At 37.4% G+C, this 144,179-nt stretch overlaps 3 protein-coding genes and 3 non-coding genes across 7 annotated transcripts; 3 read left to right on the top strand and 3 right to left on the bottom strand.

Moving 5' to 3' along the window:
* Positions 1–30,264: 30,264 nt before the first annotated feature.
* Positions 30,265–30,840, top strand: CRH (corticotropin releasing hormone). The gene has a single exon (XM_032222428.1). The coding sequence runs from the start codon at positions 30,265–30,267 to the stop codon at positions 30,838–30,840; it is 576 nt and encodes a 191-aa protein (XP_032078319.1).
* A 5,634-nt stretch (positions 30,841–36,474) lies between these two features.
* On the bottom strand, positions 36,475–83,683 carry TRIM55 (tripartite motif containing 55). Its single transcript, XM_032223122.1, has 10 exons — positions 83,516–83,683; positions 82,794–82,966; positions 79,870–80,035; positions 77,264–77,359; positions 72,513–72,746; positions 71,087–71,109; positions 70,863–70,987; positions 68,590–68,810; positions 60,458–60,745; positions 36,475–36,591 (listed from the first exon to the last, which is right to left on the bottom strand). The coding sequence occupies exons 1-10, from the start codon at positions 83,681–83,683 to the stop codon at positions 36,475–36,477; spliced, it is 1,611 nt and encodes a 536-aa protein (XP_032079013.1).
* Positions 83,684–97,665: 13,982 nt separating this feature from the next.
* Positions 97,666–97,754, bottom strand: TRNAY-GUA. The gene is given in 2 exon segments: positions 97,666–97,701; positions 97,718–97,754. It is a non-coding gene; the product is annotated as a tRNA-Tyr (tRNA).
* Positions 97,755–98,001: 247 nt separating this feature from the next.
* TRNAR-ACG lies at positions 98,002–98,074 on the top strand. The gene has a single exon. It is a non-coding gene; the product is annotated as a tRNA-Arg (tRNA).
* A 653-nt stretch (positions 98,075–98,727) lies between these two features.
* On the top strand, positions 98,728–98,817 carry TRNAY-GUA. Its single transcript is given in 2 exon segments — positions 98,728–98,764; positions 98,782–98,817. It is a non-coding gene; the product is annotated as a tRNA-Tyr (tRNA).
* Positions 98,818–101,827: 3,010 nt separating this feature from the next.
* DNAJC5B (DnaJ heat shock protein family (Hsp40) member C5 beta) lies at positions 101,828–122,116 on the bottom strand. Of its 2 annotated transcripts, none has more exons than XM_032223302.1 (4): positions 122,010–122,116; positions 110,690–110,903; positions 107,515–107,698; positions 101,828–102,080 (listed from the first exon to the last, which is right to left on the bottom strand). In XM_032223302.1, the coding sequence occupies exons 1-4, from the start codon at positions 122,114–122,116 to the stop codon at positions 101,995–101,997; spliced, it is 591 nt and encodes a 196-aa protein (XP_032079193.1). In that variant the 3' UTR covers positions 101,828–101,994. The 2 variants fall into 2 exon arrangements, with proteins under 2 accessions (XP_032079193.1, XP_032079194.1); XM_032223303.1 differs by having other exon boundaries at positions 101,828–102,089; positions 107,527–107,698.
* Between the last annotated feature and the right edge of the window lie 22,063 nt (positions 122,117–144,179).

The raw sequence follows: 144,179 nt of genomic DNA, 5'->3' as shown, positions 1-144,179 counted from the left end.
TCCCAAAAATGGGGTCCTTCAGTTGTGAGCAGCTACATCCTTAAAGTAAAAGCCCTTTATTTTTAAAAATAAAATAAAAACCATTTCATAATATTTCATTTATTTCATAGGGCCATAAATGAAAAACTTAGAATTTATTTCAGCTTAAAAGGCACCATATTTCTCATCCATTTGGCATCAAAAACATTTTTTTCAGAGTCTGCAAATAATTCTTAGATTTTATTTAGCAGTAATTGCTCATCTTTCTATGTTAAAAGTAAGAAAATAACTCTCATAAATGAGCCAAAGTCCATAATCAACTCAAAGGGTTGTTTGTTCATGTTAAAGTATTTTACACCTGTGATTTATTTATTTTTTAAACTGAGCTCCAGTCTAAATTTATATAGGTGACTTTTCCCTAGCCTTTTGTTCTTACACCATACTTTGAATTGCAGTGAGGGTAATCTACATACAGATTGCCTGCTGGGCTAGAAACCATATGAGTCACTTTCAGGGCTGCATCCCCACATGATTACGACTATTCTCTTAAACTAGAAGTACACACGCAACATGGAACAGATGGTTAGCACACTCCGTTCCAACAGTAATAATCACCTATTGAAAGATTAAAAGTGTAGATATAAAAAAACCTCAACCAATCTGCTATGAAGAGTAAATATTACTTTTATGGCATATTTGCTTTCTGTAAATCAAAAGTTTATACATTTATTTTTGAAAGTGAAAATCAAAATGACAAAGGTTTCTTGTATAACAGTTTAACCCTCAAAACTAAAGATATCAAGCAAATTTGGAAACTTGTTAACAATAGTTGCTGCTCTTACCAAGAGCTGCTTTTATTTAAAGTTTGTTTTTTTAAAAGTTCGCTTCCAGGGCACTTTGATTCAACAGAGGCAGTATAATCTTAGCCCCAAGATGAGCTGGCCATCAAAGCTAAGAAAATAAAACTAAGCACAAATAATATTGTAGGAAGATCTCTTTGAATTAACTCTACAGCCAATAGTGTTCCTTCCTGCATTTATCTCCCTCCCCACAAATGGAATATGAGATGGCCACAACAACAACAGAACTTGAGAACTATTAGATATAATAATGTATTGTTTTAAATTTAGAATATTAATATATTCAATGTTGCATATTGCATTGCATATATCTTTGAGCATTGCATGTTCTTTGAGTTAATGAGATATGGAAAATGGTGTGTTGGTTCATGGAAAGTGGAAATAAAAAAGTTGTGAAAAGAATTACGTTTGAACTCATTGGAGTTATAGCAATGGGAGGAGTGAAAAAGGGTACTCAGTGGAATGATAGTGTGAAAGTGGCTGTGGATGAGAATGATGCATGCTGTAATGATTCCTGTAAGGAATGTTGAGAGAAAGAGAGGTAGAAAGAAAATGACAGTTGCAGAGAATGCTGTTAACGAGATAAATAAATGGTTAAGAGTAAAAATGGCAAAGAAAAGGCAATGAGTTCAATAGAATTTTTTCCCCATTATTTATTCTTTTTCAGTGGATGAAGATGGTAGGAAAGATGGTGATATGTCAAAGATCACAAATTGTAGTTTGTAGGAAAAAAATTAAAAGAATTAATAAATGCTCTGAGGATAGCAATAGCACTTAGACTTATATACCTCTCCATAGTGCTTTATAGCACTCTATAGAAAAACAACAACAATAAAGCTGTAAGAATGGGCTGTGTAACTGAAGAAATGTTAAAATATTGATTTGGTGTACTGATGGAGTGGTTGACTGATGCTGTATGGGAAGGTTTCATCTGTGATTGGAATACTGTTATTATGCTACAGTCTGGAAAAGATACAAAGAATGCAAAACTATGAGGGATCAGTTTGTGAAGCATGACTGGGAAAGTATTTGGCAACCCTTCCTTCCTTCCTTCCTTCCTTCCTTCCTTCCTTCCTTCCTTCCTTCCTCCCTCCCTCCCTCCCTCCCTCCCTCCCTCCCTCCCTCCCTCCCTCCTTCCCTCCCTCTTCCTCCCCTCCCTTCGCCTTTCCTTTTCTTTCATATTTTTGCATGTGAACTTAAACTGAATGGTTTTTGCCTTGACAACATCCAAGCATACCTTATTGCCAGACTTTTAAAAGCTCAGTTAAGTCATTTTTGTGCTTGTTCTCTTTCTTCCCCACCAGGCACTTGTCTTTGCTGAGTCCCTATTAAGGATTGCTATGATCTTTTCATTGGCATCTTGGAGTGAGAATTCTTTGTCCATCAGGCAACTCTATCTTTCTTCAAGGAGCAGCAGTGAAGCCTCTTTCTCAGCCCTGCAGGATCAGAAGCCTGCAGACCCCACAAGAGCCTTTTTAATTTAATTTTTTTTGTAAGTTTGCTGATTTAAAGAAAGTGTATGATTGATGGAGGTCCAGCCCCGTCCAATTGAGTGTCTGTTGTGTTCCTTTTTAGTTTGTTGTGTCCCATTGTTTTTAATAATTCTTTTTAATTCCTTTTTTTTCATTTCTGTAAGCCGCCCGGAGTCCCCCGGGATTGGGCGGCATAGAAATTAAATAAATGAAATGAATGAAATGAAATTAAAGGAATAGGATTGAGCGGATGCTTTATGCAAATATGGAGTTGAAAGATGGTTGCAGAATGTGCTAAGGATGATTGAAGTGATAGATGAATTAGAATAAATGGAATATTTAGCAAACATCTCATTATTGTGGATGGAATAAAGCAAGGTTATTTCCTTTGACTGATGTATTTAGGTATCCTTGTGGTGACATTAGAAGTGTATGTTTGGGACATTAATGTTTATTAATGTTTGTATGGCGATAATGCCATGTGGTCCATGGTGATTCTCAATCATCCAGGTTGTGGTTGTCCCAAAAGTGCTTTTTTCAAAAGACAATGGGACTTTCTTGGTTTTTTTTAAATTGAAAATGTTTCACTTCATATCCAGGAAACTTTTTCAGTTCTGAACTGAAGAAGCTTCTTGGATGACAAGCGAAATACTTTTGAAGAAAAACCCCAAGAAAATCTAGTTGCCTTTTGGAAAAAGCACCTTTGGAATAATGCCCTGTTATTGACTGAGAAATGGAATGATTTGCAATAAATGTTAGATAAATTGTTTGATCAGCAAGTAGTATGGCTCTGAACATTAAAGTATCTAAGATCTGTTGGAGAGGGAAAATGAAGCAAACTAATTGTAAAAAGTAAGAGCAAGTACATGCATTTGTTTACTTTAGTAAAAATGCTAATAGTGTTTTAAGTAGTAATAATTTTTATTGAAGTATAAAATACAAGGATAAAAAATTAATACAAATGAAGCAAAATACACAAAAGAGCAAAAAGTGCATATATAAAATAGTTCTATATTTTCTTATCTCATGCTCTTATTTATTTTTTTTAGTTTTCTACATTTTACCCCTCTCCTGAGTTTTTTTTTACAGTGTTTTACATTCTTGTATAAAACACTTCTTTTAAAATAGAAGCAAAGTTCATCTCACCTCAATTCCTTCTTGTCCCCATCCTCATGCCCAGTGACGTGTGCTGAGGTTTATAGCTGGTGACGCACTGACACAGTCACACAGGGGTTTCAAATTTTTTTAGACTTGTGGACTTCAACTCCCAGAATTCCACAGCTAGGCATGCTCAGTTTCGATTTAAAGCGACAGCATTTCTCCCCTTGCAAAATAAGTTTTCCTTCATTCTTTTTCTTCTCCCTCCCCCTCCTTCCTCACTCTTCCCCCCTCTCTCAAACAGACACACGCACACAGAGAAGTTGGATCCCTCACTCACTCACTCTCAAACAAACACAAACACAGAAGTTGGATTGGATATATTTTCCAATGGCTTGAAAGCAGCTCCTCTGCCATACCCCCCCTTCCCCTGCTGCCTTCCGATCTGAGCCTTTGATTGCAGGTAGAGCCACATTGCCTTTTTGAACTTGTAATCAGTGAAGCTGGGCTTATATACTTTTATCCAGCTGTATATGTGTGTGTGTGTGTTTGAAAAGGCAACGTGGCTCTGCATGCAATCAAACTTTTTGAATTACTCTCCCTTCCCCACACATGCACCTTTTCCAGCTGTTTCAGAGAGGATTTCAACTCTGCTCTTGCCTGCCATCATGAAAAGAAAAAAAATGTAAAAGGAGAAAGGCAAGAGCTCTGAGGTCAGACTGAGCTAGTTGCTCCCAGAGAACTCTAAAAAGCCTCTAAAAATGCCCTCTACAGGAGGCGAGAGAACCATGTGCCTCCTTTGCATAAGGAATTTTTTGCCTTTTAACCCTTGCTTAACTCTGCTCAAATGATCATAAAGATAGAGTAAAAGAGACACCTCCTACAGTTAAGCACTAAGCAGAGTCTGACTGTGACTCTGTCAGCAACTACCTCAGCCTTTTTCCTTTTACATTTCTTTTTCTTTTTCATGATGACAGTGGTGAGGCCCTGCCTCCCCTGACTGCACGTCCCTGCCCATGCCATATTTTGCTTGATATTAACTAGTACGCCCATACACAAATATGTCAGAGGTGGTATTCAGCAGGTTCTGACCAGTTCTGGAGAATTGGTAGTGGAAATTTTGAGTAGTAATTTTGAGTAGTTTGAGTAGTAGTAGTTTGAGTAGTAAATGCCACCCCTGACTGGTCCTGCCCCCATCTATTCTTTGCCTCCTGGGTCCCAGCTGATCAGGAGGGAATGGGGATTTTACAGTAACCTTCCCCTGCTACTTCCACCAAACCATGCCCATCAAGCCATGCCACGCCCATCAAGCCACACCCACAGAACCAGTAGTAAAAAATTTTGAAGTCCACCACTGTTATACATGCAAATAGATACATGCATACATACATACATACATTCAAGTTGCAAAAGACAAACATTTAGAATGAAGTAATGGGTAGTACCTCAATGCACATTGCACACATATAAGTTGCTCGAACTGAACTAATCTCATTGACCTTGAACCCAAAAGTTCTCCCCTGGATATTCCAAACATCCTTTATTTCAATATTATATTGAGATATATTATATATTCATTATTTCAACAGCTCTATTTCTGTAGAAAAATGCCATCATTTTAACTGTTCTTGTTAACTGCTGAAAATTTGAAAGCTCCTAGCAATTACTGCAAATCACCCGGAGTTCTATCAATAGATTCTAATTTTCTTTCTTCACATTATTGCTATAGAAAAGCAGCTTAATATATTATCCCTTGGACTTAGTTATGCTTTATCATGGTCTCCTGTCCCAGATGATGAAATGCAAGAATTGATTGTAAACCTTGTAATCAAAAGATCCTCCAACTGCATTTATTGAGACCAATCTTGGGCTCGTGAATCCTTTTTCTTTACAAGCTCTGCATCTGCAAAGTTATTTCATAATTAGGCTTATTTAAAGTATAGAAAACAACCAACCTCATAGAGCCCCGAGGACCCTCATTTCAATCCTGAGTTGCAAATGCAAATTGAGAATTGTCCTTCTGAATATGAGTGAAACCTTATCAAATTTGAGGCAGCTAATCATTTCATTGGTTGAGTCTGTAGATATGCAAACAAAATTTCAAATCCCTGCAATACTGCCAAGTCTTTTTGCATCCAAACATTTCCAGCTATTAAAAGTATTCTACTCCATAGTGGTGCAACTGAGAGCAATTTTGAGTGAGCAAAGGAATTAAAATGTAGGAAACCATCACTTCTGACTTAAGAAGTGCTTCTTAAATTAGAATAGATGATTTTTCTTTCTGAAGGCTGCCTTTTGTCTTTAAGATGATGGATGCTAGCTTAAAAAAGCTGATCGATTAGATTTTTGGTGTCATCCAAAAACATAATGAGGTTTAGTTAATGACATCAGTTGACTAATAGTTCTCTCTTCAAATGTCATGGGGTGGAGCTAACGTCTGTGGCAAATACTTTAAACTTAGAACTTTGTGAAATGATTACATTAAGATCTTTTTATTGTAGTTTTTATATCTCTGTAACTTTATACTTATGTATCTCAAAGTATTTGTTGTTCTAATCATATATTTATGTGCAGTACTGAATATTATATCCTAGATGTATGAGTCCCAGGCAGACTCGCATTCAAAGATTAAACTAAAAAGTTAATACTTAAAATATAGTGAAATAATGAATATAAAATACATTAAAATATGTGAAAGTTGGCATTATAGATCATTATGTGATACCAAGTCCATCATAAGGATATCATTCCATTCATCATAACAGAAAAAAAACCCTTCTGTTCTCACGAACCTAATTTTAGAAGGAGATTTCTAAAGAAAGGCTTTTGAGAATGACCTGACCACTGAAGGGAAAAGATCATACAGGTTTTGCATGGTTGTGTTGCATGCCAAGTGGGGCTTAAACCCATCATTTTGCATTAGTACAATGCAAATAAAATGGTTGTAGAATTGGTGAGATATATTCTATAGAGATGGCCCATTTATTCTATCAACTGTGTTTAGAACAAGTGAACAAATTAAAATCAAGTTTTCAAGTTATCCCCAAAATATGTGTGATACTAACTGCACTATCTCTAAAGCAGGCAAATTCATTGAATTCAGGCATAATATTGATTAGAGTACACAAACTTAATTGTAACAAATTAATAGTGACTGAAAATAATTCCATTTACATATAGTCCTGAATCTATGGCCATTCATTTAACAATAGTTCAAAGTTACAACAGCTGCAAAAAAAGTGATTTATGACCCATCCTCAATAATATGACTGTCACACTACACTCACAGTCATGTGATTACAATTCAAGTACTTGGCAACCTGGTTCACATTTGTGACCGTTACATCTTGCAATCACATGATCATAATTATTTCCCAGCCGGCTTCCAACAAGTAAAGTTAACTGGAGAAGTCAGATTCATTTAACTATTACTTGATTCATTTAACAACCTTATGAATTGCTTAGCATCCATGATAAATGGTTATAAAAGCATGTCTGGTCATTTGATGACTTAGTTAACGACCTTATTGCTCAACAATCAATATTCCAGTCCCAATTGTGGTTGTTAATGAAGGACTACCTGTATTTCAGAAGGATTTTAAAAAAATATCTAACACACCAATGCTTCATTTTATAGATCCAGTCTGCAAGATAAGAAATGAAATCACTGGATGCCTTCTGTCCAGATGGTTGGCCTGGGAAGATATTAGATGGTAGCTGATACTGAAAACCATCAAGATGTCCAGAAGGAATCAGATGGATAGCAATTTCACTGCTATATATTTCTGCAGGTATAAATAATACCATTATGTGAATAGTGCCATTTCAACTGCCAAATCAGTTGGCAACCTAATTTGAAATGGATTTAAATTATCAGTGCACCCCAGGATTGGAATTGGAGAGGATCATCCCTTGTAACAGCATTTTTTCTCAAAAAAGGAAAGCCTGTTGAAATGTTGAATACAGAAGCAGAGCTAACTACATATCTATACTTTGGGCAGTAATTTTATACACAAGCTATTGAAAGGAATGCTCCAGGTACATTACCACAGGCTATGTGTTTCTCAGAGGAGAGGCATTGTGATTTCCTTACTCGAGATATAGAAAGGGACAGATTGATCTTAATTTCCTTTTATTTTTTGTACTAGCAACATAAAACTGGCTAATGTATGTTACTTCTAAAATAATTCTAAAGGCTTAATTTAGAATTAACACCTGCTAGTTGACTGTGTATAGTTGTTAACTGTAAAAAACAAATTCTGATAAACTGCAATGTAAGCTTCTTCTAGGCTATTAATAGAACCTAAATGTAACTTCATATCTTAGAGTGTTCTCTCTATTTGTAATACAGATACATAGGAAATCTCATGAGTTAACTACGGATATATTTCTACTAGGAAATTTTGTTGGATGGACATTTTAAGTATTTATGGTGTAATTTACTTAATAGTGTGTTCTCCAGATATGGAGAGAGTCGAAAACACTTACAGATGTAATAATCTCCAATGAGTAGCAGCCAAAGAGTATGCACGGTTTTGAGTTCTGTATCTGAGTTGCATCTACTGATATCATTTCTCTAGTGCAAAACTGCTATAGTTTTATTTTTAGTCAACTGTGAGACCCAATATTTTGATAATCCTTGAGCAAATCATTTCATAGCACTGAAATATTTTGCTACAGAGTAAAATGGTAGAGTCATTCTAAGGCCACAAGCTTCGTTAAAGCATTAAGCATAAAATATTTGCTAACAATAAGGATGCAGAACCAATGCTTCATTATCTAGTTAACTCTAAAAGCTTCTCTCACTAAGAAGCAATTCTAAATTATTCTTTATATATTCCTGTTTCTTGCCTTTTTTAAAAAAATTGAACACAGCAACTTATCCATATAATGCCACATTATTTCAGGAAAAGTCTTTAGACTTCAACTACTTTGTTCTTGTTCTCACTAAGTCTTGTCCAACTCTTTGCGACCCCATGGTCCATCGCATGCCAGATTCCTCCCTATTCTCTACTGCCTCCTCGAGCTTGTGCAAATTCATGTTCAACATCAGGGTCTAGAATTAGTTTTAAAAATAGCTTTGTTAGATTAAAGCTTAGATTTATCCCAGCATTTTCTTTCCCACAATGACCTATTGGATGTTCTGTGGTCCTTCTGAGGAGAAGGGGAAGGCATAATAACCTTTTTCTTGCCTCAGTTCTCCTACAACTAGTACTGCATTGAAGCATACTGTGTATCTTCTTTTTCTTATTGTGCCATATTTTTTAAAGAATTCCCAGGGAGGAAAGCTCCTTAAATAAACTATTGGATAATATGATAGAATAGAATAACAGAACTGGAAGAGATCTTGGAGGTCTTCTAATCCAACCCCCTGTTTAGGCATGAAACCCTACACCACTTCAGACAAATGGTTACCCAACATCTTCTAAAAAACTTGCAGTGTTGGAGCATTCAAAACTTCTGGAGGCAAGTTGCTCCACTAATTAATTGTTCTGTCAGAAAATTTCTCCTTAGTTCTAAGTTGCTTCTCTCCTTGATTAGTTTCCACTCATTGCTTCTTGTCTTACTCTCAGGTGCTTTGGAGAATAGCTTGACACCCTCTTTGTGGCAGCCCCTGAGACATTGGAACACTGCTATCATGTCTCCCCTAGTCCTTCTTTTCATTAAACCAGAAACACCCAGTTCCTGCAGCCATTCTTCATATGTTTTAGCCTCCAGACCTAATCATCTTTGTTGCTCTTCTCTGCACTCTTTCTAGAGTCTCCACATCTTTTCTACATTGTGGTGACCAAAACTGAATGCAGTATTCCAAGTGTGGCCTTACCAAGGCATTATAAAGTGGTATTAACACTTCACGTGATCTTGATTCTATCCTTCTGTTTATGCAGCCTAGAACTGTGTTGGCTTTTTTGGCAGCTGCTGCACACTGCTGGCTCATATTTAAATGGTTGTCCACTAGGACTCCAAGATCCTCTCACGGTTACTACTATTGAGCAAGGTACCACATATACTGTTCCTGTGCATTTTGGTTTTTTTTTTGCCTAAATGAAGAACCTTACTCTTTTCAACATTGAATTTCATTTTGTTAGAATTTCATCCGTCATTAGACTTCGGCGATCATGTTGGCCATCCTGTGTGTATGCTGAAAGTAATATGAGATATATGAGTTTTAATAGAACTATCTTTCCTGAATTTATCTAGTTTCCTTTGAAAGTAATATAATCACACTTTGATTATATCACACCTTTTCTCTCAAATGAAAGAATATCAATTTTTAAGATCTTATTTTAATTTTAATAAGAGGTGTTCAAACTTTTGCTCAAACTTCTGGTTTTCCTAATCTGGATACTACTACAGTGATGTTGGGAGCGCCAAAGTGCTTCCAAGTTGAAAGGATTTGCTAGTGACATCACAGTTGCCCAGGGATGCCCACTTGTGGGCTCCTTTCATATCTTCTTTAAGATATCCACTGATATGGTACCTATCTCACAGTTGCCTTCTTTCAAACTGCTGGGTTGGCAGGAGTTGGAGCGAGTGATTGGAGTCCACCCCATCCTGCAGCAATAACTGGGCGTCGAATACAAGCCTGACTGTCGTCAACCCAATGTCCTAAGTACATGAGCCCCTGCACTCCTTAATCTGGATTACAGTGTTGGCAGTTTATTTTTAGTTCTTTTCCTAATGATCTGAGGCATGGCGTCTGCTTTTTCACAGCTACCACACAGTAAATTGATATGTTCATAAATTGACTATCCACTATGACCTGAATACCTTTTTCCACACTGCTTAGACCCCTTTTGTGGATGTATCTACTCTGTTTCCTCCAAAATAAGAACCCCCTAGAATCCCAATCAGGCTTTGGAGCGCATGTGCTAAAATTAGCCCTCCCTCGAAAATAAGCCCCCCCTGAAAATATTTAAACACATGTGCAGCCCTGCCATTTCCTCTGGTTGCTTGCTGCGCAAACAACAAGAGGTGAGGAGGCGAGGCCTGAGGGGGGGAAGGGAGGGGGAACATGCCCCATGCACCCCACATGCCCTTACCTAATGGCTGCTCCCGCAATCCTAGCCACTGCACCCTTCTATCATGCTAATGGCCTACGCAAAAAGGGAAGCAGGCCCAGTGACGCGCAACACAGCAGCAGCCATGAGCTGACCATATTTGCTGCCTCCTCACAAATAATAAGACCTCCCCAAAAATGAGGCCAATTGCTTATTTCAGGGGTCAAAAGAAAATAAGATACTGTCTTATTTTCAGGGAAAAGCGGTATGTATATAGTTATTTAGTTTAGTTTAGTTTATTGGTTTTGTATGCCGCCCACTCCCAAAGGACTCGGGCGGCTTACAATAAAAAGGGAAGGGGGATAAATAAGACAAAACAACAATTTAAAATACAACAACATTCACAATTAAAGTGGGGCTGGATACTTCAGCTGCCCCAGGCCTGCCGGAACAGCCAGAACTTAGTAGCTTTATGGAAGGCCGGGAGGGTGGTAAGGGTCTGGATCTCAACGGGGAAGTCATTCCAGAGGGCCGGAGCTGCAACAGAGAAGGCCCTCCACCGGGGGGTCGCCAGCCGGCATTGGCTGGCAGATGGAATCCGGAGAAGGCCAAGTCTGTGCAATCGAATCGGTCTTTGGGAGGTAATTGGCAGGAGGCGATCTCTCAGGTAACCAGGTCCGATGCCATGCAGGGCTTTAAAAGTAACGACTAGCACCTTGAAGCGTGTCCGGAGACCAATGGGCAGCCAGTGCAGCTTGCGGAGGATAGGTGTAACGTAGGTGTACCTAGGTGCAAATTTGCACTGCTGGGTTCAACTGAATCCTGGTTGTTTGCCAGATAATCATATACATTTAGAATAATAACCAGTTCCAAATGCCCTGAGGTATAGCTGCATCCTTATTCAAAGCCTCTCTGAAGGATGTCAAGGTAGGTATAACTCACATCTCTGATAGGAGGCTGTTTATAAGAGAAAACAAAGTATAAATAATGTGTGTGTGTGTATGTGTGTGTGTATGCGTGCGTGCGTGCATGTAGGGGAATTGCCACAAAGTGCATCATATTATAATCACTTAAACTGAACTGAATTTACCAATGACTGACTGGTCCCAACCCAAAGAGATAGCTTTGATGTGACGTCTTTCTCCATGCTAAAGGCACATGTCCCACTTTCTTCTTTCCAGCTTTTTTTCTTCTTCTATTCATTCTAATCTTTCCTTTGGTAGCTTATGGAGATTCTCAATCACCCAAGTCATGGTTATCCCAAAGGTGTTTTTCCAAAAGGAAATTGGACTTCCTTGTTTTTTTTTTCTCTTTGAAAATGTTTCAGCTTCTCATCCAAGAAGCTTCTTCAATTCAGTTCAGAAAAGTCCAGTTGCCTTTTAGAAAAGCATTTTTGGTTGTTTCTCTGGTTCTTCCCTTGACTGAGAGAAGGCAAGGCAACTTTTCCCAGCTCCAAAATGCTGCCCACTAAACAAGAACAAGTTAAAGGTGAATACAGGGCAGTCAAGAAGGGCCATCATCAACCAATAGAAATAGCCAATATTAGGGACTTTCAGACAGGATTTCACTTATTGATAATGATGTGTGATTGACTGATTATGTGCCATCAATTCATTGTCAATTCTTGGCAGCCATATAGATGGATATACAATATATATATATGATAGCTACTGTTGTTTAACTTGGGTTCATTAATTGCATGGGAAAGCTAAATAATCAAAAATTGCTTATTTTACGATAGAGATGCAATGTTGTTATTCAATAAATCAATGCCAAAACATTTACAGAATATAAAGATATTTAGGGCAATTGCAAGTGAGTTATATTATTTAGCTGAGGTGAAGATATGATTCATGAGTTCTGGCATGTGGGTTTTTTTAAAAAAAATTCACAGACGTTGCTAAGTATTTAACTGTGTTTTACCAACCACAGTGGTTGTGTTCATATATATGTGAACCAATCAAACAATATTGTGAGTCAACACAATGGTAGCATTTAATCTTTGCTACTTTGATATTGCAATACTCTAAAATGAAGTGTGTGCATTTTGCAGCTGCAGACATCCTACTAAGATATTCACATAGTAGACAAGCCTTTGTGTTGCAGCCATTTAGACTGCAGGTATTAGTGAAGGCAAGATAGAAGTCATGATGATGAATCAGTTGATAGATGCAGCTCCAAGGATATATTTAATGTCTATATTTTTTATAATGATTGCTTATTTTAATCATTGATAGAATGAAAGAATTGCTCATTACACACAGGGAAACAAAAGGGAAAAGATGGAAGAGGAAGGGAAAATTTGATTTAGTTTTAAGTAATATTTTCATATTTTAGCTTCTCAAGTTGAAAAATTTAGTTTCTTTAATCATAGATCCTAAGTAAAATCACTCCATAAATATCCTGTCCAATGCATCATGGTGGTGACTCACTTGAGGAAGCCACACTGGGTGCATTCTTATAAAGCAGTGTGATGTCAGGAGTACAACCTACCTAGTGAAATATGCCAAAGATATGGTGTGTATAGTATCTACTTCTTGACATTTGGCAGGCCAAGTTTAAAATTGGTTTTAAAAGTTTAAATGGCTGAAGGAAGATGTAAACTGCATACACTTTTGTGGAAAGGAAAGGCTTTGAACAAATATATCTCGTTTGGTTCCAATGGAAAATCCCTTGTTTCATCAGTGCCTGTTGAAGGTAAGCCCTGAAACTATGTAAAGTACTTTCTACTGAGTAACATTAAATAAAATTAAATTTCTCAATGCATCTAAGTAAAATGTTTATGAATAATTAATCAAAACAGGAAAAAAAAATCCACTTATTTGTACAGGAGATTTTTACTTTCCCCCTTGAATGATTTCTCCCGGATGATATCTGTTCCCCATAACTTTCAGGTAGAAGAGCACTATTTCTCATATTTTGCCAAAATTAAGCAGAATCAGAGATGAAATATAACAATCATTCTATTCAAGCAATCGTAACCTGCTCCTTCCATTTTTCTTCAACTCTTTCATACTTTAATAGGAAAGGAAGTGAAATATAATTTCATTAATTAAAACAGCAGGAGAATTCTACAGAGCCATGCTTTTAACTTTAATTACCTAATCTGGAAATTGACCAATACTTGGGACTTCAACCCTTGTTCAGAATTTTGCAATAATCACATAATTATTGGACTTATCTACAAGATCTGAAAAATGGCAATGAAGATGCTGTTCTAGTACACTGGAGTCAGTTGTGAGAAAAAGTTATTACTTGAATGGGACAGCATCAGGAAATAACAGGGCTGCAGAATATACTGGGGAGTAGACAAAAATTCTGAAAGAAGGCAATGATTATTAGCTACATCTATACCGATTCCAAAACAACTACATGGATGTGTCCATGAACTTACTCAGAGTTGAGCTTCATTGTGTTTACAATTAAAATAGCTTCATGGATATTATCATGTTGGTAATATGGTTTGTGAGTGGTGAGAATGTTAAGCCAATCAGAAGACTGGAAGATCAGTCCCAAATTTATATGCATATGATGTGATAAGTCGCCATTTTTTGTAGAATATAAATGGGTATCACACAATTCACAAAACATTTTCAGTATTTTTTAATATCATTGATTTGTGTTGATTTACATTGTATTCATGTTGTTGCTGGAAGATGAATTTCAGTTTAGGGTAAGTAAACCATTTGAAAGCTGGTCCATTTGGTCCAGTGGCCAAGCAGAAAATAATATAAATGGACAAAGTGGTTCTCTGTTGTTACAAATTGTAGCAGATTTAGTAAAACCTGTAAGTATAAAAAGAAATGCATTAAAGTAAGATGGAATGTCAGGCCTTGAGTGGATACATGCCAACTTCTCTAAGTGAGATGAATCCTGCTGCTTGCCTTCCACAGAACATAGCTAGCAGAGTACCAAGTCATTACTTTCACTGGATTCCCTGGAGTTTACTTAGGAGTAAGTATTGGCAAGTGAAGTACATAATGTAACTTGTTTATGGTATATGTGTTAAGCTAAAATAAATACAATTTGAAAGCCCAGTATTTCTTGATCTCTTGGAGTTATCTTGCAGGCAATAAATAATCCGTTGATATAATAGACTATTTTTTAATGTTCAGTATAAGATGTTTAAGGGAAATATCTTCAGTTCAATCCCAGAAGTGAACCTTCTGCTTCAAAATTTCTCTAGGAACAAACAGACTCATCAAGCTAAAGACCTCAAACAATAACAAGCTGACTTTTACCCTCCTCTCCAGAAAAGGCGATTTGTGCTTTGCGTACAAATAGTTTTTGACATGTTGGATAAGAGAGTCCTACTCTGTTATCGTCTTCTTGTTGTTGTGCCATATCTGTTATCGGACGTTGGTGATCATGTTGGCAATCCAATTTTTGTCAACAGCCACATGAAAAAGTCGTCTGAGTTTGTCCAAACCAGTCCCTTAGGTTTTGAAACCATGATGTTCTTCTTCTGCCTGGACCTTGTTTGCCTTCAATCTTTCCCTGGAGGATTAAGTGAAGGATGCCATATTTTTCTGGATGTTGTATCACATGTCCAAAATATTTTAACTTCTGCTTTTTAATGGCTTTGATGATTTCCCTTTGCTTTCCCAGGCGGCTTATCACCTTCTCATACTCTGCTATGAGGAATCTAATTCATATTGGCATGGCTCTTTGGTATGGGTAACTTGGCCAATTTAATGTTCTTTAATGGTTCAAAATCCACATTATAACTTAACGTCATGCAATGCCATACCTTATTGAATAAACCACAACTGGCTGAATTCACATAGGTTGCTCATGGTTCAGAGATTGCAGTGGCTGAGTTTACAAAATATGTACAAAATGAAACAAATTATACTGAAAGAGTAATGTGCTATATGAAAACAATGTAAATATCATCCAAGTCCCTGATCTGTGTTTGAACATATGACTTTCCAGCTTCTTGTCTGAAGCCCTGCAATACCACTTCATGAGGCAACCTACTTTACTGGTTGATGGGTTCCTACTATAAGATTCCCCCCCTTCATATCTAACCTGAATATATTTCTCTGTAATTTCATTTTTTCCATCCTAGTCCTGCCATCCAGGGTGACAGAGAATGAGTCCATTCTTCTTAGCATTAGGAATGAGCTTAATGTCTTCTAATAGTGAAGAAAATAAACTATAGTCCATGTGTCAATAAAGTCATTATGCTAGCAAGTTGAGATATACTATAAAAGAAACTAAATCTATCTCTGCAACCTATTTTTAAACCTATTCCAAATGTTAACCATAAGAAATTCTGAATCTGATTTTAAGCCGCATTTCTCACGCTTTTCTGAAAGCTGTAATGCTGCCCTTTTATATGTTCCTTTGGAGCAAGAAGAGAAAGAAAGGTGTATTGTTATAACTGATATGAAAAATTAATTCACAGCTGACTGACAAGCCAATTAACAAATCATTTTGAACCAGCAGGTTTCTCTTAACAAGGGCAGAATTGTTCCCATATAGCTAATGAAGCAATTAAATTTGTCTTTAATTTCCATTAATAAAGTATGTGTAAATGGTTTAAAAGAACATATTTGAAATGTTACCTTTAGTGGTGTGTGTATGTGTGTTTCTGTCTGCTTATCTTAAAATTATTTGTTGAAGATGGAATATTTAATGGTTCAGTCAAATATGGCTGAAGGTAAACGACATTATAAGAAATTGTTTGATGATATTAACGGAAGAAAAATGAATATTTCCTGCAGCTATTATCCAGAAAGATGTTCAGTATTGATTACTAGGCATTGTTCTGGTTGGATAAGAAATCTGGTGATGCAAAGAACTTTTCAGATTTACACAATCTGCTTAGAAATATAAAAATACATAAAACTATTGCTGTGTTGAAATATGTCCTGGAGTTTTAAGTCATGTTCTTTTGCTGCAGAAAAAGATTTCTACCTACCTTTTTCTCGGGTTTTCTGAAATTTTAGAATTTCTTTTAGTGACTTTTACTTTACTTTATTCTTGAAGTAATGTGTTTCAGTGTTTTTGTTTGTTACACATTGTTCCTTCATTATGATCCTTTCCTGGTTTCCTATGCTTCCAACATGGTGTCTCCTTAGGGCAGGAAGCTTGGGAGAATGAAGAAAAGAACAATTAGAAGACTATATTCACACATTCCTTGGTTATTCCATAAATGGAGGCTCATATTGTGCAAATCTCATCAAAATGTTTTAGCCATTAAATTGAGTTAGCATGGAGAGAAAATAGAGAATTACTTTTATCAAAGTATTCTATTTGTTTCAGAGGCAATAGATATTAGGTTCCTCAATATTATTTATACGGGTTTAGGAATAATATCTTTGGCTGTAGACAGTGATTCATTATAGAGTAACAACATACAGATTTTGTTCATATATCACACTACACCATTGTGCTTTATTTAACAGAATGTAATTAATCAATCAGATGAGTTTATATAACATGGTAACCATAAATCATGCTATTCGAATCCCAATGGCGGTTTAATGCAGTATACAGTATCAAAACCAAACAAACTTCATGTGATGTTCAATCCCAATAACAATTAATACATAATACAGGCCAACAAACTACTGAAAATTGTTTCCAGAATAAAATCCAGGATTATAGAGCTGTACCCAAGTGTATAAATAAAATTTTATACCAGCCCAATGATTACCCCAGGCTTTGTCAAGTGGCATGTCTCTTCAGTTTCCAGGCAGGGTGGTTCATTTTACTGGTACCAGAATTTTTTGAAATCAAATTGGCAGAGATTGAAATCTGATTTTTTTTTTTTTGCTGAAATACATGCACCTCACCATCTGCATTAGAGTCCTCTCCTGTCATTCATTGCCCTGGCCGTAGAACATTTCCAGATGAAAGTACTTTTGAAAGTATATTCTGGCTTTGGTGTAAAATAAGCCTTGATAATTTGATTATGTGGTAATATGGAACATGACTTTGCCAACAAGTCTGATTAAATATATTTGTTTTCTTCAATAGCATTATTAATGCTGTTTCAAGTCAACCAATGAAGAGAGATTTCTGGCAGAGTTAAAATAGTCCCTGCAGCTGGAAACTTTGTTCCTAGGAACATCCAGTCCACTAACTTGGAGTTTGGAAATTAAAAAAGGAAGGGTGGGCAGGTAGGAAAAGAAATGTCAACCTGATACTATTAGTCATGAATGCAGAAAATGCTGGAAGCTTTAGAAGCCCTTAAACATTTCTCTCTCTTTTCCTTTTTGCTCATGCCTTGGAAATGTATCTTTCTTCCCCCACCAGATAGGAAGGGCGGAAAAGAGGATGTCACTTCGTCAGAGAAATGTGTTTGTTTCTTGTTCTACATCAGAAGGTAGTCAACACACATCCATTTTAAGTGTTCTTTAAAAAAAAATTCAGACAGGTTGGGAAATAAGCAGCTTTTCTGGTAGCCTTTCAAGACTTTGATGATTAATTTGGCCAAATTATGTGATGCAGGAGAAAAAGTTGGATGTGAATAGAATTCCAATGCATTCAGAACATTCCGGCATAAAGGGAATAACAACATGGACAGAGCCTGAGGGAAAGGTGTTGACCTTTATTCCAGATAATTTTTCTGATAAAAAACACTCTTATAACTTGCTATTTGCCTCAAAAGGTAAAAAATGAGGCAAAAAAAACAAAACAAAGCTTCTGCCCCTCAGTCCCCTAAGCCAAAAAGGGAGCAGGAGCTGGGAGTGGGTGTTAATTGGGGAAAAGGTCATGGACAGTAATTGGAAAATCATTCCATAGCACTGCAGATTCATCATCTGATTCCTATGGCTACTGTAAACACAAGATAATAGACACACAGCATCCAAGCATAGTTATGCATGCTTAAAAAGAAACATTAAGTCATCATACATATAGCGAAACATCATAGTGATTTGGCTCTATCACAAGCCCATGAGATAACTTAATATTATGTAGATGCTAAGGCTTCTTCCGGATGTTACCTACATCCTATAAGAATGACAAGCCATTCTTTTAAGACTGCATTAGTGCTAGGCATTTAATAAGTTACTTCTTATTAAATATGTTCCAAAATAAAATTGGGTGCTGCTGAACAAATGATGGCTGGGGATGTGGGTGGTGAGAATACATGTGCTATACATAACTTCTAAAAATAATAAACAGATTTACTAAAATGTATGGCTTGAATCAGCAAAATAAGGGTAGTAATAAAAATGATTATTATTTAACTATTGAAATGAGCTTTAAAACACAAAGGAAAGACATATTTACAAAGCACATAATTAATCTATGGATTGGATTCCATAGGAGTTTGATAGGCCAATATGGTATTAAATATATTGGGAACCTACACTTATAAACAGTGTACACTTAATATTACAAATGACTAACCAATGTTGGTTCAACAAATCATGACACAGTGTGAATCTATTACTGATGATGTAGAACCCATTTACAGTTAAAAACTCAAACAACTGGCATATATTAACTCTATTCTAATTACATTTATGTTACTGATTGTATTGGAGATAAGAATTGATTGAAAGGCCAGGAAGATCTATGTGTCTTTGAAAATATATAAGTTTCCTATTCTTTTAGTGCCAATTATTATTACAATACATGCATGAACAGGCAGAGATTATGCAAGTGAATTTCCCAGTAGCTTGTTACAGGGCTAAAGGGAGAAGTATCATTTGCATTCCTTAAAGAACTGATTGAGATTCCAAAAACAGATTGGAAAGTTGAAGGTAAGAAATGCACAGCTTGAAAGTTTACTTTTTGGCAAGAAAGAGTAGTCCAGATTGACATAATCTGTGACATAGTTTCTGATGAAGCATTGATAATAAACCATTTAAGAACAAGACACTCTTTAATCCATTGGGATAGATACACCAGAGGTTTTTGGTTGAAATTCTGTCAGCCTTGAATAGACAAACTCATCCTGAATTGAGTTTTAGAGAGGGATTCAAATGTAAATATAAACCATGGGGAGAAAATGCTTCAGGAAGTATGTATATACATACTGTATATGCATGCATATAAATTAGGAACTAGAATTAAGAGTGGCAAGAAAAATCTTTTGGAAATTAAGAAAAGGGGAAGAAATCTTTGTTGATTAGCATTCAGCTCAAAGCATATATGTATTATATTTTTTACAGATTATTCTTTCAAAAGTGACACAATATAGACTAAAATAAAAGATTTAGCTGAATGAGGAAACTCAAATTAATTCTGACAAATCTGACAATAAGAGAGGTTAAGAATGGATTGAAGAGTACGTGACTAAGTTACAATCAACGAAGATATATTTCTCTTTGTGTATTTCACCTTATTGGGAGTGAGCTCATATAGAAACATATTTTTCAATAGCATATAAAACATTGCGCTACAAATACAAAGCAGGAAGCTAGTTATGAGACTGGTTGGATTGCCAAATATCAAATGAGTCAAAAGGTTGCTAAAAGAGAGCAGATATACAGGGAAATGGAATAGTTCCATCAGTCTTCATAATTTAGATATTAAATAACCACAGAACTACTTTTAAACTAACCAGTTTCAGTATTTAATCAGATAGAACCGATGAGAAATGAAGTTCTGCGCGTCTCAATCTAAAGATTAAAATAATCTGTTTACAATTTATTTATTCATTTTTTTATAATATTACCACAAGTGAATGAGCTCAATATAGACAATACTGTGTCTAATATAAAATCTAAGGAGAAGCCAAGACATTATAAGCATATTGCTCCAATGTTGAGTTTTAACTGGAAGAAAGCACCACTAAATTAAACTTTTAAACTATTCTAAGTGTAATGAGAGGAACAAGTTTTGCTGGACCAGCATGGCTTCTGAAAATGGAGTTTTCTTTCTTTTGCAACGTAAGGATATAAGTGGAGGTATGTGATCTAGAATATACCATAGTTCAATCAATCAATCAACTAATGAACCTTGTGTACATATATACATAAATGCAATATCAATAATAAAAGTATTTTAAAATTAATTCTGTCTCAAAGCTGTGCTATTCCTATCTCCCATCTGGGAGAATAATTTCTAAGATGGGGATGGGATGTTTTCCCTTTGTTACTCTGAAAGCAGAAGATATGCTAAACAGTGCGATAGCAGTAATGAAGGACAGAGGACCAGCATGTTTTGGGATGTGCAGTTTCACTCTCATATGATTCTATTTGCAGCCTGCGTATTAGTTTCTTGATGCCTGATTCCATACTTCCTCATCCCATATTTCACCAGAATATACAAGCTTATATTTGATTTTGGGATTATGGGAAGACCATCTTTGAATAGCCAATTTCAATCTGGCCTATATCTAGCCAAGGTGATATTAGGCCAGGGGTGTAAAACTTGCATTGTCATGGTGGCATCATGTGATGTATTGGGACTTTTCCCCACTTTGCTAAACCAGGCGTGGGCATGGGCAGTGTGTGATACATCTGGTCCGTAGGCCGCGAGTTTAACAACCCTGTACTAGGTTGATTGAAGTAATATTGGCAGCTTTTTAACATTTTGCCCAGGAAATAGTGTAAAGAGAGTGATAAAAATTTATGTTTAGAGCTGATTGATTAATTAATTGATGTTGGTAAAATATTATACTATTGTATGATATGGTATACATTTATTTGAGCTTATAGACTTTTTCACTCATGACCAACTCTAAGTGATTATTTTCTTAATAAAACATTTTGACTATGGTTTAAAATTATATGAAAACAGATCCACTTTTTTAACTGAATAAAATGTCCTGATTGAGACCTTTATATGAATGTGGCTAATATGTTGAAAATTAGGGCTGGCTTCAGCTTTGCACTACCGATGTGAGAAAGTTACTAATGAGGAGGGAGCTTATATTCATAGGCAGGGCCGGATTTTCCTATAGGCTAACTAGGCTTCAGCCTAGGGCCTCAAGATCAAGAGGGGCCTACATTCAAATTGTTAGCAAAATTAAAATTACACTATTCTAAAAACAGTGAACACTAAAACACTGAACCAAAAATAAGGAGAAATTCTACGCATATGACTAATAAACAAACATAAAAATGTATTGGTTAAGATCATTCCAGCGCCGCAGCAGTTGGGGAGCCTGCCCACATTCCTGGCACTGGCGGTTGGGCGAGAGGCATGGCTGCTCCCAGTAGCCGCCCCATCGACACGGAGCCCACCAGCGGCCAGGCAGGTGAGGGCAAGGGGGCCGAGCCGGGCACCTGAGCGCAGCAGGGGAGGCGGCTGGCCTCGCTGCCTTTGCCGCAGAGCAGAGCCGCCCTCCGTCGGGAGGCCAGTGATATATTGCTATATATCACAGTAATGATGTATTTTATTGTCTCTCATGTAATTTACAAACTTAAAAATGGGAGGTGAAAGGGCCTCGTAAGTGGAATAGCCTAGGGCCTCTTTTCATCTAAATCCGGCCCTGTTCATAGGAGTTTTTTTTCCTGTTGCTTCCACCTTTCAACTTTTTTTTCCAGCTCCCCTACTGTTATATTTTGTCCAGCTGAGTAGATCTCTGGGATTATCTTCCTATTATTTAATTATTTTGCCTGTGAAGTGATAAATGCATTATTCTCTCTAGCTAATTATGTCATGCTACAATATATGCTTTATGTATAATTCTGTTATGTAGTACAGCATATATTATATCACCGAGAAAAAGATTGTCACTTCAGATTTTAGACAACCATGGAACAAGCATTTAAAAAACTAGATATTATTTGATTCTGAAATATATTTACATGACTTAAGAAGCACAGAGTCTTAGGGAAAAAATTCCCGCTAATGGGCAGAGATGGATCTGGAGCCAACCTCTGCCTTAATCACAGTAAGGCTGAATTAGTACAAGTCAAGAAAGCACATGAACACTTCATCACTGACAGCGTTAGTATTAATTTAAGGCAATCAAGTTATTTAATAGCAAATTGGATGGCAGCGTATACTGTATCTGAAATCTCAGTGGTGTTCCAATTCACAGTAAATGAGATCATGATGACAAACATCAAATATAAGGATATGAACCGTTAGAGAGAAATATTCTGTAAGAACAATTAACTCCATCATGAAAATAGAATGGAAGTGGAAGAATAGGATAATTTTTTCCTATGGGGAGAGCCATCTATTTTTTTTAAAGTTCCCATTTTTATCTGGTATCAGGAATAGCTACCAACTAGAAGATAACTAATCAGTCAATACTAAAGGGAAAAAAATCCTAACTGTTCTTTGGAAGGACAGATGCTGAAGCCGAAGCTCAAATACTTGACTACCAAATGGGAAGAGAGGACTAATTGGAAAAGACCCTGATGTTGGAAACATTGAAGGCAAAAAGAAAAGGGGACAGCAGAGGATGAGATGATAATGTCATTGACTCAGTGAACACAACTTTTGGAAGACAGTGGAGGAAAGAGTGACCTGGCATGCTGTGGTCGCGAAGAGTTGGACACAACTTAGCAACTGAACAACAGTAACAGAAGGTAACTTGGGAGAACCCAAAGTAGTGGGAGAAAGTCAATTTTTCTCCTGTGGCTATAGAGCTTGCTGGAAATCCAAGGCTGACAACTTTAGAAAAATTAAGGAACAATTGACATAAAATGCATTTAACTGCAATATTTTAAAATTCCAACAGTATTAATTACAATCTTGAGGTTGCATTAGTTGTGCAGAGGAATTTAATCCTTTTCTTCTGTGATGTGATCCTCAGACTGTGTGTGTGAGAAATCCCTTATTACTTCATCAGGCAGAAATTCTCTTTCCTTCACACACACACACACACACACACGGATGGACAGACGGACGGACGGACATCAGTAGTATCTTCTGAGAAAAGTTTTATTCAGGACTGAAATAATTGAATATGTTTTTTTATTGAATTTTGCTATCTCATTTGTTTGCTTTTTGTTTTTAAACAGTATTATAGATATGAAATGCAAAGGTGCCATTAATACTGTCCTTAGTTCTTTTCTAAGGTAACTTAATGGTTACTGCAATCATAATGCTAAGAAAATGTAATATTAACTAAAGCCAAGTTCTGAATAACCAGAGTCTGGTTCTATACATTTACAATTAGCAAACTGGGTTTGTTGTATGACAAACTGACAAATAAGGATATTATTTAAATAATAAGAAGTTAATGTTTTGAAAAGCAAAATAGAGTCATGGGTATTGTGGCCTGGCTGAGAGTTGAAAAAAATTGTGATTCTGGTGTTGGAAGTCCACAGTGAATACGAACTGCTTTCATTTGCTAGGTCTTACAAGCAGATCTGGAAATCCTAAAAATTCCTAAAACAAGCATTTAGAATCCTGTCTTACAATAAGATTTTAACCAAATAAGATGCATTAGATATAAATGTGTCAACACTCATTTCTTTTTTGAGGTATTTAACCTGATAAGACTTCCACAGTTCAATGCCCTGGGCAGTGGTTCTCAATTTTTACCAACTTCAACAAGTGTGAACTTCAACTCTCAGAATTTCCTATCAGCATGCTGGTTGGGGAATTCTTGAGAATTGAGCCCACATATCCTAAAGTTGTTGGGATTGAGAAACAATGCTCTGGGGTAGATTTATAATACCAGAATTCCAATAGATCATGGTTGGGTTCCAACACATGGGCAATTCTGATGGAGAAATCTACTAAAATCTCAAACATTGTACAGTACACAATGTTTTTTCTCATTAAAGCAGGAAAAAAAAGTTCTTATCCTACTAATTTGGTCTCCTTTTTACCTCCTTTAAGACTGGCAAAGTTTTAATTGGGGTTTTTTGTTTGTATGACATTCTTAACCTTCTCCCGATGACCTAATTAACACACTTAAGTGAACAAGGCCCACATTAAAAGATAATTAGGGTCAGTTGCATTTTCCGAACAAAAAAATATTAATCCAAACTAAGTTATAAGAATGTTTGTCTGCATGAATTATTTGAACGGTTTCAATTCATGAGCTACTTTATCAAGTGACATCTTTATGTGTCTTACTTAAGTAATATCTAACTCTCCAGATATTGCTGTCCAGCATAGGCAATGGGATGTGATAATGGAAGTTGCAATCCAAAATTTGGAGGCAACATGTTCATCCCAATGGCATTTGTATACATGAAACCTAAACAACAGCTTGCAATTACTGTGTTATATAGTGTAATTTTTTTAAGGAAAAGATCAACATTATTGGTAAAGACAGCAAGAGTTGATTCGTATGGAACTGACAAACTTTAAATTAAATTGTATATAATGGTTATGGAATTATCTTGGTTAAGTGTAGGCATTCTTATTATAACACTTCAATATATTTCTAATTAAGGCCAGTTTTTTCTTGGTTATATTTAGTATGGTAATAATTCATCAACAAGACACTTTTTTGATTTAACCAGCTGTTTATTTCCGGTCTAGATTTTCCCAATTATTTCACCTGTCTTCTTTCTTAGACTCCAAACATGCTCTGAATAAATGCTGCTTTCCCTAACTGCTTTTTTAATGTTTGAGCATTGATCCAAATAAGCAACATTTAGATCATGTTTAAAAAAAGACAAAGAGCTAATTCATTTGGGCACATTGGGTTGAGGAAGGCTAATTGCTTTGTGCGTTATCCAGTTTGTAAGTACATGGCTGGTAATTTCTTATTATAAAATATAACCAAAAAGTAAAACATAAATAAATCCACATCATTCCAATGCGATGTGGATCTCTTGATAATCCAATAAATGTAACATTACCAGTCCAATTGGAATTTCCAATGAGTTTGAAAGTTTCCAAATATTTATCATTCTTATTTTGAACTCAAAGCCACTCTGTCTTTCCAGAGTTGAGCCATAGTTGGTTCCTTCACATGCAGGCCTTTACAGCCCCCAGGCACTGGGTAATCACCTGAATGGCATCATCTCTCCCACCTGGGATGGAGTTGTATAGCTCAACATCATTCTCATATGGATGATACCACATGCCGTGGTGTTGAGGGACTTCCCCAGAAGCCTCCTGTAGAAGTTAAATTGGTGAGGTGGGAGACCTGAATCTTGATGTACCTCATAAAAGATGGACCTAGGGAAGGACGTAACAGTCTCTCCAAGAACAATGGAATCTGCCACACAGGAAGGAACAGAACTATTGGAAAACAGCATCCCCCCACTCCCAACTCTGAACCACTCTGGAAGGATATTACTGTAAGTTTAATGATATTGAAAGCCACTGAAAGATCTAGGAGAGTCAGGATGGGAACACTATCCCCATCCCAAGCCCTCTATATAACATCTAGAAGTGCAACCAATCAGTACTATAACCCATCTTAAAATTCAACTGAAAAGCCCAAATAATCCACATCATCCAAGGTCCTCTGAAACTTTGATGATGTGTGGGAATGACAGATAGGAGCAAGAGCTGTAATGCTGACAACAATCTGATAAGAAATAATTCAGTCCACAGAGAGTGGAAAATCACAGAAAGTATTCCCCCTAGTTTTCTGGAGACTAAAAAAAAAGAGAGGGAAAAATACTTTTAGTCTTCCAAGATTATGTTTTATGTAATCTTATAGTAAGTACTATCCTTATTGTGAGGTTACAAAACATAAGTATAAATCAATAAAACATATACCAAAGAGAAAATAATAATAAAAGAGCAAAATACCCAATAAATAAGTGTCCGGATTTTCATTTGTATCTTTAAAAATATTAACATAGCACTTTGAGAAGAGTTGTCAATTCTTGGGGACGTTTGGAATATAACCAAATTGTTCTCCTTAATGATGTCTATTACACCTCACAAAGGAGAACCACATGGAGGACTTCAGTAACACAATTGGCTCAACACATTTGCTAGCTGAAATAATGACACCTCAAAACCAAGGTATATGTAATTCTTGGTTAACAGCTTCCCCGTTTAGAGGCAGTTTGAAATTGCAACAGTGGTGAAATAGTAACTTTATGACCAGTGTTTGAACATTACACAGTTGCAGTGTACTTACAGCCACATCCTCACAATTTGCAGTTTTTGCAACTAGGATGATTTTATGACCATTGCAGCATCCTATGCTCATGTCAATTCATGTGCAAGTTTGACAGCCAGTTTCTGGCAAGCGGAGTCAATGGAAAAGTCAGCAGTAAATCATGTGACTGTGATGTCTCATTTAATGACTACAAATAATTTGCTTTATGATTGCAGGGGAACAGATGTAAATACATTGGGGTCATTTGATGTTTCACTTAATGACCACACTTCTTCACAATGGAGTTGCTGGCCCCAACTGTGGCATTAACCGAGGACTAGCTTTATGTAGACATTTACCATTTGAAGTAGAAAATCCCAGAAGTGCATTCTATGCCAGTAAAAATACAACAATACTCATAGCTAGAAACATCTGCATGGAATTATATAACATTATTGGCCAAGTTTTTAAACCAAAATACTGTCACATATAACACACATTCCATAGTTTCGTTGCTTTATCATTAACCAGGGGACAGGTATCCCTAATATGACTCCCACCAGATATATTGTAGCACTAGCATGCATGTGGCTGGCATCTGGTTAGAAAAGTAGACTAGAAACAAGAACAGGTCAAATTATTTCTGGGGAAAAATAAATAAAAACCAGTTGTTCTTTCCTGTTCTCCAACAAGATGAACAATGTTCCCCTTTAAATTGGAGAACTGTGTAATTCTGAATGTTTCATCAGAATAGTTTCTTATGATAATAATCTGAATGTATCAAACAATGGTCCCATCATTAAATCATCTACGCCTTAATTTCAACTCCTGTGCTATATCCAAAATGTCAGTCCACTTGGTTTGGATGATCCAGTCTCTTCCCTCCCCTTCCCTCCCCTTTCCTTCCCCTTCCTTCTACTATGCTATCCCTCCTCTCTTCCCTTCTCCTCCCCCTCCTTTTCTTCCCCCTCTCCTTCTCTTCTTCACCTGCCCTCTCCTCTCCCCTGTTCCCCCTTGTTCTCCCCTGGTCTCTTCTCCCCTTCCCTCCCCTCCTTTCCTCCCCCTCCCCTCCTGTCCTCTCCTCTTGATTCTTCCACTCTTTTCCTCACCCCTCCTGTCTCTTCCCCTGTCCTCCCTTCTTCTTTCCCGTCTCCTCCCATTCATCAGCCACAGAGAGGTAAATACATCCACAACCCAATTTCTTAATTTGGGTTGAAAACAACTGGAGAATAGAGAATTAAAGAGTGCTTTTGACTATGGGACCTCTTTTGTATAGAGGAAATGAACTGGATCGGTAATGCCATTAAGCAACAGCAACTGTTCTGGGGTCCAAGTTCGACTGTCATTGATTGGGAATGAGAAAAGAAAAAACAGTATAGCATGTAAGTTTGTGTGTATTTCACTTCTGATATTGAAGCTCTTGGGTTGCACTGAGGAAAACAATGCTAATTGGTCATAGGATTGTTCAAACTATAAAACTATGGACAGAAATGGCAAGGGTGACATTCAGTAGAATCAAGGGTAAATAAAAAATTAAAATTAAAGAACGAATTCAGATCAACTTGCTTCCTAACTCCTTGTACAGAGGATATACAAAATAATGCCTGATTAGTACTTGGTGGGAGACCAAGTAATTCTACAGGTAATAATTAGGCTGGGAAGGTGAAAAAATATTGAGGTGAGATGGGCAGCAAATAAATCTAACAAACAAACAAAAATCTCAGAAGTTAATAGCAAACCATTTCTCTATTCCTAACAAGAAAACTGAAGGGTCCTTGGTGTTCTCTGAGCTTTCTTGTTTTCTTGCAGATGTTTCATTGTCCCATTCATTTCAACCCTGAGCTACAACTATTCTCATTTATTGGTAACAATAAAATTACTTGGTTGTCCCTATGAAGTCAATAGGAGTTCAAGTGTCCTTACAGAAGACTTAACTTTACATACAAGCAGGCAAAGGGAGAGGCCAGTAAAATCAAAAGGGCCATTCAGCTATATCAAGTTACCCAGCTCAAAGGAAATTTGAGGTAGGATTACTCCCAGCATTACTGTTTTCCTGCATGCCAGAGATAAAAGCCAGTGATCATTTCAAAGGCTATCAGAGTGTAGAAAGAACAGAGTGTAGCCCTATGTAGATTCAGCTGTATGCTGTGTATCAGACTTTCAGCTACTGAAAAGAAAGCAAAGGCCACCAAATCTAGTTCCAATAAGTCCAACAGCACACTTTAAATTGGATCCACTGTGTATGGAAGTATAGCACTGTATTTGCCATAGTATGGCAAAAAAACCCCAACAATTTGATTTCTCCCTTCCCCTTTGTGTGTGTTTTAGCTAGCCAGATGGGCTGTGTATGGGCTGGACTTTCACCTCCTTATAATGTCTTTGGAACTCTTTCATGCCACACTCCAAGTTATTCAGCAGAGAAAGTTCAATTGGGATTTTATGCTCCCAAAGAAGGTTAGGACTAGCAAAGTTGTCAACTTCACCATATATTTTAAGAGAATACTTTATCACTCTTTACCATATAAGTCCTCTCCCCCCTGTTAAAAACAAAGCAGGAGAGAAAGCTGTGTTGCATATGCTTGCTTTACCTGATTCTTTCCCCTGATGTCAGTTTTTCATTTGAATTCTTCTCCTATACCAATAGCAAAATCCAGTGGCAAGTGTACTCAATTTTTAAGATGTTATTTATGCCCTTGAATGTTAGAAATTCTGTGGTTACTCTATCCTGCAAATGAGGAAAGTAGAAAGAATGGCTTTGTTGGCAATAAAACAAGACTTACTTTTAGAAGTTCTCCTAGGAACGACTTGTTACCATGCTTTGATTTCCTTGAATTACGGTTTCCTTAGAACAAACAAAGTGGAAAGTTTTGACCATCTTGACTGGGGATTGTAGGAGGTGGTGCTTGCTGATGTTCTGTTCTGTCCTCCCCTCCCCCCCCCAGTTTGGGAACTCTTCATTCAAGGGTTTTTGTCAATGGGAAAGAGTGTCCCGCTGATAATTCCCAACCGCAGGCTTTGCTGACGTCACTAACGAAGCAATAAATATCTCTTGTTATAATTGGATGTGAGACTTGGGGTTGTGATTGCAGGACGTTGCCCACCGCTGCTATGGAGAGGCCCCCATGATTGATTCAGCAGTGGATCGGGGCACGCAAGCGAGCTGTCAAGGAAGCGTCAGCTTATTAGGCGAGGGCTGCGTGATTCCAGAACAGGGTCTAACCTATAAAAATCACAGCCAGACTCTGATTAGGACACCAACGGATCACCAGGACAGGCAGGAGACGTTAGGTACACATCCCAAGAAGGAAAGAGAGAGAAAAAGTGGGCACCGACCACTGACTGACTCTACTTCTCACAGACTGCTCCGTCGGTATCTCTTAAGGTAGGGAAGAGGCAGATGCAAGCACGGGTTGCAAACTTTTCTCAGGAAGCCGTGTGCATGGGTGTGCATGTTTGTGGATTGCGATGGAAGTATGTAGTATGGTCTAAGAAACATCGCTGTATTGAGATCATGTCATAACTGTGGTGATAAGGGAGGAGGAGGGAAAAGACATCGTTTGGTAAGACAATGTTCACTGTTTTAAAAGATTAAGTTTGGTGATTTATAGGAAGTCCCCAATATAGCGATTTACTATGTAAATTAAATACTACTCGGTCTGTTCTGACCTTTAATAAGGAAGAGCGGGTGGGTTTCAGGCGGCTCTTCACCCAGAGAAAGAATGCAAATCCTTCTCGCGGTTAAGTTCGAGGGGGAAAATGATTTGGGTTGACCGTTCCGGGCAAAAGTCTGATTGTGTTCTCGGTTCGTTAAGAGTCTTCGCGAGGATTGCTTGAAAGAGTTAAGCACCTCGGACAGTACATTGCACGGACAGCAAATCCCCCCCCCCCTTCAGTTCTTTGATAGACAGTTGTGCCTTTTCCCACCAACCCTCCTGTTACATTTTCAGATCCGGCCGTCCTGAATCATGAAGATCCAGCTGCTTGTCTCTACTGGGATCTTATTGGTTGCTCTCCAGCCCTGCCATGAGTGCAGAACCCTCAGCAAGGGAGCCCCGGCCGCTCCCGCCGCCAGTAGCGCTCTGCAGCAGCTAGATTTCCAAGAACAACCCCAATCGCTCCCCATATTGCTCCGCATGGGAGAAGAGTATTTCCTGCGCTTGGGCAGCCTTCGTAAGAATCCCGCTGCTCCCGCCGCCGCCGCCGCCGGATCCTTCTCCTCCACTACCAGCACGAGCACCAGCAGCAGCCACCTGGCTACGTCGGCATCCGCGGGCAACTTTTTCCGAGCCGTCGTCCAACAGCTGCAGCAGCTGCAGCACTTCCAAGAACGCTCGTTAGAGGGCGCCCCCGACTCCTGGGACGGCGAAGACGACGGCACTCACCTACAGGCCACGGAGAAGGAGAAACGATCCGAGGAGCCGCCGATCTCCTTGGATCTGACTTTCCATCTCCTCCGAGAAGTCTTGGAGATGGCCAGAGCGGAGCAGCTGGCGCAGCAGGCTCATAGTAACAGGAAACTGATGGAAATCATCGGGAAATGAAGCGCTCTCCTTTGCCTGGCCCCGACCAAAGAGCTCCTCCAGTTAGCACAGCCCCTTCGACCTAGATCTACTCACCACCGCTCCCTCGCGCCCTTTCCCTTCCCCCCTCCTTTTATTCGAAAGCTTTCTCGAAGTAGCCTTGAATAGCATGTCCGGCGTCGTACCCAAGTGTCGTCATTTGTAACTTCTTTTTCTTTTCTTTTCTCACCCGCCCTGGCCCAGGCAAGGTTCAGGGTTAGGCGTTCCAGGGTGGGGGTCCGTTGGTCTGGCCATCGGAAGCAGGTGAAGGACGAGAAGCGTCTTCTGGGGTTGGTGGGCGGGGAAGGGGGCCGGAGCCTGTCTGTACTCAGCTATTTCGATTTCACTCCTCTTTGTCTTTTCTTTGTAAACATTTCTTTCCACAAATAAAACATATTTTCAGCGCTCGGTCAACTTGGTTGTGTAAGAGAACGTTTAATATCTATCTATATCTATATAATATCTCTCTATATTTTTAATAAAAGCTGCAAAGGAACGTTGGTTTGCATACACTTCCTTGCCTGCCGGCACGTCAAATTTCAGAAAAAATGGAAGGTTGGAGATCTTCGATGGGGCGGGGTGAGGTTGGTAAATGGATTAACGGAGGAATATGGGGTAGAAAAACACACTGACACGCACAGAATCCCAGCGTGGAGGACAATGGTTGTACACCCATCCAGCCAAGGTTCAATTTGCCTTAGGGAAGAAATGATGTTGAAATGGGAAAAGGCGGGGGGGGGGGGATATAAAACTCTCCAAACTGGTGCCCAACAGGGAACAAAAGACTATAACTCCCTTTAACCATAGGTAGTTGAGGACAATGGGAGATATTAACAACCTCGTATGAAAAGAGGATGATTTCAATTTTTAATCTGCCTGACACCTGTTAGAATATCAACTCCAGATTAGCTCATATACAAGTAATTAAAAATGGGGAGCTGCATTGGACAAGTGCAATGAGCTCTATAGATTTTGGGTAGAAGGATAAAGGTTCCAGATTCAACAAAATAATTTAGAAGAGAAAGCTGTCACTTTTGTCATCTTGGAATTGATAAGAGAGAATTTCTGGTTGTTCTTCCTACCTTACATTTCAAGGAATTCTTTGCAGCCTACATTTGTTCCAGAATAAAGCATGTGCAAAGTTGCCATTTGGTGAATCCATCTGCCTATTCTGTCCCCAGGCAACAACTGTTTTGGTGCTCTGTCCCAGTTAACTCAGTTAACTACAATCCAACCAAAAGCTGGATTTCCAGGTGAAATATATTAGTCAAGCTTTCCTCCCCTTCCTTTCAGTATATGTTGGCATTACAGGAATACAAGTAGTGTTTATTGTCACCTCAGATAATTAAAAAAATGATACCGTATATTCTTAGATCTACCTTTCAAACTATGTAGAAAACCAAGCATTCTTGTTAATAACAAGGCCAACATCCTTCAAACCTTTTCCATCATTATTCATCAGAGTTTTGCTTACAGGTTTTTGAGGATAGAGTATCTATGAAAGATCTTTGAAAGAAACTAAACTATGAAAGAAATGTGTCATATTTTGGGGCTGGAATGGGATGAGAGTAGGGTTTTTTGTTAGAAGTCCTCCCCAAAGAGATTAGCAGCTAAAATATAGGTGTTTGAGTGAACTGCTGAATTATTTCTCACATCAAAGACTTTGCAAAGTGTCTTATTTTGTGTCCATATTTAGACACAAGGAATGTTTAGAAGAGAAAACTAAGACAATGGAACAGAACTCCTTCCATAATTCTCAGACATTTTTGAAAGTGGAATACTTCTCTAGAAACCATAGTGGTGGCCAAGATGGTGGCTAATTCAAAACCAGCCCAAATGAACGACTGTCATCTTTTAAAGACGTCCATCCATTACAGAGAATGTTTTCTTCCACCCCAATATTTAAGCCAGTGAGATATAGTCATTTAAAAAGGTAGAGTGGGGACTAGCAGAAAGTGGGTATCAACCAGTCTACTGTTTATCAGCTTAATTTACACCACCAATTTGTGAGGAAGATTAAATGACGGAGATTGTGAAGATGAGGACAAAACTGAGTTTTGGGAGAGACTGTCAGTGATAAAAAAAAGTTAAGCAGATGATTCTGGATGTCTGCATGTGCTCTTGTTGAATAATAAGCTTCTTGGTGTGCCTTAAATATGTTTTTCAATAGAAGATCTAGCCGATATATACAGCAAGCCAAGCAAACCTGAAAGGAATAAATAGCTCTTCCAGCCTCATAATATCCAGATATTCTCTAGATCAATGATGTTAAGACTACTAGCCTCAAAGATCTTATTATCCGCTTCTGAATCAGCAAGAGGTTTTAATTCCCAGGCACTGGACATCTCCTTCTGACATTGTGTCTCTTCTACAGTAATAGTCCCCAAATATCGAAAGACTGGAACTGCAACTCTCAGAATTGTGTCTTGAATTTCTATGAGTTATAATTTCTGTAAGTGGGGATCAGCAGTTCAAGAAAAATCTAAAAGAAAAGACCTGTCAGCTTAATTTATTCAGTTTAATTTTTTCCATTTGATTCCAAATATCTTGGGGCAGTTCTCATAACCAAAAGAATAAAATGGATTATAATCCAAAAACAAGTTACCAGAAAATAAAGAAGAAAGCAGGTAAAAAGCAAGATGGTGAACTGGTCAAAAACAACACTCACAATTGGTTCCAACTACCCTAACTCAAGAACTTGGGAACAACTGGGACTTCAATGGTTTTGTCTGATATATTGTGACACAACCAAAGTTATTTGGAGTCAAATCAATTAAAATAAAAAAGTAAAAATAAACTGTCAACATGATGCCCTTCCATAGGGATATTTCCAACCAACAGTGCCTTTGGAATGACGGTCAACACTCAGTGGCAAATATAATGAAAATACTGGAAGCATATTCCTTGGGATCTGTGGGTACAGGAGGTTTACTTAGGTTCAGCTTGTCACTCCTTGCCCCATTAACATGGAAACATACCAGTATGTTATGCAACTAATAACCACTATATGTGGGCTACAAAAATCTGGATAATCACTAGAGAGCAGCAGTGTCAGTTTTCTGATTCACATACTGGTAGTAATCTTTCAGATTTTTGTAGATACTGTATGCTTGAAAGAATATATTTCTGCTGGCTTAGTATGTTCATGGGGGACTTGCGGTGAGAGCAGCATGATTGTAGAAAGTCAAGTAGGATGAGAGATCATTTTAGGCATGAAGTCTACTGTAGCAGAGCATACTGGTATGTGGAACAACCTTGGGAAACAATTGGAAGAGTTGCAGCCTCGACAACTCTCTGATGAAGTGGAAGGGGGGGATTCTGTGAAGAAAGACTCTGAGAAGGGGTCCTTCCTAATTTTGAAGTGTACATTCAGACTCAGATTCCATTTATCATTCTGTTAACTAGACAGTGGGCCTTCCTCCCGTCATTCTCACATACTGTAACATTACATAGTGGCAATGAAGAAGCAGATGGGTGATCTTCCTCTTCTCTTTCTCCAGTCCATTATAAATGGCTGTTATGGATAGGGGCATGCCTTGCATGACAGAGGGGGCTTTTAACAAGTTTACCTTGGTGTCCTGCATACTTATTACCCACTCTACATTTGATAGGCCCTGTCCAAAGTTTCAATGAGAATTTACTCCAAGTCTACGTAAGGAGGCTATGAGTTGAATCTACAAACTTTTGCATGCATAACAAATATTTTTCCACTCTTCCTAAAACCACACCTGCTTCTGAGTCTTTTCTCATTACATCTAAGTCTAAGATAGTCTGAATTACATGTAGGCTTAGCTCTGTGTCAGTGCTGCAAAACAGATACACTAATATTTGGCAGAAGACACAGGAAGAACCAAGATGTTCTTTTCTTTGTACGTCATCAAACTCACCCCCTTCCCCCATATATTCGGATGTTCTCAAAAAGAAATGTGCAGTCTTTTTGATTTTTAGCATCACTGTGATATGTTAAAATGAAATTTAGATTGACAGGTGGCATGAATGAATAAATGTAGGCAATTCTCAGCAGGAAGTCATTATTTTTATCAAAAGGGAAAGGAAAATTTAAATCAAATATTTCTTCTTTTTCTTCTTGATGGATGAATAGGTTGCACACAGACAGGAAAAATATTTGGGCTACTACTCACTAAAGAGGTTCCATGATGTTGCACTAAAAGTTATGGAAGCCTTGAAAGATATATATATATTTAAAATGCTAAGGAATCATTGGTGGCATACATATAGGTACTTGTTGCACTGTAGCTGATTTTAAACACAGTTCACATAATCCATTATCATTGTTTAATCAAGCTAGAGAGGATGGAAGTTGACACCCAATATTTAGAGGGCCATAGATTCTCAGTGTGGGACATTTTAGTTCATTGTTGATGTAGAAAATGAGAATTCAACTTAGTTGTAACATAAAGTCTATGAATTAAAAATAACATAATCCCAACAATTAGGTCACAATTAAGGATATTCCATTATATACCATCATTGTTGGAAAGATTTTGAACATTGATTTGAATCTTTATACTATATGAAAAAATTACTTTGAAAATTCCAACAATTCAAAACCAGCTTTCTAACAGTTTATAGGGAATTCTGATTTTAAAAAACACAACTGAAATCCAAATGTCATCAAAAAAATTAGTGCATCATTAATTTTGGTGATTTTGCTTATAAATGTCATTTTTTTAATGTTCTGTAAATGTCCAGTTATATATCCCATCTTTTTGTGTAAGAGAGCTTGTAGTAACATTCTGAATCTTGGATTCTGCGCTGAAGAACATTATACTAGCTGTGCCCAAGCTGAAATAATAGATAAAAATATTTCTGTTCCATTATACTTTTCATCTATTTTAATTATCTTTTTCTTTTGTTATTGTTCCCAATAGTTGCCTTTTTTATCTTGTTAAAACTATTGTAAGGTTTGTTAAATTTATATGTATGCAGTAGTATTCTATGAGCTAAATGATCTATGAATACTTTAATAAATATTTTAATTTCAGGGTTACCAAATTCAATTACAAAAACAGGCAAGTGAAGAAACTTCCAAATAATGAGAAATTTATTAACAACAATATCTTTAGTGGAGAAATGATAGTACAAACATAAAACTAAGAGTATGCCTAAGGCATTTACAAATGTGCATAATGAATTTTTACTTTCATTTTAGTTTGGTTTTTAGCTTACTTGTAAATATATTATTATTTTCAATTCCTTCCTTCTTTCTGATTTTAATTTTATTTGAATATAAGTAGGGGCATTTGCCACATTCATATAATAATTTGGGCATAACCCAGATTAGCTATTAGAAATACTATAGCGCCTTATGTCCAAATCCCAGTGCCTAGAAGCAAACTGTACAAGTATTGTTATCATTTGATATTTGCCATGAGTTCAAAAATGTGTATGAATTTGGCATTCAAATGGTTCATGACACTCCTACTCTTTCTTCCCCACTAGCACCCTGCTCAAATTGTACAAAAGTCAGATCCAATATGATGATTTTCAAAATGAAGTCCTTAAATAAAATCTGATCCGCGATTATTTTCAATGTGTTCTTTGTTGTTATTTCCTGCTATTGAGTTCACCAGATGCCATCTGGACGAAGAGTCATCATTCATTCAATGAGTTCAACCAGGAGAAAGAGAAAACATGACGAGTTGGCTCATCATCTCTTTCGTTGCTCCCAGGCTGTCCTTCCACATGTCCTTGTAAGGTCTCAGACTCAGTCTGAGGGGGAAAAATAAATTGAAATATTTTATACCTATGTAGTTTGATCATTTTATTTATTTTATGGGTGAGAACATAAAAAACAATAGAAAGTATCTGTCTACAAGACTGCTGAGATGAAGCAGCACATTAGACTACCCCAGAGGTCCCCAAACTTGGCAACTTTAACACTTGTGGTCTTTACCTCCTAGCTATGCTGGCTGGAGATTCTGGGAGTTGAAGCCCACAAGTCTTAAAGTTGCCAAGTTTGAAGACCTCTGGACTACCTGATCTTACATACTACTTGATTCATTTCAAAAGGGCTTGCACAGAACTCCTAGATTATATATTTTGGGCACAAAACTCACACATTCATAAATACATCTAGAATGGGATACTGCCAGTTAATTTAAACTTTTGAATACTCTTATAGGTCTTAAGCTGCTTATTCTTGAGATAGAAGACACTATATGTATGAAATTCATGTACCCTCTGTTGATCCCTACCCTTCTTCTGTTGCCTCTGTTTCCATCCAGGGCCCATCATCTTACTTCTCTCCAAGTTGACAAAAACTCCCATTTTCTTTGGAGGGTGTCAAAATAAGTGGAAACTGCTAGGATACAAGGACAGCCCTGGACCCCTTAAGCTTGTTTGATTCATATGAATCATGGAAGCATGGCAAAAAAAGACATGTTTGTACTTGTGTTTGTGCACTCAGAAAGCCAATAGACTATTACTTTTATTGAACATTCTTGAGCTTTTGGAATTACATCTGAATCCCAGAAAGCAAACAAATATTATATATTGCTTCCTCTTAAACATATCAAAGAAAATATAATCAAATGAGAGCAAGTTTGGTGTAGTGGTTAGGACATCAAGCTAGAAACTAGGAGACTGTGAGTTCTAGTCCAACCTTAAGCATGAAAACTGGGTAGATGACTTTGAGCAAGTCATTGTCTCTCAGATCGATCCCTCTAATAAAGTTGTGGTTATGGGGGAAATAGGAGGAGGAGGAAATATTAAATATGTTCATCCTTTTGAGTTATTTATGAAAACAATAAGGGCAAGATAAAAATAAATAGGCTAAAATAAAATAAAATAAATAAATGTGACTTTTACTTTACTTTGGCAGGTTGTAATAAAACTGCTAACTATGATACAATTTTTTTTCTTCAGCAATATAAAGTCAAAGGAATTATCTCTTTAATTTCCCCATGAATTGAGATTACACTTATTTTATGAAGAAATGCATATTTACCAAAAGCACCCACAACCACAAATCATACAAATATACAGCTATGAACTGTCACAGATACTTGCAAAGAACTGCCACATGAAATAGAAGATGATCTGGCATATTCCAAGCATCTTTTGTAAATGCATTGTGTTAAAATTCAAAGTGGAATTAGTGAGGAATGATGATATGTTAGGTATTAATTAATTCACATGCTGAATGGACAAAGCCATATTACTGTATGACAGGTCCTGTTGTCTAATGGTTGTAAAAAAATAATAGATAGAAATGTTTCTGTCTAATTAAAGTTTTTCTTTTTGAGTTGCTGCATTATGCAACTTTATTATTTAGGGCTATCCTCTAAAATATAAATATATCTTAATGTGGATTATTCTTTTGCAGTGGGGCAATTATTGGTAATAAAAGAGTTGATGTACAAATTTTGTATACACTTAAAGGTAAAGGTTCCCCCCGCATATATGTGCTAGTCATTCCCAACTCTAGGGGGCAGTGCTCATCTCCATTTCAAAGCCAAAGAGCCAGTGCTGTCCAAAGACATATCCGTGGTCATGTGGCCAGCATGACTAAACACCAAAGGTGCATGAAACACTGTTACCTTCCCACCAAAGTGGTCCCTATTTTTCCACTTGTATTTTTATATGCTTTCGAACTGCTAGGTTGGCAGAAGCTGGGACAAGTAACGGGAGCTCACTCCGTTTTGCAGCTCTAGGGATTCAAATGGCCGAACCGGCAACCTTTGTGATCGACAAACTCAGTGTCTTAGCCACTGAGCCACCAGGTCCCTTTGTATACACTTTCAGTCAAGATTTTAAAATTATACTCTTATCACTATTGAATCCTATATTCTCTTTCTCAGCACCAGGGCTGGGTCTTGGACAAGACAGTTTTATCCATTCAAACTGACCAAGAAAATAAGTGGCCATCAGAGACTTATTAAAATAATAAATATATTCTTAATCTTTGAAACATGCCATTTTTATTGAACAGGATGAGGCAGAGAAAAAAATTATTACCAAGGGGTCAAGATTAGGAAATGGAATGTAACTGAATTTGATGGTAATAACAGGCTTCTGCCTCCACTAGAAAGTCAACACTGTTTTCTTTAGAAGCCCTTTGATAATGTTATTTTTTGTTCTTCTGATGAAACATTTTGCAGTAGGGTGATTGTACAAGTGGAAATTTCAGGTATTGGGATGAATCTCAGTGGAAACAAGCAGAGGTAAAAAGAAAAGACGAACTGGGAATTTCGAGTGCATCTTTTTATCTCCTGACCCATATCCATTAATTCTGAACCTAAAATCTCCTATAACTTTCCATGTGTGTGTTTTAAACTCAGCCTTAGAATATAACTAACTCAATTTGATAGTGAAAAGGCTGGAACAGAAACTAGCAAAGCTCAATATGTGAGTTTTTCCCCCGATGTTCTCTTAATAACACGTAGCAAGCATAGGATTCTTATAAAGGGAAGTATTTTTTACATGGAAAAAGTTGGAACTGGAGCATTTTAAACATTCCCATATTCATACCAGCTCACTTGCTCTAAACATTGCATTTCGATACCCTAATGTTAATTAGTCACTAGTTCTAGAATTTGGATTCTGCTCAGGCCCACTGAACATCACACTCCCTATTATGACTATATTTGCTATTTTATTTATTAATTACATTTATTATTTTAGCACTGATTTTAAACCAAACTAAAGTACATAGGTTAACATGCAGTCTCCCATCCAGGCACTGACCAACCCAGATTTATTTATTTCATTTTGATAAGAATGCTGTAAAGGAGAGTCTGCAAGAAGGGAAGAAGATTTTTTAAAAAAATCAAGACCATAACCACTACTGTGCACTCATTTTCAACATGTGTTACATACATGATATAAATATATGTAAAAGGGAGGGGGTTAAATGACATAACTATGATCTCTATCTTGATTTGACAGCCTTCTCCCCCACTCCACCCATTAAGCCCATCATGTACTTTCAGATTCCACTCTTATTTCCATGTCATGCCACTGGGTGGTTGAGTGGTAATTTCATTAGATGATGGCCCAGGAATATGTTGATTCCTGCTGGCCAGTTATTAGTTGCAGTATGTTGATTAACAACAAACTTTTCCTATTTCTACAAAGTCAAGATGATTTAAATCATAGAAAAATCAAAGTCATCACAACGCATAACAATATAACACGATACTGAAAAAATTACGGATGCATCCCAACTCCATTGTCTAGGACCAAATATACAGTTGAAGAAAATCAGTGCTTTTCAACATGTGAGGTCAGGTGTCTCTGAGCTCAAGGGCAGAATATTCCTTAATACAGGGACTGTCAATAGGAAGGTGCAACTCCAGATTCCCATCTCTTTGAGCATATGTGGGATGGAGTTCTGGAAGAGCCCATTTGCAGTTGAATGCACAGCAGTGGTGGGATACGACCGATACGCCCCAGGTACCATTCTGGTATGGTGATCAAGAGGGCTCACCTGCCTGCCCACTTTCCTTACCGATATTTGAGTCGATTGGGGCATTTGCGCATGGAAAATCTGGGAGCTGTAGCCACACTTCATTTGAAGCATACTAAGTTGTTATGTGCACTACAACATTATTTTAGAAAATCATCAATAATTCATTATTAATTCAGAATGTAAACTATATATGCTGATAAGCCACATAGATCAGTATTTTTTAATTCATGTTTTGTATTAAGAAGGAGAAAAGGAATGCCAAATCCTGAATATGTGTCCATTTTACTACTTTAAAACTGTTACAAATGCTGTTAAGAATTCAAATATTATAGAAGTATTGGTGTCAAACTCAGTTCAGAGATGAAAAAATAGTAAATTTTGCTGCTTTGATTTGAATTCCATCTATCAAGTATGTGGAGAATGAAAGAGGATGACTTAATTATAACAAAATAATGCTTTTTAGAGCCCCACGTGGAAAAGGAAATGGCAGGTGTTCAAGCTGCTTCAGAAAAGTCTGAGGAACATGGGATATTGCTGCTGATACACTCTGGATAATTTAGAAAGTAAAAAAAAAATTCCAGAGACGTGATTATGGACTTTAACAACTAACAACCTGATTATGTCAATCATGTCAAGTTGTGGGAGGTGTTCAGAAAAATGGGAATCACAGAAGATCTCACTATCCTCATGAGAAACTTAAATGCTGGTTAGGAAGGCACAGAATAGACACAACATGGCAAAACAGACTGGCTCCAGGTTGGCAAAGAAGTGTGACGTCTGTAAATTTATATGCTGAATATAAATTAAGGGCAGCTGGATTGGAAAATGAGTATGGATTTAAAATTGGAGGAAGAAATATCAGTAACCTTTTTTTAGGCTGATAATATACCCTGATAATTGAAAATACAAGAGATCTACAAGCCCTAGTGATATACATCAAGGAGCAAAGTGCAAGACAATGGAGTAAAATTAAATATAAAGAAGACCAAACTAATAGGAACAAATTGAATAACCACCATTGACTCTGCTTATCAAAAGCCAGCAGTGAAGGTTGCAAATGGAAGTTGTGGGACAATGTTGTAATTATGAGCAGTTGCTGAGCACCTAAACCACAATCATGTGACCACAGGGATACAATGCCAGTCACAACTACGGTACGAGGACCTGTTGTAAGTGTCCTTGTCCAGTGCTATTGTAAGTTCAAATGATTGCTGTACAAGCGGACTTTTCACAAGGACTACCTGTAGAAGTTATGTTGAAATAGTTTCATATTTTTATATAGTTTCTGTTTGCATTGCAATGTACTATCCTTGCTTCAGCAGAACTTTCTATACAAAACAACATAGTTAGAGCTCAAAGATTTCTTTCCTTATGCCTATTTTTAATTCTCTAGAAGCCAACTGAAATTCTTTTCTTATGAAATAAATTGTTCAACTACATAACTGTAGGCAGATAAAATATGCACCCAACAAACTCCATCCATCATGAGATTAGCTGTTCAATTCTCAGCAAGGTGGTTGGTCGTGAACTTCTCGCACCCATGGGGACTGACTGTCTCACCAAAATAGATTTTCATTCTATTACAATTAGAGCCATGTGGCAAAAGGATAATGTAATGCTGTTTATTTCACACAACCTTAACAATTCCAAAAATAGTTCAGAGCAAATGAATTCAGTGTTCCTCTTTGTGTGTAGGCTGGGTAAGTTCCCTGAAGGATATAATGTCAAGCATTCTTTAGGAAACTTAAACTAATGGAGAAATCTTTTTCTTTTCTTTTCTTGGAAGAGAATTCTTAAGAAAGACTGCATAATGTGAAAAATCTCTTGGAGGTCACCTGAAAATGGTACAATTTATTGCGTCCCTAATCCAGCTCAATGTACTATATAGTCATTAAAAATGAAATTTTGAATATTTCTGCTAATAATCATATTGTATCCTGTATTATATCTACGAAAGTATAATACACTGATGCCCCAGGGATAGCTTGATACACAGGGATGACTTCCATTTGGGAAAGGGAGTTTGGAAGGAGAGCAAGGACTTGAATTGTTCCATGACCATATTATAATTTGTCATTATGCACTGCTTCCTTTCACTGCCTTACACTTTGCACACTATATCCAAAGGGAAACAGACAGGAGAAAATCAGTGTCTAGTTGGTTGGTGTGCTCTCTAAGTAATTTCAGATGAAACAAATAAATCCCACAATTGCTAGATACTTATTAAGCATTTTGTCCCTATGCAGAATTAAGTAAAAAAAAAAAATCACATGCTTTTGATACATTCTGGGAAGATGGACAGGGAGTATAGTTTTATATAACAGGCGGTCTTCGACTTACAGCCATTGCTTTAGTGAGCTTTTGAAGTTACAATGACATCCCCATGGTCACATGATCAAAATTCAGATCAGGGGTGAAATCCAGCAGGTTCTGACAGGTTCTGGAGAACCAGTAGCGGAAAGTTTGAGTAGTTCGGAGAACTGGCAAATGCCCCCTCTGGCTGGCCCCAGAGCGGTGCGGGAATGGAGATTTTGCAATATCCTTCCCCCAGGAGAGGGGAGGAAATTGAGATTTTGTAGTATCCTTCCCCTGCCATGCCCACCAAGCCACACCCACGAACCAATAGTAAAAAAAAATGAATTTCACCACTGATTCAGATGCTTGGAAACTGGCACCTTTGTTGCTGTGTCCTGGGGTGATGTGATCACCTCTGAGACCTTCTAACAAGCAATGTCAATGGGGAAGCCAGATACATTTAAAAATCATGTTGCTAACTTAAGAAAAGTACTGATTCACTTAATAACTATGGCAAGAAAGGTTGTGAAATGGTCCAGAACTCACTTAGCAACTGTATTTTGTAGCAACAGACATTTTGAGCTTAATTGTGGTTGTAAGTCGAGGACTACCTGTATTTACTCATATTCACTGTACTTATATTAGTCCAATTAAATGCAACTCAGTTGAGTACCGTATATACTCGAGTATAGGCCGACCCGAATATAAGCCGAGGCACCTAATTTTACCACAAAAAACTGGAAAAGTTATTGACTCGAGTATAAGCCTAGGGTGGGAAATGCAGCAGCTACCGGTAAATTTTAAAAATAAAAATAGATACCAATAATGTTTTTGAATATTTATTTCAAAGAAAAACAGTAAACTAGTGGTGTATTCAATGAAATACTTCACTCACCTCATGATGCTGATGTCCCGCTGTGATGATGATGTCCCGTGCAGCTGCGGGAGCGATGTCCCGCCTCCTATGACACACGGCACAGTGATTCCTATCATTGGATCACTGTACCAGAGGAGGTGGGACATCACTATGTGGCTGCTTGCCATAACAAGGAGGAGGTGGGACATCGTTGCAGAGCGGCAGGAGGGGGAGGAAGGGGAATCGTAAGACAGCCCTGCATTACATTAGAAGGTGAGGAGGGGGGATGGTGCGGTGCGCGCTGCGCGGCAAACTGACACAGAGGGAGGGGAAACTCACAGGGGCACTGGGCCATTCACGAGTGTCACCCAGCGGCATGGCCCCGCCCCTTTTTCTCCTCCATTTCGGGCAAATTTTTCACTGACTCGAGTATAAGCCGAGGCGGCTTTTTTCAGCCCAAAAAGTGGGCTGAAAAACTAGGCTTATACTTGAGTATATACAGTATATTTAATTCTACTGTTAAACCCCCACTGATAAAAGTTAATTCTTTAGCACTGCAATAATTTAAACTTGTCAATTAACTATATCCAGTTATTTTCAAATAGATCTTTACTGATTTTTGACAAAACAAAACTGAATTATTCTTCCTGTTGTAGACTGTGCTCATTAACTATTTTACAACATGCCTAGACACTCTTGGCAAATCAATTGCCATGTGGACTAATTGGTTAATTACTGGCTGATTGTGCAATGTACATTAAGAGAGTTTTGTGTTGTATGAAGTAAACTGCAAAGAGCTGCAGGAAGAAACTTTCTCTCATTGAAGAAGAGAAGGACAGATATTCCTGTAGTGACGCAGAAGAAAGTCTTAGTCGGCCACTTAGGAAGCAGACAGCACTTTAAAATATAGATTGCTCTCTGAAAGGGCCTGATGAATGAGACCCATTACCATTTCAGATTATGACTCATAGCAAAGTTTGTACCATGGATTCATTGGATCAAATAACAAAGACTGAATAATTTGTTGCGTTTGGATGCAGGGATCATTTGATCATGAATGAACGAATGACTGAGTTGAGATGTTTAAAATATTCTAGGAGGGACACATAACAACCAGAGAGAGACACTGTATATGCTGTGGAAATCAGCCCAATTTTGTAAGAGCTCTGTAAATAGAGCATCTTGTTGAGACATCAGTGCCACAATCACATTTTTATTTCTTGAAGTCACATAATAGTTGGAAAGAGTTCACTGTAAACTGTAGATTGATTTATCTCTTCTCTAATTTCCAGTTATTGGCAACTTTTGATCTCATTTGCCTGAGATGTGCTCACTGCCCTCTCTGATTCTGATATGAATATTGCTGGATGAGAAATGCAAGAACTGTATCCTTGCTCAGTAGTTATGTTTAGGATGGATAATAACATAAGATGGTTGATTAAGGCTGTAGTCTTGCGGTCTAAAGGCCCCTGGGAGATGTTTCATGAACTTTTTGAAATGTCCAAATTCCCCATTAAAGAATGAAAGGAGGGGGGAATAATTCCTATCTTAAAGAAAAACTGCCTTTCAAATGCCTGAGGAGGTTTTTTTGCTCTCACATTCTTGCCAAAAGAGATAAGAAGAAGTGATTCGAGTTGCAGGAAGAATTAAGAAAGACTTGGATCTACAGCTTCTATGACTTTCTACAACTCTGTCAAACACTCCTGAAATATGCACCACAACCAAGGAGAGACAGTTAAAAGGAAGACAAAGTAAACTATTCCTTCCCCTGTTCCCACATTCCACAAAAGTTGCAAAGCTTTGGAATGGGAGTCTCCTCTAACTTTGGACTCTTCTCTCCCACTCTCCTTGGAGGAAACACAATAACATACAGGTGGCCCTCAACTTATGATCACAATTGAGCCCAAAATTTTGGTTCCTAAGTGAGACATTTGCAACATGAGTTTTGCCCCAGTTTAAAACCTTTTGTACCACAGTTATTAAGTGAATCGCTGCAGTTGTTAATAACATGGTTGTTAAGTGAATCTGGCTTCTCCATTGACTTTGTTTGTAAAAGGTGATGACATGATCCCAGGACACTGCAACTGTCCTAAATATTAATCAGTTGCCAAGTGTCTGAATTTAGTGACCACAAGGATGCTGCAATGATTGTAAGTGTAAAAAATGGTCATAAGTCACTTTTTTCAGTGCTATTGTAATTTCAGACGGTGTCTAAACAAACTATTGTAAGTTGAGGACTATGTGTACTTAATAGCTATCATTGGATCATGTGGATGGCTATATAATAAAGGTATTGGAGAGCATGCTGAAGATGATCTGATTTTGTCTTTTCAGTACCACTGATGATTGAGAAGCAAAATTAAGCATAACCGATCCTTTCTCATGCTTCCTATACATTTCCCCCCATTTGCTAAAAGCTTGTTTTTTAGTGATATTTACGTTCAGAGGATTTCAAGGGAGTATTTCAAACCATTAATGCTTTGCCCTGTGATGATGGTTGTTATATTTATTTATTTAGTTTTGTTATTCTTGATGCTTTGGATTGTTAGCCACCCTGAATCATATGTTGATGTAGGTAGACATACAAATGAAATAAACAAAGAAATAAACAAAAAGGTCTTATTGTAATCTATTGTGAACAGAAGGAATAAGCAGGAACTTAGAGGTACAGTCACCAATCAGTATGCAAAGAATGTGAAATAGTCTAAAAATGACAAAATTTGTCCTGAATAAAGGAATAGCTTTAATATATCAAAGCTCTTTGTGATCAGAACAAAGGATGCTCTTAAGTCTTTATAATCATTTGAATTGATCCAGAGACAATAGACTTGCATTCAAATATAAAAAAAGTGCCAATAGGTTAATTATAAATACTTATTTTTAATTATGCCTAAAAACAAGCTGGTCTAATTGACTTGTTTTCTACACCAAGTTGCATTATATGTATAATCTGGAGGGAGAAGGAAGGAAGGAAGGAAGGAAGGAAGGAAGGAAGGAAGGAAGGAAGAAAAGAAGGAAATGTCACAGACAATATCCAGCAGATGTGGATGAAACTGGAGCAGGAATATCCCAAAATAAATGACAATTGAATAAATAAGCCTGGCATACTTGAAAATATAAGTGTATCATAATAAAACAGCTGCCTGAGGGATAACATAAAAAGTGAAGTGTAGGCTGAAGGGGGACAATGTGCATTCCTTGTACCCACATACAACTGATTTTAAGGCAAAATGTAGAAGTCCAGATTTCTGAGGAAAAGATGTCATATTAAAAAAGAAGACTTGTCATTGTTACATTATATTATTTTTACAAGCAGTTTAGGAGATGACAGGCTATTTTAAGGAAGCAATTTAACAGAGACCAGAATTCAACATTTTTCAGATTTCAATGAAATAAAATAACAAGGCAAGGTCAGCCCGGCTGCAATTTCATTTTAGGAGGAAATCCCTTTCTTCCATTATTCTGGATAAAATTACTAAAAAAGTTATAAACTCAGATGCCGGAAGGTATGCTGTTCCTGTGACTCATAGAGGTAACTATTAAATGCTAAAGGAAGGAATCACTGACAAAATTAATTATAGCAACACCATTGCATTGAAATGTTACAAAATGCTTTGTCTTTGCAACAGCTTTTCACTGGTGTTATTGAATCATATGAGCAATTTCCAGAAATCAGATGTGAAGACTAAATTAAAAAAATAAAAACCCAGGAATACACTTCCAGATTTAAAAGACATGCTACATTATGTTGTAAAGTATATCTTAAGCACCAATATGTGACTGTTTCCCCCGCAAAAACCGAAAACCTTCAAAGGGGCAATTGGATTTGAGAAATAAGAAAGAAAAGTTGTTCTCTGTATCTTCTTTCCCATTACTTCTCTTACCATCTATATCCAGAACAAGCTCAACTTTCAAGTCATAGAGAAATAGAAGTATTTTAACTTACTGCACCTGTGTATGGTTTGGAAATTGCACAGTGGCAGATAGGACAGCACTCCATTGCCCAGAAGATCATTGGTTGCCCTCTCCCCTCTTTGGAAGAGCTTTATAGCTCCCACTGCCTTAAGAAACTTCAAAACATCCTTAAAGATCCATCTCATCCTGGGAACCCTTTTTTGAACTATTACCATCTGGCAGAGGGTACAGGATAATAACAACAAGGACAAATAGGCTGAAAAACAGCATCTATCCCAGGGCAGTAACTTTATTGAATGCTATGGTCAATTGTGGGATTCAATTTTTTTTACTATTTGTTCTGTGAGTGTGGCTTGGTGGGCATGGCTTGGTGGGTGTGGCAAGGGAAGGATACTGTAAAATCTCCATTCCCTCCCCATTCCGGGGGAAGGATACAGTAAAATCTCCATTCCCTCCCCACTCCAGGGGAAGGATACTGCAAAATCCCCATTTCCTCCCAATCAGCTGAGACATGGAAGGCAGAGAATAGATGGAGGCAAGGCCAGTCAGAAGTGGTATTTACCGGTTCTCCAAACTACTCAAAATTTCCACTACCGGTTCTCCGGAACTGGTCAGAACCTGCTGAATGCCACCTCTGGCTATGGCATAGTGTAATATTAATGCAATATTGGGTTTTCAATTTCAATTATATAGCATGTGAAGAATATGTTTTTGTGTTTTAATTTTTATAGTTATAATGCACACTGAAGATGGCATTTAATTTCATTGTACTATGTGCAATGACAATAAAGTAAACTAAACTAAACTTTCAAACTCCATGTGGAAATGAAAAAAAACTTAGGATGCAAATAAAGCACACAAATGATAAGTGAAATCTATTCCTTAGCCCTCCTCTGCTTGTTGTGAGAAATAGGCCATAGTTACCTCTTTATGTTGTTCTTTTAAAGATTGAGTAAAGATTATTATAATTAAATAGATTTTACATAAAATGTAGGGTACACCTTAAAGTTTGAAATAAGGTATTCCATTCCATCACGGAATGACCATCTCTGTCTCTGGAGATAAGAAGAGAATTGAAAATGAAAGAGCAGCAGCTCCATTTTAAAGAAGGAGCTAGATTTTTGATTTAAGTATCTACTGAAGAAGGAACACAATGTTCCTTAGAGTGTTTAGAGTGTTTCCTTGCATTACCAAAATATTCCTGAGGGAATATAAAGCTTGTCATTGGTAGATCAGCACATTGATGGTTCAGTGATACTGAACAAGCTATAAAGCACTGGTAGGGATCCTGCTATACTTAATTGCCACAAAATTTATGGCTTAACTTCAAAACCATGCAGCATGGCAGTTACTGTGTTATTTATTTTAAAACAGACTTTCATAAAGTTTTACTCCTACTGAGACTCTTAAAAGCAACCAGGGTTTTAAAAGGGTTCTTTATTTTTTTATATGCAAAAAAAAAGCAGTCATAAAGTACTTTTGATGGATTAAGTCTGGAAAGGTTGAAGTGCTAAAAGCTTCTTTTAAAATTGAACCCTAAAATGTTCATTACAACAGTGAACTTATTTGAGCTGACTTTAGAATCAAGAGTCTGCAATTTATAAAAATTTAAAAAATATGATCACAATTTATCTCTTGAAACTCAAATGTAGCATGGTATTAATTCACTGTTTGATCTTCCAGTTCTTTCTTTTAATGATCTTATTAGCCAGCATGCACTTGAAGTACAACCCCATGGTTATCAGTAGTCTGAGATTTAGCATAAAGTTGATTCCTTTGACATTTGGCATGCTCCATCTCTTAGTCACACATTTTAAAAATGTTAATTCCAAATAAAATATCCATTTTGCAACTGTGGTAAATATCTACTATGCTATATGACCAAGGGAAAAATGGTGATGGGAAGATGGGATTAGACCGGAGAATCCTTCAGTAAAATAGAAAGCAACACTAACAAAACAAATTACTTGAACAGTTAATTGTAAATGGTTTGGAAATGCTTATATAGAGATATGGACTTTGCAAAAGACATGTTTAAAACCTCTGTAACATGAATTTGATCTCTTCCAACAGTTGACATAAGAGCCTAACAAACATGTCATTAAATGCATGTAATATTGTTAACTATGCAGACAGTTACAAAAACCTGTATCTATATGTTTTTCACTAGCACTTCCATTGCTCTTAACAAGTCAAACAATCAATTAGACTTGACTATATCACCATGAGACATGGAATAATACATTCCTAGACATGTAGCTTTATGAATAGCCATCTCATGCCAGAAATAAACCCAGAAAAAACATAGTTCCAATAGAAAAGAATACACAGACAGACAGACAGACAGACAGACACACATATAGGTCTTGGCGTATTCAGGTCTTTTCCCATGTAAGATTGAGAGTATCTTGGAGATGTTTTGACAAGGTCCCACTCGCCATCTTCAGGCTGGTGCATTCGGCTTTGTGCTTGTGTGAGCAGAGCGTGATTGGAGCTGCCATCTTTCTATAAATATTGGTGAGGGTGTGTGGAGTGCTGGCTTTGTTGCTGTAGGTGGATTGGTTAGCTGCATTGTAACATCTTGATTAGTTGACGGAGTTGATGTTTGCAGATTAGTTGGCTGTTTTGTCACATCCTGTGTGGCTGAGGTACTGGCTGTGTGCCTATTGTTCTTTTGTGTTGTAAGGACCTGGGTAATGGGCTGTGTGATGACATCCTGAGCTCTATTGTAGTGATATCCTGAGTCCTGTGCTGCAACCTCCTGGGGGTTGGCTGTGTTGTAACATTCTGAGCCTTTGCGTTGTAACCTCCTGAGTTCTGTGATGTAATGTTCTGAGCAGATGGCTGAGGTGTAACATCTTGGGCTTTGGCCTGGCTCCGAGTTTGCAGTCTGGCCATGTGTTCATGGTGTGTGTCAGTTTGCTTTGTGTGGGGGTCAGAGGGGAGTGCAGCAGTTGGTGATGCCGCCATGGTTTGGCTTCTGGATGGTGGTTGTATTTGGTCTATGGGATGGGTTTGAGTCTGGTGAGGGCGATTGGTGGTTGCGTCCTGTGTTGTTCTGGGTGCGGTGTCAGTTTTCGTGGCTGGGACTCATTTGTTGACTAGGGCTAGTTTCCAGATGTCTGGTAGGAGGGAGGTATTGTCATGTTTATTCATGTTGTGGGGGTGTTTCTCTATTTCGATGGCTTCCATAATTATTTTCTTGTTGAAGTGTTCAATTTTGGAGATTAATTTGGTTCTTTCAAAATCAATTTCATATCCTGTTGCTTTAAGGTGCTGGAAGAGGGAGGAAGTTTTTTCTTCTTTTTTGACTGCGTTCTTGTGTTCTGTGATGCATGCATTTATTCTCCTATTAGTTTGTCTAATGTATGTGTCTGGGCAGATTTTGCATGGTATTTCATAGAGTCCTTGGTTTTCTAGCTGGATCTTGTCTTTGGGGTTTCTTAAGATGTTGGGTTTTTTTGGGTCATATATATCTGTGTGTGTGGGGTGTGTGTGTGCATGTATTCTCTTCCATTGGAACTATGTTTTTTTCTGGGTTTATTTCTGGCATGAGATCGCTATTCATAAAGCTACATGTCTAGGAATTTATTATTCCAGTGTGTGTGTGTGTGTGTGTGTGTATACATACATACATACATACACACATACACACACACACATATATGCATATACCTATATCTCTATCTCTATCTCTATCTCTATCTCTATCTCTATCTCTATCTCTATCTCTATCTCTATCTCTATCTCTATCTCTATCTCTATCTCTATCTCTATCTCTATCTCTCCTATCTATCTATCTATCTATCTATCTATCTATCTATCTATCTATCTATCTATCTATCTATCTATGGGTTGAACTGTGGAATCATCAGCTATTAAGCTTCATCGATTTCAAGATAACAGAATACAAAAGCTGCATTTTGGGAGATCTCTTTCTCTCTCTCTCCCTCTTTATCTCTCCCCCCTCCCCCCTCCCCCCTCGCTCTCCACTTTCCACCTATCTTTAGAAAGTCCAAAAGTTGCAAAAACTGCGAAGGAGCACAAAATATTAATGTAAGTTGAATTGAGTCTCCAATAGCAATACCATAGCACAATAAAATTCTGAAATGCTATAAACATTTTAAAATATTTTCTTGCTCAGGTACATGAAAATATTTGGTGATGATAAAATAGTATCATTGTTAGGACTAGCCAAAAGACTACCAAACAGTGATAAATATTTAGCAACCCTGCAAAGATTATTAAGTAAAACTAGTTAAATGTCTTTGGAGATTCTCAGTCATCCAGGTTATGGTCGTCCCAAAGGTGCTTTTTCAAGCGGCAAATGAAGACGTCAGAGCTGAATAAGCTTCTTGGATGAGAAGTGAAATGACTTTAAAGAAAAACCAGAAAGACCAGTTGACTCTTGAAAAAGCACCTTTGGGACAAAACTAGTTAATTAAATGCATGAAGGTTTTAAAAAAATGAAGGGCATGGTAGAAAAAAAACCTCCATCTATCGTGTTTCCCTGAAAATAAGACAGAGCTTTATTTTCTTTTGACCACTGAAATAAGCACTTGGCCTTATTTTCGGGGAGGTCTTCTTATTTTTGAGGTGAAGGAGGCGGCAAGTGTGGTCACCTCATGGCTGCTGCTGTGTTGCAATATTTTCAGCGGAGGGCTTATTTTAGTGCATGCGCTCAAAAGCCCCAATTGGCTTATTATCCGGGAAGGACATTTTCAGGGAAACAGGGTAGACTTCCTAATCTTTTTTAAAATGGACCAAGCCACCAAATATCAGCATCAAAGAGCATCTGAAGGAATTGCTTCTACTCAATTCTTGCCATAAAACAGAACATTAGTTTTTTTTTTTTACATAATATTTTTATTTCCATTTCATTCTATACAATCACATGTCTACTGTGCATAACCGGGGCATATATCATTGAGTAATAAACACAGCCCTCACTTATATAGAAAATGCCCCCTAAAATACAAACCCAATATACCACCTTGACCCACCATACACCCTCTTTCAACCCCCTCCAACTTTCATTCTTCCTTCTCACATACCCCTCTACACCTACTTCCCCTCCCCCTCTATCTAACCCTAACCCTATCACTCCCTCTCTTAATCCATTCCCTCCCTTCCTTCTCCTCCTCCTCTCTCTCCCCCTCTCCACCCTCCTTCTTCTTTCACTCAGCTCCTCCCTTCGGTATACTTCTATTACCTTCCAATATATTCGGTTTGTTCTGTTTTAACACTAACATTAAAAAGCCACAGTATACAAGTGCAATCATGTACTTTAGAATTTAACACATATTGTATTTCCCCCCTCCCCCTCCCCCCAGAGCCCTCCCTCCCTTCCCTCCCCCCGACTTCCCAGAGCCCGTACACGGTATAGCATTTTAACAATCACAGTCTAAAATATCTCAACATTGAGCTCAGCTTCTTACTGTTACCCAAATTTTGAACAGTTTAAGTTATTACTAATGTTAAACATAAACTATCTGGAGTTTCTTAGTCCCATAATGAACAGTTTACATTGTTCGTATACATTAAACTCAGCTTCTCACCATTACACAAATTTAAACAGTTTGCTTTGTTCTGTCTATTTCCAAACCCATTAATTTTGTTCCCTTTGTGCCTCCTTCCTCTATAACACAATTTAGATACATTTTGAATTTTTCTTTTGATTTCCTCTTCCAACTCTTTTTTTTTGCCTTTATTTGTATCCATATATATACATATACATATACATATATATACATATACATATACATACACATACACATACATATACATATACATATACATATACATATACATATACATATACATATACATATACATATACATATACATATACACACCTTCACACACATATATATGTATATATATATATATACGTACATATATATACATATATATTTTTATATTCATTAGTACTCCTCTCATATATGCTTTTCTTGGGTCGCCTAGAAATTCCCTAAATATGCCCTTATTCATATTCCGAACATGATATTCAGATAGCAATTTTTACAATCATTAATATACTTTTCATATCAAAATAGCTCCCATTCGACCTCCAAGATCTTCTTACCTACACTACCCTTCCCAACTCCATCCAAACTGGGCCATGATCCAAAAGAACCCCCACCACAATCTCCGTCCTCTTCGCCCCAGAAAATAAATCATCAGTAATTTATATAAAAGTTCATAATTATCCATCAAGTCAATATCTTTTCTTCAGTATGCAACTATGTCACTTTTCTTTTGCATGACAGAAGTCACAAAGTATTGACCATGTAATCAATGGCCAATAACTATTAAAGTTGTTGCAGTCTGCCTTATTTCCCCATTTGTCTGGTAGTCGTACCGCTAGGTCCTTGTTCTGTGATCCCTTGCCCTACCGGGAAGGAAAGATGATGCTTTCCATCTTGTGGTTGTATAATTTGTTGTTTATCTTGTCCTTCTCGTTGTCTTTCTCCGGATCCAAATGATTCAGAATGTTCCACCTTCAGGGTCTTATGATAGAAATCTCGGGCTTCCCATACAGAGTTGAGATGATATTTTTGCTCACCAAGTGTAATTATAATACCAAATGGCACATCCCATCTATACTGTATCTGACGGTTTCTGAGTTCTTCCACTAGAAAAGCGTAATCTCTCCTGGCTCTTAACATTTGGGGTGGTATTTCTTTGAAGACAATCAAATCCTGTCCGCCAATTTGTAGCTTGGTATTATAAGACTTTTGTAGTATCCTATTTCTAGACTCTCTTGTAGCAAAATATATGATTACATCTTGAGGGAGCTGTCTCTGTTTTGCCGTCCAAGAATTATGGCGGTAAATTTTTTCAATCTGCCAATCAAAGTTGATTCCCGGTCTTCCCACCAGACGACTGAAGGCCTCTGAGAAAATCTGTTTCAGGTTCTCCTGTTCCCTTTCACGCAGTCCCCCGATTCTTAATGCAAACTCCATCTTTTTATAATTTATCATAACAATTTGTTTTTCTGTATTTTCAACTTTTTGTTGCATCACTTCAATTTTGGATGTCAAGTTGGTATTGGCTTCCTCCAGAAGCTCTAGCTTATCTTCCATTCCAGCTTTTTCAACTTTTTGTTGCATCACTTCGATTTTGGATGTCAAGTTGGTATTGGCTTCCTCCAGAAGCTCTAGCTTATCTTCCATTCCAGCTTTTTCAACTTTTTGTTGCATCACTTCGATTTTGGATGTCAAGTTGGTATTGGCTTCCTCCAGAAGCTCTAGCTTATCTTCCATTCCAGCAACATACTCTGTCAATACAGTTACAAGTCCTATCATGTCTTCCTTTGTATTAGCAATCTTAGTATCAAACTTGTCACAAAAGTCTGTAATAAGTTGCTTTATCTCCTCTCTGAATTCTCTAAGTGTCTCAAAAAGAAATTCTTTCGTTAGCAAATCTCCAGTAGGGGGCGTAGAAGGTAAAGGCTGCGACTTCATGCCAAATGCATGAGGTGTATTGCTAAAAGGACGTCTCCCCGACTTTGATTTTGGTGCCATTATTTCAAACAATTAGTCAAGAATTACTCGAACTCTGCTGGCCCGTTATGTAACTTGCAAGAGAAGAAAGTGTTGAGTCCCCCCTTTATTTGTTCATAGGGTTTTTTCAAAAGATTTCAAAAAAGAGCGTTGTAACAAAGCACGTCTCAAAAAATTAGCATTGTAATGTAACAGTTCATATTCATCTGTGTTTAAAATATCTCTATATTAACAAGGAGGCTTAACAGCTTTTAAGAATTGATAAGAAAAGGAAAAAGAAATTCTTGGTAGGTCTTCAAGGAAACAATGTTAATTAGTCGGAGAATGCTATCAGGCAATACCTTTGATCTTTCTCTCTGTCGGCTGTGCCAGGAAGCTAAAAATATACAAATGCGAAAGCTACAAGATCGCCATCTTAGAACCAATTACACAAAGGGATTTTTTTATCACATTGAAACTGGGATTTTTGGTAGGAAAAAAAAATAAAGTTCTCAAGTTCGGTCTCTGCCTGTATTAATTTCAATAACGTAGTTACAAAAATTGTCCAGGGGGGGGGTTTCTTGCCTTGCGCTGTAAAAAAAAACAGCTAAGATTTTCTGGCTGGAGTAAATGACTCAGCCTTGGCTGACTCTCCCCCTCCGTTTGCAGCCAAAAACAAACAAACTGCAAACTTCAAAGAAGACTCGTACCGACTGAGTCGCTCTCTGCTTTTTTCTTGCCTGAAAAAAGAGATATCTAATAGATATTAAATAGATAATGAACCAGGAATCTGGGGGCAGCTCCGTTAAGCTGCCGACGATGGCAAGTCCCTCCCCGGAAGCCCCAAAACAGAACATTAGTGTCTCCAGGGACCTGTCCTAACAACCAACAACATCTGACTGGCAAGGAAGGTCAGAGTCACATAAGCAGTGTTTCAGCATTGTGTTGCAAGCTCTGTCCCTTTTCTCTCTGTGTTGTAATGTTGCACAGATGTCTAGGCTGGTTAATATTTGAATGGGAGATGGTCAGAAAATCCCACATAAGCTGATCTCCAATTTCCAATGGAAAATCAGTAAAGTATAGTGACAATATGATTTCATGGTTACTATAACAGAAAACTGATCTTTAAAATTTGGAGGGAAATCAGGTGGCACACATATGGGAATGTGAAATGCATGCAAAGGACAACATCCTTTAATACTTCCCTTGATAGGAAACCTCCTACTTATACTAAATGAGTGTACTAAGGAGAAGATTAGGTTTAAAATCAGGGAGCAAGGATATGTTGATTGGGTTCACTTAACATGCTAAGCCATAATGTAGTTAGTGTAATGTGTGAACCCAGTAATAATTTTAATCACGCGGTCCCCTCTTTCTGGTTTGAAATATATTTTTTTCATGACGAGAAAAAATAAAGGAGAAATAATGTTGCGTCTTGGGCCTTCTCTGCTGAGAATAATTTGCATACATTTGGGATAAGCAATCATGAAGGTGCTTATTTATGTGGAAATTGCACCATGTCCACCATTTAAAAAATCTCCAGAAATGCTAAAATATATGTCTGTGGGATTAATAAGGGATCTCCAATGTATTTTATTTTCTCTTTCACTACAAGGTCTCATTTTTTAATCATGCGGTGTAACATCCAGGATAACATTTCAGAGGAGGGAAAGATGAGGATGAAAAGCTTTATAGCATTAATGACATGATAGTATGGTCCTTTTAGATGAAAAAAAATGGGATCTTTGTTTCTTAAACTACCTGCAGGCATTGCTAGAGAAAAGACTGGTGCTGTTAGTTGAGATAAAACAAAACAGTTCCTACCCCTCAAAGTAAAAACCATGTACTGAATCTGATTCCAGATATGGTGCAGTAAGATAAGAAAAGCCAAAACTGATATGCAGAATGTCAACCCCTGTGAGGAAATAATAAAACATGATTTCACCAATGTCACCAAAATCATCTGCTCATAACTGTTGAGCCAGGTGAAGAAGACATCCCACTCTCAGTATACATTGTGCCCAGTTTTTTAAAATGCCAGGTGGGTTATACAAGCAATATCAAGTAAACTTTGTGCCAGATTAGTCCTTGTTAGAAGTATGTACAAACTAAAATGTCAGGCAACAATAAAGACTCCCGATTTAGAATATCTTATTCAGTCTTTGCCTGCCCCAATTTCAGCTAAAGAAATTAAAATGCTGGCACAGACTGAGGCATTCAGCAGTGATTAGGGTGAGCTTTCCGAATAGGAGTGAGCTGACTCCATGCCACTGACAGACCCTCAACTTAACTGAAATGACCCTTATTGTGGTTTGTTTGACTTTGGCTTATAGTTTAAATCCACTCACCCAAACTGAAAATGTGGGCCTTCTGAACAGACACTCCTACAAAAGGCTTCCTTCCTCACAAAAAGTTCCTCCTGAGCTCTGTATGACTCCCAATTCTGACCTCAGTAGGATCTTGATTCAGAGCTTTGCAATGGCAGGGTCCTAACACATTTATATGGCAATTTCGTAAGCACCAATAAAATGTATAATTATATACTGTGCTACATTGTAAGCTGGCCAGAATCACTTGGATAGTGTGGTTGGCAGCATATACGTTTAATAAGTAAATAAAAGTAAATTCAATGCAGTAAAGGGGCTGTACCTGAAAACAGACTATTTGGGGCAAAAGCTGTCAGTGCCCCACTCTGAGGAGACCAATGTCCACCAGTAGCATAGTGACTAGCCACTTCATCTGCCAAATAGTACTGACACCAGCATGTCTTAGGGCTAGGAAAGTAAGTGGCTCTGCTTTCAATACTCTCGGGTAGGTCTGGAGGAACAAAACACCTTTGCTTTGGGCAAGGGAACCCTGTAATGGTAGCAGACATAGCTGAACAGATATTGTTGGTTTTCTTTTTCTTTTCTTTTTTTTTACCAGAGGTTATCCATAGTGGTGACTTGGTACCCTGCTCTGTTCCTGGCTCTGAAATCCTCTGGCATGAAGTATAATGATGCAAACAGATAAGATTAAAGATTGGCTGCTGAATTATATTTTATCTTAATCTTTATCTGCCCTACACAAACGGACTATTAGTGAATCATTTAAAGTAATAGGTCTCAAGATCTTCACCCAGACAATAAATGAGTTTATAATAATTTAGTAATTGCACAGGGAGTTTGGAGCTTTGTCTCCGCAGAAGTCTCTCATTTGAGAACTACATAAGGAGATTTGCTTGGAATTAGTGAAGATGAAATGTTAACTTTCGATTACAAAAGCAGCTGATTTTATTAAGTCATGATTTTCAGATACCATCAGTGTCACAGGCATTACCATATATTTGCAAATGTGCTAAATTACACTTCAATCCAATAATTTTTTTTCTGAAATAAACCTCTCTGAACTCAGTGTGATTTTCTCTTAATACCATTAGTTATTTCATAGGTTAGATCCAAACATGCCAATTTGACAATGAAAATTATTCCTTCCACATAACGAGCCAATTGAATCCAAGGGATGCTGCCCATTTGAGGAAAATGATGGGAAAGTATATTTTGCTTTTCCCCCCCAGAATCATGTACTGTATATTAGAGGACATCTAGTCCAACCCCCTGCTTAATCCAGGATCTGCTAAAGCTCTGTTCAGTTCCAGAAGTACTTTCAATAGTGTTTTAGAGGGTGAGAAAGTCTCCAGAACAATATTTTAGTAGTCTGGTGAATTGCAAAGAATAAAAGGAACTGGTGAAAGCTACATCCTTATCATCTTCTTGTGGAGTGATACGCAGTTAAGCACATATATAAATCCCACCTATGTGCTTACTGCTTTCTGATTATATCTATATCTGATTCAAAGCTCATTGTGTTTTTTATATTGCTACTAACAATAGGGAAGAAAATGAGGTTTCAATCATCATGATATAAATAATATAAAATGTGGAAAGAATTAAGTAAGTATTTTCCAGTTTTGTGATTAACATGATTGCACAACTGGAATTCATGATACATAATCAGCTGGGCAAAGTTACTTAATTTGTCTAATTTAAACATAAACACATGATTCGAATGAAAAAAATGTATTTTCATGAATACCATAAATTTGAATTATATACCTTCATTTTCCACCTGCCTTTTTGCATAATCTTAGAACTGTTTTCAAAGCTTTTATTGAGATAGCTTTTATTTATATAGCCATGGCATGTAGACCATATACTGCTCTATAGTGCTTTACAGGACACTAAGTGGTTTACAAATACATTGTCCCCAACTATCTGATCCTCATTTCACTGATCTCGGAAGGATGGAAGGCTGAGCTGTCCAGGATCAAACTCCTGGCTATGGACAGAGTTAGAATGCTGCATTCCAACCACTGCACTACCATGGCTCCTCAATATGGAAATCATTTTTCCCCAGAATTCCCATATAATTTTCCTGTGTAGAATTTTCTGGAGAGAGGATGGCTGTATTTCTGAAATTCATATTTAAAGATCTGTTGATTTCATAGAACCATTTGCACATTCTCGAGATCCCAGCCAGGTTTTAATCTACAATGCAGGTTACCTTGATTGATAGGATCGTGTGTGTATCTGTCTGTGTGTGTGTATGTATGTGTGTGTATATCTGTTTTACATAGACTGCAAATAAAAGTGGCTTCTGTTGTCAGAACTATCAGATAACTCTCAAGGCAAGCATTTCAACGGAGACCCCATAATCAAGACATAATCTTGATTTTCCTACTTGCTGTTGCAACTTCAGTTCTTGCCCAAGCATAAAAGAGTAGCAGCTTAAAACTGTCCTCCTTTCTAAAAGTGATGCAAATTGGTCAGAGAGGATAGTGCAAACCAGAGACCCAAAGCAAGCTTCTTTTGCACAGGGGTGGGGGTGATGGCAGTTACTGATCTCTAAATTCCCCTGATCTGGAGTTTGTTGGAGGACAGCCTCTTCAACTATGTGCCTTGGAAACTGAAGCTAATATATGTAAATTTTTGTAAAGTGTTTGATTAGGGGCGCCTCTTTATTAAAACTTTGTAGCATTGGCCAGTGTCACTCAGCTAGTGTTGTGTTTACTACTTATATGTATGCACAGAGGTATTTCAATGGCACTATAAATTATAAGTGAGGAAATTGCTTAGTCAGCTAATCCCAAAATAATGCTGACCAGTAAAGGTATTGCACAATAAGCAAGAATGTCATAAGCATCATTGTATGAAAGACACAAATCAGATTGCTGGCACCACATCGCTGGCTTCAATTGCACATTGATATCATGATACATTTGATGTCATTGCCTTCTCTTGTGAATGCCCATGTCTTCTAGAGGTGTCAGATGACAGTTCCTAGTTTCTCTTGGTATTTTTAGGAGTATTACATCAAGAAAGGGTGCACTATCTTTTAAAAGCCAGCATATATAAGTACTATATATACTACACTTGATGTAAAAATTTACAAAACAGTATCTATGTCTAAGACTGTAGCCTTCCTTCTCCAATTTTCTTTTAAGATTTCATTGGAATTCTATGTGACTGAACTGGCATATATTAGAGTTAACGAGGTACTAACATAATTTCCTTCTTAGAGGTACTATTTCATCGAAAATCATGTTTGAATGCAACATATTCAAATAATTATACTAACCTGTGAAATATCTGTAGATGGGTTAACTTCCTTACCACACACAGCAGAATTTGTATTTGCAGAAGCTGCTTCTGGAACCTCTGTCTTCTTGACATTCCCTTCTACAGGAATGGAAGGCCCTACCTGCCTACTCTCGGTCAATGGAGCTGGAGTTGAATTGCTTGTTTGTCGTGGTGATGCTTTATACCAACTAGGGTAGAACAAGGGATCGGATGAGTCTCCATTTGACTGTAGTCCAGTCTCTACTAATCCTGCAGGCTGTGCTGTAGTAGTATGTACAATTTCATCCTTAGTAGGAAAGATTAAAAAAGAAAAGAAAAAATAGAATGCAAATTATTTGAGGTGGGTTTTTTTTTAACCTCCATTTCTTCCCATCTTATTCCTTTCAGTCCGGTTTTAGGCTTTGGTCGCGCTGATCGATGATATCTGGCGAGCCAGGGATAGGGGTCACTCCTCTATCCTAGTGCTCCTTGACCTCTCAGAGGCCTTCGATACCATCGACCATGGTATCCTTCTGCGATGGTTGCGTGAGGTGGGAGTGGGAGGCACCGTTCTTCGGTGGTTCTCCTCCTACCTTTCGGACAGGTCGCAGTCGGTGTTGGTCGGAGGGCAGAGGTCGACCCCTTGGCCCCTCAATTATGGGGTGCCGCAGGGTTCGGTCCTGTCCCCCCTCCTATTTAACATCTACATGAAGCCGCTGGGTGAGATCATACGCTGCCACGGGATTAAATACCATCAATATGCGGATGATACACAATTGTATCTGTCCGCCCCGTGCCAACTCAGTGAAGCGGTAGAAGTGATGTGCCAGTGCCTGGAGGCTGTCAGGGTCTGGATGGGAATGAACAAGCTTGCACTCAATCCCGACAAAACTGAGTGGCTATTGATGCTCCCTCCCAAAGATGGTCCAGATATTCCATCTCTCACCCTGGGGGGTGAAATTATACGCCCCTCAGAGAGGGCTCGCAATTTGGGAGTCCTCCTGGATGCACAGCTGACTCTAGAACAGCACTTGTAGGCTGTGACCAGGGGGGCCTTTGCCCAGGTTCACCTGGTGCACCAATTGCGACCCTATCTGGACTGGGAGGCCCTTTGGATAGTCACTCACGCCCTCGTCACCTCAAGACTGGATTACTGTAATGCGCTCTACATGGGGCTGCCCTTGAAGAGTGTTCGAAGACTTCAGTTAGTCCAGAATGCAGCCGCGCGAGCGATTGTGGGTGCACCTAGGTACACCCACGTTACACCTATCCTCCGTGAGCTGCAATGGCTTCCTATTGGTCTCCGAACACGCTTCAAAGTGCTAGTCGTTACTTTTAAAGCCCTACATGGCATTGGACCTGGCTACCTGAGAGACCGCCTCCTGCCAATTACCTCCCACAGACTGATTAGATCGCACAGACTAGGCTTCCTCCGGATTCCATCGGCCGGTCAGTGTCGACTGGCGACCCCCCGGGGGAGGGCCTTCTCTGTTGCTGCTCCGGCCCTCTGGAATGATCTCCCCGTTGAGATTCGGACCCTTACTACCTTCCGGCCTTCCGTAAAGCAACGAAGACCTGGCTGTTCCGGCAGGCCTGAGGTGTTGAATTGTCCAGCCCCATTCCAAGTTGTGGATGTTGTTGCAATTTTAAACTGTTTATTTATTGTTTTTATATCCCCCCTCCCTTTTTATTGTAAGCGCCCGGAGTCTTCCGAGAGTAGGTGGCATACAAAACTAATTAATAATAATAATAATTATTTTCCAGGGTGATTCACTTTCACCTCTTCTCTTCATCATCGCAATGATCCCACTATCAGTAATCTTAAAAAAAATGAAATTAGGCTACCAAACAGCCAAAAAAGCTGAAAAAATTTCGCATTTACTATATATGGATGATTTGAAACTCTATGGCAAGTCAGAAATAGAAATCCAATCATTGACAAATACAGTCCGAGTATTCAGCACCGATATTTCAATGCAGTTTGGCATGGAAAAATGCGCCACTGTATCCATAAAAAGGGGCAAAATCACTGCATCTGAGGGAATTGAAATGCCCAATGGCCAACTAATTAAATGCAACGAAAATGAAGCCTACAAATACTTAGGCATTCTGCAGTTGGATAACATCAAGCATGGAGAAGTAAAAACTATTGTCAGGCGAGAGTACACCAACAGAGTTAGGAAAATTTTGAAATCTAAATTGAATGGTGGAAATACAATCAAGGCCATAAATACCTGGGCAATACCAGTTATAAGATACACAGCTGGCATAGTTAACTGGACACAAGCTGATTTGGACCTTTTGGACCGAAAAACCAGGAAACTAATGACAATGCACTACAGTTTACATCCACGTGGTGATACTGATAGACTATATCTGCCCCGAAAATCAGGTGGCAGAGGATTATTACAAGTGAAGCAAACAGTTGAAGAAGAAAAACATGCACTGGCTGATTATTTAAAAGACACTCAAGAACATCTATTAATCGAAGTAAAGAACAAAAATCTACTGAAGGCCCAACAGACAAAACAAGAATACAGAAAAGATGTGATAAAATCAAGAATGGAGAGTTGGCAGAACAAAGCACTGCATGGTCAATTTCTGGAAAAAATAAAAGATAAAGTGGACAGTGAACAAACTTGGTTATGGTTAACAACAGGTACATTAAAGAAAGAAACAGAGTCACTACTCCTGGCTGCGCAAGAACAAGCTATCCGCACAAATGCCATTAAGGCCAAAATCGAAAAATCCTCTGATGATGCCAAATGCAGACTTTGCAAAGAAGCTGATGAAACTGTTGATCACATACTCAGCTGCTGTAAAAAAATCGCGCAGACTGATTATAAATTGCGGCACAATTCAGTAGCACAAATGATCCATTGGAATTTGTGCAAAAATTATAATATTAAAACAGCAACAAACTGGTGGGAACATCAGCCTGAAAAAGTCACCGAAAATCAGATGGTCAAGATCTTGTGGGATTTCCGTATACAAACCGACAAAATACTGGCGCATAATACACCAGACATCACACTGGTTGAGAAAAATAAGGTCACAATCATAGACATCGCAATACCAGGTGATAGCAGGGTCGCCGAGAAGGAACATGAAAAAATCACAAGATACCAGGACTTAAAAATCGAAATTCAACGACTATGGCACAAACCAGCAGTGGTAATTCCAGTGGTAATTGGCACACTGGGTGCTATTCCAAAAGCACTGGAATTACATTTAAAACAGTTAAAAATTGACAAAATCACCATCAGTCAAATGCAAAAAGCCGCACTGCTTGGATCTGCACGCATATTACGAAAATACGTTACGACGTCCTAGGCCCCTGGGTGGGGCCCGACTAGTAACCAATGCCAAATCCGGCGAAACAACTGGCCGCTGTGATACAATTGTACAACAACAACAATAATAATAATGATTTATGGAAACAACAATATCCAGATTCAAATGTTAGTGAACAACGACTAGCAGATCAAAGGTGATTTATTATACGGAATAAAGTATTTAGTGAAGTTGAACATGAGGAAATTCAGGCAAACTGCAAAACCCAAAAAACAATATCACAAGCGGAAATAACTGATATTCAAGACACAACTAAAGACATTATAGTAGAACTCCCAGAAGAAGCTCTCGGGGAGGAAATAACATCACCACCACTAGAACCAGTTATCACTGAACCAACTGATGAACTAACTCAAAAACAAAAAGAATTGAAGGATAAGATCATGGAGCATTTTTTGCTTCATGAGGAAAGGCAACGTTTACCATCACTAAAAACTGTGCCTAAGAAAATTTTGGCCTCTATCATGAAAATGGTTAATGCAGTGTTTTCAACAATTGAACCGGGATCCATGTTGGAAACAAACCAGTTAATGTACAGCGCAGCTGTAATAGTCACTAATGAACTAGGCATTAAAATTAAAGTACCTAGTCACACAACAGAAAAAGCATCAAAGCCAAAGTGAAAAATCCGTTTAGAACAAAAAATCAAAAAATTAAGGGCAGATGCTAGTAACTTAAAGAACATGCATGAGCAACGGCTTAAAAACAACAAAATCATAGATCGGCTAATCAGAAGATATAGATTGGATACAAGAAACATCAATGAAGCTGTAGAGATTGTAAAACAGCAGATAACAGCAACAGCTAGAAAAATTGAAAGATATGAGGCACGAATCATCCAATATAAACAAAATCAGCAATTTCAATCAGACCAACGGCGTTTTTATCAAAGTCTTAATGTGAATGGTGACACCAAAAGTGAAAAACCAGAAAAACAGGCCACAGTTGAATTCTGGAAAGAATTGTGGGAAAATGCAAAGGACTACAACAAGGAAGCAAAGTGGATACATGACTTTGAGAAAAGCATTGGCAACAAACAAATGCAAGTATTAGAAATAACAACTAAGATGGTCAAAAATCGAGTTAAAAAGGTAAAGAATTGGACATCACCTGGAAAGGACCAATTACATGGTTTCTGGCTCAAATATCTGACCAGTTTACATGCAATATTGGCCAGGCAACTGAATGAAATTTTACAAAAGGGCCAAATTAATGAATGGTTGACAACTGGAAAAACATACTTGATTCAGAAAGATGCAACTAAAGGAACAACACCTGAAAACTACAGACCAATAATATGCTTGGCAACAACCTTCAAATTACTCACAGGCATTATTGCAGATAACATGATGGATTATTTGGAAACAAACAACATCTTGCCAGTAGAGCAAAAAGGCAACAAAAGAAGGAGCAGGGGCACCAAAGATCAGCTCCTAATTGATAAAATGATATTAGAAAATTGTAAGAACAGAAAAACGAACTTGAATATGGTCTGGATTGATTACAAAAAGGCATTTGACTCACTGCCACATAGTTGGATCATAAAATGATTAGAAACAACTGGCATTAGCAAAAATATTACATCCTTTACTGAAAAGGCGATGAAACAATGGAGAACTGAGTTGGCAGTAGGGAATGAGATCTATGGAATGGTTAATATCAAGCGAGGAATTTTCCAGGGTGATTCACTTTCACCTCTTCTCTTCATCATCGCAATGATCCCACTATCAGTAATCTTAAAAAAAAATGAAATTAGGCTACCAAACAGCCAAAGAAGCTGAAAAAATTTCGCATTTACTATATATGGATGATTTAAAACTCTATGGAAAGTCAGAAATAGAAATCCAATCATTGACAAACACAATTCGAGTATTCAGTACCGATATTTCAATGTAGTTTGGCATGGAAAAATGCGCCACTATATCCATAAAAAGGGGCAAAATCACTGCATGTGAGGGAATTGAAATGCCCAATGGCCAATTAATTAAATGCAAAGAAAATGAAGCCTACAAATACTTAGGCATTCTGCAGTTGGATAACATCAAGCATGGAGAAGTAAAAACTATTGTCAGGCGAGAGTACACCAACAGAGTTAGGAAAATTTTGAAATCTAAATTGAATGGTGGAAATACAATCAAGGCCATAAATACCTGGGCAATACCAGTTATAAGATACACAGCTGGTATAGTTAACTGGACACAAGCTGATTTGGACCTTTTGGACCGAAAAACCAGGAAACTAATGACAATGCACTACAGTTTACATCCACGTGGTGATACTGATAGACTATATCTGCCCCGAAAATCAGGAGGCAGAGGATTATTACAAGTGAAGCAAACAGTTGAAGAAGAAAAATATGCACTGGCTGATTATTTAAAAGAAAGCCAAGAACATCTATTAATCGAAGTAAAGAACAAAAATCTACTGAAGGCCCAACAGACGAAACAAGAATACAGAAAACATGTGATAAAATCAAGAATGGAGAGTTGGCAGAACAAAGCACTGCATGGCCAATTTCTGGAAAAAATAAAAGATAAAGTGGACAGTGAACAAACTTGGTTATGGTTAACAACAGGTTCATTAAAGAAAGAAACAGAGTCACTAATCCTGGCTGTGCAAGAACAAGCTATCCGCACAAATGCCATTAAGGCCAAAATCGAAAAATCCTCTGATGATGCCAAATGCAGACTTTGCAAAGAAGCTGATGAAACTGTTGATCACATACTCAGCTGCTGTAAAAAAATCATGCAGACTGATTATAAATTGCGGCACAATTCAGTAGCACAAATGATCCATTGGAATTTGTGCAAAAATTATAATATTAAAACAGCAACAAACTGGTGGGAACATCAGCCTGAAAAAGTCACCGAAAATCAGATGGTCAAGATCTTGTGGGATTTCCGTATACAAACGGACAAAATACTGGCACATAATACACCAGACATCACACTGTTTGAGAAAAACAAGGTTACAATCATAGATATTGCAATACCAGTGATAGCAGGGTCGCCGAGAAGGAACATGAAAAAATCGCAAAATAATAACTTAAAAATCGAAATTCAACGACTATGGCACAAATCAGCAGTGGTAATTCCAGTGGTAATTGGCACACTGGGTGCTATTCCAAAAGCACTGGAATTACATTTAAAACAGTTAAAAATTGACAAAATCACCATCAGTCAAATGCAAAAAGCCGCACTACTTGGATCTGCACGCATATTACGAAAATACGTTACGACGTCCTAGGCCCCTGGGTGGGGCCCGACTAGTAACCAATGCCAAATCCGGCGAAACAACTGGCCGCTGTGATACAATTGTACAATAATAATCTTTCTCTCTGAAAGGGCAGCATAATGAAAACTTACATTTTAGTTTTCTATACTTGAAATTCTAAACTAAGGTTATTGATTACTTAAATATGCAGCAGATCTTAGGGCTTTTCTATTCTTATCCCCAACCATAACAGAACAGAACAGAACACATCACACAAACTTGTCCTGGCAACATCTTTTTCTATTGTCACCCCATGCAGTTTGCTTCATGTTGGCCCTATCCATGAGTGCTTTCTACCTTATTCCAACACCACACAAGGGCAGCCTCAAGAGTGTAAATTTATGACCAGAGAAATATTGTGGATTTAGAATTATATGGTTGTTCTTATTGACAATATACAATACCTTAGATTAAAATTAAGTGAGTAATGTATTATGAATATTGGTTCTTTAGAATGTTAAGTGTTAGTATTTTAGGATATTTTAAGTACTGGTATTATTTATTTACACTTAGAGATTGTTGTATTGTATTATTATCAGTACAGAAAAAGGTTGGGGGTCACTATTGTTATATATTTATTTGATAGGTGTTTTTTGGTCACTTTTTAACTTGTCCTGTTATTCTCTTTCCATTTTTCCTTTTATGTTGGTTTATATTTTAATTTTGGTTTTTGAATTTAATGAAGACATTTTTAAAAAAAATGTAAAATCTGCTAGCTATCACTTCCCATTACATGCAAGGAATGCAGGTGACTTCAGTGATTTGAAATAGAAGAAATAGAGGCAGGACAGGAATCGGTAATGGATACAGTCAAGGTCGAGCCAGTATAATTTTCTGCCAATTCAAGGATGAGGGATAACACTTTTAACTCAGCAGTGGGTAATTAAAGTTCATACCAAGGAAACGGTAAACTCAGCTTGGTAGTTGTTTGGTAAATACACCATCTGTAGCCAAAGTTAAAAAAAACACTTAAGCTTTAAATCTTTTTGTTAAATTCTGAATTCTACTAGTTGTTTTATTAATTATTTTATGTTAGCTTTATTTTACATAATGCTACTTTTTAAAGCCTCTGTTGATTTTTATTTGTTCTAGGCAATAGGTTACGGCTTTATTTAAAATGACATTAACAGGAATTATAGTTTTAACTGTATCAGAAAATGGCAAGGCTAGGTGAGGTTTATTTTCTATTGCAATTGGATTTTCTTAGTATGAGCTAAGTAAAATGTTAAGGGCTGCATCCAATGGTGGCCTTCTGTATGCAGAAAATCATTCCACTTGCTTTAGATGAAGTTTCCAGGTTTTCACTCATCTCTTTACCTACTGCAACCTTCAGGGTAAGAATATGTTGATTGACAATTCCCCAAATTTACTAGAGAGCAAGAAATTTGTAGGCATTGTAGACCAACACACTCAAAGTACCAAAAATTGGGGAAGACTGGTCTAATGAATTAGCATATTTAATTAATAAAGGGATTGACAAAGTGATAAAATATTTAACATAACTGATATGAGAATATTAGTTACCTGTTTTGCTGTAGTGGGAGTATTAACTAGTAGGTTAGAAGGTAATGATGGTGCCAGGTTACTCTGAGATACTGCTAGTGTGTCTTTCAATGCAATATCCTGTTGAAGTTGCTGAGATGATGCTTGTTCAGCTATTTCATCTTCTTCACCTGATGATTCAGTGTGGATTTCATCTGGTGTTTTCCCTTCTATAGCATCTTCTTCATCCTCATCCTCTTCTTCTATTGTAACATACAAGGGAAAATACACTAATTGGTTTCCTCTAAAATAAAATTTGTTAATAGAGAATCTTTGGTTCTAAAGGTTCTGGTTTACCCTTTTCTAAGCAGGAATATTTGTCTCTGGCCCTATTAAAGGAATTGAATTGCATCAAAAAACACAGAGAAGAATAGTATTTTTGTATCAGTTCCTGTTCATAGTTGTTTCTCTCAACACATAATAAAATTAACAACTTGTTTTTCTGTGAAACCTTCCCAAAGGACTTTGAGATTTCCTAGAATGGTTAGCACATTGTTTTTTTTAAGAAGCAGAAACTATTCATCTAATAATAAGAGCAGAATAAGAGGAAGTAGCTTGTGCAGAGAGTGGACAAACTATCATGGCAGGCTTTTGACTTTCAGTCCTGAGTCCTTTGATGTTTGTCACTGAGTCCTTTATTCCTAGGAAAAGTGGGAAGTGCAATTATGGCCAGGATATGGTCATTGGTCAGAATGTCAATGGATAAATCTTTGCAATTGTATGTTACTTAAAATAAAGAAGGTCTCCAATGGAACAATTTAAGAATATATTAGACATATGGGATTGCCAACATATGCTTATAACTATTTGTGTATAAAAAGGGAAGGAAAATGACTCCCCTTGCCCTCAAACTTTCTGTGCTATACATATGTAAATAATCCCTCTTCCCAACCTGCCTCCTGTTTGTACTGAAATATATATTGAGGAAAATTACTTAACAGAAACATAATGTAGCAAAGAAGCTAAAGGATACAGTTCCACCTCTTTCCTGAAACGCTCACAACTAGGCTGATCTTTGTACCTTATTGGATCAAAGTTTTGAAATGAAATTGTGTTCTACAATGAGTATGACATGATATGATGCATACAACTATCTCAGGACTATGTGGAAAAGGTTTGTTAGCATTCAGTACTCTTGTTTTTCTGAAAGGGTATTCTGAACTGACTTTGTTATACGATAAATACTGGGTCCAGCTTCACCTTTCTGGTGATAAATATTTCAATAAGAGCACAAAATACCAAGTTCTGATAAAAGATGTATTTGTGAACTTGAGCTGCTTTTGGTCTAACTAATATAAATGTGGTTAAATACTGTTCCCTTCCCACTGAAGTGGTACCTATTTATCTATTTGCATTTGCATGCTTTCAAACTGCTAGGTTGGCAGGAGCTGAGGCAAGAACAGGAGCTCAACTTGTCACATAGTGTTGTGTCTCAAATTAAGTAATGGGGTCACACAAATACATTATTTTAGGGTGGCATAGCACCACAGAATTTACCTTATCTTGATAGAAAAGTTGCCCTTCTATCTTGACTATATTTGTTCCAAAATTTTATTTAAAATAGTTGTTTACACTTTTGTTTTTCACTCTTCATTTATCACTATATTTATGAATACAACAAGGTTAGAATGGAGAATGAGAAGCTTTCTATTATCACTTTTTTCAATAAGATTCCAGGAACTTTGACTATCAACAAAATTGACATTCTTTCTTTACAATGACTGTAAATACTAGATAAATACTACTGGCTACTGTATACAAATTCATATACATGGTCATAGATACACATGTGCACACACATAAATAACCTGTCAATATTTCTCAGTATAACATTGGTAGTAATTAACATCTTTTGGGTATATAAATAAACATAATCAAGCTTGATAACTACCTTTATTCAAAGAAATGTTCTATCATGAATCACTATTGGTAATCATTGCTAAGGTTCTGCTAGTCATATAAACAGATCAGACAGAGGTTAATAGCTTTGATGTACACTGAATGTTGGAATCTTGAAAGATTTACAACACTAATGCCAAAGCTCAGATTCTATGGGGGAAAAAACCCATATACTTCATCATACAATCTTAGTCTTCATGAGTTTACTTTTGATTATTAGACATGTAAAATATATCTTTCACTTTTGCAGAATGTCAAAAAGGTCTTTCAATTATTTTTGTGACAAGTTGTCTTCACAAAAATTGAATGTTTCACAGCTAAAAGGAAAATAAGCTTTTTTAAAAAGGGAAACCTACCTCTGTAAAAGTAAATTTCTCTAATAATCTTTTCTTCTCTATTAAGATTGACTGTGAAGTGGGTCATATTTTCATAGCCTCTCTCTATTTTTTCCATCTGAAATGCTTTAGAAGCTTCAGTAATTCTAAAATAGAAACATCATTGTGACATTTGCATTATTTTGCAACTGAAGAGTTTAAAAATTGTAGATTGATGATGAAAATGGTAACACATCTTTACTTACTTTTGTAGCAATGCCTTAGCATTCTGTGAAAAACAAAATATAGCCAATAAAATATGTTATTTAATAACTTCTTCCTTTTCTTTTCAACATGCAGGTTTAAAGTTCATTCATGTATAACATGTTAGAATATATTTTTAACAAATAATAGCTGGAATTCTAACCATAACAAGATATTCCATCAAGATAATGCAAAAGTGGACCCCTTGAGGTAAACCAAACTAGAAAGTATATTTTGATCCAGAAAGATATTTTAATTTCTCTAGGCCACATTGGGAAACAAGAGACCCCCTTGATGTTAAATTAAAACTTTCAAAACTACAGTTAGCATAGCTGCAATGGTTGTTAAGAGTTATAAGACATATATTGTGACAACATATAAACAATTATATGTTCCCCATCCCTGTTATACACTGATGTACACGTTTCTAAAATCGTGCCCATAAAGATTACAAGCTGCTATGGTTTGTCCTGTCTGCTGTTCACAGCCTGAACATTTAGTTCAACACAGAACAGCAAATCATTTTGTTCCTTGGGTTAAGCAATAATCTAATATCACAAAGTGCTCTGTAGCCATGATTCTTGCTTCATTTGCACTATAGAGTAATGACTGAAATATGCATCAATTATAAACTGACAGGAGTATAGGATTAGTGCATTTTTTATATTGGGAAATACCAGGCTATTTATATTCAATTTACCTGATGTACTTAACAGAATGAATTATTAAATTCTAAGTTTCTGGTTGGGAGAGCACCCAGCTAAAAATAAAGATACATGCTCTAATATAATCTAATATCTAATATAATACACTGTCTCTGCAAAATCTGAAGGAACTTGAAGATGATCTTCACAAATTAAGAAATTCTAATTCAATAAGAACCATCTGATTCTACAGATTAAAATATAAACTGTTCAGGAGAAAATTCGTTATCAATTAAAATTAAAATTTAAACTTAATTTTGGAGTAAAATTGGGTCACTTTGACATAAAACACAATATAATCTAATTATTTCCCTATACAGTATGCTGTATTATGTTCCAAAGGGTTTTTATTATCTTCATTTAAAAACCCTAGGATAAGTGTCATCTCAAATACATCCTTTGTTTTTCACTTTGAAAATCATATTTCCCTGTAATTGTTCTCTGTTTATCCATTTTCTCCCACTTTAAGAAAGTACCGTAAATCCTAAAATACAATTTTTAGATTGAATATGAAAAGTACTACACAGGTAGATATTCTATAAAACTTACATTTGAGAAGTACATGGTGAAAATTCAAATTGCACTTTCCATAGTGCTAAGAGGAATGCTAAGAAAAATGCTAAGGAAAAGACATTTTCCTCTAAGAGATTTAGCACAAGGGAGGATTTAATTAGAAGATGTATAATGGTATATTCTCATTAAAAAAATCTTTTCTGCAACATACCTGTAAAAATAGAGCCATTTCTGGCTCTTCCATAAATTGGATGCCTGATTCCACCAGTTTTGATACTGTCTCTAAGTGATCTGCATACTTTTTTATCAGAGACCGGACATGTTCCAATTTCTCCTCTTGGCTCCGAGTGATTATTTGTGTCATCTCACTTTTTCGTTCTTCCAATATTGCGTACAAATAATCAAATTTTTCACATAGTTGATCCTTCTGCCTTTTACAGCATTCCTGTGAATGAATCATTAACTTTGTGTTAAAAGGATCATGTCAACTGCATCTGTTTTTATTTCTATAAATTGAGAGAAATGCCTCTGCACTGAAAAAGCTTTTCTTTTTTTAAAACCTTTCACAGTCTAGGTTTCTACAACCTATCTTGTAGAAGTCAACAAACTTCATTGATTGAATCAAATCACGACGGTGATATGAACAGAGGGAATTTTGAGTTTTGAACATTCCAAACTAGCACTCAACTAAATTTGCCTCATAATAAGTAATAATAATGAAACTTTTTTCAAACACTAATGGTAGAGCTCTAAATATTTCATACAATGATAAAGATCATTTTAATTTTAGAAAATATTCTAAAAATATGAACTGTAATAGCTTTTAAATAAGTGTTTATACTAAACATATTTAGGGTGACTTGCAAATTCCCCCAACCCCCTTCAAACATTGCCATTTACAATGTTTACAACTATATTACATTAGAAATAATAAATAATGTAATGTAATCTGTAAATTATTAAAATTTCTTTAGAATTCCTTCCCTAGGTTCCAATATATTTTATTACATTATAAATGTAAAAGAAGATATTGGAATCTTGAGAAGTAATTCTAATAATTGCATTTAACTAATTTAATACAATGTAATTTCATAAACTAAACCAAACTTTATTTTTCCCTAGGCTCCAATGATAGTTTTGTCCTGGCTATCTCTTTTGAAATATGATTACTTTCCAGGTACGTCATACAGTTTTGCCAATTTAAAATACACTGAAATAAGTTTTCCCTTTCCATAAATTGAACACTCAAAAACCCTGTGAAAATTTCCAGAACTAAATATAATTTAGTAAGATATACTTTGCTTTTGCAAGGGAATAATCAGACTATTTTAATAGCTATGCCTTATTTAAGATTTTCAGCAAGCCAATTTAAGAAAGGTCATAAAATATGCTATCTGTTCTAGATGGGGAAAGAAAGGTTGCATTTTTACTCAATAGGAAAAGGATTGTATTTAAGTTCCAAGTGACTATTTGATTTCGAGATCACATTGTCTAATGGGCACAAACATTATATGAAGTTAAGAAAAATATTTGAGCTATTACTATTGTATAGAGAGAACAAAGGCTGTGATCTTTATTTTCTATTACTGAGGGACACAAAGTTAGTTGGAATTATGAAAAAGAGTTTCTCTGGCTCACACAGACTATGAAAGATGTGTCCTTGTGAAATTGTTTTGGATGTTCCTTTACTGAATTGCTTTTTGTTGAGCAGAAAAATGTGTTTCTTCTTGATTTTATGTTTTTAGATATAACCTTCTTATATTCATGGTTTCAGTTTTACATTAATTATATTTAAACAGTCTTGCACTTCGAATTTTTAATTGGTAAAATCATTCTGTTGTGCAAACACATTAGATGTCTCTAAATAAAGAAAGATAACAAAAATAAAGAAAACAAAAATATGGGAAACATAATGAAGGCTGTTTCCCAAAATACCATGCATTACATATGGATGCTAAACCTATTGAATGCTATGAAAATGAAAGGATTTGTGAGAATCTGCATTTCTCATATTAGATTTGGAAAGCGTTTGGAAAAATGGGAGTTATATCTATGTAAATAAGTCATTATTGAAAAGATATAATATCAGTCTTGGTGATTGCTTCTACTTTCTAATGGATTGTTTTGTAAAATGCTAAGCATTGAGCAAAGGCTTTGAATTTATTTAAGAACTTTTCTTTGTTTGTATCTAATTATGGCACAGAGATGTACCAGTATTCTGCTTTTTACTTTTGTGTTCATTTGATTCTTAGATCACATTTGAAGTGGCATTAAATCTCCTTAGGTCTATCAGTGCTTTTTTTTTGCCTTATTCTGACACAGGTTTTGCAGTGAGTAAAACTTTATGCATTTCTATTACCATGCTATCAATAGTGCAATTTGGTGATTCCTAAAAGGTGGATCAGCCCAACAGCTATTGGTTATTTAGATTCACCTGTTAGGCCTCCCATCCCATTCCTGGGCATTGTCTTCCAGAGCTATTATGCTTTGAGCAGAGGAACAATCCACTTCTTTCAAATTGAGTTTTCGCTAACTGCACCTCGTCTCTGAAACATAAGTCACCTTGAAAAACAGCTAATAGTGGTGGTGCCATAGCAGGGGCTACAGGGTGAATGGTAGAGGTAGACCTGGTTCTCTCTCTGCTGCTTTCCAACACAACTCCCATCACAATGTCATCTTTGCTTGGGTTACTTAGTGCTCTTCTTAATATCAACAGGGAATTGGGCTGCTTTGAACACAGCTACAGAAAGCACTTGCAGAAAGTCAGACCATGTTTAGGCAGATGGCTAAACCTAGCAGTCTAGCCATCTGTTAAAACTTGTCTTTCTTTTCTTCCCACCACATTCTATTCCATGTTAAGGAAAATGAATGATGAATGTTTTCCTGCCAGCTACTGACATTGGGTAGGAAGAAAGAAAAACAAAGCCAGTGAAATATGGCAAGGTCCATCTTTAATATGCTTGGTACACTGTAAATAGAGAAGACAATTTGTTGGCATTGCTTCTATGGTAGTAAGGATCATCACTGGGTGTAGCAATTTTTATGTCACTAGAGATTTATGTCCAAATAGGCTTCTGCCATCTTGGGGATTAACCTTGACTGTAAGGAAGAGTCCTAAGTTGCTAAAACTTCAATATTACAGTATCTCTCCTTTGGAGAGAGTTTAATTCTTACCGTGAAGGTACTTGAAAGGCTTGCTATGGTCTGCAAACTCCTGATACCAACACATTTCATCTTTGCAATATGTAAACTTCCTTTATGCATACTTGCAATATGTGAGGTCTTAACTTTTAAGTGCTAATATTTTTGTACATTCCTTGGCTCAGAAATTTCAGCAATTTTGAACCATGTTTACTATATTATTTCCTCTCGTACGTTATGATTACGGAAAAGGCTGTGATTGATTTTTTGCAAATTAGAATGACATATTGAGATGTAAACATTCTTTACCTCATTTTTTTCCCTTTAAATCTTTCATTTGGGGATAAAATTTCCATAAATGTTTTTTTTACGTTCTTGAAAACAAGAAAACAAGAATATTTTCAAGATACTCAAGGCATTTTTAGCAAAATAACAACAACAGCAACCCCCAATTACAGGTGGTTGCAATCTGGTGCTTGGTCTGTTTACCCAAAAACCTAGAGATTGGAAGTGAAACAAGACAATGGGGAATACTAAATGGGTGTCAATTAGCATTCTTTTTAACATACCCTGTAACTGGTTATCTCCTCCATGTCAGCTATTTTGTGACTGGGAAGTGGGACAATCCCTTTGAAAGCAATGGGGTCTGTTGGCTTACAGGGCAAGTGGTCAGTTTGAGAAAAACAGGTTCTGATGCCACTTTCACATCCAGAAGGGCCTTTGCAAAGCAGCGCTGCTTTTGTCATTATGATGAAAGCAGCAGAAGCTTGCAAATCCCCATACTTGCTAGCTTTTCGTGAGAGCACATGCTGCATTATAGAGAACAAGGAAGATGGGTTCATGGATCTTAGTGTTTCAGGTCAGCAAAAGGAGTTGAGACATTTTTCAAGTCTCAAGAAACAAGAGAATGTTTTCACTGAATCAGAGATTGTCTTGATTCATTGAAATATAAGGAGGGGGAGAAGGTACAGCAAAATCTTAACTTGCAAGGTTTTCTATAAAAGTAGTTTTAGCCTTCCTGGGGAATTGATTTCCTGGCCTGGCTTACTAATGCAGCAAACACCTACCTAAAAATTCCAAAAATGTCTACTGGTTCCAGAAGGCTGGTGCCTTTAGACAACATTTGTGGAAGTTGCGTAGAGTGGGTCTTGAGCAGTAAGAACTCTTTTTTAGAAAGAAAGACCCATGCAACCTAAAACTGTAAAGGTTCCTCTCACACATATGTGCTAGTCGTTCCCAACTCTAGGGGAAGTGCTCATCTCTGTTTCAAAGCTGAAGAGCCAGCACTGTCTGAAGATGTCTCCATGGTCATGTGGCCGGCATGACTAAACGCCGAAGACGCATGGAGTGCTGTTACCTTCCCACCAAAGGTAATTCCTAATTTTTCTACTTGCATTTTTACATGCTTTCGAACTGCTAGATTGGCAGAAGCTGGGACAAGTAACAAGAGCTCACTCTGTTATGCAGCACTAGGTACTTGAACCGCTGACCAGCTGACCTTTTGAAGCTCAGCGTTTTAGCATTGAGCCATTGCATCTAAAACTGTGGAATTCCTCACCTACACACCATATGGATAACCACATTGGAACAAAAAACCAAAATACTGCTTTTAAGCTGTACAGTCACAAACCACTTATTACCTGTAAATACTGTAAATATATTATTATATAGTACATTACAATACCCTAGGTTCTTGGGGAGAACTTGATGCATATGAAAGCCAACATCAGTTAAAAGAACTGGCAGCTATGACTTCAAATTGTTGTGGAGATTATAATAATAGTAATTTGGTTTAATGATATCAAAATAGTGTTTGCTTACTTCAACTGTTCTGCAGGTTTCCTCCAGCTGTGTTACAATTCCTTGTATTCTGTCATTACTTCCCACAAGCACAGCGATTCCATCACTAAGTTCAGACTGTGATATAAAATGAACATATACTTTGAGAAGATATAAAGCATTGTAGCAATTTAATTTTTTATAATCATTAAAACTTTCCTAAAAGGGTACTGAAAAAGTGTATATTTTATTTAGTTATTAAGGAGATACAACCTAGTTTATAAAATTCTTCATAAATAAAATGGCTGAATATAATACTTTCCTCCCCCCCCCCAAAAGATGAAGTTATTATAACAATTTATTTAACTTAGGTTTTTTCTTTTCATATTGAAATCCGATTTGCATGATTTTATTCTCCCACTAAAAATATTTTAGACTGTTTCATATTAAGTATTCTATCCTCTGATCTTTTCATATTGTTTCTTGTGATTTTGGGAACAAACATACAACAGTAAATTTTACTATAAACGAGGGGTGAAATCAATTTACCTTCACTACCAGTTCACAAATGTGAGCGCGCCTGCATGCACAGAGTGTCAAAAATGGGATGTGATGACGTACGGGCAGGAGGGCAGAGCCTCCCGCCGCCAACACTACCGGTTGGCCCGAACTGGATAGAACCGGCTGAATAGCACCACTGCTATAAACATACAATAACAATAGCTTCTATATATTAACAATGTAGTGATATTTCTCGTCATCTGAGGAAGGGAATCTAGTGATTGCTATGCACAGTTAAAACACTTTCTATTTAGACACTTTTTCTAAGCACTATTTTTCATGTGTTATATCAGAATAGGAGAACATAATGTTTACCGGGTTGAAAAAAACCACAGGCTTTTTTTCAACCTGATAAACTTGTACTCAGCTTTAATATTGACAAATATAATAATGGGCTTCTTCCAAAAGCTCTGCTTATAAACTGGCTCTGTATCATGGCAGTCTCAGCAAGGCTTTCAAGAAATTGTGTTGCATTTCTCATGAGGATATTCCCTATAAACAGCTGTTTCATGAATGCTGTGTTAAAAATAAATAGACCTTTAACAGATGGCAGTAAAGGAGTCTGGGAGCATCACTGAACTTTTCTATTCCATGTCCAAGAAATTATTAGCAAAATTTAAAAAAATCTTAATAACTAAAAAACAATAACAGGCAGACAGACAGAAATATATTGGTCTGCAGATAGAGGCATCTTCAGAATAAAAGCCAGAATCTGAAATCAAAGACTGAAGATATTTGGATATAACTTTTTTAAAAAAATGCTAGATTCAGACTAGTAATATTTCAGAGTAAAAAAAATATAATCGAATATAATTAGAAAGACTGTGGTCAACAGCAACTGATTGGGAGTGAGTGAAACAAGTGTTTCAGCTTGCCCTGTGGCACCCAGACTTCAATGATGAAGACTGAGAGAGTACATGTATATCGCTATCGCCTGAGGCTATCAGTGAAAAATTTAAAACATTTGCAATCTACTATTTATACTCCTTTCCTGTCACATTTAGGAACACTGTGAAAAGATAAAAAGCAGTTCCACTAATACAGACTATGTTAGTCTGAAATGTCATGGAAACCCACTGATATGGAGTTGTGTGCATCTTTGGGGTATGATGGTGGATGTGGTGTTGTGGTAGAAGCCCCACCCTTTTTGTATACAAATTCAATGCTGCTGCAAATGTGGTAAGCTTTAATTGCAATGTTGTGCCCACTATATTGCAGATTTTGGCCATCTGAAAAAACCCTCCAGAAGATATTTTGTGTTGGGCTGTATAGGCATCCATTGGAAGGAATGTGTAATTGGGGGAAATGGTAAAATGTATGGCATAACATTGTGATGCTGTCCATTATGTACAGTATTTGTATATGTGATATTGCAATACAAACATAAAAAGGGTGTGTAAAGGTCTCCTTCATGACCTTGTGATACATATTTCATCAATCTGGTAAGGGTTAAGAATTGATGCTTGTGGTGAGTTGCATTAAATATGGAAATGAAATTGACGTAAAGAGTTTCATTTCATAGGGAACAAAGGTGGAAGAAATTAGATATTTATTATAAGGATACTCAATACATGATGGTAACTATGTGGAAAACATAAAGAAATGCTTCAATGATACCAGACCAATTTAGAAGCCATGAAATTAAAACATTTCTCCAGTAAACATTTGGATTGATTATATGGCATGGGATATCTGTACACCAATAACATCCAGTGGTTGTTCTGGCAAAAATTTGAATTAGTTTAGAAATTCCTCAAACAAAACTTCATTTTCCCCCCATTATGATTATTTGTGATATTGAAAGTTTCAGTCTATTACCTCTTAAAGGCGCCATATTTGGAATGGCAGCATAGGCTCAAATATTTCACATTAATGGTAATAGTGTGCCTGCCAGCTGGAGCAACAGATTGAGTAGATTTTTAAAAAAATCCTTCAAGGACCTAAGATCTAAACAAGATAACTTCAGCAGAAAATAATGATGTACTTTCAGTAATGCATTCTTATAACTTAATTTTATAAACAGGAGAGTTATTAATTTTCTAAATGAGAAACCATTAAAAAAAGAAATATTTTGTTTGTTTTTTTACCTTCTGCCTTTGGTACACATTTGAGAGGGGAGCAACCTGACAATCTTTATGAGCACCAAAAACTTTGCACATGGAACAGGTGGGCACTTCACAATTCAGGCAATAAATATTAATTTTCTCATCTTCATGTTCTTCACACACTGGCTGCTCAGTTTTTCTTTCAGGCCTGTGAATGGAATTAATTTAGGAGAAAAAAAGCAAATCCAAACAAAAACAATTTAAAAACTAAAGATCAAATCAAAGAGGCAGATAAGAATATTTATGCTCTGTTTGGAAGGTAACTATGAGACTGATAGCAGCTCTCTGGGTTCATGGGGAGGGGCATTATTTTATTTATTTACTAGGTATTTATTCTGCTTTTGTTACATTAATAATAACTGACAATCATATATAATATTCCTTCCTCCTCCTATTTGTCCCATAACAACAATCATCTGAGGTGTGTTGGGATGAGAGAGAGAGAGAGAGAGAAGCCCAATATCACCCAGCCACCTTTCATGTCTAAGAAAGGTCTACAGCTCACAGTCTCCTGGTTAATCACCACTAAACATTTTTATTCAACTGATCTTTTCAATGAAGATGTTAGGAACTGAATCTGTGACAACTTGCATGCATGTCTGTCAGAGATGGGTTGCTCCTGGTTTAGCCAAACAGGTAGTGGAATTCAGGCCTGGGTTGCAGAACCGGCAATGACCCAGGCCTGCCACGCCCCTGAACCTGTTCCCTTCATTTTAGCAATGGGTTCTCTGCCCAGTTGCTGGGTGGGAGTGGCCATTGTGGGTATGGCCTAGCTAGCTTCCTGAACCATGGCGGGGGGCATTTTTGCCCTCCCCTTGAGCCTCTGGGAGAGCAAAAATGGCCTTCCCAGGCTCCGGAGACCCTCTGGAGGCCCGTTTCTGGCCTTCCCAAACTTCCAGTAGGCCTGTTTTTCACCCTTCCTGAGCCTCCGTGCCCTCCGTGCACTTACCTGAGTCTAAAACAGACCATATGGGGACACCTGGGAGGGGTGGGTGGGCAGGGCCAGCCAGGAGTGGAATTTGAGGGTTCTCCGAACTGCACAGAATCTTAGCTAGAGGCTCTCCTGAACCCCTGCAGACCCCCAGCAATCCATCCCTGGTTCCATCTTATTCCCCACCAATCACAAATCAGTTATTTCAGTTTCAACAGGGGAAGAAGTTCAAATTCAGACAAAGATATGAGATGTCATAAACCAATCAGACCTCACAATCTTTCTGTCAGATTAGTAGTAGAATGCAAAGAATACATTAATATATGGTCAGTGCCAATCTCCCTGAGCCATTACCAACTGGCAGATGTAGTCCTTGGCCGTAAAATGCCCAGGTTTGTTCTAATCAGTTTCCTTTATTGTTCCTCATCTACAGACAGAAACTTTGCCAAGCCAAAGCAACTACTCGCATAATTAAAGATATACTTTGAGAATTGCTGGGGCGGAGCTGCCTTAGCTTTCTTTCTCTCAACCCCTCTCTCCTGGGAATCCAGACTACATTCCACCATATCTTCTTGCTATACAGACTCTATTAGACATAATTGTCTTAGATAGCACAGTCTTATTTGATACATGCCATTCATATATGGAACCATTTTTTAAATCATACCTGAGCATAAGGAATTTTACTTGATCATAAACTCAAGGAATAGATATCAAACTACCCTGGTTAAAATGTTTGAAGTAAAGCAACCTTAAGTTCTTTACAGACTGAGACCCAGGCCAATAATACAGCAAAATAAAGTGAAGACTCATATAGAAGACTAATATCAAAACTAATGATCTTTATGTAGCTGTTGAACAAGGAGACAACATCCTTAAGTCTTAGTTCCACCCTCCTTTCCCCTCCCTTCCCTCAATGCCTAATGTCTGCACACTGTCTTTTAAAATTCCTATACAGTAATATAGTATAATTCCAAGCATTAATATTACAGTTATCAAAATGTTATTGCTGTCTAATAGTCTTGATCTGGACCTAAAAGTCTAGTGATATAGCAAACGTTCCATTTGTAGAGAAACGAGACATGTTTCACATGGAATCATATACCACAGTTCTATGGACAGGTTTGAGGAGCCCCTTCCTAAAGTTGCTAACCTTCACAGATATATTTAGGGTATTTTCTATTTGTGACAATTTGGCACAAGTATTGTACTCTATGTATTTTAAGCTTCTTGATCAACACAAGAGATAGGCTTGTAGCCCAAACATAAATGATTTGTGGGGAGAGATAGATGCCAACCAATGGAATAAAGAAGAGCACAGAAGGAGGTATTAGGCCTCTTTTTGCTGCTATTAATTTTTAGCTTTTTAAAAGGACCCTCTAAAAAGTAGTGCTGGGCACGATAGGCCTAAAGGCAGTGGTGGGATTAATTTTTTTTACTACCGGTTCTGTGGGCGTGGCTTGGTGGACATGGCGTGGCTTTGTGGGCGTGGCAGGAGAAGGATACTGTAAAATTTCCATTCCCTCCCCACTCCAGGGGAAGATTACTGCAAAATCCCCATTCCCTCCGGATCACCTGGGACTTGGGAGGCAGAGAATAGATGGTGCCAGGGCCAGTCAGAGGTGGTATTTGCCAGTTCTCTGAAATTCTGAAAATTTCCACTATCAGCTCTCCAGAACTGATCAGAACCTGCTGAATACCACCTCTGCCTATAGGACACATAATGATAGCAAGCAAAACTTAGTGTCTAGAATTATTTCTTGGACAGTTAGAAAGACCTGATGAAGACTGCTGTTCATACTTATTACAATTTTCCCTTCATAACTGCTTAATATTACAACTCCCAAGCCTGAATTTTCCAGAATTCTCTGCTTTTAACTCTTGAGAAGTCTAATTCCATGCATTTCAAAGGCAAACATCACTAAATTAAATGGGATTGTTAAATGATCTTTCAAAGATAAAAAATGTTAATTACCTGGAAGATTCCTGTTTGTATATATCAATTATATTTTCCACCAGCAGGTTTCTTTGAAGGCCATACACTCCATGCCTGTCAAGAATTACCTCATGTCTACAGGAAGGGCAGCGAAATCGACCTCCTGAAGCCACAGTGGTACCTCCTCTGGTTGGAAGATATGGATTGGAGGCCTGTTCTTGCCAAGCAGTAAAACAAAGTTGTAAATTGTATATTATTTCTCAATCATTCTGTACATCACAAGATACCTATCACACCATCTACTTAAGGTATGATCTAATGTTTTAATGTAGTCACTGTTATGGTATTAGTGGACTTCACATGAGGCCAAATCTCGAAAAAGTAGAAAAAAAGATAAATAAGTTTCAGTATCATTTTGTTCAATGCTTGGAAGCTAATAATATGACAAAGTAAGCTAAGAGAAATTTGCCATTTTTAGAGGTGTTGAGGAACAACAGGAATGAGTTTATGTGTTAATAGCTCTAAATACTTGAAGTAACAGTTCAGTTCATATAAATAAAAGGGACATTTCCAAATGCAAGGGATCCAAAATCACACATAAGATAAATAACAAACAACTTTCTCTCTAATTAATTTTTTCCTTATTTAAATAAAATCCTGGTAATTAAACCATCACTGTAAAAGTCTCCCGATTTTGTAGTATGACATCACTAAACTAGATATAAGGTTAATTGGAGGCTTCAATGTTTAAATCAACATACCTGGAAGATATCGCTGGCACATTTTCTACAGAGGTTGTGCTGGCATGGAAGGATAACCACTGGTTTAGTAAACATTTCTAAACAGATGGGACAAATAAGCTGCTTCTCCAAGTTATCCATAGTTTGCTGCTCTTTAGAAAAAGACTTATAATTCAGAGTGGCGCTCATCTCCTGGCAATTGCAAGGCTCATAAGCTCAGAATCAGGGTGCTTCCGGGTTAGGTCGCTCAAAATAATTCCAAAGCTGGCAAGATCAAATCTCCTTTGAAAACTCTTTCCCTGGAGGACATTGTTTTAATGGAGAGCAAAAGGAGCAGAGTTTATTTTAGAAGCAGAATGCAATTGGCTGCCAGACTCACTTTCTCCATATATGCCTCTGACACAAGGACAAATTTAGACAGGTGACAGCCTACAAGAGTGAGAGAACCACATTCTTGTGTTTGGTATGGAAGGGGGTGGGGAAAGGGGGAAAGGAGGAAGATTTTGACAGTTGCCAGCAACGTTTCCACAGATGTACAACTCTGTCTTTGGCAAAACTGGTGTGTGAAAGTCACTAGTGAATGGAAGTTGTTCTTATCATTCTTTAAAGCTTTCATTCCAACATGGAAATCACAAGATGCTGTAAAATAAATGGCATTCAGTATTACGTTTTGTGCATAACAAATCTACGGTTATTCCTTTCTCCTTCTAAGTACCCTCCTTAGCCTAGTGAGAATCGCTGCATGATCCCCAAAATATATGCACTCTGAAGATTGATTTCTTCTTTTAAGCTTTTCCCTGAGTTGATTTTTTTTTAATTCTTCAGAGTTGCATTTATATCTTTTCTTTCTTGCATGGTTGTGTCCATATAGTCAGCATAAGCGGAATTCAATTTCAACCTTTTTATTTTACAAATAGCTGCCTGGCGATTTTAGATCCTAAAGTTTATAAATGTTTGGATTATATATATATATATTTGCAAAAGTTTTTACCATTGTAAGCTACTTTATGACACAAGGAAATACTGAACAAAAATATTTCAGACAATCCTCATTTGACAACAACAATTGGCACTGGAATTTTCTTTGGTAAGCAATGTGGTCATCGAGCACAATTTAATGCCTGCACAACAGTTGCTATTGTTAAGGGAATCACCACAAGTAGTTACATGAGAATGTCACCTGGTCATTCTTGACAGTCTCCTGCTGGCTTCCTCATTGGCTCTGCTTGTAGGAAGCTGGCAAAGAAGTTGCAAATAGTGATCATGTAACTGCAGGACACGCCAATGTTGTAAAGACAAGCTGTGAGTGTCTGGATTGCAACTCTGTCAGTGCGACCACTTTGAGAAGTGGTCATCAGTATTATTCATTCAGTACCATCGTAAATTTAAACAGTCACTAAATGAGAAGTGGTAAAAAAAGGCTCACCTGTCTTAGGATAGCCTTCTCCAAATAAAACTTCAGGGTCAAAAAACTATTCAAATAGGTAACAGCTTACAAATGTTGTATGATCATCATAACATAGTATGAGCACTTGCATTTTAAGAGAAAATGAAGGCTTTATTAGTAGCGCTGTGTCTTAATTAAAGTAACCTCTTGTATATTTTCTAGTTGTTTGCCATTCAAATTGAAGTAGTTAGAAAAAAATGGTGCTATTAAGAATTAACCCAAAAGTGCTTTATTAAGAGGCAACTTGATAACTAAGGCAACGTTTTTTGTTTTTCCTTGAAGACATTTCTCTTCTCATCCAATAAGCTTCTTCAGTTCTGACTGGAGCTGACATTTATTTTTAAAGAATTGATATTTACTTTCAGTTGGTTAAATAAAGTATATGACAGGCAAGAAAACAGATGTATCAACAATCCCTAGCTCTCTGATGTGCTTGTTGCAACTTCCTGCCTGTCATAAGAATGAAAACTTTTATAGGTGAAGTCATTAGTTTTTTTTCCTTTTTGTTTGCTCATACTTACCTTTTTACTCAATGGAAAAATATTTATTAGTCAGGACACTGTCCTATGAATTGGGTGATTTTATTATTAAATTCTATAATTTTAGAACTCTGCTTGGACTTCTCTAAGCTGGTGAATCTCACAAGTTCAAGATAATGTGTAATATAAATAAACTTATAGGAAGATGCATTCCAGTCATTAAAAGTAAAATCTCTACAAAAATGTTTAACTAAACAACATTTAATATACAACAAGAAGAAAAAGCCTAGAGAAAGAGACAGTCCTTGCAATGATTGTTCAATTAGTTAAAGCTGAGTATCTCTAACTGAGTAGCCACCACTCAATCTCATACCTTATTTCGATGAGGATGGGACTATAGTATAGATAGTCCTCGACTTACAACCACAATTTAGACCAGATTTTTGTTGTTATTAATGCATGGCAGTTAAAAATCAGTTGAACCTGATTTTATAACCATTTTTGCCATGATTGTTAAGTGAATCACTGCAGTTAAGTGAATCAGGCAGTTGTTAAGCAAATCTGAATTTTCCCCACTGACTTTGCTTGTTGGAAGCCAACATGGAACCTCGTAAATGGCAACCACATGACCCTGGAATGTTTTAACTATTGTGAATACATGTCAGTTGCCAAGCATCTGAATTTTGCTTATGTGACCATGGGCCTGCTGCAAGGACTACTCATAAGTCACATTTTTCAATTATTTCAAATGGTCTTTAAACAAATGATCTCATTATTTTTAGAGCATTGCAATGAAGAAAATAGAATTCCTTAGATAGAATTCAACACTCACTATTGATTGTGTTTCAGACTTGTGAAACAGAACAAGGCAGTTCATCAGGTAGCCTGGATCTATGCCATCAAGGGCTTTAAGGGTCATAACCAACATCTTGAACTGCAATTGGAAGGACACTGGTAGGCAGTGAAGTTTGCAGACCAGAGATATACTATAGGGGCCCCAAAGACTGCTTCTGTTCCTAGCCTATGCACTAGTTGAAGCATCCAAATAGACTTCAAGGGTAGCTCCATGTACTGTAGTCCAGACGATAGTACATTGCAATAGTCCAGGCGAAAGGTCACCAGGGCTTGAGTAACTGAGCCCATGAAGTCATGTTCCAGGTGCATAAACAGAAGCTGTGGAAAAGCTCTCCTGGTCTCTGAGCAGGACAAGGTGAGTCCAGGAGAACCTCTAGGTTGCAAACTAGATCTGAACAGGGTAGTGCAACCGCATCCAGAACTAAAAATGACAAACATTCAGATCCTGACGCTCCATGCACCCAAAGCCCCTCAGTCTTGCCAGGATGCAGTTTAAGTCTGTTATCCCTCATCTACATCCTACAACCTCCAGGCATCATGAGAGGGCAGAGATGCCATTATGAGGCAGGGAGTCAAGTGCCTTCCTTTAATAAATCCGAGCTATGTTCAAGTTGGTCTTTCTTCTTTTGCAGTTTTCCAAAATCATCTTGTCAATTAGGAGCTGATATTTTGTTTCTCTGCTGTTGAGCCATTCTGCTCAAGTGGAAAGAACCTGTTTTCAACTGGATGCTGTGAGATTGCAGCAATTACCACACAAGTTATTATTACTGTGGTTTGTCTCACAGTCAGCCAGATGTTTAGATTAACTGGCATTTTTATCTACACATTCTTGTTATTATTACTGTTTGCAAATTCATTTGGAGAGTTTTGATATGAACAGCAAGATAAAAAGCTGAAACTAACAAACATCAATTTCATTCAATACCAACTCTTTAGCAATATTCTATGTACATAAGCTTTGATGGTATTTTTGGTACATACATATTTACATGTTTGATTTCTGCCTCTCTTTCTCTCCATCTCTCTTTCATCTCTTTCTCTCTTTCTCCACATACCCATACATCCCAAAATTGGAGGCTTATCCCTGGTTACTTAGAAAAATGGTGATGGCATGCTGCCATTGTTGGCTGAATCTAGGTGATAATTCCATGGCCATATTTCACTTCCAGGACTAAGTTCCAGCCCTGGGCATTGCTATGTTTCTAGCTGTTTATTAGACATATGCATCACTCAACACTTGGCACTTGTTTGAAAGTTATTTTTAAAATGACAGTTTTCCTGATCACGTCTGGCATATGAGGCCTAATCTTAGGGCAAAGCCATCTGTGCTGTTATTTGCTAATACTTTATCAAAGAAGTGTAAGAGCAGTTTGCATCATAACTTTAGGCCAAATATCTACCATGCTTTACTGTAACAAACTGTACTCTGCAAAAGTTTTATATTTACTTTGTACTTAGCATTTTTATTGTATGAGAAAAATGATAACTGATGTAATGCATTATTTTGAATATTCAGAAAAAGTGCCCGCACAAAACTTACACAGAATTGAAAGTAAGCCCTTCTAGACTTACTTCTTGATAAATTCAGGATTGTAGTAAAATGGTGAATTTAAAGAAAATGCTAATATTAAAATGCTAATATTCAAAAATTAAAATTAAAATAATTTTATTTTACTTATTTACTCTGTATATATGTATAGAATCTATATGGCTGCCAATCTTACAGAAATGACTCTGGGTGGCATAAGATTAAAAACTCAACATTTAAAAACAATAGTCTATGATGCCCAAGATAAATGATATATTTCAACCCCAAAATCCCATAGAAACAGCAGCCTGAGACCAGGGCCCTGACCACTCTTGCCATCTGGCCCAGGAGTGGAACTAACAGGGCCGGAAGGAGGGATCGCTGCAACGTAGTGGACCCTCCTTCCCCAGTAATGGCTAGCCCTGAAGTTCCTGCCGTACCTGCCCCTTCCCATTGTGACCGTAATGTTCCGGCCCACTCCCATGTCCGTAGACCTCATTTCCCCTCCCGGCGAGGGGTGATGCTGGTCGAACAAATGGAACTAGTTCATAAGTCCAAAAGCCCAGGGTCTGCGGCTGCAGGAAGGGTGGGTGGGTGCCAGCTGCTCAGAAGACAAACCGGCGAGAAGAAGGCGAAGAAGGCACCAGTCAGGGCCAGCAATGGCGGCCGTTGGAGGGGGTCTAAACCCCAGGCGCGCTGCCTATCCAGAATAATGGTGCCAGGAATAAGATGGTCCAGAAAATGGCGCTGTCTGGAGCAGTGCTCCTGAGGCAGTAGTAGCAGCAGATGACACTGGCCACAACAGAAGGCCAGTCGCCGAGCTCTCGGGGTCACAGTCCAAGCAGGCGAAAAGTAGGGCAGCGTGGAGCCCTGCAGCAGCAGCGGCAAGGTAGAAGGAACGCCGTGCCAAAAAGGAAGGAGGGGGGGGTCAGACGAACTGCGGTGGGGGCAGGAAACCAGCCCCCCAGTCCAAGCAGACATTCCTGTAGAGCTCCCCACCCCCTCTTTGGGGCACAAACTGACACACCGGCACCGCTCAGCACAAGTCCAATGCCTCCCAGGGCAACGAGGCTGAAACCATCACCGCCCGCGCAATGCTGTCTCCGCCGCCGCCGGCCAGCTGCAGCCCAAAAGTACAAAGAAGCCGCCAAGGGAGGCAACGCCGTCCAGGAGCCGCCTGAAGGCAGCCCCCCCCAGGTAGTTACCTCCCCAGATAGCCCAGATGCTGGTCTCTTGCAGGGACCCCTCCTTTATCATGTCCGAGGTCCTGCTCCCCAAGTTTATTCCGTTGTTATTTTTCTGTAAGCCGGAGCGATGAGGCTCGGCAGCCATTTCCCATTTTCACGCATGTGCATTTGATGTTTCTTTTCATATCCAGAGAAATATTCTGCCTTTTCAATATTTCCGAGGATATTTCATTTTTCATTTTTCTGGGAGAGGGCTGGATGATAACTTCCCACAGCAGAAACCACTGTTCCCTCTATGGTGCGTGGCTGCGCGGCCGCGCACATGGCAAGAAACCCCTGCGCAGAGGTTTCTAACTGCCGCACAGATTTCTTTCAAAGTAAACGTAGGGAAGTCCTTTGCAGGCGGCTAGAACTGGCTGCCCGCAAAGGACCTCCCCAAACTTGTTTCAGCGGCAGCTCTCAGCCTGGGCGGCAGCGTCATGCAGGCTGTGGAAGGAGGGGGAGGAGGAGGGAACCAAAGAGACGCTTTTACCGAGTCTGCGCCCCACAGCCAGGACCGTCCTTGCGCCTCAAGCCGCGTTTCTTCCTGCAAAGCCCTTCTGGCGTCAAACGGAACTCTCGGGTTGCCCGAAGGGCTTTGCAGGAAGAAACGCGGCTTGAGGCGCAAGGACGGTCCTGGCTGTGGGGCGCAGACCCGGTAAAAGCCTCTCTTTAGTTCCCTTCTCCTCCTCCTCCTCCTCCTCCTCCTCCTCCTCCTTCTTTCTGGAGCCCCTTCCTCAAAGATTTGGTACCAAAGCAATGGCGGTGAGGAAGTTGTGTCTTTTGGATTTTGCACTGTTGTCTTTTCAATGGTTCTCAGACTGGTTGAACCTTTAGCAGCTGGGGTGATATTCTTTACTGTTAAGGTTACAATTGGATGTGTTGGACGAATCTTAAAAGATGACACTTTTATTAAAACATTTGACTTAACTAAAAACGTCTTCCTTTTTCTTCTTCTTCTTAAATATGATTTATTTATTTATTTTTACTTCAGAAGTTTGATGACCATTGTACAAACTAATCCAACCTAAATGTAGAGGAGGAGAAGAAGGGGGGGGGGATTTAAAAAGAGCAGAGGAAAAAGAAAAGAAAACATGAAGAAAACATAAAGAAAGGGATGGGAGGGAGGGAAGGAAGGAAGGCACTTTATCTTGAAACAGAAAATATTATATAAGGAAGAAAATGGAAATAACTTAGGAAGGAAGGAAGGAAGGAAGGAATTGCACTTAATATTGAAGGAAAAGAGAATGAAGGAAAAAGTATTGGAAGGATTGAAAGAAGGAAGGAGGAACAAAGAATTACACTTAATATTGAAATGGAAAAGAAAATATAATGAATGAAAGAAGAAGTATAGGAAGGAAGGGAAGGAAGGAAGGAAGGAAGGAAGAAACAAAGACTGTTGAAACAGAAAAGATAATATAAGGAAGAAAATGGAAAGACGTATAGGAAGGAAGGAAGGAAAAAAGGAAGACAATGTTGAAATGGAAAAGAATATAAGGAAGAAAATGGAAAAAAGTATAGGAAGAAAGGAAGAAATGTACTTAATATTGAAACAGACAAGGGAATGAAGGAAAAAATATTGGAAGGATTGAAAGAAGGAAGGAAGAATGGAAGGAACAAAGACAATGTTGAAATGGAAAAGAATATAAGGAAAAAAATGGAAAAATGTTAGGAAGGAAGAATTACACTTAATATTGAAACAATTGAATATAATGAAGGAAAAGGAAACAGGAATAAGGGAGGGACGGAGGACTTCAGCTCCCAGAATTTCCCTGGCTGAAGAATTCTGGGAACTGAAGTCCACCCCTCGTAAAGTGACCAAGGCTGGGAAAAGAATCCGCACTAGGGACAATGCAAGCTATGCTTCACCCCGTCAGTCCATCTTAGTGTGCAAGAAAGACATCAGACAACGCCATAGTTGCTATGGTAGCATTTGGCTATGCGCAGCGATGCTCTCCTGGTCTTTATGGGTGGGAGGGGGGCAGTTGAGCTGTGATGCTAATCCCCTCGTGGGAACACAGAGGGTGGGAGAAGAGAACCAAAGAACTTCAAACTCCAAGGTTCTGGAGTGGAGAATAAGGGGATCAACTTTGTCTAAATGATATTGACATATAAAGAACGGTTGTAGGAACTGGGTATGTCCAGTTTGATGAAAAGAAGGACTAGGGGAGACATGATAGCAGTCTTCCAATATCTCAGGGGTTGCTCCAAAGAAGAGGGAGTCAAACTATTCTCCAAGGCACCTGAAGGCTGGACAAGAAGCAATGGATGGAAACTAATCAAGGAGAGAAGCAACTTAGAACTAAGGATAAATTTCCTGACAGTGAGAACAATTAACCAATGGACCAACTTGCCTCCAGAAGTTGGGAATGCTCCAACACTGGAAGTTTTAAAGAAGATTTTGGATAACCGTTTGTCTTAAGTAGTGTAGGGTTTCCTGCCTAGGCAGGGGGTTGGACTAGAAGACCTCCAAGGTCCCTTCTGTCATTCTATTCTACGATTAGGGGACTGGAGGCTAAAATATATGAAGAATGGTTGCAAGAACTGGGTATAATGAAAAGAAGGAATTGGGGAGACATGATAGCAGTCTTCCAATATCTCAGGGGTTGCCACAAAAAAAGAGGGAGTCAAGCTATTCTCCAAAGCACCTGAGGGCAGGACAAGAAGCAATGGGTGGAAACTAATCAAGGAGAGAAGAAACCTAGAACTAAGAAGAAAATTCCTAACAGTTAAAACAATTAACGGAACAGCTTGCCTCCAGAAGTTGTGAATGCCCCAACACTGGAAGTCTTTAAGAAGATGTGGGATAGCCATTTGTCTTAAGTGGTGTAGGGTTTCCTGCCTAAGCAGGGAGTTGGACTAGAAGACCTCCAAGGTCCCTTCCAATTCTATTTCTATTGTATTCTCTATATTCTATTCTTTCTCTATTCTATTCTAATCTCTTCTGAACTAAATGTTTATCTAGAACTCAAATAAATAGCTGCTTTTTGGTTTTATTTTTTTTAATATTTATCAGTCTCTCTTTTATTCCATACTTCTGGTTGAAAGACTATTCTATGTCATGCTAAACAAATGCATATTCTAGTGGCGGCGGGAGCTCGTTGGCATCTTCAGCAGCAGCCCTGCCTCCTGTGAAAAAACCAAAGATGGAGCAGATCCACGTAGATGACGTTGCTGCAACATGACTGGAGGAGGAATTCTGGGAGTTGAAGTCCACAAGGCTTAAAGCTGTCAGGTTTGAAGACCCCTGGGGTTTTTTTCCTAAAGGGTTAGGGGTGCGAGGGTCTTGTAACTTGACAGCTTTAAGACTTGCACGCTTCAATGCCAGAGTTTCTGAGCCAACATTTTGGTTGCTAAGCAGGACCGTTGTTAAGTGATACTGATATTATATAACACTTTTAATTAAGCGGGTACCTTGAATAAACATAACTTTGAGTTTCAAATAATACTGATTTTGTTGTTGTCTTAGGTGACATCTGTGAAAAAAATTCAGGTGCTCAGGCATGAAAATGTGCCGCTCAAACACTATACTTTTCCGCTCACACTGAAAAAAAATTAGAGGGAACATTGGCAGAAACCCTTGATCCAAGAAGACGACATTGTTATGTGATCTTTTTCTAAAAAACAAAACAAACCTGAGCAACTTTAAAATGTGTGGACCTCAATTCCCAGAATTCCCATAAGTTCTGACGGGAGAATTCTGAGAGTTGAAGTCCACAGATCTTGAAGTTGCTTAGGTTGAGAAATATTGGTTTAATGGAAAGGATATGAAGCATAACCTAGATGTGAACCTTTTAGACACCGAGTGCCCAAACTGCGTGTCTGGGTACGCACATGAAAGGTGCGTAATGGTACGCACATGAAAGGTACGCACATGCGTGAATGCACACATGTGCAAACATGCATGAATGCATGCTTGCATGGACATGCACAAACGTGCACATGCATGAACATGTGCAAATGTGTGTCTGCACAGACATGCACGGAAGTGCGCATGTGTGGACATCCACACACATGTGTAGGCATGCATGCATGCACAGCAGAGACGCAAAGACCAGCTGACTGGTGGGAGGCAGGGCATCCCAACACCGGGAGTGCAGCAAGCGGTAAGATCTTTTTTTCTTTTGTGAGCTTCTGTTTCGTTGTTAGCAGGGAAACAGAAGCTCACAAAAGAAAGCCATGGAGATCTGACCTGGGGCGCCTGCGTGCCTGCCAGAAGAGAGGGCTCTGTGTGCCACCTTTGGCATCATGCCATAGGTTCACCATCACACATCTAGACCTAGGAGGATGAGCAAAATTAATGGGATTTTTACAACTATGTTGTATTTAATTGTGTGAATTTTGATGACTACATAGCAGCACCAGTGTGTTTGGTTAATATAGATTAAAGAAATTATTTTATTATTTTAAACAATATAATATTCAGTTAATGCATTTGCCAAATTCTGCAACAAACAATATTATTATGAATAAACAATAGGACCTCAGAGGTCTTTTGCCTCTAACCTGTCTTAACATTTCTGTTTTAACATTTTCAGACCTTATGTGGTTTTATTAAAATCAAATTGTCTGATTCCTTAATAGGTAACCTGACTATTTGGCTATGTTTGTTCATTGAGCACTAGGAATGTCAGTGAACCAACGTAGCCAATCAAATGAAGGCTATGATCACATTATACATTAAATAAATGCACAGCCATGATAACTGAGCCTTCATTGCTACAGGCAATATCACTTGATCAGATGTGAGAATGAATGGCATGGGAGATTTGGCAGGCCCTGTTATACCTTCCGGATAAGCTGTCCAGATTTATGTGTTGTGTCATTGCTAGAGGCATAACGTTGAACTAGATGAACCATCTTCTGACATAATCTTCAGGTTGTTTTTATGTGTGTAAAATATTATTCATGCCTGCATATTACATTGCATTTTTGTAATAACCTTTGAGAAATTTAGTCATAGAACACATGGGTGACTGTGGGGAACAAAGGCGGGGAGTGGGGGGAATAAATGATGGCATGTGTGTAATGACATAATCATACAAATGCTGAACCTCTGTATTTGCATCAGATGTGGGACTAACCATCTGGGAAAGCTTGCCTCTTTGCACAACCTTAGTCCCCAATCATAGCATCAGTCCACCTTAGGGAAAGTAGATGGTAGATGTTCCCCCCCCCCCTACTAACACGGAATCCACCAGTCAATACAGCTTTAAAAAGGCAGAGTAGAGACCAGCTACTGAAATTGAGCTATTTATGCTGGCATACTTTAGTGAGAATATAGAGAAGAATTGTATGGCAGCAACAAAGATGTTCAGCCACCTCAGATGATGAGGAAAGAGAAGAAGAAATAAAATCAACCATCCCTCAGGAAGAATGTGTGTGGGCAGTGAGCCAACTGCCAAACCACAAGGCCCCAGGTGTTAATACTATCCCTGCAAAATGGCTGAGGCCTATAACGATCATAGGCTTCTGACAGAAAATATGGGAAACTAACACAGGATTGGAAATTATCAGTGTTCATTCCATTGCCAAAAAGGCCACTTCATGGATTGCTCCAAGTATTGTACAATTGCCTTCATCCCTCATGTTAGCATGGTATTCCTTAAGATTATACAACAACAACTGGCACTGTCCATTGAAAGGGAAGTACCAGATGTTCAAGGTGACTCCAGATGGGGTAATGGCCCTTGTGATCCCACTGCAAATGTATGTTGGATCATGGAAAAGATTTCAAGAATATCAAAAGTACTTCTATACCTGCTTGTATTGGCTAAAAGAAAGTCTTTGATTTGTTGCTCATGACAACATGTGGAGAATCCTAGAAGATCTAGGGGTGCCAGCACATCTAGACAATTTGATGCAGTCACCGTACACAGAACAAGAAGGCACTGTGAGAACACTATGTGGAGATACTGATTGGTTAAAATTAGAGAAAGGAGTGTGACAAGGTTGCATAATTTCACTTTTCTTATTCAACCTGTATGCAGAAATAATAATGAGAAAGCTGGAACTTGAAGCATCAAAAATTGGAGAAAAGATTGGGGGAAGGAACACAAACAGTCTTTGGACATGCTGATAACACAACTGTCCTTTCAGAAACAAAAGAAGGCCAGAAACATCTGGTTAAAAGGATTAAAGAAGGAAGTGGGAATTTGGCCTCTTACTGAACATCAAAAAGATCAAGCTTTCATGATCATTGTGAAGAATGGAAATATTAAAATAACAATTTATGGTGAAGAGACTGAATGCATGCAAAGAATTTCCCTTCGTAAGATCATAGATTGATAAAAGCAGTGAATGCAGTCTAGAATTAAAGTGTTGAATTGCACGGGGTCATACAAAAAGATGAACATGAAATCTAGAGCATTAACAACTAAAGCAGTTATGCTTGGAATGGTCAATAGTTAAAAAAAACTTCCCAAAAACCAAATATGGAGAGAGCTGGGCCATGTAATTGCCAATAATTGGATAGAACTGAATGGAAAGCATCATCCTCATTTTTGTGCTAACTCACGGACTGAAGGACTGTATATTAAACTGGTTGTCTGAATGTGCCCTCCTTAAAATACTACTAATCAAAGGAAACTCTTCGTCCTTAGTCCCAAAGATGTCTTTTTTTCCCAAGAGGCAACTAGACTCTGTTTTTTTATTTGAAGACATTTCGCTTCTCATCCAAGAAGCTTCTTCAGTTCTGACTGGATGGTGGGGGATAGAAGGAGTTATACTGTTTGTAGACAGCTGGTCATTTGCATTCTTTTAGAGAGTTGTTGAGGCCACTGGAGGTTTTCTGTATTATCAGAGTCACATGAGTAGTGCAAATGGGTGTGGAGCCTTCTTGGAACTGTTGAAAGGATTGTGTTGTAGACTGGAGATAGATGATGCTGTATCGGTCTCCCTCTGTTGAGAGAGAGCTGTTCAAGTTTGAAATAGATGGTCACTTTGCCCCCTCTTTCAAATCAGCAGTCCTTTCTGTCGAAAATGTGGACTTTGCTATCTTCAAAAGAGTGGCCCTTGTCTTTTAGATGCAGATGGACTGCTGAATCTAGTTCTAATGGACTTGTTCTATGTTGTGCCATGTGTTTATGAAGTGGTTGTTTTGTTTGATCTGCAGATTTGCACATGGCTCACTGCACTGTCAGAGCTGAAGAAGCCTCTTGGTGAGAAGTGAAACATCTTCAAAGAAAAACCAGAAAGTCCAGTTGCCTCTTGAAAAAGAAATCACCTTTGGGACAATTGTGACCTGGATTACTGAGAATCTCTATGTACATTTTTGTCCTTAGCTATTTTTTTCACAATAAATAAAAAAAGACATATGGAATATGAGGAATATTGGGCACCAAATCAGAGCTATATGTAAACCTACACTTCTCCTAAAATTCCATGAAAGAGGCATGAATTGCTTGATAAAAGCACCTGCCACAAACCTTTACAAAGCAAGTTAAATCCAGGTAATCCTTGCTTATCGACACTTGTTCAACGACCACTCAAAACTACCACAGTGCTGAAAAATGAGACTTAGAACTGGTCTTTTAAATTGTGGCTATTGCAGTGTCCCTGCAGTCATGATTGTGATTCAGGTGCTTGGCAACTAGTGCTTATTTATGACAGTTGCAGCATCCCAGTCATGTCATCCTGTTTTGTGATCTTCATTGCCAGCTTCTGACAAGCAAAGTCAATGTGGAAGGTGGCAGGAGGTTGCCAATCACTGTTATGTGACATTGCATTTAATGATTGTGGGTGATTTGCTTAATGACAGCAGTTGGAATGAAGAAACTGACATAAGTGTGGCTTGGTCATGTGGCATTTCACTCTACAACCATGCGGGTTATTCATGGAGTTTCTGGTCCCAACTGCAGTAAGTATGTGAGGACTATCTGTACAAGAATGTCTTTAATGTATCTGATGATTATCAGATAAAGACTATCTCTCTGGCACCCATTACAATAATGTGTGTGAGAGAGTAATAGCACCTTTTATTCTAAGACAAATGTTAAGCTTTTGTTGAAAGGGACTGTAAACTGGAGAAAATCGACAAGGTTTCCTGTTAACTTTGTTACTCTGAAGGTAGGTCTGTGTGTGTGTGTGTGTGTGTGTGTGTGTGTGTGTGTGTTTGTGTTTGTGTTTGTGTGTGTGACTGAAGGGTGAGGCAGATCAGTATGTGTGAATATCCCTGTACTTCTCCCGGATCTATGATCCTAATTCTACTCCAACACTCACCATAGCAATTAAGGTTACAAACTCAACTTATAGACTAATTTTTCTCCACCTGTGTATGTTTCATTCCTTTTTTTACACTTTAGACATTTTTTACATTTATGATTAAAGCAACAGCGTAGAATGAAGGCTGAAATATATCTTTGATTAATTAGGTAAAGTATTAACATACTGAGAGTTTCTGATTGAATGTTTAAAAAGACATCCCTTATTTTCCTTCTTTCTCTAACTGGGCATCTGACATAGTTCTTCATTAGTCCAGTTGGATGCCAGATGTGAAGATTTATTTCACATAAAAATGTTATTTACTTCATCCATTAAAGCGTGTGGAATTTAAATTGGTCTCAGAACGCATTCTTCAATGGGTATATCCCACCAAAAACATTGTGCATAGGAAAGAAAACAAAAAACAAAAAGCCTCCTTCGAGCCGGAATCGAACCAGCGACCTAAGGATTTCAATACGAGTAACTCTACAGTCCTCCGCTCTACCAGCTGAGCTATCGAAGGAACGAAAATGCTGTTTCGAAAGAGATATATAAGCTGCCGAAATAGAGTGGACTTTGTATTAATTATTTCCCCATCATTGTAACCGCATTTGCAGAAAATAAACAGAGCACAGAAGCATTCCTGAATCAATTTTTACAGCAATCAGTGTAATCTGATATATGGAAGAAACTCAAATCGAATCTAAAAGCTCACTGAACCAATACATTTTTATTATTTTAGATTTTTACAAGAAAGAGTTTCTCACGGAGGGCCAGTGGCGCAATGGATAACGCGTCTGACTACGGATCAGAAGATTGTAGGTTCGACTCCTGCCTGGCTCGGAGACTTTATTTTGCAAATGACGGGAGCCCTTTAATGTTAATGTATATATATTAAACAATGTCCATGAAATGGTTTTTTTTTCCAAACCTGGTAAGGCAGCTTTCGAATCTAGTTCAGAATAAACTTGATATATCATTAGTAACAATGCACTGGGTCTAGATTTTCCTTCGACTCCTGAATTGCTTTATTTTACATGTACAAACGGCATAGCTCATATCAGATTGTTTTCCATTGCATAAAATAATAATTTTCTGTTTTCTGTTTAGACACTTTAGCTGCTAATTATTTTGAAAAGACTCTGAAACAGATAAGAAACGTAGGATATCCATTTCGCTTTGAGCTCATATAAGTTCTTCGATTCTAGTGGATTTATCTCCTTTAAAAATATGTATTAAAAATACGCTTCGCTTTTTTGTCCCTTTCGCTTATCAATCCCATAGTTCGGGGCCCTTCGCGCTTTCCTAGTTGTCTGCGGACACGCTTCTCCCATTTTGGAGTCGCAGAAACACTAAGCCACTGATTTCACCCAAGAAGCCAGAACATTTTCGAACCACACGATCTTCAGCGCCATCTTGCGATCTCACCGGCTTTCTAATGCAACAAGCAAATTTACGCTCTTTACACTCAGTCGCAAAAAGCAACTAAATGTATCCCTTCGATAGCTCAGCTGGTAGAGCGGAGGACTGTAGAGTTAACTCATACTGAAATCCTTAGGTCGCTGGTTCGACTCCGGCTCGAAGGAGGCTTTTTGTTCTATTTTATAATTTATTCTTTGTCACTATTTCTGAAGTTGCCATTCATGCTTTGAGAGGAAACAAACATTTAAGCCCTTGTTTTGGATTTGCTGATGATTTCGGTGGGAAACAAAAAGGCGTTAGGAATAAATAAGTCACTTTTGCTGCCATTACTTTAATAAAGCGAAACTAAGCTTAGTGTCAAACGGAGTTTCATTTGAGAAGGAGCTTCTCAGGAAAAAAACGAACTGCTAAATTTACAGTAGTAGCACAGGCACCACCGCTACGCGGAACTCGTGTGTGTGTGTTTGTGGTTTGTGTGTTGTGTGTTGTGTGTGTGTGTGTCAAAACAGCCCCTACATCCGTGCCATGCAGAAGAGTTCATTGCTGTAGCACAAATCTCTGCTCAAGCCAGTGCAGTTTAAAGCTTCGCTCATAGCTTTCTATAAAGGAAACAAAAAAAAATCCATGGTGGGAAAAGATAGTTTAAGTTGGAGATTTTTGTTACTTTTAGGAATTGAAGGAAAATGCAATATTTAGATAAGCATTTTGATAAGCATCTAACTAATATTATGAATGATCCACCTGTACTTTGGTGGCTTGTGTCCATACATCAGTTGTGCGAATTGCAGACAAGCCTGAGGAAGATGCACTTGTGCGCCCCACATATCCACAGACTCGAGGGACCTAGAAAGGAAGATGAAGAAGAACAGAAATCTGGAGGAGAGGGGGGGGGCATTTATAAGAAATATATGTAATGAAATGAACAAACATTTAAACCAAAATACCTTGTTGTGTACCCTTTTATTGCAGACAAAAGAGCTGTGTTTCCTTTTTCAAAGAACTGAAAAAGTGAGATACTGAAAGCAAGAAGAATTCATAGAAAGGAAAAAGTGCTCCGTTTGGCAGAAAATGAAAGAAAACCTGATTAACACCTGCATTGGAGAGGCTGGGCAATTGTTCCACACAAGGATACGAGCAACACAAAAGGCAACAATGAGAGGAGGAGTGGGACAGACTGAACAAGGGTTTAGCAGAATCCGAAATTAATGTGATAAATGGGAAATTAGTAAATACATATGGAGTTAATTGTATTTAATATTTCAATCATTTCAAATTATTCCATTAAATCATTTTCTGTTTTTATCCTGGATATATGGCTTCTTAGGAGAATAGTCTTCCAGGTGCCACTTCAATGCCAAATTATATCTTAAGCCAAAATAACCAATTTAAAAGGACAAAGTAGTAGTAGTAGAAATCGCAGTAGAAGAAAATGATACTGTTCTGGAAATTAGAAAAACAAGATTTTTTTTGTGAAAAAAGTGGATACATAGATATTATATGGAATTTTTATTCAAGTAATATATTGGTCAGCACAAGATGAAATGCAGTATACAAAGTACATTTTGAATTGACTGCCAATGACATCTACACATGTAATCAAGATTATATTACTGTACATTTTTCATTTTACAGGATTTGTTTTATATTCCTTGTCCTACTATCCATGTAATGAAAAGCAAATGCTATGTTGTCAAATAGCTAATGAATATTGTATGACTTCAGGTTATCTAAAATAGAATACATTTATTCTTGTACAGATTGTAGATCTATATGTTTATTTAGACATCACTAGACTAGTCTTTGATAACCTGGCTTTTTTGCTGCTATATTTTTCTGTCATTCATTCAAATTATTAACTTTCTAGCTTAATTATGTCCATGATTGTTTGGATGTAAAATCCAAGGAATGCATTAAGATTTTATTTCTCAGTAAATATGCATCCCACAGGGCAATAGCCATGATTGGATTTGCATTCATCAACTGGAAAACTTGTTCTTTTCCATAAGCACAACTCAGTTCACATCCCATGCTGTACAACATAGTCTTTACTACAAAACTGAGCCCTCCTTGAAATCTTTCAGTTAAACCATTCTCAAGACTGTTTCTATGTATACACAATGTAAGTTTGATAAAATGAGGTTGTCTGAATTCACTTTCCATGGAGTAGGATGTTTAGAGTTGGTCTTACTATTTCTGTACAAATTCATATTGTTAACAGTTTGCTTCACTGTCCTTATAAAAAAAGATATAGCATTCCAAAGATGGGACAGATTTCCAGCCATTGTTAATCTTTCCTTGATTAAGCAAAAGCATAACAATAATAATTGATACACAGAAGTTATATCCAAACTGCATGCACAAAATATTGTTTTAAAGTTTAAATCTATCTACATTTATCTGAAAATATACATCATTTAACCTTTAAATATAATTCTAAGAGTTAGATTACAAGATGGTATCAGAAGCCAAGATGTGGTATACAAATTATATTGGTTTTCAATTATTAGACATATCCATGGTAAGTAAATAAGTTTAAAACCGTTGAAGAATAGATTTCTGGTTGTAGAGTATTTTGTAGAAAATGAAACTTGAATATGTCAAATTGAAATCTGATGTATCAATGAATCACGTATTCATTGAACAGAAGTAAAGTCATGGGCATTTCAGTTGCTGAAGAGGGATATAGTAACTTTTCAATTATTTATACCTACAGCATACCCAAATGCAAATTAATTTATTCCCTAACTCTGAGTTTTCTGCATTTCCAAGATAGTAGCAGACCCATGCAATAATCCTCCATGGACAAAACAGACCTATTAACATTACATATTGTTTTATTCATGTATTCTCTGGGGGAAACAATCTATTGAAGGAATAGTAAGAAAAGCAGTCTTGCTTTTAAGAAATATATATATATAGAGAGAGAGGTGAAGAACCACACTAAGATCAAAATTGTAACACTGCAGAGTAAGGATGTCAGTCATTTTAAGTACTTCTGGGACTTGAGAAGAAGCAGTACTATAACAACTTTAATGATTTTAAATTCACTAGATACTACATGCAAGTACCCAGAATATTAGGGACTTTCTTACATGCGATGAGAATACCATGTTGTATGTCATATATTTCTAGCAATATTGGAAATGCATTTATTTTAAAAATAGTTTGTTCCTACTATCCTTGTAGTATTCAACAACACAGTTTTGGAAACAATATTATGGTAGAGCATCTTCTCTATGGTACATGGTGTGCACAGTGTCCTAATGTCTTTCATGTTCTGATGATACTTTATAATCCAGAATTTGTCATTTATAATCCTTCAAATTCTGAAAGCTGCTGATTTATGATTCTGTGCGATAGCTACGATGACTGTCACCAATAAGCTGGGTTTTCTCAGTTGCATTTATTGGCTGAAGCAGAACTGGAGCTTCCCCATCTAAAACAACAAGAATCAGGAATTAAATATCTCAGAGTCTTCCATGCTTGTTAACAATTATAGCTAGTGAGAAATTACTTCCTATTTGACAATACACAACTATTCCTACATAAAATGCAACTATTACCTTCCAAATACATTGGACTATACCTAAGGTGAACAGACGTCCCGCTTTCAGCGGGACAGTCCCTCTTTTGAACAATTTGTCCCACGTCCCCTTTTTTAAAAAAAAGTCCCAATTTTTTTTAAGTTACGAAAAAGCTTCCAGCTGCCTTGAGGCTCTCCTAGCAACTGGGGCGTATATTCTTCAAGCCAAGCACATTTCCACCCGCGTGTCCTTGGGAGCTGTTGCCAATGGCTGAGGGAGGAGAAGACTTTACTCCATGTGGAGACCGCGGGCTTCCCTCACGGATTTTTTCTTCTTCTGTTGCTTTGAGCAGCCCCTCCCTCCCCCCTCTCTTTCTCTCTCTCTCTCTCGGAGCTGGCGGGCTGCCTCTGAGGCTGTCCAAGCTCAGCCCCTCCCCCCCAGACTGCTGCTTCGCCTTGGCTGCTCGGGGCTTCTAAATTGGCATTGCATGTTGTTTGGGGAGGGGATTACTGTGCCATAGAAACACAGCGTATGTCTCACGTGGCTGATAACCTGGTCTCTATACAGAAGAGGTAATTTTAAAAACTTCTGAGCGAATTCAGAAAGAGGGGAGAAAGAGGCTGAAGGAGTGTGTGCACAGGAGGGGGGATTTTATACACGTCCCAGTGAATCCAGAGGAGGGGGGGAGAGAGAGAGAGAGAGAGAGAGAGAGAGAGAGAGAGGCTGAAGGAGTGTGCGCACAGGAGGGGGATTTTATAAACATCCCAGTGAATCCAGAGGAGGAGTATGTGTGTGTGTGTGTGTTTGTGTGTGTGTGTGTGAGAGAGAGAGAAAGAGACTCTCACTAAGTGTTGTAGCTTATGATTCTTTATGAATGTATTCTATTTTATTTTTCTTTATGTACACTGAGAGCATATTCACTAAAGACAAATTCCTTGTGTGTCCAATCACACTTGGCTAATAAACTATTCTACTCTACTCTACTCTACTCATTTCTATTTCAATTCTAATAAGGAGTTTAGCTTCTCTCTCTTTAAAATGTAAGCTAGCATAAGGCATTATAATGCAAGCTAGCTTTAGCTTTCAAACAGTTCATTTAGTGACCAAAGTTACAATGGCATTGAAAAAAGTGACCATTTTTCACACTTAGCGACCATTTTTCACACTTAGCGACCGTTGCAGCATCCTCATGGTCACGTGATCAAAATTTTGATGTTTGGCAACAGATTCGTATTTATGATGGTTTCAGTGTCCTGGGGTCATGTAATCACCTTGTGTGACCTTTTGACAAAATATAAAATTTTTAATCAAGCCCCCCCCCCCGCCCCCGGTCAATGGTGTCCCTTTTTACCAATCTGAAAATCTGGTCACCTTAACTATACCCCCCTTCATCCTCAGTTACCATATTTATCCAGGGTTTAACACATTTTGCGGAGGGCACCAAGTTGGAGAAGATCATTCTTTATCCAGTTTCCCCTTAAATCAGCCATGTTTAAATCTTACTAAAAAGATCTAAGCAGATGATTACATTTCTCTGTTCAGTTGAAAAGTACTTTAACTACATATTATTGTGAAAATGTATCTAGTTTTAAGAAGTGAAAAGTTTCAGAGCAAGAATTCTTATTTTTCTATGAAAGATCACTTCCTTGTTTCCTGTCCATTCCCATTTCCAGCATAGACTTCTCTTTAATTCCTTATGTACTTTCTTTGTTCCTATTCAACTCAATTAGCACAATCTGATCCGCTTTCAAAATCCTATGTTCTACAGCAGTGGTGGGATTCATTTACCTTCCCTACCGGTTTGCAAATGTGAGCGCTCACAGGTGCTGCATCTGTACATGCGCACCGCCTTCTGCGCATGTGCAGTACTTGCACATTACATTTGGGCGGGTGGGCGGAATCTCCCACAGCCGCCGCTACCGGTTCGCCTGAACTGGAGAAAACCGGCTGAATACCATCTCTGCTCTGCAGTACAGGAAAATCTTTCAGCCTACTAAATATCATTACATAATTGCACTACCTTCAAATTGGCAATATGCTTATTTTCACAGAAGTACTGTTATTTAAAATAACAGTATAGAACTAAGCAAAATAGGCAAGGTTGGAGAGCACTAAATACAAGGGATTTCACAATTATGGTTTGAATCACCTGGTAAAAAGTATACCTATCTAAAAAAAAGCTATTCCTTGGAATTCAGAAGGATTTGAATTTGGACATTTAGGAGTAGAATAGGCATTTATGATGTCCTTCAGTCAACTAGAATTATTGAATTCCTTTGCCAAACAATAATGGCACAGATTCCCAGTTTTGTTTGAGAAACAGGAAAATTGTACTTTGACCCGCAAAATACATTTAACGTGATTTAAAAACAGTGACAGATTCTCTTGACATTTTCCCAAATCCTGGCTGTTTCCATTTTACTTCATTTTCCTATCAACTGTTGCCTTTATCATCCCAGAAATATTATGCCAGTCTCCTTGAAATCCTATGTTTCTCAGCTCTAGCCTAGGAAGATTTAGAAATAAAATAAAATTGCCATCTGGACTTCATTTGTTTTAACTTAGATGCCATGTGAGGCATTTAAAATTCTTTAGAAGTGTATACATGCATAAACATTGATGCATATTGTCAGTGGACAGTTTGCACATTCAAGAAATAATCCTATGATAAAGAACAGATTTTCAACTGCCTTGCAAAGAGTTCAATATTTCAATCAAGATTATTGTTTCAGCTACCATACATTTGCACTGGATAAAATTCATTTTCTTTCAATTGTTTTTTTCAATTGAAATGACACATCTCTCCTCAAAGCATATTGGCTATTATATATTCACAAGAGTTGACAAAATTGATTCTCCAGAATAAAAATCACCAATGTTTTCACCATGCTTAACTCAATAGTTTTACATTTGAATAGATTTGCATATAGGTGTGTCCCCCCCCCCCCCGGGTTCCAAATGTATTAGAGTATGTGGTAGAGTTCAGGAAGGCCTCGACTTACAACCATTATTTAATGGCCATTCTAAGTTATAACCAGGGGTGGGCTTCAAAAGTTTTAGCAACAGGTTCTCTGCCCTGTTGCTGGGTGGGTGTGGCCATTGTGGGCATGGCCTAGTTGGCCTCCTGCATCACAGTGGAAAAGGGGTTTGCCCACCCCAGGCTCTGAAGGCTTTCCTTGAACCTCTGGGAGGATGAAAACGGCCTCCCCCGGGCTCCAGAGGCCCTCCGGAAGCCGGAAACGGGCCCATTTCCGGCCTTCCAAAACTTCTGGGAGACCTGTTTTTTGCCCTCTCCGAGTGTCCACATGGGCCCTGTACATACCTGGCATCCCAAACAGACCATGTGGAAACTCCTGGGAGGGGCGGGATGACAGGGCCAGGCGGCGGTGGCATTTGTGGGTTCTCCGAACTGGGCAGATCCTTAGCCAGAGGATCGTCCGAACCCATGCAGCAGCCCACCCCTGGTTATAACAGCACTGAAAAAAGATGGTTGCAGTGTCCTGGGATCATGAAATCATAAAATGGGCCACAGCTCACTTAACAACTGTCTTGCTTAACAACAGAAATGTTGGGTTCAATTGTGGTTGTGAGTCAAGGACTACCAATACAGAAATTCTGAGGTTCACTTGATGGGAATGCTAATCAGAGAGTGAACTTTTTTTTTAAATGGCCTTTTGTGTTTTGCTGAGTTAGATGATCAGGCATCTAAAATGTTACCCTTTTTAAAAACATTCATTACTGATTTCAGAATCTATTTGTGAACAGGATTTTTTTAAAAAAATGTAATGTTCTATTTATCATATTTTTCATCAAAATGCTCTTCCTTCTAAACCTCACATTAGCATTATAAAAGAAACATTAATTTATCAATTTTCTGCTCTGCTTTATAATTTGAAACAGTCCTGAATCTCCTGTTTCCTTTGCAGTACAGCTGCAAAGTAAAATTCAGTATTATAAAAATGTTTCCACGCATTTTAAAACTGGTAGATACTACTATACATTTAACTTTATAAGTAAGAATGCAGTAAAATGGGACCCAATTATTAAATAGTCAGGAAAATAATGTGTGGAGCAACAATAGGAACTGGGGAGACAACATAAAGTAAAGCTGAAATAAGATCATAATGCGATTCTGTTTAGCACTGCTTCACTTAACATCAAGTTGCTGATCCTAATTTGGTCACTAAACAAGGGCTACCTGTATGTCAAACAGCCTTAAACAACATAATATATAAAACCCAACACAAATCTGAGAATTGCTGCCGAGATAAAACCTCCCACTCATTGCTGTAATGGCTTATGCTCAGTGAGTCAGAGAAGGAAAATTTGACACAGGAAGAAAACTTTTAGTATGCCTTTCTAGCCATCAAGTCCACTCCTCGAGTCTGGTTAGTGGCTTTCTAGTCTTGTTTTCCTAGCAGGAAGAAATCAACCATTTAATTTGTATCATTTAATAGATGATTTCTCTATGTGGGAAGCTAGTCAGATTGTTATTATTTAATTATTTCATATATTTACTACTACTAAGATTTGAGTAGATATTACTCACAGACACACACACACACACACACACACACACACACACACACACATGTCATGATGCCTGCCTTCTGGAAAAATATCTCCCCTCCCCCGAGTTATTCTGTCCCTAACTTAGTCCTATTTAAATGAATCTTTAAAACTTGGTTCTGCATCAGAGAGGTTGATAGATGCCTGTGTGATATTAAATGAACGTTGGTTTTTCCAGACTTTCTCTTGTTTTTACTTTTTTATTAATATTGCATTTGTGAGCTGCAGAGTTGTATCAGACTTGAGTGGTCTATAACTCTCTTAAACACACAGAAACACACACACACGTAATGGACACATATTCAAAAACTATACTGTATATGTTTATAACCCTTATTTATTTGTTAAATTTATTTACCGCCCATTTTGCTATCACACGATTCTGGGAGGCATATGGCTAAACATTTTATGTAAATCAGATTCTTCCTTTCCATTGCTATACTTCACTCTGCTTCATTTTACACTGAAAATAATAATATTCTTCCCATTTCAGTGCTCTATAATCCAGTAGTTGTACCCTCTACTCTACAAATTAACTAATCACATTAAAAAAATCAGGATATTAATCAATTACCACCTGCTGAGCATTTAAAGTAACCTCCACTGCAGTTTGAGAGGAATTTAATTAACACTTCTTTGTATAGGATGTCCTTTCTCAAATTAAGATCCCCAAAACTGAGCAGCTGGAATAAAGCCCTTGGGTATTTTTGTGAGAAAGTAAGAGTGGGTTTTCTTTTTTTGGTTAAATAGTATAATCTGTGACTGTACAATCATAAGTACCTTTTTCCATGTCTGTCTTGATTTGCTCTTCCAGATCTTCAGGAGACATGCAGAACTCTTGCTCTTCTGCCGGGGGCTTGGGCTTGCATTTTCCACAACAGCAATTGAAACAGCAGCACAGGCAGCAACAACAGTAGCACCCAGTCAAAAGACCACAAAGGGTGAACAGACCCTTAGAGAAGCAGAAAAGAGGAAGAAACGTATTGAGAAAAATCAGAACAGAGAAATAATGCCTTCCTGGCTTGATTTAGGAAATATATGAGTTGACCACAAAGGTTTTAAAGGAGTCTTCCAGGGTTGACAAAGGAGTGTTGATACCCAAGAAACTATATGACCTGCCCTCTTGCTGAAAGAAAGTCAATGGCTTTGACATCAGTGACTTGCTTGACCCTGCTCCTGGTTTATATGTGTTTGTATGAGAGAGAGAGGGAGGGAGGGGGAGTGCTTGATTAAAGAGTCACCTTATAAACTTAACACTTTTTAAAACTTGCAGGTTCAGGAGAAATTGACTTCTGAGTATTAGTTGCTGTAAAGACAAAAAGAGGTACAGTAACTCTACTGCCAACAGGATAGAGAAGCCATCCGAATCACAGACAGATGCTGTTCCATAAGGGAGAAGGCATGCTTCTTTCAGCCCACCAAATGACGCTGCTTTACTGATGGGACCCAGAGCATTCTCTGCTTGATTTGGTGAGCATACAAAAATCGTTTGGGAAGAAGCAAGAAGTGATTTCGCTCCATGCCATGTGGGGATTTAAAGATGACAACCAGCACTTTAAATTGCCTTTGGAAACTTATTGAGCGCCAATGCAGCTCATATAGCAGTGATGTTATGTGATGTTCCATGCAACACCCAGTACCGCATGTATCACTGAATAACAAATGAAATGTCCAAATGCACTTACAAAGTATATAATTGGGAGTGACTATGGCATAAGATACTGTGAGCAGTCCTTCTCAATTTAGACATTGCTACAACTGATACACAAGTTGTAATTGTGCAAAGATCCTCCCTATCACAATTTCCACTTATTGGAGCAGGAGGCACACATCCAGGAGGACCCCCAAATTGTGCACAGATTGTGGGAGGAACGTAATACCACTTACCGCTAATGATGAAGAGAGACTCACCAGATGTGGGGGACTTACAGTTACTTAAGGTTTTGTCAGCATTGAGTCAGAGCTGGCTCTTCCCCATCAATACCTGCATGGCCTAGAGGCATAGGGAAAGTACCTCAATGATATCACTTGGGCAACCAAGGACAGAGATGTATGCTGAGAACTGATGTACCCTTTGCTAATAAATGACCTTGGCCAATGGTTTCATATAAATATTAAAGAGGAATAAATCAATGGCCTGTGGCTAGACCCCCCCCCCCCCCGCCAATTTTGGCTGGAACCAACAATGTAGGAAGAAGATCCACCAACAATTGTGCCCCCCTTCTCCCAACTGCCAGCTGGTTCAAAAGAATATAATGATCAATTATACTGAAATTGAAAGATCAAGAAGGAACAGGGTAGATACACAATTCCTATTCTCAGACTGCCATAGATCATCTACAAGCATAAACACAATCAGTGTTGTTATATATTTTGGCCTGTAGTTTAACTGCAGTGAGTACAAATAATCAGCTGCTTCCAGCTTCTTTTTAGTTGTAAGCCTGATACCTATGGAGATTGAACAAAAATTGTCAACTACTGGCTATGAATTCTCAAGCTACTTCCAACTCAGAATGAAGTGAAGGCAGAGCCTGATGAATTCTCTTTCAGCCCAGCTGCAGATTCAAGCAGCTCAGGCAGAAGAGTATTGTGTAGTAGGAATATATGTACACAAGCAAAAATCGGTACTCTCTCTCCATAGAACTTCATGTTCAAATCATGAAAGAGGAATTTTAATTTTAATTCCCCCCTAACAATTACTGTTTAATCACTGTTTTTTTTTTACATATTTCAAATGCACCCAATACATACCAGAAACCTGGATGGAGACAATTAAAAACTCCATCCTTCCTTTATGTGTGGAGTAGGAGTTTGTTATTTCAGGTATTGTGCTGCTTGGGGGGGGGGGGCAAGGTTCAGTTGAATGACCTTTTTTGCACTCTCCTGCAGGAAGTGATGATTAGTCATGTGTTTTCTGCCTGTTCTTAGCATCTCAACATCTGCAGAAGTGAAGACAGTTGAGTAATTTTTTTTTGGTAGGCCTCTGAAATGAATGTGGAAGTGCTGCAAGTCACACCCAGGGGAATCATACTATAAAGTTAGATCATAGAAATGAAATATAAAAATATAATATTTTATAAATTCATCCCTATTTAAAATGGCAATCCTTGCGTGTCGATGTTCTAGCTAAATTAATAATATTGTCTTATCCAAAGGCTCTAATAACTAGAAATAGCAGTGAGAATAACACATAAGGTGTGAAATCTGGCACTTTTTGGATGCCTGAGGCCTAATATGTTTGGTCATACTGTGATGGAAATGCTAATGTATGTGATAGGTATAAATGCCAAATCTTTACAATTACATAACAAACAAGATGAGTAAGATTTTCAGTGTCATACAAATTGCAAGATCCATTTTCCTGGGTCAATCCATTATATTTTGTTCCAGAAAGCCCTCCTCAAATCTTCTACTTCCTTTTTCCAGCCCTTTTACAAGATATTTACCATAATGATAAATAGTGTTGCATATTACTACTGCTTACGCATACCCTACGCCATATATATCCCAAAATAGGGATAGGTTTGTACTTTAATAACTGATTATCTGGTTGTCACACCAAGAAGATTTTTCTCTTTGAAAAATGAGTCATTTTCATTTACTCATTTCTGAGAAGAAAGTCTAAATTAACCTGGAGTTTTAGCTTCAGATATAATTAATGTCTTCAGGCAATTAAATGTGTATGCAGCATATTTAATTAGCAAATAAAAGAGATTGGGATATATTATTTAATAAGCACTTTACCAGAAGTATGGAGATAGAACGGCCATATCATTAAAGTTCCTGAGACTAAAACCTTTCCTAGATTAAATGATCTAGAACTCTGCAATGTTTAAGAGCAAATTTTGTGAAAGTTGTAATTGAAAGGCCAAAACAGATTGTACCAAGCCAATGACTGTGTGTTTCAGTCTCTGGTCTACCAGGTTTGCAGTTCAATACTTACTTTTGCCCACCAACTAGAAAGCATGAAATATGTATTGACATTTTCTTCACCAAACTGTTCAGCGATGTACAGCCCTAATGATCCATATTGGTCATATATATTTCTTTTGGACACATCTGTTAATATTGCATGAGCATTGTTAATTTCTTTAAATTTTTCTGCAGCCTCTGGGTTATCTGGGTTCTTATCAGGATGATATTTCAGGGCCAATTTCCTTTGATAGAAAAGGTGAAGGACAAAAAAAGAGATGAAGAGAATGTTAGAAAGAAGACAATGTCTTTCTTGAGAAGAATGTATAAATCAACTAATGTTAGATTTAGATCCCTTGTAAACAGAGGAAAAAATAGCTTCATGGTGTTACTTTGTACATAAAATAATTGTTCAATATTCCAGCTGACATTTTTGCTCATTTATTTATTTTTATTTCTAATGTCCATACTGTCATTTTATGTCTTTATAAAATCAGAAGCCCATCTCTTTCTTTTATTCCGAAATTCTATTTGGCATTGTAAAGATAACACAAGATTGGAGAAGGAAATGTTCACATTTAAAAAAAATATATTAATAAAACCAAAATTCTGTTCTGAAATTTTATTCCTTATGGAAAACAGCATTGACACATTTCATCTCTAAACATAATAATTTTGCTCTTTCATTTTGTCTGAACCTGAACCCATGCATTTTTTCACCATTATAACAGATATCTTGAAGATTCTTTTGCAGACCAAAACAAGCTGAAAAGCATGGGTGTAACAGCTTGTTCCTACAGACTTTCAGAACTTTCAATGGTATAAAAATTAGTTATGCAAATAAAGTAATGTTTGATATTAAAATTCTTATAAGTCTCCCTCTTATAGAAAATATGTTATTTACACCGCTATCTCACTAGTTCTCTAGCCCATTTCTGAATAGGGCCATAGATTTTATCCAAAGTTTTTGCCTTGTTAGCACAACAAAACAAGTGAAATACTAACATGGTAAAAAAAAAAAAGTAAATTTTATCTTGCTAAAAAAATCCTTAAATAATAAATTTCAGATGAACAAAAACCCAACACAGTAGAGAAGCATATACACAGAAACATTTTTATTTGCAGTTTGCTGATTGGTTTCGCACATTGTACTAAGCCATGGTTTGTTTAAATTATATTTCAAATTAGGAAGAAGTGTTTTTACTTTGTGGAGGGGAAGGGGAAATCACATTATGCAGTGGTTTCAACCTTGGGAATTTTAAGGCATGTGGACTTCAACTCCAAACTTCCCCAGTCAGCCATGACTGGCTAGAGAATTCTGGGAGTTGAAGTCCACATGCCTTAAAATTCGCAAGGTTGAGAAACACTTACATAATGTATAAAGTCAAACTCAAACAAATGGCATTGTAGCCTAGCATAATATATGAGGCTAGCTATACTGGGAGCACCATAATTAACTGTCTTTATGATAGCATTGTATAAATAAATCCATAAATTATTATCCATGATATTATGTTAAACAGATATTAGATATTCAGAAGTTTGAAAATAAAGTGAATGTATTAAATGAGATACATTTGGAAAAGCACCAGATTTGTTCTACCTGTATATTACCAAAATATGGACAACTTGTAAAAAAAAATAATTAAAGCATCCTTGGAAGATCAGCAAGAATTGAAAGAGTTCTTCACATAAAAATAGTTTTAAAATGTATTTAAGATCAGATTGGTTCTTGCAATTTAAAAATGTATTGCAATAATGCTTGCATTTTCAATGTCATGACTGAATGTGGTTAATTGTTCTGTAGTCATGCTATGACTATCTGTGTATTGAGAACTTGAGCAGGGAAATGTTTTAATTTTTATATTAATAGCATTACTAATAATTTTGTGTACGATATCAAGAGAATAAAAAAAATTGAAATGGTAATGGACTGGTCAGATAGCAAGAACAACTGATGGCAGATGGACTAAGGCAGTCATAGAATGGATCCCACTTGATAAAAAGCATCCACGAAAGAGACCTAAAACAAGATGGAATGACGACATCACTAAGTATTGCAAGTCCAACTGGCAAAAGAAAGCTCAGGACCGTATTGGGTTTTTTCTTTTTTCTTTTTTGATTGACATTAGAAAACTGTAAGAACAGAAAAACGAACTTGAATATGGTCTGGATTGATTACAAAAAGGCATTTGACTCACTGCCACATAGTTGGATCATAAAATACTTAGAAACAACTGGCATTAGCAAAAATATTACATCCTTTACTGAAAAGGCGATGAAACAATGGAGAACTGAGTTGGCAGTAGGGAATGAGATGTACGGAATGGTTAATAGCAAGCGAGGAATTTTCCAGGGTGATTCACTTTCACCTCTTCTCTTCATCATCATGATGATCCCACTATCAGTAATCTTTAAAAAAATGAAATTAGGCTACCAAACAGCCAAAGAAGCTGAAAAAATCTTGCATTTATTATATATGGATGATTTGAAACTCTATGGAAAGTCTGAAATAGAAATCCAATCACTGACAAACACAGTCCGAGTATTCAGCAGCGATGTTTGGCATGGAAAAATGTGCCACTGTATCCATAAAAAGGAGCAAAATCACTACATGTGAGGGAATTGAAGTGCCCAATGGCCAACTAATTAAATGCAACGAAAATAAAGCCTACAAATACTTAGGCATTCTGCAGTTGGATAACATCAAGCATGGAGAAGTAAAAACTATTGTCAGGAGAGAATACACCAACAGAGTTAGGAAAATTTTGAAATCTAAATTGAAATACAATCAAGGCTATAAATACTTGGGCAATACCAGTTATAAGATACACAGCTGGTATAGTTAACTGGACACAAGCTGATTTGGATATTTCCAAATTAACAACCGGTTCTCCCAAAGTGATGCAAACTGCCTAAATCCCGCCACTAATCATCATCATCATCATCATCATCATCATCATCATCATCATCATTTTAGACATTGTCTATCCACTGCAGGATGATGGCCTCTTCTGCATGTTTCCAACCAATACGGTCCTGAGCTTTCTTTTGCCAGTTGGACTTGCAATACTTGGTGATGTCGTCATTCCATCTTGTTTTAGGTCTCTTTCGTGGATGCTTTTTATCAAGTGGGATCCATTCTATGACTGCCTTAGTCCATCTGCCATCAGTTGTTCTTGCTATCTGACCAGTCCATTACCATTTCAATTTTTTTTATTCTCTTGATATCGTACACAAAATTATTAGTAATGCTATTACAGAGATGAAGGCCATGCGTCCATCCTGGTTCTCCTTGACCTCTCAGCGGCTTTCGATACCATCGACCATGGTATCCTTCTGCGACGACTGCGGGAGGTGGGAGTGGGAGGCACTGTTTTGCAGTGGTTCTCCTCCTACCTCTCGGACAGGTCGCAGTCGGTGTTGGTGGGGGGGCAGAGATTGTCCCCGAGGCCCCTTACCTATGGGGTGCCGCAGGGCTCGGTCTTATCCCCCCTACTATTTAACATATACATGGAACCGCTGGGCGAGATCATTCGGAGGCACGGGATAAAATACCATCAATACGCGGACGACACACAGTTGTATCTGTCTGCCCCGTGCCAACTCAATGAAGCGGTGGACGTGATGAACCGGGGCCTTGAGGCCGTTAAGAACTGGATGAGAGCTAACAAACTGGTACTCAACCCAGACAAGACCGAGTGGCTGTTGTGCTTCCCTCCCAACAATTTGGCCAGCGTTCCATCACTCAGGCTGGGGGGGTCAAAATTTACACCCCTCAGATAGGGTCCGCAACTTGGGAGTCCTCCTGGACCCACAGCTGACTTTTGACCATCATTTGTCAGCTGTGACCAGGGGGGCATTTGCCCAGGTTCGCCTGGTACGCCAGTTGCGGCCCTACCTGAATCGGGAGGCTCTCACAACAGTCACTCGAGCCCTTGTGATCTCTAGGCTGGAATACTGCAATGTGCTCTACATGGGGCTGCCCTTGAAGAGCATCCGGCGACTTCAGCTAGTCCAGAATGCGGCCGCGCGAGTGATCGTGGGCGCACCATGGTTCGCCCACATAACACCGATCCTCCGTGAGCTGCGCTGGCTACCTGTTGATCTCCGGGTGCGCTTCAAGGTGCTACTTACCATTCATAAAGCCCTCCATGGTAGTGGATCTGACTATTTGAGAGACCGCCTTCTGCCGATTACCTCCCTTCGTCCCATCAGATCGCATAGAGTAGGCCTCCTCCGAATTCCATCCGCCAGTCAGTGCCGACTGGCGACTACACGGAGGAGAGCCTTCTCAGTAGCAGCTCCGACGCTTTGGAACGATCTCCCCGTGGAGATTCGTACCCTCACCACCGTCCAGACCTTCCGCACAGCCCTCAAGATCTGGCTATCCCGTCAGGCCTGGGGATAAGACCCTAATCTCGCCCCACCCGAATGCTGAATGAATGTTGTGTTTTATTGTTTTATTTTATTATACTCCACATTTTCTTTTTGTGTTTTGTCTTGCACTCCCTTCCTACCAATTGTAAGCCGCCCTGAGTCCCCTCAGGGAAAAGGGCGGCCTATAAATGTCAAATAAAATGAAAAAATGAAAAAAAATTAGGAGCTGATCTTTTGTGCCCCTGCTCCTTCTTTTGTTGCCTTTTTGCTCTATTGGCAAGATGTTGTTTGTTTCCAAATAATCCATCATGTTAATGCAATAATGCCTGTGAGTAATTTGAAGGTTGTTGGCAAGCATGTTATTGGTCTGTAGTTTTCAGGTGTTGTTCCTTTAGTTGCATCTTTCTGAATCAAGTATGTTTTTCCAGTTGTCAACCATTCATCAATTTGGCCCTTTTGTAAAATTTCATTCAGTTGCCTGGCCAATATTGCATGTAAACTGGTCAGATATTTGAGCCAGAAACCATGTAATTGGTCCTTTCCAGGTGATGTCCAATTCTTTACTTTTTTAACTCGATTGTTGACCATCTCAGTTGTTATTTCTAATATTTGCATTTGTTTGTTGCCAATGCTTTTCTCAAAGTCATGTATCCACTTTGCTTCCTTGTTGTAGTCCTTTGCATTTTCCCACAATTTTTTCCAGAATTCAAGTGTGGCCTGTTTTTCTGGTTTTTCACTTTTGGTGTCACCATTCACATTAAGACTTTGATAAAAACGCCATTGGTCTGATCGAAATTGCTGATTTTGTTTATATTGGATGATTCGTGCCTCATATCTTTCAATTTTTCTAGCTGTTGTTGTTGTTGTTGTTGTTGTTGTTATTATTATTATTATTATTATTAATATACAATTGTATCACAGCGGCCAGTTGTTTTGCCGGATTTGGCATTGGTTACTAGTCGGGCCCCACCCAGGGGCCTAGGACGTCGTAACGTATTTTCGTAATATGCGTGCAGATCCAAGCAGTGCGGCTTTTTGCATTTGACTGATGGTGATTTTGTCAATTTTTAACTGTTTTAAATGTAATTCCAGTGCTTTTGGAATAGCACCCAGTGTGACAATTACCACTGGAATTATCACTGCTGGTTTGTGCCATAGTCGTTGAATTTTGATTTTTAAGTCCTGGTATCTTGCGATTTTTTCATGTTCCTTCTCGGCGACCCTGCTATCACCTGGTATTGCGATGTCTATGATTGTGACCTTATTTTTCTCAACCAGTGTGATGTCTGGTGTATTATGCGCCAGTATTTTGTCGGAAATCCCACAAGATCTTGACCATCTGATTTTCTGTGACTTTTTCAGGCTGATGTTCCCACCAGTTTGTTGCTGTTTTAATATTATAATTTTTGCACAAATTCCAATGGATCATTTGTGCTACTGAATTGTGCCGCAATTTATAATCAGTCTGCGCGATTTTTTTACAGCAGCTGAGTATGTGATCAACAGTTTCATCAGCTTCTTTGCAAAGTCTGCATTTGGCATCATCAGAGGATTTTTCGATTTTGGCCTTAATGGCATTTGTGCGGATAGCTTGTTCTTGCGCAGCCAGGATTAGTGACTCTGTTTCTTTCTTTAATGTACCTGTTTTTAACCATAACCAAGTTTGTTCCCTGTCCACTTTATCTTTTATTTTTTCCAGAAATTGACCATGCAGTGCTTTGTTCTGCCAACTCTCCATTCTTGATTTTATCACATCTTTTCTGTATTCTTGTTTTGTCTGTTGGGCCTTCAGTAGATTTTTGTTCTTTACTTCGATTAATAGATGTTCTTGACTTTCTTTTAAATAATCAGCCAGTGCATGTTTTTCTTCTTCAACTGTTTGCTTCACTTGTAATAATCCTCTGCCACCTGATTTTCGGGGCAGATATAGTCTATCAGTATCACCACGTGGATGTAAACTGTAGTGCATTGTCATTAGTTTCCTGGTTTTTCGGTCCAAAAGGTCCAAATCAGTTTGTGTCCAGTTAACTATGCCAGCTGTGTATCTTATAACTGGTATTGCCCAGGTATTTATGGCCTTGATTGTATTTCCACCATTCAATTTAGATTTCAAAATTTTCCTAACTCTGTTGGTGTACTCTCGTCTGACAATAGTTTTTACTTCTCCATGCTTGATGTTATCCAACTGCAGAATGCCTAAGTATTTGTAGGCTTCATTTTCTTTGCATTTAATTAGTTGGCCATTGGACATTTCAATTCCCTCAGATGCAGTGATTTTGCCCCTTTTTATGGATACAGTGGCACATTTTTCCATGCCAAACTGCATTGAAATATCGGTGCTGAATACTCGGACTGTATTTGTCAATGATTGGATTTCTATTTCTGACTTTCCATAGAGTTTCAAATCATCCATATATAGTAAATGCGAATTTTTTTCAGCTTTTTTGGCCGTTTGGTAGCCTAATTTCATTTTTTTTAAGATTACTGATAGTGGGATCATTGCGATGATGAAGAGAAGAGGTGAAAGTGAATCACCCTGGAAAATTCCTCGCTTGATATTAACCATTCCGTAGATCTCATTCCCTACTGCCAACTCAGTTCTCCATTGTTTCATTGCCTTTTCAGTAAAGGATGTAATATTTTTGCTAATGCCAGTTGTTTCTAAGCATTTTATGATCCAACTATGTGGCAGTGAGTCAAATGCCTTTTTGTAATCAATCCAGACCATATTCAAGTTCGTTTTTCTGTTCTTACAATTTTCTAATATCATTTTATCAATTAGAAGCTGATCTTTTGTGCCCCTGCTCCTTCTTTTGTTGCCTTTTTGCTCTACTGGCAAGATGTTGTTTGTTTCCAAATAATCCATCATGTTATCTGCAATAATGCCTGTGAGTAATTTGAAGGTTGTTGGCAAGCATGTTATTGGTCTATAGTTTTCAGGTGTTGTTCCTTTAGTTGGATCTTTCTGAATCAAGTATGTTTTTCCAGTTGTCAACCATTCATCAATTTGGCCCTTTTGTAAAATTTCATTCAGTTGCCTGGCCAATATTGCATGTAAACTGGTCAGATATTTGAGCCAGAAACCATGTAATTGGTCCTTTCCAGGTGATGTCCAATTCTTTACCTTTTTAACTCGATTTTTGACCATCTGAGTTGTTATTTATTATTATTATTACTGTTGTTGTTGTACAATTGTATCACAGCGGCCAGTTGTTTCGCCGGATTTGGCATTGGTTACTAGTCGGGCCCCACCCAGGGGCCTAGGACGTCGTAACGTATTTTCGTAATATGCGTGCAGATCCAAGCAGTGCGGCTTTTTGCATTTGACTGATGGTGATTTTGTCAATTTTTAACTGTTTTAAATGTAATTCCAGTGCTTTTGGAATAGCACCCAGTGTGCCAATTACCACTGGAATTACCACTGCTGGTTTGTGCCATAGTTATTATTTATTATTATTATTATTATTATTATTATTATTATTATTATTATTATTATTATTACTTTATTGGCCAAGAGTTATTAGACACACAACGAATTTGTCTCTGGTGCATACACTCTCAGTGTACATACAACAACAGTGATAAATCATTATCATATTCATTGTAAAATACATTGTCATTAGTTTATGAATCTACAGGTTTCCTGTATCACTTCTTGATTGATTTTATATAGTGGTGGGCAACCATTAGATAATCGGGGGAGGGGGTAGCATTTAATGGTTTTCTGAGCAATGAAGGCAAAGCAATAACTCAAAGTGTATGGAACTGTATCTTGCATTCAAAAGGACCAGGATTTTTTACGGAGCAGTGTAAGTAGAGATGGAGCGGGGGTGGTGGGGGTGGTGGTTGGATTATTTTTAAAGTTCGTATTTTAGACCTACACTTCAGATTGTTCATGTCCCCATCTCAAAATAAAGGGAAAGTATCCTCTCCAAGGCAGATGGATGGGATCCAGGGCTCATGAAAAAAAGTTTCAGAATTGGCATGGGGCATTGGGAGTTGTTCACTCAAGTTATTTGTGCTACTGAGAGGAAGTAGGGAATAGAAAAGTAGTATGTGGGCTACAGGACATTTATACAAATTAGTTGTTTCCTTTGTGCATACTCTATGGGTCAATGTGCCCTAGCAGTGTTCTCTAACTCAGAGCAGGTCAAGTTTTAATTGGAAAACATATTAACTCTTTTGCAGATAAAATGGTATCAAAATGAAAAAGAAGCATCATGCAGTGGTATCACGTTTATGACATTTAAAATATAGATGGTTATGTTCTGGCAAGCACCAAGCTAACTAATAACAATAGGAGATTTGAAGTCAGGTATTTTACGATTATTATACTGCATTGACAAGTGCTTACTTCAGCAGCAGGGTTTTAGATTCATGAAGCAAATTAACATAAGTTAAAGGATCATTTAAATGAAATCCAAGTGTCTGACTCATCATTTTGTCTTGCAAGTATTTACAACAATTCCATTAAGTGTGAATCCCTTTGATATTTCCACTTTATTCAGAAGCAGCCTTTGTTTTTACCATAATTGCTAATAAAGATGGATAAAACACCACTGTCAGTTTTACCATAGATTGTTATGTAAATTATCACTATTCATGTACAGGGCACAATGAAATTCAGTTCACTTTGCATTCTTCCATGACAACTCTCCCCTTATGGGATTAGAGAAACTTTTTCTTCTCTTCCACATGGAAAAACAACATTGAGCATTCAGATATTGTTGTGGCCCAGCAGGAGTCGTTGGAGCTGCCACCCGCTCCGACAGCAAAGGGCCGTCTGAGTTGGCTCTGGAGGATGTGGAAGACCCTGGACAGGGTTCCGACTCCGAGCAGGTCCCAGAGAGGCTGGTTGGCCACCAGGAGGCACCTGAGCCTTGGACCAGTGGGTAGGAGACAAGGGAGAGTGAGCCGGACGCCAGCAGTGAGTTGTTCCTGGGTGCATGGCACCGAAGAGCTAACAGGCGTCAGGAACAGTTGCGCAGTTACAGGAGGTAATTGCACTCAGCTGGTGGTCATTAGGCTCCTCTGCAGACTATAAAAAAGACTGCTTGTGCACACGCCCCTCTTGCAGAAGTCAACGCAGGAATCAATGTCGGAGAACATTATGGTGAGCTTGGCAGACTGGATTGCTGCCAAGCCTTATCTGTGTTGGATTACTGCCCAAGCTTGTCTGTGCCGGTTTGCTGCCAAGGACCTGTCTGTCTGTTAATTAAATGCTGTAACCTATTTTTGGCTCGGAGTGTGTGTTGGTGTGGGACGAGGGGGGTCAGAACAGATATGGTCATCAGTTTCAAAGATACATCTGATTGGTAGCCAGCAAGGAAAACCAGTAGCCATTATTGGAGCTCTAAATCTTCAGAAACTGCTCCAGAAGAAAGAAAACTCTGTTAATCCCCAGACAAAGCACACTGAAGTGCCATAAGATTTCATTTTTGGACAGATAAAGTATATGTTTTTTTTAATGCAGCAGAGGGTTATAGAGGTTGTATTATTAAGAAATAGCACCAGGTTATGTTTTATGCCAACAAACCTTTGTAGTGACTCGAGGGAATGGATTACTTGCACACAGAATCATGGAAAATCTCATCCAGTGGAGGAACCCATTGTTACAGTATCCCTAACATAATTTTTTCAGTCTCTATTTAAACCTTTGCATCCTGGAGCAGCCCTACGCATTCCACATCCCCCCCTCCACTTTCCAGATCTTTATCTTCTAGTTTGCTGTCATCAGTTCATGCAATTTTATCAATGCCCTTCCTAAAATGCAGTACCTGCATCCAGTTTTTAAAAAAACCATTTAGGCTTAATGTGGTGATATATTTGATGAATCAGACTAAGGCAATGGTCTGGTTGCCAGACTGTGTTGCACTGTAAACTACCCCAATCTCCCACTTCGGTTTATTGAAAGTCGTGAAAAGAAAATATTTTGGTACCATTCTTTTAACAGTGGACCTTACTTTTGGAGGTGTCCTGGGATTTTATCTTATATGTATATTGCATCTAGTCATTCTGAAGCTGACAGACTGGTATTCAAGAATTCTTGGGTTTTTTAAACCCTTCTCAGTGCTTTCTATGTATTTATTTATTTTTGGTGCAAGCTATTTTTAGGTTCAAACCATTTAAAAGTTTAAATTTTTAAATGGTTTGAATCCCATATTCTTGGGTTATTTCTTAATAAACAATAGATTGGTATAATCAATTTCCCTTCTACATATTATAACATTCAAATTCTAAGAAGACTGGTACCTTGATATATTTATTGAGGTAAATATAAATAATTTAAGAAATGTTTAAGATGAAAATATATTTAAATCCTTTGTAGAATTAACGTAAGCTTCACATAATGATGTGTTTATATTATTAATACAATTTCATGTTAACTATTAAACATTTCTTAATTAGGAATTATTAAAATTCATATAGATAGATAGAATTTTAATGATTTCTAATTAAGAAATGTTTAATAGTTATTAAGATTTTTTACAATCTTTAAAATAATAAACATATTTGAAATAAAAATTTTGAATAATGTAAGAGTCTAGGAAATAAAGCAGAGCTATTTTTAACACCTATGTTTATCATTTTTTAAATGGCTCTTCCTGTAACTTTATAAGGTTTATGTTTTCATTTGCAACACTGTTTTCATAACAAATGTGAATTATCATAGCATCAATAGCCATTTTGTTTTTGATTTGATTTGATTTGAAACATAACTGACACTAATCCATTGTCCTACAATGAAACATTTAAGCATGTCCAGCCCTCAAAGCAGTCAATTCACATTCAGCCCTTAAGCATCAACCCTCAAACACTAGACAAAATAATCTGAGCACCTCTGGAAATGGTCAAAGTAAAAGAAGGCATTGATATAATGCCTTATATCTATAAAGAACAGATATAAACAAATGTGAATGGGTAAATAAACCTGTGGGTACTTATCAAGTACGTTAGATTTTCATAAATACCTGTAGCTTTTCTTGATTTCTTCATGGGATACCCCTTTTTCAAGGCCTAGGAGTTCATAGAGTGCTTCTCCTGATGTAGATAAATTTCTCTGTCTTTGTTCAGCCATCTTATCAATGCATTTTCAAGAACTCTAATGTGAAAAAAAAGGACATCCAAGAAGAAATGTTTATTATTGGTTAAGGAAACTCGGAAAGGGCTCCATATCTCATATTCTATTTCTTATGCCACGACCGGTGGAACATAGATGATCAGTGTACAATGTGGCAAGCCACTTGGCCCTTAAATGTGTGCAGAAATATAGGCAACGGTTTGGTTTTGAACCATTCTATAAACACAGTAGCTCCGCCCCAGTTTCTGACTCATTCCGTTGCTATGGCATGAAAAGGTTAGCTCTTCCTTTCCCTCCATGCATTGTTCCAAAGTTTGAAAGATATTTCCCAGTTTCATCTTTCATCTCATTTATTTTTGACATTTAAGGAATTAATTGCTGAATCTCATTAGTGGTGCCAAAGAAGTATGACTGTCTTGATTTTAAGACTGGAAAGTTACTGATTTAGAAATATAACCTGAGCAATAATCTGAGGTACGGCTGCTTGCGTGCTTGCTTATTTACTTATTTATCCCTGGGGACAAGCATGTAGCTTATAATTTTATATTTAAAAATCAAGCCCATATATACTTAGGATCAATGGTGGGTTTCTAATTTTTTTACTGCCTGTCTGCTTGTGCTTGTGCGTGTGCACAATGCTTCTGTGCATCCGCAGAAGCATCCAGGCAGGTGGATGGAGCCTCCCGCCACCACTGCTACCAGTTCGCCCGATCTGGGCCAAACCAGGAGCAACCCCCACCTCTGCTTAGGATATTGGCACTGGATGCCAGTAGCAGCTGATCACAATGTAATCTCACAAGTTTACAGCCAGTTCTTTGCAAAGTTGTCCTTGCATTTCACTTTAGGGAATTGCTCCATTAATTGATTTTAAAGATAAAAGTCGGGCAATGTAAATAATTACATATAAATTCAATGCCTTGCCTTTTCTTTATCGTATTAGTCAGCGAAAAGCAGAATCATATATCGGTTTATAAATTTTTAATGTTATATTGCGTTAGATGTTAAGATTGTAATAAAGCAATTTTTGTTGTGAAATTCAAACAGTAAAATCTCATGTCATGCTATCTACTACTGTCTTTTTAAATCAATAAATATTACAACTTATATTCATAATAACAAGAAAAGTCTCTCCATTTTAGTGACGAATATATTACATTTTACATTTCTTTTCTCAACAGCATTTTTGAAACAAATATACAAACATAAAATGGCACATGATTTATTGATACTGATTTTATCCAGATGAAGTTAATGTCTCAAGAGAAATAATATTAAAAGACATCATTAAGAAAAATGAGTATCAGTTTTTTTCCAATCGTAAAGACTAATGGTCATTTCAGGTCTCTTAATTAGTAAGTTGCTGGCTGCACTGTAGGCTGTTAATTAAGAATAATGTATCCTCAATGTGCTAAACACTTGAGTAACGTGGGGGCTACAGTTGCCATCAATGAAATTAGAGGAAACAGGTTCTACAACAGAATGACACACAACAGTAAAAATCAGATAGATACTTTTAAAGACAGTATTATTCATTGTACTTTATATAAAACCATCTATGATATTTGTATATTTACTGCTTTAGCTAACATGGTGTCTCCCTATTTTTCAACATAATCTGAGATTCTGAAATCAAGAGATTTTATTCCAAATACAACAATGATAGAAAATTAAGAATGCAGTCAGAAATTGTGTACATCTACAGAAACATAAGGCTTAATGAATTCAATAGTTTCTTCTGGCTAAGAATGCATAGAATTGCATTCTACAGTCCTGGAAGATAGGTCTACTAAACATCTGTGGAATTTCTCTCCAGTTAAACTTGCATGGCCCTGAGTTTCACAGCTTCAATCTCACACTGGTTTTATTGGTTTCAAGAAGCCTGCAGAGTTATTTTTCTAGTTAGAATCTGTGTGTCTATTAAAACACAGTTTGTTAACTATGGAAAACAATGCAGTAAAGCTATATATCTCATTTAATTTGGGAAGTGACAACTATGTTTAAATCATTTTGATGATAAGTTCAGTAGTACTCTATTTATACACGTATCCCAATCCATTTTAAGTTTACTTTGAAGAGAATTACTGTCATTACTCCCAAGACTATATATGAAGATTCCTAATCTTATATGCAATACCAAAGGTAATAACAATTCTACATTTGCTATTCTATATCACACCAAAATAAAATAGGAAATAAAAAAAATAAACTCATATACGAAATATTAAGCCTTATTACTAAAACAGCATCGTATTTGTATTTCTGGGTAGAGCATATCTTGATTTGTCCATATAGTTCTAAAACAAATGCAAACATTCAAAGGTGCAGTTAAAAATTCCAGATGTAATACATTTTATTTGCTTCAAATACATACAAAAGAGGTAAGTTCTAGAAAAAGAGGGAAAACATACCTGCTTCTGAAACAGAAGTCTTGTATATTTACAGTATATATATATATGCCCTATATTAGCAAGTTTCTATAGTGGTGATTTTTTAAATATAAAAGAATAAGTTTTAAACAATAATTAGACAAAAATGAAAGACAAAATGCAATGGAAAGCTAAACACTTCTGCATTTGAAAAGCTTCTATAGAAAGAAGCTGTTTTTATTTTTCTTCTTTCACCAATGGAGATCAGTGGCATCTGGTTACTTTTTGTTGCTCCAATATTCCATTGGTTGTCCCTTCTGTAGGCTAGTGAAAAGGTGAATTAAAGATTAATGACTGCACAGGTTGCTATAGCACAATAGTCAGTGACACCAGAGAGACCATGGCATCCCAGTTTTATTATGCTTCATTCTCAGCTTTGCTTTGTTCTGCCTCTATTAAGAATTGATACATGTTTCTTTGTAGCATCTATAAGCAACAAAGTTTTCTTAAAGAATTAAAAGTTTAAAATAAACAAACAATAGGGAAGAAGATCTTTCTGCCCAGAACATTTAGGAGATAGCAGAATGCTATTGACATGTTTGCACATCTCATGAATGGAATATGATCTCTAACTGGGCTTTAATTTCAGTAGGAATGCTCAAACAAGGTTACCTGCACAACACTGAATCTGTGTAATATTTATTTACTAGTCGATAATTCGGCATTGCCAGAGTATTTATTTATAGGGGGGAAATGTCTGGACCAAACGTAATTTCTAATGTTGGATTTCCCCCCAACATTCTCCCACTCTGTTATAGAGTACTGTGAAACCATTACTATGGCAACTCCACTTCACAGCACAGTAGAAGCCATTTACAGCAGTACAGTAGAAGTCATTTTAAGGCACAACAGGCTTATCTTAACAGAACACACACCATTAGGGGTTTTAGAGGTGTCTTACCTCCCACAGTATTTGTTTCCAGAGAGTAGTACCAGGTTTGGTTGAAATTGCTTGAAGCATTCCAGAGTTGTGCCGGAACATACACACACACACAGCCATTTTTATATATATAGAGATTTCATTTCCAGACTGATTAACAACCACAGCTTCTGGGTGGTATTCAGATCTTGAAGCAACATATCTAAAGACATTCCCCCCCCCCCCTTCAGTACTATGAATAAGATGTTTCTGCATCCAAATTTAGGGTAATAATTCCTAACTGGTAATTGTTATTAAGCTTCTATTACACGTTATCAGAATGACTGCAGGATTCTTTAGGAATATGAGATACTAACATTCATTCTGGTCCAAGTGCTTGAAACAGAATACCACTTAAGGATCACCACTGAATCTTAGAACAATCACATTAGATTAATATACTGTGCTGAACTATAATATGATATGTTTGGGTTTTTTGTTCAGTGTGTTGCATGAAGTTTGCTCCGCATGTGGCATGAACCAAAAGCATGGTTTAGATTTTTCATGTTATATGAACTTAGACCATTGTAATTAATTCAATAAATTATAGCTTAGTAAATTATAGGAGTGAAGCAAGATTATATGGACTTTAAGGGTACTCTTTTCATCTCCTAGATTTTTAAAAAAATCCAAAACTAATCTCAGCAATTTGATCATTACTAAGGGCACATACTGTATGTTGACATACTGTATTTACAGTCTGTAGAGTTTGCAGAGAGCTTGCCAGCAACCGGTGCTTATCGTTTTGAGCCAACTGAGAATGCACATAGAATGGTGAGCAAGATTAGTGACAATAAATGGTTCATTTTTTCACAGTTTTTAACTTGCCACAATAGCAAGTTTTAGCTGTCTTCCAAACTGTTGATACCAGCATTTGGACTCCTTTCCAGCAAGTAAAAAGTAGGGGCTCATCTTTCCCAGTTCCAATATTGTGTTATCATGTTTGTATATGTATTATTTTACATATGCATCTGTAATTAATTTTATTTGAAAGATATCAATAGATTGTTATAACTCAGCTTACAGATGGCTGAGTTAATGTTATCCACTAGTCTTTCAGCCAGAAGAACATTACATTAACCTAAATGACCAATCCAAAATAAAGCCAGAGAAGGAAGCTATTTTTATGTATTCTTAGCCAAGTTAAGGAAACAGAATGGTGCTTTTTAAAAGATTGGTTTTCCCCTTTCACACATATTATCTATTGGTAGAAAGATCAACCATTTCCTTCTTCCTAATATGGGATGGGTCAAGATGGGCTGAAACGAAACTCATGCCCCAAATGATTGATTTACCGTCCTGTTAAATTGTCTAGCAGGTGGCTGGTACTAAGATGCAGGAAGCAAGAGTGAGTTGTCCTGAAGCTTCTTGAAGCTTCACATACCGGCTGGCTAATTGGGCTATTTTTGATCATGGACCAGTGTTCTGCTAAAATACCACTAAAACCAGTATTCAAAAATAGCCTGACTAACAGAGGTGGAATATGGGACAAGGGGGAGGCAGGGGGAGAATGTGGAAACTTACTCCTTTATTCCTCCTTGGTGCAACTACCATATTTTTCGGACTATAAGATGCACTGGAGTATAAGACACACCATGATTTTGAAGAGGCAATTTTTAAAAAAAAAAAAGTTTTTGCACTCTGCAGGCCTCCCAAACCCTCTGCATGCCTCGTTTTTTGCAAAAAAAAAAAAAAAAAAAAAAGGTATGCGGAGTTTTGGGAGGCTCATAGAGTGATCCTGGGGGCTAGGGTGGGGGGGCAAAAACAAGCAAAAAATGGTCTGTTTTTCGCAAAAAAAAAAAAGGACATGCAGAGACTTTGGGAGACTCTTAGAGTGCTCCTGGAGGCTGGGGGAGGGGCAAAGATGGCCCGGTTTTTGCTCTTTTTTTGCCCTCCCCAGCCCTCGGGAGCAATTTGCAAGCCTCCCAAATCCTCTGCACGTCCATTTTTGCAAAGGGGAGGGGGGTTTGGTAGGCCAAAAATGCTATATTCAGTGTATAAGACACACCCAGATTTTCATCCTCTTTTTTGTGGGAAAAAGGTGCGTCTTATTCTTCGAAACATATGGTATTTGTTTGTATCTTGACCTTTTAAGGCTATTTCTAAGCATGGATCCAATGCACCTTTGCACTTGGATGTTCAAAACTAACTTGGCTGAGAGCTAAAAGGGGGACTGAGTGAACCAGGAGGAAATGACTGAGTGAGCTTTATGTTCAATAAGGGCTGTCAGGGAATGGAATTGCTGGTAATGAGTAGCCAAGGCTCTTCTTACTGGCAGCATCCAGGACTAATTGGTAGACAGCAATAGAGAACGTGCAGCTGTCACTTACCCATGCATAACAACAACAACTGTGATCACTGTAGCACTTTGTTCCATCAAAATTGGTGTGTGATTACAAAAGGATTACAACAGGATGCTGCCTTGCAACCATGGTGCCCTGTATAAACAGAAACAGGAACCGCAACTGGATGATATTAATACTGATTAGTATTGACTATTCAGGGCTATAGCTGCTCAAATTTTCAGAAAAAAGGGAAGTATAAAAACTGAAAAATGGTCCTATGAAGCCTTTAGTCAATGAAAATGTGGAATATTTCCAGTAGCAACCGAATTAGTAATATGAACCTCAGTTCTTTTCCCAATTTCTCAATTGGGAATTAATTCAATTTCTTTCCTTGCACAGGACTAACCCTGAAAAGAATAACTCCTTCACCCACGTTGAAAAGGCAGTACAGAAAGAAGTGGTCAGGCTTCATAGGGTCATTATCTCTGCAAAAGTCAGGATTCTGATCTCTCAGGCCAGGAAAGGCCAAGGCCCATGACCAGAGGTGAGGAGGGACAGGCTTGTAGTGACCTAGTGTGTCTAATGAAATGGGCAATGAAACATGTCAGATTATATTCATAGAAAAAGTCTATTGCTAGCTTCTGAATCAGTTATGGAGCCTTAGTTTAACTAATTAATTTACCTCTTAGACAGAAATGACAGAACTAGCAACTTATAAAGGCCATGGGCATTTTGAAAGCAAGTGCATGTCCATAATGTAATGTGCGTTCAATCCCCTGCCCCATACATATGACCCCCTCCATGTTCCACCCAGCCCTCTGCATGTGCCCACATGGCCCCTGCATGTGCCTTGCCCTGCGTGCCCTTTGTTTCCTGTGCATGGACGCGTGACCCCCGCACATGTGCCTGCAACTATAAGTGACAATAAATACCAAATACCAACCCCCCCCCCGTGTGCACCCGCCCCACGCATGCACAGCAGAGACCCGAAAACCAGCTAGCTGGCACGAGGCATGTGCGCATGTGCAGTGGAACTCAGCTGCGGTGACAGCTCGCGGACCAGTTCTGCACGCCATGCGTGCCACAGGTTCGCCATCATGGACCTATATGCTGGCCTACTGGCTCCCACTTCCTTCCAGTACCTTCTTTGAGCCATCACCAAGTCTTGCTGTGGCATCTCTTACTGGCCTACCTGTCCCCTCATCTTCCTAGTGTGCTCCTTTTCTTGCCGGTCTACAGCCACCACTTTCAACACCAATGTCTACACATGTAGTCACCAAGGAAATCCCTCAGTTTTGATTTGTTTAAAACCTTCTCACCCAATTTTGGCTGGGACATCACATTGCAGCCTAAATGCAAATAAAAAACAAAATGGTTTTGATCTATGGAGCCAGACAGCCAAAATGTGTTTGTTGTTGCAGTTTGGACAGGACCGCACAAGTCAGTTGTCCTGTATAAGGAACAATGTGTGTATGAAATGTTATTATTAACCCTATTTGTTAAATAGATCTACTACATTTCTGATGACAGTGAACGTGAAAAAGAACACAGCTGCCTTAGTATTAATTTTTTTCTTCTGAAGGACTGTTCCTACATGTGGGATAAAATAATCTGTAAAATGTTCATATGAAAGCAGAATTATAAAGGAAGTTTATAAAATGGCATGTTTTCATCTAAGGAGTTGTCAACTTTTCCTTCTACTGTAGTTTTATACTTGTATATGTTTGACTGAAAAGTCAGACATAAACAAGTAAGAAATCAAATGCTATATTTATCTTATAATTTCTACCCAACTTAGCTTTGTTAATTGTCTGTTTCCTTCTGATTGTTATTTGTTAATCCGCTGATTTATTTATTTAACATTATGGTATTGAGGGCAGCAAATTGTCACTGTAGCCTTCTGGCTTTTTCTCAAAATTTTCATAGTATTTACATAGTATTAGTTGAATTAAATACTCTTCTAAAACAGTTTTTAATACGATTAAAATTCTGAAAATATTGTTTCTGGAAATCTGTGGTTTGAGGTATTTTGAATGATGTTTCAAGAAAATTAAAACATGTTCTGCCAATTGTTAGAATAAATTCTACATTCTGTGAGCTGGCAGTGCCCTCTGGTGTTAAACTGTAGCAAATTATTTTAGATTGATTTGCATCCTAATATTAAATTTTGTTAAGGTAATATGCAGCATGAATCAAACACAAGAAGATAGCATCACATCTAGTACATGAGAATTAGACTATTAAATGCAGAGTTATAATAAGGCCATGCTGTGAGCATTCTAATTAATACAAACAAAGCAACAGACATCAAGAGATACAGGTAGAGAATTTAAGTATCAAGATGTGTAGTTGTGTATGTGTGTGATCACATTCATTAAGAAATGAGAAAGACAATCCAACTCATAACAGATAATATAATGCATATAATTAAAACATTTTTGTTTCATTTCTCTATCACCCTGCCTTTTCACAGGTGCCTTTAAGATAGCTTAATCTATCTAAAACTTGTAATAATAACAAAGATATTATCTAAATGTAACTGACCTGTAAGTGAACTGAAACAAGTTACAGTGAAAATATGCCAATTAACTGCGAATAAAAACTGATGTATAAAAATGCAATTTAATAATGATTGAACAGATTAATAATGGCCTGTAAATATTTCATCATGAATAAAGCCAACTTTCCCAGGTCTCCATCATATTCTATCAACCATAAATCCCTCAGAAGAAAGTTATTGCAAGCAGGATTATTTCCAAAGAAGTCTGTTCTTTAAATAAATTCTGTAGTTTTCATTCTGAACCCACAAAAACATGTACTTTTTTTTTGGGCTTGGTTGGACTTTGGTTCTCCTGGTGCTTGATGGATTCTCTGCTTATGGTGATCTGTGGGTGGATATGTGCTTCCTGATCTTCTGGACTCTAGTTCTAGGATGAATATAGCTTAGGCTTATCCTCATTCTCTGACAAGCATTCCTCTAAGCAGGTTGTATGATATCATTGTTGAAAATGAAAGTATTTGGGGACACTTTCTGAAACTGAAACTATTCCTCCATCTATATTATTTTTAGTTTACTGCAGAAGAGACAGGACATTGGATTTAATACAAACAATATTTTGGTTCCACCACAAATGTGCGTATGACAAAAGCGTGTGTGACTAAAGCGCGGTGACAAAACCACGCCGTCAAAACCGTGGAGACGAATGAGCGCTGAAGCGTGCCGACAACAGCGCGCCGACAACAGCGCGCCGACAGAAGCGCGCTGTAACATAACCCTAAACCTAACCCTAAACCTAACCCTAAACCTAACCCTAAACCTAACCCTAAACCTAAACCTAACCCTAAACCTAACCCTAAACCTTACCTTAACTTAAATCGCGCTGTTGTCGGCGCGCTGTTGTCGGCGCGCTGTTGTCGGCGCGCTGTTGTTGGCGCGCTGTTGTCGGCGCGCTTTTGACATCGCAGTTTTAGCGCCGCAGTTTTGTCAGTGCGCTTTTGACGTTCGCGGTTATGTCGTGCCACGAATATTTTTCCTTAAGATTTAGAATCCCTCAAAGTTGTATGAATACTTATATATGACTTGTTCTTCCTTTATCCAGGTGTCTTTCCAGAATTAAAACCACTCACTAAAATTTTAATTTGTTCCTACTTTATCCATGTGCCTTCCCAGAATTAAAACTACTTAGTAATTTTTTAAAATTGTGATGAAAAATATCTTCAAAAGTTAGTTTTATGGGGAGAATAAAACACATTCAAAATGGAAGCCTTTTAATAGAATATTCTGCTCTTTAGTTTTGTAAGATATGGATCTACCGAGAAGTCACATTTTTGACTACTTTTAGATGTGTAAAATACAGTATGGTTTCATAGTACCTTTATGTTTAAAGACATACTTTATACAGTCTTCATCAGAGGAACAGAATAGCTAAGAAAATTTCAAAGAATTATTGTTTAATTCTTTTGTGTGTTTTCTGTCTTCCCTTTCTTTAGCACCTTTATATGAAAATATCTTAACAGAACCATCCAACAGGAATAAGAAAAGTTTGGAAAAACTTAATTTACTTGTTTCTGATTAGTAAACTTCAGATTATTAATACACAGCAGATTTCTTTCAGTGTGAAATTCCAATTTCCTGAAGCCTTTCAGTGAAATATGTTGCAGTAATTTTTGACAAACTTCCACCAGAGCTAGAAAGTTAAAAGTAGGATATATCTCATAAATCTCATTCACCACCAGAATTATCGTGTTATTATCTTTCTCATTTTCTTCTAGCCCACAGGCACATCAATTTACCTTTCTGTTCTGATGTTTCAGGTTTTTTTGAATAAAATATTCTAGGTACTGTAGAATATCTTTTTATTTGTTCTGTGTCATTTTCTATCATGGATTTGTCAATTTTGTTTTATAGACTGCCCTGTAGCAAATCCATACTTTTCTAGCAATTTGTTAGACCAGAAAAACACTGTAAGCCAGATTTTTGGGTGAAATTATCTAATAATTTTGTTATAAAATTAAATGTTCTAAGGAATAGTGAGACATTCCAATTATGAACTGAGCTTATGTGGCTTTTATTTTTAATTGAAATATAATTTTTTGACCTTTCAAGTAATTTATTATGTTCCTGTTTCATTCACTAGTAAAATTCGGGGGAAATCCTGCAGGTAATTAAGCAATTAAAGTCAGGGAAAGCACCAGGTACAGATGGCTTGACAGCGGTTTACTATAAAAACTTACAGTTAGAAATGGTAGAACCTCTTAGAGAATTATTTAATATGATTCAAACGGAAGGTAAAGTCCCTCCATCTTGGAAGACAGCGTTTATATCTTTGATACCCAAAGAAGATCAAGATACTACTCAACCCAAAAATTATAGACCTATTTCATTACTGAATGTAGATTATAAAATTTTTACTAAAATATTAGCAAATAGGTTAATGTTGGTCACTCAACAATTGATACATACGGACCAAACAGGTTTTATACAAGGGAGGCAGATGAAAAGTAATGTTAGATTAATTATTAATGCATTAGAATATTTGGGAAAGAACAACCAGATCCCTGCTGCGTTTATATTTTTGGATGCTGAGAAGGCCTTTGATCGAGTTAACTGGCAATTTCTGTTGAAGATATTGCAAAAAATGCAGATAGGAGATAATTTTTTACAGTCAATTAAAGCAATATACCAACAGCAAACAGCACAAATCATAGTCAATGGAAGTTTAACAGACTCTTTTCAAATTGGAAAAGGTACAAGACAGGGCTGTCCTTTGTCCCCATTATTGTTTATTATAACTTTGGAAGTATTGTTGAATAAAATACGGGGCTTGGATGGTTTAAAAGGGATCAAGATTAGGCAGCAAGAATATAGAGTCCGCGCTTTTGCGGATGATTTGGTCATAATATTGGAACAACCGCAGGAATCCAGTATGGTTTTAATGAATATGATTAATCAATATGGTCAAGTGTCGGGCTTTAAAATAAACTTAGGAAAAACCAAAATATTAGCTATAAATATGAATATTAAACAAAAGGAAGAATTAGGATTGATGCTAGGATGTGAGGTAGTTAAAAAAGTCAAATATCTTGGAGTTAACATTTTAACTTCAAATGGGAAATTATATAAGCATAATTATGAACCACTTTGGCATAGCATACAGACAGAGATGAAAAAATGGGAGAAATTGCACTTATCTTTGCTGGGTAGGATAGCGGCAGTGAAAATGAACATTTTACCAAAATTTTTATTTCTCTTCCAAATGTTACCTATACTTAAAAAAGATGCGAACCTTTTAGAATGGCAGAAGGGTATCAATAAATTTGTGTGGGCAGGAAAGAAGCCGAGGGTAAAGATGAAAATAATGCAAGATGTACGTGAGAGAGGAGGATTGAAGCTACCTAATTTAAAACTATATTATGATGCAGTGGCATTATCTGTAATTAGTGATTGGATTCACTTAACCAATGATAGAATATTGAACATTGAGGGACACGATCTGGTATTTGGGTGGCATGCTTACCTGTTATTCAACAAAAAATTGGATAAGAACTTTAAAAGTCATATTTTAAGAAATGCTTTATTGCGGGTCTGGAAGAAATACCAATATAAATTAAATGACAAGTTACCCATGTGGGCAATTCCTAGACACGCAATTGAAAATATGAATACAGCACAAAAACAGGACAGAATTACCTACAGACAGCTTCTTACCTCGGAAAGGGGGGTATTACAATTAAAATCTTTAGAGGTATTAAAAGAGGAGAAGGTAGTTCAAACATGGTTCCAGTATGGGCAATTACAGGCTAGGTGGAAAATAGATCAAAAAATTGGTTTTATTCAAGTTGAGGATAATCTGTTTAAACAAATAAGAGATCAAAGCTTAATGCATATAAAGAGGATATATAATGTATTAATACAGATGGATTCGGAAACAGAATTAGTTAAAGATTGTATGATAAAATGGGCTCAAAATATTGAGGAACCAATAATGTTGGATACATGGGAAAGAATCTGGGTAAGAAATGTGAAATTTACACAAGCTCAAAATCTGAGAGAAAATTTTTACAAGATGTTCTATAGATGGCATTTAGATCCTAAAAAGTTGGCTTCTATGTATCCGAATGTACAGCCTAAATGTTGGAGGTGTGGTTCTCTCGATGCTACATATTATCATATATGGTGGACCTGCCAAAAGGTTAAGGCATTTTGGATAAAAATATGGTGGGTCATGCAAAATGTTTTTAAAAGAAGGATAAAGTTTAGTCCTCAGTTATTTTTACTAGGTATATGTACTGACTTTACAGTGGTAGAGACCAATTTGACTCTGCACCTGATAACTGCAGCAAGACTGTTGGTGGCGCAATATTGGAAGAAGGAAGACTTGCCTACAATCCAAGAATGGACATTGAAAGTAACAAACTTAGCTGAAATGGCTAAAATATCGGCATATCTCAAAGATCATTCAAATGAGATATATAAACGAGACTGGAAAAAATGGATTGACTATATACAAAATAAATACGGGACTAAGAAATTCCAGTTAGCCTATGCTTAAGATCAGAAATGATTTAAACTGTTAAAAGTCAGTTCAGTAAGAAGAAGCTAAGGTCAATCTAGAATGTTATTAATTTCTTTATTTCTTTTTTCTCAATAGATTTTAGACTGTGTTAGTTAAAAATCCATACCGTGTACGGGTTCTGGGAAGTCGGGGGGGGGAAGGAGGAGGGGGGTGGGGGGGTGGAGGGAGGGAGGGGTACACACAACAAAAAAAAATTGTACTTCAATGTCTTAATGATTGACAAATGATGACATATTTGTGTTTTTTTTTAAAGAAAAATAAAAATAAAAAGTTAGTTTTATGGGGAGAATAAAACACATTCAAAATGGAAGCCTTTTAATAGAATATTCTGCTCTTTAGTTTTGTAAGATATGGATCTACCGAGAAGTCACATTTTTGACTACTTTTAGATGTGTAAAATACAGTATGGTTTCATAGTACCTTTATGTTTAAAGACATACTTTATACAGTCTTCATCAGAGGAACAGAATAGCTAAGAAAATTTCAAAGAATTATTGTTTAATTCTTTTGTGTGTTTTCTGTCTTCCCTTTCTTTAGCACCTTTATATGAAAATATCTTAACAGAACCATCCAACAGGAATAAGAAAAGTTTGGAAAAACTTAATTTACTTGTTTCTGATTAGTAAACTTCAGATTATTAATACACAGCAGATTTCTTTCAGTGTGAAATTCCAATTTCCTGAAGCCTTTCAGTGAAATATGTTGCAGTAATTTTTGACAAACTTCCACCAGAGCTAGAAAGTTAAAAGTAGGATATATCTCATAAATCTCATTCACCACCAGAATTATCGTGTTATTATCTTTCTCATTTTCTTCTAGCCCACAGGCACATCAATTTACCTTTCTGTTCTGATGTTTCAGGTTTTTTTGAATAAAATATTCTAGGTACTGTAGAATATCTTTTTATTTGTTCTGTGTCATTTTCTATCATGGATTTGTCAATTTTGTTTTATAGACTGCCCTGTAGCAAATCCATACTTTTCTAGCAATTTGTTAGACCAGAAAAACACTATAAGCCAGATTTTTGGGTGAAATTATCTAATAATTTTGTTATAAAATTAAATGTTCTAAGGAATAGTGAGACATTCCAATTATGAACTGAGCTTATGTGGCTTTTATTTTTAATTGAAATATAATTTTTTGACCTTTCAAGTAATTTATTATGTTCCTGTTTCATTCACTAGTAAAATTCAAAGAGAAAATATTTGTAAGCATATCTGAAGCATTTTCTAACAGATTTATAGGGCATAGATTGTAAATGATCAATATTTACTAAGTCTGCATTACTATTACTATTAATCTTCTCATCTTTCCTATCACCCATCTCCTCCCACTTATGACTATGTGACTATAACTCTGTTGCTTGTATCCTTATGATTTATATTGATTGTTTCCTAGTATGATTTGATTGCTTATTTGTACCCTATGACTATCATTAAGTGTTGTACCTTATGATTAGTGACTAATGTATCTTTTCTTTTACGTACACTGCAGGAGTGGGTTACTGTTGGCATTACTGCAGGTTCGGTGTGTGTGCATTTGACCATTAATGCAATAAAAATTACTCTACACATGCACAGAAGCAAAAAACAAGATGGCGCCACCCAGAAAACCAGTTCGGGGGCATGGTAGGCCTGGGTCACTGCCGGTTCCAGTGACACAAGCTGTCAAACTACTACCAGTTCATCTGAACTGGTCCAAACTGATAGGAACCCATCACTGGTATACTAAGAGCATATGCACCAAAGACAAATTCCTTGTGTGTCCAATCACACTTGGCCAATAAATAATTCTATTCTATTCTATTCTATTCTATTTCTTCAATTACACTACCTGGAGAAAAGAAAGGATAGTACTTCTTAGAAATAAATAATGAAAATAAACATTCCAACTCCTGCACATCTCTTGCACTTCTTAATAGAAGGGTAAATTAATGTGGATGAAAGAAACCTGAAGATACACTTCACCAGTGAAGTTCAAGAACATTACAATATTCTTACTAAGTAGGCTAAATCCTTTATGCATTTTTATGTACAAACATGTTTTATTTTGGTCTGGAATCCAGGGATGAAACTGAAAAACATATGGATTTTAATACACTACTCTGGGTCAGATTTTGGAGAACATGGTCAATTGAAGGGGCAGGGGAAATAGAAATAGAGAAAAAATATTGAGAAATGCTGCATTGAATCTTAAGGCTTTTGTGGATGAAAGCTATTCAGTCATGGGACACAAATTGTAGTTTAAACCAGTAGTTGAAAATAGTCTTAATTGGATTTTTCTGAGAGATGTCTATGATACAGTTGTTTCCCATTGTAAATATTTTACGGTGTAATCTTACGCATGCTTATTTAGAAATTAAGCCTATTGAACCTCTAGGAAAAATGGCAAAATTTGTACTATTTATGTCTTTCTTATTTTTTCCTCTTACACCTTCTTTTATTTTGCATTAGTTTTTACTATTATAATTATAATCTTTAATAAGAAAAAACTTGAAAAGTTTTTTTATTGAAAAAAGAGCAAATAAATCCTATCAATGTTAAATTGATTGTATTTCTTAGGATATATAGGATACAAAATAAAAATGCAAATGAATCATTTTAGATTACATTAAGACATTAATCACATTGGTCTTTATTAGCAACATTTTCCACTGAGTGTGCTGAGGATGTTTCCTTCCTTAAATTTCAGCTATAAAATTCAAAATTAACAAAAATAAATTACTTAGATCTTGAGTAAACATCAACAGCTCTTCAGGTTCCTTCACTCTATCGATTTTAAAGTTTTGCATTATTTGACACAACTATCAACTCAATATTTGATGCCTTCAAGTGACTATGCTAGTTAATCATGCTCACAAACTAGTAAATAGGAAATTATTTCAAGGAACTGAGTCATAGCCCCCTTTCTGTACCAGACTTCAGACTTTGATGTATTCGTAAACATGCATTTATTATTTTATAACTCCAGCTCATTTTTAAGCCCAGCTAAATGCTGACTTTTGCTAGTGTTGAAAAAGTTGGGTAGCATTGGACCGCTTAAATGCAGGATCATCAGAAAATATCAGAACTGTAAGCTAGACTGGAAAGTCAAGTAGTATCCTGACAAAAGGAGATGAGTAATTGCTGCTGTATTGTTGCAAAGAAAAACATATGGAAACATCTCTGAAGTCACCATGAGTTAGGTTGAAGCTGCAGGGATTGCCATTGCCTATTGCTACCTCCGCATGCCCCATTTTTAGCCTCAGCATCCCATTTTTAGCCTCCGCTCACCCCATTTTCCACCCATTTCGATCCCTGTCACCTGGAACAGGCAAAAAATGGGGCATGCAGAGGCCAAAAAATGGGGTACATGGAGGCAGCAATAGGCTATGGCAATCTCTTCAGCCAGAAACAGCTGATCATTGGGAGGCCGATCCAACTGACAATCAGCTGCTTGTGCTAATTAGGCTGTACTAAAGCTAAAACTGAAACAGGTTGTTCACTGTTTTCTGCAAGGATGCAAATTGCTGGGAGGCAGAGGCAGATTTTTTTTGTTTTCTTTCCCAAAAGCTAAGCCCGTCTTATACTTCAGAGCATCTTATATTCTGAAAAATGTGATAATTACTTTGTGAGATCAGGGAAATACCACCAAAAAGAACTTATCTGTTTCCCTCTATATACCCTGCCACTTATAAGGCTGATCCCCCTTCTTTCCCTGATTCACTTACTAAGAACGGTGGGGAAGACTGATTATCCACTTCTGTCCAAGGCAGGAGGAAGCAGTTCTTCACACATTCCCACACCCTTATTTCACTCCTTTAACCATGTAATATTTCCTCATCAATTGATCCTAGGTATTTGAAGACTTCACTTAAATTAAAAATGAAGCAATACTTAAAATATGCAATCTGGAAATGGCTGATGACCTTTAGGAAACATTTTAAGATGGCTTGCTGGATAACAATCTGTTTATATTTCCAGATGCTGTTGACTATCATGCTGCTTTAAATTTACTAGCCATATAGCCATTGTTCTTGTCCATATTTTGTATATTTGTGTATTGCTATGACTGTCAGAAAAAAGTATGAACATTTAAGAAAGGTTTTCCACATTTAAGCTTGTCACAATAGGAAGAGAAAGCTGATTGAGATGTGGGATAGGGAATTTGGATTAGAGATTTATCAATCACCAAAATAATAGTAGCAACAACAACAACTGACTACTATTGACTACTATTTAAAAGGAAAGTCTATCAAATAATTATAAAGTAACAATAAATAACTAGAAAACGAAAGAACTGTAATTGTGGCTATCTAATAGTATGAGATATAGATATTGCAACTTCATTAACCAATAAAAATAATCTGAGCTTTGGCTTATTTCCAAAGAAAATGCTTTATTCTTGATAAACCAGTTACAGAGCCATAAAGGTACAGGTAGCTAATGTATAGTTCATGATTTGGCCTACTTAGTATTTTTGAACTTCCTATTTAGTTATCAGAAGCAAAGACAAACTGTATCTATAACTTAGTGTAAAATAAAGAAGATTGGACCAAAGATTAAGCATTCAAATACATATATGTTTTCATTTGGATTTTGGCTAAAATGGAAGAATTGTCCCTTTTTCTCAAAGCCAACTCCAATAAGAGGGCAAAAAGATTAGGAGCACAGTGTAGAATACCCAGAATATTAACACAGAGAGCCTAATGAATTTATTTCTCTGTATTATTCCTATTGAGCAACTAAGTATATTGCTAAATATTTAAATTTCCACAAAAAGGGTACTGTTTAACTTTGAAAACAAAATGAAATACAATCTTCCCCCTCATTTTACTGTCATCCTTCCCTTTCTGTTACCTAAGGGAGTTAGTCACATTGACTGTGATTGACCAAAGTTGTATTAAGAGCAATAGTCCATCAAACAGAAGTACTTCCATAAGAAATAGCATAGATGACATGATTTTAATCTCCAAGTGCTTTAAAATGAAGTCACAGAACTGTGGGAATTGACACACTGATTTAGATTTAGCTTATTGGTATATTAGATTCATTGAATTGCTTTTTAAAAATCATTTATATGATGGATTTTCATGTTACCATTCAAATGTTTGAAAATATACATGGCAAAGAGTTAGAAAAAATGATTTTGCCGGGAAGCAACAAAATATAGACTAATTAAGTAAGCAGCCTCGTCCAAACTTACAAATAACAATTTGCTCAATAATTTTATTTAATAATCCTCCATTAGACTTGGGTAATACAAGTAGCCGAGCACAGATAATTCCTACCATGAACCATTACCATTATATGAGTGATTGTGGTATTTCTCTCCCCCACCTCCCCGTTTTACAAAATAAAAGTTGCATATGGCCTAGCAGGTGCACAACTGGGCATGGAGGGAAAAGGAAATGAAGAGGAAAAATTAAATATGAAGAAAGAAGCCTTGTCAGCTGAGGTGTCACAATACCCTGAAATCACAAAAAACAATCAGGAGTTCTGTTTCACTCTCTTTCTTTTTAAGCCTTCCACACCCGTGATTGTCCTATTTTGGCTCTTAAGTTATTTCTTTTGGCACCAGAAGCAGGATGTAGGTAAAATAAAATGGATATACAATTTAGAATCTTTTTGTTTTTTATCTTTCTTCTGAGAACACTTTCTCCCTTACATTTATTTAGCACCTATCAACACACATGAATTTAATTTATAGGTTATATTTGGAAAGTGTTTACATCATACACACAGCCATATTTCATAGGCTCATATTGCATTAATGCAAAAATTTGCATAGCATGATTGATCTTTTAAAACAACTGAGGGGGCTCAGAGCCACTGGACTGGCTTTGAACTTGTGACTACATTGTTTACATATGTGCTATTGCAATATAGGCAGAATATGAACATCATGGTTATAAAAACAAAGAACCAAATGTTTATCTTGCAGCATATCTAGAGATAAGAACTTATTATTGCGCTGTCTTAGCAACTTTCATGGGGGGAAATATATTCTCTAGTTACTATAACCTAGCAGTTCAGTATTATGTATCAATCAGTTCATTAATGTCACTGGATATAAAAACAGTCAATAAAAATTAAAAACAAGGTGGATGCTGCATACATAACTGAAGAAAAAATGTGATTGTTTTTCTAATAAAATAATTTGACCCAAAAGTGCTTCTGAGCTGAAGAAGCTTTTTGGATGAGAAATGCAACAGCTTCAAAGAAAAACCAGAAAGTCCAGTAGCCTTTTGAAAAAGCACCTTTAGGACAACCAAGACCTGGATAACTGAAAATCTCCATAGACATTTAAAATAACTTGATTTTTCTTAAGATGTTTGTAAAAGTGTTTATGTTTCTAATGTCACTTTAAAAAAAAAACCAAAGGAAAAAATACACTGACTAATGATTATGTGCTATCTAATTGGTGTCTAGGTTTAGCAACTACATAGATATATTTTGCATGGGGTAATCTGTTGTCAGCTGGATCCTCAGCAGTGGTGGATTGCTCCTGCTTTGAACCGGTGGTAGTGGCAGCGGGAGGCAGGTGCGGCCATGTTCCCGAACCAGTAGTAAAAATATTTGCAACCCACCATTGATCCTCAGAGCTTGATGCTTCTGTGACTGAGTCCATCCTTTTTGCTGCTAGTAGTTCCTCTTTTCTCTTCCCTTCCACCTATCCCAGAGTCCTAGAACTTTGTATGTGTACTAAATATGATAATTTGATTCTTCTAATTTGTTCAAGTGAAACCTCCTTTTTGTTCAATGATTCATGTAATTGTTTTCTTGGCTGTTCTTGGTATTCTTAGAAGTCTTCTCCAACACCAAGCTTCAAAAGGATCCGTCCTCTTTCAAGCCTATTTGTTCAATCTCCTTTTCACTTCCTTAAAATATCATCCCCCCCAAAATGTGTGCTTGATTCTGACCTTTGCAAGTATAGAGACATCTTGTCATCTGAATATATTTTCTAATGTCTTCATTGCTACTTGACTAAGTCATAGTCTATACAGTAGCATATTTATTTATTGATTGTGCATCCTGATGATTTTAAGAGGCACAATCACCAATTCAGTATTTCCACTCTCAATTATAAGGGTAGTCGCTGTACCTGTGGTCATTAGTTTGATCTTTTTTATATTTAATCTCATTATTTTCACTGTATTCTTTGGTTTCTATTACAGCAGATGATTTTCATTTTCAGTTACTAATGTCATCAATATTGTACAGATTACTGATTATTTTTTCTCCATTTAAAAAAATATCCTCATCTTCTAATCCATATTTTCTCAATACTGTATATTCAGCATTTAAATTGAATTAATAAGGGGAGAATATAAAGCCATGTCTTACTCCTTTACTGACTTGCAAAAGACTGAACCAGTCTGTTGAACCTTGTCCTATCCAAATTGTGGTTTCCTGACTTGTGGATATGCTTCACAATCAAATTGTTTTGGCATTCCCATTTTCTTAAGCATATCTCACAGCTTGATATAGTTGACACAGTCAAAGACCTCTCTATATTCAATGTAGCACATATTGACTTCTTTTTAGTATTCTTTGGCTATCTCAATAATTCACTGTGCACCAGCAATAATGTTTCTCATTATACAGCCTTTTCTGAAACTAGCTAAAGCAGCTTATACTTTTAACAATTTTAGATTCTCATATCCATCTTCTACTAAAACACACTATTCTCATTCATATATGGTCAAATATTATTGTACATTAAAGCAAAAAATAAATTCACAATAAGAGAAATGGTATGCAGTAAACTGGATGAGGACTTGATTTCAATGTCACATTTGATTTCAGTGCATATAACTAAAATTATGACTAATTATAGCAAAATTCATTGCAATATAGTATGACTTGCAACCCTACGTTGGGATTTGGTTCCCACTAAAGAATTATGATTCATCCAAATTATTTTGTAAGTCACTTCCATAAAACCATTGCCCTCAGCCCTGTAGAGCAGTTTTCACCATGGTGAGTGTCCCTCAGTATTGCTTCCTGGGGAAAATAAATCATTCTGCTGACTAAAAGGGGAGTTCAAAAATTGGCAATCCAGCCAGTGTCCCTTCCTACTTTATCATTTCTTCACTACTGCTTTTTCAGTATGGGGAAAATGTGATGTGCTTCAAGTATTCCAGAAAAGAGAAACAGTTATAAAACTCGATAGTGGGCAAGTCCCATTTTATTCCATGGGAAAGTTTCTACTGCATAACCAGGAGAAAACACCTTCATTCTTCATCAGTTCAGCCTGCAAAGAACTCTAGGAATCCCCAAATCATAATGGGGAAAGTAAAACCTCGGGTGTGGAAGGGACATAGGCCTTGCAGTATTTATTTAGTGGCATTTTATTTAGTGGCGTAATCTTGTGAATTCATCAGTGGTATCTTTCTGTACATCACTTCAGTCTTTGAGGTCAAAATTAGTTCATGTAACTTGGGAGTTGTTAAGGAAGTACAAGGAAACCACTGTTTGAGATATTATCAACTAAGAGTGGCCAAGGAAAGGCTGAGAGCTAGTGTCTTATATCAACAGTGCAGGTGCACAGTAGCGTCATTGTCCTGAAGGCCCGTCTGACTGCTTATACTTTCCTTGAGACAAAAGAACAGCCCAGAAGTAGAGCAGTTTCCTCTCATGAGGTTTACATTTTTCTATGCAAAATTGTATGCAGATTATCAGTTTTAACATCTGTAGGTAGTATTACTGTGGAGCATTATTTTATGTAGCTTACAACACCTTTCCCAACGCTAATCCTTTTTTTTTAACAAACAGGTTTAGTAGGTAACCAAAACAGTATTAAAAAATTTGTAACCACAGACCGTAAGTGAATAAATGAGTCAATCCATCCATTCATCACGCCACCCACAACTAAACCTATACACACACCAGTGGTGGGTTTCAAAATTTTTTGGAACCTCTTCTGTAGGTGTGGCCTGCTTTTCGGGTCCACTGGTGGAACCTTTCTAACCGGTTCGGTAGATTTGATGAACCGGTTCTACCGAATAGGTGCGAACTGGTAGGAACCCACCTCTGACACACACACACTCAAAAAAATGGAGAAAAAAAATTGTGCTATTGATGTTTAGGACAGTGCTTCCCTTCACTGACAAAACAGGAGGATATATTTAAAAATATATTCCTAAGTATATATTAAAATAATTTTTAATATATTTGCAAGTATGTTTGAATGTAATTAATAAATGTAGTTATGACATTATTGATTTATGTGTCCCTGTGTAGGTGAGGGCGCCCATATTAGTCTTGTTCCAGCACTTAATAATCTTTTTGGTGGGACTATATATATATATATCTAGATTATATCTATATCTAGATATAATATAGATAAGATAGTGTTTCCAGTATCATAGCT

This window comes from Thamnophis elegans, chromosome 8, assembly GCF_009769535.1.
Source record: "Thamnophis elegans isolate rThaEle1 chromosome 8, rThaEle1.pri, whole genome shotgun sequence".
Lineage (NCBI taxonomy): Eukaryota > Metazoa > Chordata > Lepidosauria > Squamata > Colubridae > Thamnophis > Thamnophis elegans.
The sequence above is the reverse complement of the archived record's forward strand: the minus strand, read 5'-3'. Positions and strand labels throughout refer to the sequence as shown.

Bases quoted from the DNA above. Each gene is read 5' to 3' on its own strand.
- CRH (XM_032222428.1), top strand. From the start codon at position 30,265: ATGAAGATCCAGCTGCTTGTCTCTACTGGGATCTTATTGGTTGCTCTC.
- TRIM55 (XM_032223122.1), bottom strand. From the start codon at position 83,683: ATGAGCGCCACTCTGAATTATAAGTCTTTTTCTAAAGAGCAGCAAACT. The intron at 80,036-82,793 runs GTAATTAACATT...TTCCATTCACAG, and splicing joins TACAAACAGGAATCTTCCAG to GCCTGAAAGAAAAACTGAGC. The intron at 71,110-72,512 runs GTATGTTGCAGA...TGTTTTTCACAG, and splicing joins AAATGGCTCTATTTTTACAG to AATGCTAAGGCATTGCTACA.
- DNAJC5B (XM_032223302.1), bottom strand. From the start codon at position 122,116: ATGGCTGAACAAAGACAGAGAAATTTATCTACATCAGGAGAAGCACTC. The intron at 107,699-110,689 runs GTAAGTATTGAA...TGCTTCTCTAAG, and splicing joins TTTCTAGTTGGTGGGCAAAA to GGTCTGTTCACCCTTTGTGG. The intron at 102,081-107,514 runs GTACAGTCACAG...TAGATGGGGAAG, and splicing joins GGAAAAAGGTACTTATGATT to CTCCAGTTCTGCTTCAGCCA.